The sequence below is a fragment of the Myotis yumanensis genome, unplaced genomic scaffold, assembly GCF_028538775.1.
Source record: "Myotis yumanensis isolate MYYU_CA2020_CCGP unplaced genomic scaffold, mMyoYum1.0.hap1 SCAF_6, whole genome shotgun sequence".
Taxonomy (NCBI): Eukaryota; Metazoa; Chordata; class Mammalia; order Chiroptera; family Vespertilionidae; genus Myotis; species Myotis yumanensis.
The window spans coordinates 40,461,715-40,588,758 of record NW_027223757.1 but is presented as its reverse complement, the minus strand read 5'-3'; the positions used below and the strand labels follow the sequence as shown (position 1 = coordinate 40,588,758).

The 127,044-nt window shown below is 41.3% G+C and overlaps 2 protein-coding genes, 1 long non-coding RNA gene and 1 pseudogene across 4 annotated transcripts; 1 reads left to right on the top strand and 3 right to left on the bottom strand.

Moving 5' to 3' along the window:
• Positions 1-14,780: 14,780 nt before the first annotated feature.
• POPDC1 (popeye domain cAMP effector 1) lies at positions 14,781-50,559 on the bottom strand. The gene is made up of 8 exons (XM_070418007.1): positions 50,481-50,559; positions 46,600-46,836; positions 42,749-42,873; positions 39,821-40,008; positions 39,033-39,141; positions 33,868-34,035; positions 32,824-32,965; positions 14,781-18,956 (listed from the first exon to the last, which is right to left on the bottom strand). The coding sequence occupies exons 2-8, from the start codon at positions 46,823-46,825 to the stop codon at positions 18,832-18,834; spliced, it is 1,083 nt and encodes a 360-aa protein (XP_070274108.1). The 5' UTR covers positions 46,826-46,836; positions 50,481-50,559; the 3' UTR covers positions 14,781-18,831.
• Positions 50,560-51,717: 1,158 nt separating this feature from the next.
• Positions 51,718-123,813, top strand: LOC139012301 (uncharacterized). Its single transcript, XR_011471847.1, has 4 exons — positions 51,718-51,916; positions 59,560-59,659; positions 106,619-106,694; positions 123,726-123,813. It is a non-coding gene; the product is annotated as an uncharacterized lncRNA (long non-coding RNA).
• POPDC3 (popeye domain cAMP effector 3) lies at positions 69,001-88,518 on the bottom strand. 2 transcript variants are annotated; one of them, XM_070418009.1, is made up of 4 exons: positions 88,373-88,518; positions 72,513-73,247; positions 70,443-70,551; positions 69,001-69,469 (listed from the first exon to the last, which is right to left on the bottom strand). In XM_070418009.1, exons 2-4 carry the CDS (start codon positions 72,995-72,997, stop codon positions 69,188-69,190), a joined length of 876 nt encoding a protein of 291 aa, XP_070274110.1. In that variant the 5' UTR covers positions 72,998-73,247; positions 88,373-88,518; the 3' UTR covers positions 69,001-69,187. The 2 variants fall into 2 exon arrangements, with proteins under 2 accessions (XP_070274110.1, XP_070274111.1); XM_070418010.1 differs by lacking the exon at positions 88,373-88,518 and adding an exon at positions 86,193-86,259.
• On the bottom strand, positions 92,353-92,611 carry LOC139013101 (cytochrome c oxidase subunit 6B1-like; annotated as a pseudogene).
• Positions 123,814-127,044: the final 3,231 nt, after the last annotated feature.

Genomic DNA, 127,044 nt, shown 5'->3' with positions numbered 1-127,044 from the left:
GGACCTACATGGTGGATTCAGGATGAACACGCATGATGGCGATAGGCTTTGCAGCTTGGTCCTCGGTTATGTTAATAAATTGGCCGGGGAACAATCATAGTATTGGTCCCTTATGGGTTTCAGTCACTTTGGTGTCATCCTGGTTATAGGTGTTATGGGTACTTTACTGAAACATCTCCAAGAAGGTACCAATTATAACGCTTAACATTGGCAATAAATATAGTTTTGTATGATGAGCCTGTTGGTGTAAGCTCAGATAATCAGAAAAGAAAAGAAAAGAAAGGTAGGAAGAAAGAAAGAAAGAAAGAAAGAAAGAAAGAAAGAAAGAAAGAAAGAAAGAAAGAAAGAAAGAAAGAAAGGAAGAAAGAAGAGAAATGGCATAATTCAAATATGATGTATTTATTCTACCTACCAATGTCAGCTCCCTCTCCCACTTGTCCTTCCACGTAGACCTGGGTAGTTGCTGCTGTGTCAGCCAGCCGGGCGTAAGGAGAAATGCCCGGGGTTGGGCCGCCAGTCCTCCACAGCTCAGCCTGAACTCCACGTCAGTGTTTGTGAGAATCTCCACAGTATGTACTGAAATATCAGTGTGCTGTGATGCAACGCTTACCTTTGACGATATTGAATGTGATATAGCTGTAGAGAAGTCCGTCCTTGCCTTACGTGAGGATTGTAAGCGTAATTAAATTATGTAGACAAATCAAAGTGGCATTGCTTAATTTTTAGCAGGTATAATAAGCAGGTGAACAATAAAAATGCAAACCATAACAAGTCACTTTGAAAATCCAAACCAAAGTTTCTTGACTTTAGAGAACTATGGACTTAGAGAAGTTATGGACTTGAGAATTGGGCATTCCCTGTTTCCATATTAAAAAGTGCAGAGCTGAGATCATGTTTTTTTTTTTAAAAAAAGAGTATAACTGTGGACCTATGGGTGCAATTTGAAATCATTTTAAGCATTTTACAAGACTGAACTAAGAGCACATACCAAACCTATCGTATGATTAAAAGTTGGTTTTATTTTTTATATAAGAATATTATCACTATTGCATAACATACTCAGGACAAAGAACTTTGCTCAGGGAACATACCATATATGATGATGATGTTGTTGTTTCTTTACAGAATAGTCTACAGTCCTGCTTACTCAAAACAAACCAAATAACTTTGACCTTTATATAAGTATTATATACTGATGTTAGTAATGACTACCTCTGTTTGATGTAGATCAAAATTTCCGAATTTAAGATATCAGTTCTCCTATTTCTATTTCATGTGAAAAGTACTGGACAGTAGAATTCCTGAACTCCTTGTATATGTGAATATCACAGATGTGAGCACAGTGTCCATTTTCATGGGTGAAATATAACTCTGTTTACAACAAAAGGCTACCTCATCGTTGATGCATAGCACACCTTTATGCTGCTCCAGCCTTCCAGTGGCTGATCGCCCTCTGGTACAGAGCCTCTCTATAGTATAGATAGCAATTCACCAACTGCATGTTTCTGACAAACACTTGTGAATAATGAAGCATCAAGCATCTCACTTACTTAGCAAAGTCTCCAAGCATTTCCTTGAACCGATCATGTACTTAGATGAAAGAGTTATGGTCACTCTTCCACTTACGCAACGCAGCACACAGAAGCAATCTTGGAAACAGCTGCTTTGCCCAGAGGTTGAGGCAGGAAGGGGGTGGCAGAGGAGAGGCTGGTGTCTGAGTGCATTCACGCTGGGCCAACAGTATAAAAGATGCCAATCTCCTGCATTTGTGTCTGTGCTCCCCTGAGGCCAAGCATGTTGCAGCATGATTGCCCTAGGCAGACAGCTAACTAGTGCCAAGGAGTGGACATAGAGTGATGTGCAATGCCATTTCCAGCTACTGAGGGGTCGGGCTGTGTGAAGCATCCGTTTACAGGGGTTACCTAGGGGTTGGGCAGGGGGTCTGTGAGTTAGTTGCTCCTTGACCTCACCCCCATGTCAACACAAATGTAATTCCTAAGAAAGATGCTCTAGCAGTCTCTCAGCCCTGTGAGCTATTCATTTGCTACACGGCTGATTACAGTGGAAACATTTTTATACTTGCATTTCTAGTCTTTACTAGAGGACTTTGGATGTATTTTTACAATGGAAAGATGTAGAAAGATTTTTACCTGCTTATAACTTGCAAGTTTGGCGTGCAATGTAAGGAAAAAGATCAGTAAACATCATGTTATTAGCATCAATCCACCTACAAAAACAGGATGTTTTTATTGCCGATTTTTTTTCAATAGTCTGGCCCAGTTTTGTTTTGCACCAATGTGGCCCCAAGTTAATGCTAGTTGTATTTAGTTTGTGAATAGAAGCCCATAAGTGTTAATAGACTTTATAACATTCACTGTAAGATGAATTATACAGGACATGGGAAATCTCACTAAGTCTTAAAGTTAATTTAAATTAATTTATCTGTTTTCTCTAAGAAATGTTTATCATAAAATATATATGTGTGTTTCCCCTTTGGTTATAAAATTTGGGAAAGTATGTACAAGTGCAGCTGCCTTGATGTTAATTTCCTAGATTTATTTGTTTTAGAGAAGAACAACTTGTTACAAGCATCTAATTCTGTCTTACATAGCTGTCATCGGCCTCTTTAAGATGTGGTGGTTATGTGATCTGTGTCATAGTTCAGTTAGAGTGAGAAGGTGACCAATGAATTGTTTTTAAATCTTATATATGGAACAAAGCTGCAAAGTTATGGCAAAGTACTGTACTGTGAGAACCTATTGTGATATGTAATAACATCTGTGGCTTAACACTGTGAGAGTTACCAGCTTAAACATGACGGTGTTGACTACCTCTCGAATTACTTACATCTACCAACCACTGGCACCCACCACCAAGCTGGCTTTAGTTGTATGTATTGGGTTTCTTGTGTTTTTATTTTTTTTATTTTGGTATTAACCACCCTAACCAGACTAGAGACCAAAGTGAACACTGACTTCTATATCTCTTTACTACGGTGTTTTATCTAGTGTTTTTAAATTATCCTGTGTAGTCTTTAGATTGCCTCATTGTCCATTTTGACTCATGTTTACAAGTGAAACTAAACAAAACACTTGAACTGTATGTTTTTAAAAGACAAAAAAGGAGATGTTTCGCATGGCCTTCACTCGTGTACAGTCATTCTGATGGGCTAACATACTGCTTGCCTTCCTGCAGACCGTGGGTTTTATATCTCATTTCATGCCTAATGTCTTATTCTGTCAACTATGGATATTTTGAGGTCTAAAAAAATTACTTGATTAAAAATAAAAATATAATGTTGGCATTTATGATGAGTTTTGGAGATTTTTCATTATTTGTATGATTGCTCAGTTAAATGAATGCATAAAAGGCCATTTACACATATATTGAATAGTCTTAACATCTTCAGATACAGGTGATTTAAATATGGGCCACACTATGTCAATACAGATGGCGAGTAAATTCAGTCTGAATGAATGAATGAATGAATGAACGAACAAAGAAGGAAAGGTAGGTTCTATCAGCATCAGGAATTGTCCAGGATTCACCAGCAATGATTGTGTGTGAGCTTCTAAATCAGATTACACACTGCATGTGCTCAGGAAACGTCCCCTGAAACAAAAGTGTTCAAGCCCTTTTGGAGAAACCATTTTATAATTCTTTCTAATTAATGGAAAAGTAGTTGAAACGAGTCCTGCCTGGTGTGGTTCAGTGATTAGAGCATCCGCCTTTGCACCGAAGGAACACAGGTTCAATTCCCAGTCAAGGGCACGTACCTGGGATCAGGTTCCATCCTGAGCCTCAGTTGGGGTGTGCATGGGAGGCAACCAATGCATGTTTCTCTCCTCCCTCGATCCCTCCCTTCCACTCTCTCTAAACATCAATAGGAAAAATGTCTTCGGGTGAGGATTTAAAAATAAAAGCTTCTGAAAAGAACAATCAAAGCCAGAATACTCCAGTCCCAAATATCTAATATGTGAATGTAGATTTGTCAAACTATGTATGTGGTGCTGATACGCTGCTGAAACAATTTGATGAAACTTAAGTTCTATAAGTTGGCCAGTCCCACAATTAAACTCATTTTCATTTCAGCTCTATACCTGGATAATTGTGTGGTTGGGGCGGGGTACTATGATTCCTACTTCTGTTGTTGTTAATTGTGGTAAAAAAAACAAAAACGACAACACATAATTTACCATCCTACCCATTTTTTAAGCACACCAGTACATTCACATTGTTGTGCGACATTGAATGATTCACTTGTAGGATTTGAAGGTCTCTGCCCTGAATGCTCATGAGGGCATGATTACATAAATATCTCAGCTGTGTTTATTTTCTTTGACGATTATTATTTGAAAGAGCAGCTTTTTGTTATAAATAACATTGTACTTTACTGTGGAGAATAGGGAGAAGCTTAATAAATAAAATTCATACATAACCCCACCACCCAGAAATCATATTTTAAAATTAATTTCAAATATAGAAACATTTTTTTAAAAGTACTTAATCCCATCACATAGAAATAACCATTAACCTTTTTTGGTTAAATAAATTAGACATTTAAAAAACAAAATTAGGTTAGATTATATATAGTTTGGAACTTTACACTTTTCCTCCTATATCATATAGTGTTTTGTCATCAATGAAAATTGTTCAAAACAACATTTCTAATAAATGCACAAGCAGTTTGAGGAAATGAGATTCAGGTGAAGTGAGAAAGATGGCTGAAGAAACAGCATAAACAAAAGGGCAGAGTTGAGCATGAGCAGTGCACAATTCAATCAGCAGAGACTAAATGAGGCAAAAAAAAAACCATTTTGCATAAAAAGCAGTTTGAATGCATTGGAGGGCAAGCAGTGCAGCCAGGACCTTGGGGGGGGAAACACAATTGAGGAGCACATTTACCCCCAGCTTTTCCCCTAAGGGCCCTTGCCAGTTCCCTGAGCTGCCACAGGGTGAGAGACAGAGAATGAAGCCCCCACCATCTTCATATATTTTCCTTTAAAGTCATTGAATGTTAAGACTCAGCAGAAAGTAGCTGAGAGCAGGGCCAAAACTAGGGTGAGGCAAGAGAGGTGCCTAGGATATAAAATGTAAAAGGTGCTGACTTTCAGGGTGGTCCCTTGCTCTATGCACCTTCCTATCTCATCCCACTCTACTCGCCTGGCTGGGAGGCTAAAGGAGTTAACAGATTTCCTCAGCCGTCTAGTGCTGACGGAGATGGAATTAGAAAGAGTTAGATGGACCTTCGTAAACACCTCGGTTTTTGTCTGGATCCCAGAAGACTAAATCTAGGAATAAGTGTGTGCCCTAAGAGTACTGGCCATACACCAGGAAAGGGGCAAAAGTAAAATAGACCAGCCCTAACAAAACCTGAAATTAAAAACAAAACCAAACCTGAAATTAACCCCGGATGGGACAAGGTGACCAGCTAGTACAATACCTACCTACCAAAATAAATCTGCCCTCCTTGGAGGAAGACAGCATTACCCAAAGCCCCTACAGATTTTTACCTGCAATGTCCAACACACAAGCCAATGGAAGGAAGCATGCTAATAAACAGCCAGTTCACTGGGAACGAAGGAAAACAGGTGACTCAGATACTGCAATAATTGTACAATGATGTTAAAAATAACTATGGCAAACAGAGAAGATATAGAAGTCAGAAATTGTAGAGCCAAAAATTATAATAACTGAAAGTAAGAATTCAGCAGATGGGCTTAACAACAAGTTAACTGCTGAGAGAACAGGAAAAAAGGGGAGGGCAGAAAAAGCAACAGAAGATTAATAAACAGGAAGACAGGTCAATAAAAAGTTTCCAGAATTATGGACGGAAAATTTTTAATGGAGCAATGTAGGTGCAACCAAATTGCAGAGGTTAAAAAAAAAGAAACAAGAAACAGCCTATACTACTTGTTTGAAATGGGAGTGAAAGGGAGGATAAATGTAACCAATGCAGCAATTAGAAAAAGTAAGAGTTCAGAATTTTTCAAGATAAAAAGAATTGTTTTTTGTTTACTATTTTTTTATTTCATTATGGGGAAGATACATAAAATAACAGAAATAATGTGCTACTATGTAGAAAAGGTATAGGTGTAAACAGTACATAAATTATTTTAACGTTGCTTCCTTAACGAAGTTACTGCAATGCTGGTATAATCTTGCTTCCCAACTTGCTAGCTGAAACAACAGCCCCATTGGACTTCTGCTCCTGAAGGTGGATCTGACAATAAAACAGACAGATAGGCAATCAGACAAGATAGATTTGCTCCTAATACCAGGAACAAACAGCCCTTTGGGTCTATAATAGTGTCTTTTTATGACCTTCTAATTTACTTTCTAAGGATACAAAGCATGCATTTGAAGGCAGAGGAAATACAATCAGTGGAGACAGAGAAGGTTCTGGAAGATAGCCTAAGTAGGAAACGTCCTACTTTCATGAAAGAACATGGGGGAAAGGCCTTCTCACCACTTCTTGTGGGTGCTTTCTTTGTGGCATTAGGGTGGAGCTACTCAGGGTTGGTATTTTAATGGAACTCCTTAGACTGTCACTGGAGAAGAAAACCTGAATTTTTTTAAATGTTTAGAAATACACCAGCATGTTTTGCCGGTGGACCCGCAGGCTGACGTAGAGAAACAGTTCACCACATTTGACCTCTCCAAAGAGAAAAGAAGTTACAGTGTTTAAATGACAGGAGAATCTGACAACTACAATATAGGCAGCCCAATATGCTTTTGTAAGAATTAACGTTTCTTTATCCTAATAAAGAGCAAATGTAAACCCCATTTGGGATAATAGGAAGCCCCAGAATCCTGTACACGGAGTCCTGTGTTCGCACCAGGCCTCTGTTGGTGCCTCCTCTATAAGCTTTTTAGAAGAGCCTTATATGAAGCTTTTGCTTGCTAGGCTAACTAAATAAAAACATTGCTCATGTGACAATTTATCATTTTGTGGCAGGTCCTGCCCCTGTTTTCTTGTTATTTTCATGAAATTAATTTTTTTTCTTCACACAAACTCTATGAAGTTCTCTTGTCTGCTTTGCTTTCTAGAAACAATTGAAATTTAAAAGAATGGTTTTGCTGTTAAATATAACTTCTGTCAGCCTCAGTTTAGAAACCAGCATGTTACCCTTTCAAATTCTCTCCCTCTCTTTCTCTCTCTCTCTTTCAAACACACACACACACACACACACACACACACACTTTCTGAAATGGTTTTAGGTTCCCTGGAAAATGGTCAATATTTCTGAGGCTGCCTATCAGGGATGTTACTTAACACGGTTTCCACTTAAAAGTTTCTTGTCTTTAAGATACATGTATGTGCTCTGTTTCTAAAATTAATCAACATTTCTTGAAGACGTGAGCCGTTTTCTGAATGTCAAGGGCCTCAGTGTCTGAGCTGCTTGGCATCTATGGCTATCTGCCTGTTCCAGGTTATACAAATTCTTTAAAGCACAACCCCAACCTTGGGGTCCTTCCTTACACCCCAAATGCCATGGTTTGTTTTGCATTTGTATCAAGAGAACCGGACCCATTCCTAAGTACTCTAGTGGCAACGATGCTGCAAATGCAGAGTGTAAGGAGAGCAAGCCATATTTACATTTGACTTAGTTCCAATGCACGTATTATCGACATGTGGTCCTTTCTTACTGGTCTTCCACATTTTCTTTAGAAGCATGGCCTCACTGCTGGCATGTCATATATTTCTTTGTCAGGTTTTATTGATCACTTCTTTCATTTAGATCAGTGGTTCTCAACCTTCCTAATGCCGCGATCCTTTAATACAGTTCCTCATGTTGTGGTGACCCCCAATTTCATTGTTACAAATTGAACATAATTAAAGCATAGTGATTAATCACAAAAACGATATGTAAATATATGTGTTTTCCGATGGTCTTAGGCGATCCCTATGAAAGGGTCGTTCGACCCCCAAAGGGGTCGCGACCCACAGGTTGAGAACCGCTGATTTAGATGGTCAGGTCACATATTAAAGCGATTATAGTTACCTCTACATTGGCCCTTCAAATTTTCGTATTTCTTCATGAAATTAACTCTGTACAAAATATCTTCATTAGCTAGTCCAGATATTACTTTAGCTAACTCTGTGCTAAACTTGCTTCTGCCACTCAACCAAAGCAATCTATTTAAAACAATCATAATAAATTCTAATTCCGGCCATCATAAACTTTCTCATGGTAGAGAATTTGGAAAATACAAAGAAGGGGCGGAAATGCATGACATCATTGAAGCATTCTGGAGGGGTCCACTGCTCACTGTTTCTCTAAGGTTGGTATTTTTCTTTTGTTTGTTAATACCGAGCAGCATTAATGGGGAGACATCTGATTGCCCAGGAAATGTTAACAGAGAACAAAATGGAAGGAGCCCTGGAATGTCATTTGGTCCAATATTCTGTCTTCATCTAGGATTACGCCTGATCGTCCCAGATGGTTATTCCCAAAGCCTGCTGGAGAAGATTTAACAAGTTCCATTAGAACCCTATCCCACCCAATGTCTAAATGTTACAACACAAGCCCCACCCCCATCCCCACCCAACAAAACAAAAACAAATCAGCAATGAAAAGAACTGTGAGCCAAAATCAGATTAAGCGATCCCATTTGGAAGGGCCATAGTCACAACCCACAGTGATTCTTTTTAAATAAAAATTGTTTCTTAATGGGACACTGTCCCAACTAAAATTTTTCCTAAGATAGCCTACATAACATAACACAACCTAAATAGCATGTCCCAATGTGGTACATTGTACAGTGGGTCTTTGGAAGTGTGAGAACTCCTTTTGGTTATGATGAAAGTACACTGCATTTCAGTTGCTATGCAACACCACCAGAGGGCGCTCTTCACTCACTCTCTGAAACGAATACTTCACGTCGCCTCAGCTATTTGAAATTCTGAATATTTCATGTTTGATAAATTTACCTAGGAGATTCTCTGCCTGGAAAAATGTGTAATTCTAAGAAATAAACTTTATGGGCTCGGATGCAGAAGACAGAGGATGTGAACGTGGAGTTCGTGGGTGCCGAAGGTATTTTGATATTGGTAACGTGTCTAGGACAAAGTCTTTTATCTGAGTACTTCTAGGTGGTCTTGTAATAAGAAACTTCAAACCTGTAAACACCCACAGTGCATTAAATACTCATGTTGTATTATTGTCCCATAAGTTTCTCATCCAGATTTCAAGCTAGAAGAAACGCAAGACTTCTAAAATGTTCATGTGACATTTTATTACTCAAAACTTTGAGGTTGTTCTTCTCACTTAGACATCTTAGTAGGCCTGCCCACACTCGCATTATCTGGGAAGAAACCGTCTCTTGTAAAATTCGCACCCTATCATGCTCAGGTGTTCTGGGTTTGAGATTTGAACGTGTACACCTAGAAGTGAGGACAAATTCGCCACAAGTTCCAAGAGAAATTCCAGGTATAATTTAGTGAAGAGGTATTGCTTTCACCTTAAGCTTCCCTTTATGTGTCACTGGTTACTACAGTTATATTAGTAATGGTCCTTCATTACTAAGGAAGATGCAGCTGGCTCGGGGAGACGACATTAACTGTGCAGGTCACAGAATGAGTCTCGGGGCCAGGAAGGACTTCTCAGGATTCTGGTTCTTGTTATTCTCTTCTCCCGAACGCCAGAACCTGCTTGCAAACTTCTTTCCGTCTCTGTTACTTAAGAAGGCACAGGGAGCCATAGCAAGTGACTGAGGGGACTTGGCCAAAATCACACACCAGCAGTGGTCAAAAGGTACAAGCTTCCAGCCCTGGCTGGTGTGGCTCAGTCCTAGACACCTAAAGGTTTCGGGTTCGATCCCCGTCAGTGCCTATAGGGGAGGCAGCAAATCCATGTCTCTCTCTGTCTCTCTCTCTCTCTCCCTCCCCCTCCCTCCCTCCCTCTCTCTTTCATTCTCTCTCTCTCTCCCTCCCTTCCTCTCTCTCTAAAATCAATAAACACATCCTTGGGTGAGGATTTAAACAAGCTTCAAGCTTCCAGTTATAAAATTAAGCCCCGGGATCTAATGCCCACCATGGTGACTGTCGTTAAGAACACTGTGCTGCATATTTGAAAGTTACTAAGAGAGTAGATCTTAAACGGTCTCATCACAAGAAAAATAATGGTAATCATGTGTGGTGATGGATGTTAACTGGCCTTATTTTGATGATCACTTCTCAATGTATACATATATCAAGTCAGTATGTTGTCCAATTGAAAGTAATATAATATGTTAATTATATATCAATACAAAATAAATGTTCCCCAAATGAATATGATACATGCGGAAGAAAATCACACGCCAACAAAACTGCCTGCACTTGCTTTAACCTGAGTGTTTCCATCTATGCCGCCCACCGTGCACTCTCCCAGCCCCACAGTAACACTCTGCCTGCTGCCCCTGTTTCCCAAAGCAGGAAGCAAGGCCGGGAAAGCATTCCTGCACGGTCTGCACCAGCCGGCAACCTCACCCAGATCACCTGGGGTGCCTGCTCCAGTGAACGTTTCTGACCTTCCTCCAGACTAGAGCAGTGGTTCTCAACCTTGGCTGCACGTTAGAATCACCTGGGAATCTTTTTAAAATCCTGATTTCTGGACCTCATCCTCTGGAAATTCTGTTTCTTTGTTATGGGGTGGGGCCACAACATTAGTAACAAAGAAACAGAATTTCCGGAGGATGAGGCCCAGAAATCAGGATTTTAAAAAGATTCCCAGGTGATTCTGATGTGCAGCCAAGGTTGAGAACCACTGGGCTAGAGAGTCTGGGATTTAACACACCTGAATCATCCAGGGAGCTTTTAAGAATCCGATGCCAAATGAATTGCTAGCTCCAATGTGCTGTGAATCACTGTTACAGGTGTACTGAGTTCCTGGAGCCAGATTTTAACTAGTTCTCAACGTGACTCTTTTATTAAAAACTAGAGGCCTGGGGCACGAAATTCATGCACTCAGGAACGGGAGAGGGGTCCCTCAGCCTGACCTGCGCCATCTCACAGTCCGGGAGCAGGCCTAAGCCAGCAGTCGGACATCCTTAGCCAGCTGCGAGCCCAGCTTCTGGCTAAGCAGCACTCGCCCTGTGGGAGTGCACTGCCCACCAGGGGGAAGCTCCTGCATTGAGTGTCTGCCCCCTGGTGGCCAGTGTTCAACCAACGGGTCGTTCCACCATTCAGTCGATTTGCATATTAGTCTTTTATTATATAGGATTTGAGAACTATTGGCCTAGGGCCAAAAAATAAAATAAAATAATTAAAGTACAAGTTCCTTTTAAGTGAAAGCCATTGGACTGTGAATGAGAATACGTGGGTTCTAGTTTTCCTTGTGTTTAATTTTCCCAGCCATAGTCTCCTCATCTGCTAATTAAAGGGGTAGTGTCAACATGACCTGGGAACTTAGAAATCCAGCCTTTGAGCCTTTCCCCAGCTGTACTGAATCAAACTCAGGGGTGAGGCCCAACTAGCTGGGTTTTAAGGGCCCTCTGGTCATCCCCCGATTACCACTCAGTTGGGTGAACTCTTGAACTAAACTTTACCTGCTGTGCTCTGAAATTATATAGGTCTGTCCCTCCAAAATCTCAACCAACACCATTTCGGAAGGGCTAGAAGGGGTTTTTCGGCAAGCTGGCTGCTTTGAGGAGAACTTTTGAGAAACCCTTTAAATGGTATAAAAAGAACTATTGAATACTTGGTGATAAAAGGACCTAAAGCAGTTCTGGTATTAATAACGATGGTAACACGACTTCAAACCAACATAGCATTTGTGAAGGACAGTGTACAGATGGGACTGTCCTGGATGGGAAAGACAGGCAGAGGGGTCCAACACCAAATCATCCTCAACCTCCCCCCCTACCCCCAAAAAAATCCTGACTCAGGTGGACACAGAGGGACAAAGAGCAGAGATACCATGTCAGCCTTTAAGAAGTATGCACACTTGGAATTGTGGGCATGAAAGCTGGGAGAGCCCTCACCTGTTCTCATTTTGCAAATGAAACTGGGTCCAAATAGGGGATGCAACCTGCCCCATGCCCCAGCGTTCTTTAGCAATCAAACCAGATGGAGAATGCCAGTCTCCTGAATTTTGGAGAACTTCTCCCTCCCCACACTCTCTGGGGTCTAGATGAACTTCTCTCCATTCTTCCTGTTGTCAAAACTTGCCCATCCTGTGTTCCATGCATGCCCACCCCACCTGCCCAAAGCTACCGGGCAGCCACCATGGGGAGATAAGCAGGGGTATTAGTTGAAAATAAGTGTTAAAGTGCCGAAACCGGTTTGGCTCAGTGGATAGAGCGTCGGCCTGCGGACTGAGGGGTCCCGGGTTCGATTCCGGTCAGGGGCGTGTACCTGGGTTGCGGGCACATCCCCAGTGGGAGATGTGCAGGAGGCAGCTGGTCGATGTTTCTCTCTCATCGATGTTTCTAACTTTCTATCTCTCTCCCTTCCTCTCTGTAAAAAATCAATAAAATATATTAAAAAAAAAAAAAAAAAAAAGAAAATAAGTGTTAAAGGTTGACCACACTGGACAAGTTCTTTCTTCTCTTCACCTTATTAAGATCATCATTTAACCGAACACCAGTGTTTTCCACCCATGAGCCACCTCACAGAGGTGCCTACAGCCTCCTTCCAGCCTAGTGCTTCCCGGGGCCACTTCCCGAAGTCAGGATGGGCTCCTTCTTTGCCCCAGTCCAACAAGCAGACAATGTAGCCTGTGGGCTCCCGTGCGGCCAGCCACCTCTGCTGTGAGCACCAGGGGCCCTGGCCACAGCCCTTGCCCTGCCGGTCCCTCCGGTCCTGGCACCGACTCTCTGGCTCTTTCCAAGGACTGTGGTTGCCAAAGCCTCAAGGACCCAACTTGGCAACCAAAGGACAAAGGAAAAGGGGTGAGAACTAACACTCGGCAAGCGCCAGCCGTGTGGGGAAAGGATCTAGTGTGCAGCTGGGGATATGCGGCTGCTGGGCGGGGGGTGGGGGTTGTGGGGGGGCGCTGACAACCTGCTGCAGATCCATGGGTAGAGAGTGTTCAGAACCGCATCTGTCTGACCTCAGAGCCACGTTGGGGGAGGGGAAGCTCAGGTCCTGCTTTAGGGCTGCTTTGAGCGAGGAGGGTGGCCAAGATGGACAACATAGATAAGAAATCTGTTGGAGGCAACATGTCACTAGGCCCCCCACATCTTTACATTAACTGGTAGATTATTTTAAAGGCCAACACCAGATTTTAATTTTTCTTTTTCTAAAAACATGCCTCTCTCTATAAATATATGTATGAAAGTATAAAGTATGATAAGATTCTTACTCATTATACATATCAATACTAATAAGAAGTTTAAAGAGATCAGATGAGAAAAACAATAGTAATGGGGAGCACCTTACGAAGGATTGACGAGGCCCCAAGGTAGCAGCGGCAGTGGTAAGAGAAGTGAGTTCAAAGCAGACAACAGCTGGTAGCTCTGTCTTCCGTGCAGTATAGTTGGCCCCTTGGGGGTGGGGCCTGAGGTCTGCTCCCTGTCTGAGCTCCTTCAAGGGCCTCCGTGGTTCCACCGCTGTCTCTGCACAAAGGGCATAAGTAGACCCACAGACACAGCAGCATTTGCAAACACATTCATCATTTGCAAACAAACAGCAAGAAGTCAGTGGCTATTCTCATTTCCCCCTCGAGGCTGCTTTCCTGAAAAGCCGTTTTGCAGTGCCCTCTAAGAGCGGGTTTGTAGCTGTGGGACGTCCACTTACTCAGGCCTGGTAGCTCTGCTTCCTTCAAAGCACCTTTGGTCCTGCAGCCGTCGGGGGCGGGGAGTCAGAGCGGAGGGAAGTCCGATCACGTGCTTCTTTCTCCAGGGAGCCGGCCCCACGGCCCTACCTGCCACAGAGCAGCAAGCAGCTGCGACAAGCACATGGGGGTAGAAAAACAGAGCGGCTTGGCTGGCACCTGGAAAGCGGTGAGCTCTCTCGTGACAGAAGGAAGGAGGAAGGTGGGGGATCGTGAAGGCCAACCGGGAGGCCTTTGTGCCTAGTAAATAGCAAGGCTATACCAACGTAGCGTCCCATGTCCTGGGTCCACAGGGTAGCATCCCACAGCAGGCTGGCCTGGATGATGCTGGAACTGTGAAAACGGCCCCACGGTGGGATGAGGAAAAGGCCTAGGAGCAGATGAAGAGCGTGGTTGGAAAGAAGTAGGTTTCTCGGAGTTGTAAGATGGAACTAGGAGAGTGCCCAGAGCAAGCCTGCGGGTGGGCCTGGCCGCTCACTTGCTGGCCCTGCGGCTTTGGACCAGTTACTCGCCCTCTGTGCACTTCCCTCCCTCCTAAATCCAGGCTGCTAACGCCTGTCCCGCACTGTCCTGGCCTTGGGAAGTGTTGGGACATTGAGGGGTAAGGAAAAGGGCTTTGCCAAATTGGACAGTGATCTGAAGGGACTTTAGACTTAGGTGACATGGCTTATGGAGTAAACGAATCAGTTCCTTTTATGGGAGTAGAAGATGCTCCTTCCATTTGGGTCTAGTCTTGGGGGTGGTTAGGGCAAGTACCAGCTGCTGGGAGCCAAGGGATGGGCTCTAAGCTCCCCATTCCAATACTTAGGACAGACGATGGAAGAAATGTGGGTTCCTTCAAGCATGAAAAGATGGGTCCCTCCTGCCCCCCACAGAACAGGCCGGGGGGAGTCCCCGCCCCCTTCATGTGACTCCCTGTGCTGTGGAATCTTACGATACTGTAGAAGAATAATGAAATGAAAATACACGTATTTTTTAAGTAAGAAATTTATTTGATTAAATGACAATATATGAAGATATTTTAAATGATAAGGCTCTATTCAGACAAAATGTAAATTTTTTATAAATGTGACTGTATAAAGCATCCTCACGCACTTTAAAACCAGGTTGCAAGTAAGTATAACAGAACCTGTAAATAGTACTTAAAAGCAGGTTTCTTAAGTGACACTTGCAATTTGTCATCCTACACGAGGCATCTGGGGTTCTGTGACAATCAGGCATGGCTACCCTCAGTGAGAAGGGGTTGTCCCTCGAGCAGAACTGAAGCCGAGATTAGACCACGACCTCAAGCTCCCTACACAGTATCCTAGCCTTTCAAGCCCTTGGGAATTGGAATTGAATAGGTGGGAATCTCTAGTCACTCTAGTTGAGGATAATTAGAAAAAGAGGTTGGGAAACCAGGGTTGGAAAGAGGGAGGGGAGGGGAAACCGAGGCATGGCTAGGCCAGAGGTTTCTACAGAGCAGTTTTAGAAATGACCAAGGAAATGATGAAAATAAAAACAAAAACAACACAAAAACAGAGGCTCCTCAGAGCTGCACCCTGGGGTCTGCAGGGAGGAGGGCACCAGGACCCTGAAGGCCGGACCCGACCACGTTTGCAGCTGGGCCACCACACACTCGCAGAAAAATCTTCCCTGGAGGGCGGAGTCATGACCTGTGCACCAGGAGCAGGGCGGAGTGTATAGGTTACATCAACTTCCCCCCAAAGATTTTTCCAGCATCCAAGTGACTCTGTTTTCGTGCCAACAGAGAACCCGGGACGCAGGAATCAGCAGCTGCAAGTTATAAAACCAGAAAAGCTTCAGACCTGTGGATGGAGAACTGTAGGAAGAAGGTGACGTCTCCAAGTGTGCACACTGCAGGCAGCAAAGCACGAACGCGTCCAAGTGATTCAGGGGGAACTGAACCATAGGGAGGTATGGAAAGACCCCAGAAAGCAAAGGATGGTAACCACAAAGTAATCATATAGCACCCATTATTATAACTTAAGATACATAAACATCATCGAGGATCTATCTAGTGTCTGTGCTATTATTTTATAAATGCAAATACTTATGAGGGCTCCAAAATATTACAAATGATACATACATTCTGGTATGAATGTTACGCTCCAGAGTCATACAACAGACGTGATGTTACACTTGAACATAGATTAGGGGTGACGTATAGAATAATTTTTTTTTAAAATATATTTTATTGATTTTTTACAGAGAGGAAGGGAGAGAGATAGAGAGTTAGAAACATTGATGAGAGAGAAACATCGACCAGCTGCCTCCTGCACATCTCCCACTGGGGATGTGCCCGCAACCCAGGTACATGCCCTTGACCGGAATCGAACCCGGGACCCTTGAGTCCGCAGGCAGACGCTCTATCCACTGAGCCAAACCGGTCTTGGCCGTATAGAATAATTTTTGCAGACCATTTTCTGAACCTTGATCACACAGGTGAATACCAAAATCACAGGAAGCATCTTATTTGGTGGCTTTGGCAACAAACATGTGTGGTTTTTTTGGCTATGCATTTATGCCTCATACAAAGATACGCTGCTTATTTGTATGATTTAAAGTCATCCAGAGAGCTTACACCGAGAGCTCTTTTCTGTTTCCTTATCTGCTTCTTTGCTATCGAGTCTCTGTGGGAGGGCCCCTCAGTGGCCACGGCTCCTTTTCCCTGAGGCTCCTTGTCTTCCTTAGAGGGCTGTATTTAAAAACAGTTTCATGTTTCCCATTCAGGCTAAGTGGCTCTTTAAAATCCCTAACCCTGAGATCAGTCTTCTTATCCATGACACGGACGCATGTGCACACGCTTACACACACACACACACATTGTAATAAAAGCAGTACATCACTTCCTATCACCTGATTTCAGCAGTGTGCTTTCAAAATCTCTGTTCCCAGCACTACAGAAAATAACCTCCCAACATGTCCAGGTTGAGCCTCAGAGACGATCCTTCCTCTCTGAGGTGACAACGTGAGACAAACCTCAAGGTGGTTGGGGTCAGGGACCCCAAGGTCAAGGTTCTGTGCGCCCACAGAACATGAAAGCGCAGTCTCAGCAGAATCTAAAACTACTTTCTATTAGGGAGGATGTGACATCCAATGATCTGTGGGCTGACTCTGTAACTCCTCTTATGCACGTGTGACCTAAATGGTCTACTTGGCTTACCCACCAGGAAAGGGGGGCAGTATTAACACCATCCCCTCACGACCACACCGTGACCTCAGGCACAGACATGTGCAGCTCAACCCAGTTTATCTCTACATCTTAAAGCCAAGGCTCAGCCATTCACCTCTGCTTCATTTCCCCAAAACAAATCTCCACTGTGGCTCCTAGAGAGAGGCTAGTGTAGCAGAGCGAAGCCAGCCTTTCTGTTGTGATGTGGCTGCGCCAACCTTGGAGAGAGATGCTGGGAGCTGGAGTCCCAGTCTGTGCCAATTTTCTCAGTGATGACCTGGCATGTAAACATACTCAAGTGAAATGACTAAAATAATTGGCTTTAATTTTTAAAAAAGGATCTAGGAAAATGACAGAGTAGCATATTTACCTTCTCTAACAGATATTACCCCTTGGCAAGAGGTGCTTCTTTTGGCTCAACTCATCTGAAAATAGTTCCATTTGGAACTTTCCTTAGCCAGTTACTATAACCGGGCACTGACTCGACGCTGGTTCTAGGGCAGTGATGGCGAACCTTTTGAGCTCGGCGTGTCAGCATTTTGAAAAACCCTAACTTATCTCTGGTGCCGTGTCACATATAGAAATTTTTTGATCTTTGCAACCATAGTAAAACAAAGACTTATATTTTTGATATTTATTTTATATATTTAAATGCCATTTAACAAAGAAAAATCAACCAAAAAATGAGTTCGCGTGTCAGAGGTGTTATAGGTTCGCCATCACTGTTCTAGGGGATGAAACAAGACATCGATGGGTATGAAGCCGCACAGCCGGTCAACGGGCTTCGCCCAACTGGGTGCCACAATCACACCCCCCAGACTGACCATGAGTCAAGCCAGCTCCTCATTCCCCACCAGCCAAACACCACAGTGTCCTAAAATGTGGTTCTGGTAGAGAGGAGAGTGGAATCAAGGCCCTCATGGCAATAGCTAGGCTGGGCGTCCATGGCACCGCCCGTGGCCGACCCCTGGCCCCACAGAACTGGGTGTCTGTTAAAGAGACATCTTCGGCTGGAAGAACAACCTGAAACTTCAGAATCCCGACCAAAGGATGAAGCTGCTCTGAGCCACTCGCTCGGCCACCTGACTCTCCTCTCCTCCCCGCCCCAAGTGAAGTGTTTCCACACCAGATGTGTGGGCCGAGATGGCTCCAAACCCCAGCTGAGTGGCTGAAAGCTGACACCGGGCTCAGAACCACTTCCATCTGTTAATCTTTCCAGCTTTAGGTTTCAGGACTGAGGTATGAATAGCATAATACAAGGGTAATGTGAGCGAAGTCTGATGCTTTGTTCATTATCAAGCTATCTATACAATGTCCGCGGAAGGCAATCTAGTGGGGTAATGTGTCTGGCCTGGTAGAAAAATAAACACCAGTCGAATCACGTCTTTGTTTAAAATTTTCCATCTAAAAAATCAATTGCAAAGCCTGAGATTCCCTGCTTTTTAATGCTACTGCAACCTCAATTTCAAACCTGCATTGTGTGTTAAAGCTATGGAATAGACAACGCCACCGCCACGTGAGAGAAAAAAACTGCCTGTGAGCAAGATGAACCACAGCCTTGAAAAGTAAGTGGAAAGGCATTTGAATGGACAGAACACTAAGATTTTTAAAGTTAAAATGATAGTGTATCTAGAAAATACTGTGAAAATATGTATCTCAAAATAGAACTAGGTTTAGTCAGAAGGCTCAGGAAAACCACCACTTAAAAAGCTGACCAATAAAAAAGAGAGCCAAAATAACCTTCCCACTTTTGACTCTTCCCCACTTTTCTGCCCTTAGATGGTACCGTCTGGATGTCCTAAAGCGAAATAATCTAAGAGCAGTGACAACGTGCTGGTATTTTTCAGGATCTCTTCAAGACAGTTTCCATCTTGGTAACTTGGCTCTTCTCTCTGATCAAGGCAACTCATGGACTTTAAATGTTTTTGGTGACACGGGTTCAAAGACTTCGTCATCGTCTTCCACTCCTTCTTCTATCGGTTTCATCTTGGCTGAGGCTCGCTGGTGTGGGGATGACACATCTGTCAGAGACACAGAAAGGAAAGCCACTTAACGTGCAGCCTGACCTGACGCTGGAGTGATGCACCGGTTTCAAACTCCAACCGGAAAACAGAACTCCCTGGGAATCCATCGCTGGTACCACGAATGGAGTTTCCCTTAACACTGTATTTTCAATCCAGCATTTCAGTAAGACAACCAAGTCAGGAGGTGGAACACATCCCACTGTGTGTGCTTGTGTGATGAGCTTCTCAAACATCCCAGTCCCTCGTGGGTTGCCCTAAAGTCTGTTTAGGAATCAGAATGTTCCTACATGAACATCAGACATGGTAACTGGAGTCCCTGGAAAGCTTATTTAACTCCTGATTTCCCTAAAGTATGGTTTTATTCTAAAACTATAGGCCCTCATACCATCTGTAGCACGACCTAAAAGAGCAGTTCTTGCCACCAACTGTCCAGCCATGCTCTGGACTGACATGGAGACGGAGAGCGGGGGACAGTGGGGCAGGAAGAGGGTTCAAACCTGCAGGCGGAAGAGCCAGTGGAGGAAATACAGTCCTAAGTAGCAAGGCATCCCAGGGCCTTACAGGATGCCATTTAATCAAAGGAACCAAGCAATGAATGATCCATGCACCCAGCCCTCGTTCATTCACTCATTTACCAAAAGCTTATTGAGCATGTCCCATATATGGACAACATGCCTGATGTAGAAAAAAAATATTGTCTGAAAGTAAGAGAACATATTGTAAATAGGTGCAGAGACTCCTTGAAGTGCCTCATAAGCAGCTCACGTGACATCATAAGCACAGACTCCCCGCCATACAGTTCCCACATTCAATGTCAGGATCCACTGTGTCAGGGTCCACCTGCCCGCCCACACCTGTGCACATTCTTGCTTCCCCCTAGCAGGACGGAGTGGTGTTCAGCAAATGCTGAACTCGGGCTGGGTGTAAGGTTGATGATGGAAGAACAATGGGTGAAATCAGACTCTTCAAATGTTTGCTGTACAGCAAAGGCAAGTAGCAGGATCTTATAAAGACAGGAATCAGAATGGCTATAAGAAATTTATACTGATCAGCTGTTAAGCCTTGGCAAGAGTCAGCAGCAGCAGCCAGCAGGGCCGGCCAGCCCTGAGAGCAGGCTGCAGTCAGCGAGGAGGGTCAGGGACCAGCAGGGGGCCCCACGGCACAGGGGCAGGCGGCCTGCACAGTGGTCAAGACCAGAGGCTGAGGAAACAATTCCAGGGTCAAGTCCCCGCTCTGCCGCTTCCTGCTGTATGCCTTGTGCTCCGTTACTGTGCCTCTCCAGGCCTCAGCTGCCCTATCTGTGGAAAGGAGATATTCACAGGACCTGCCTTCTAGGGTTGTTGGGAGGATTAAAGAAAAATGTGCTTAGCAGGATGCTGGGCACATAGAAAATGTCACTAAATGTCATTTCTTATTGACGACAGAGTCACTGCCATACACCCAGGGAAATGCCACCACCAACAGCCACATCTCCCAACATAAAAAGGTCATCATTGTGCAGGCCCTGGCTCTGCTATACTTTATGTGTTTGTTGTACACACACAGAAATTATTCACGTTCAAACATTTACAATCAATTAAAATACTGAGTTTCTGGAAAGACAACTACTGGCCGACGGTAGAAAAGAAGCCTGTATGAAAGGCCCAAGAATGAACTTCTGTCACAGAGCACACGGGCTTTGTGTCCCTTTTTGTACAGGCGATACCAAACACAACCTCCAATTCACAGGTCGGCTCAGGTGGCAATGAGTTCTGTCTGTGTGACCTTGGGCAAATTACTTCACTTCTCTGTGCCTTGATAGCCCTATCAGCAAAATAGAAGTAATCATAACAATATTATCTACTTCATATGGCTGTTTTGATGAATAAGTGTAAAGTTCTTACTCAAATCAGTACGTGGGATATGATAACACTTTGTAAATATTTGTAAGTCAATCAAATCAGTGAATTAATATGGTCTTTGGAGGGCAATAGCCTAAAGAATTGGGAAACTGGTTAAAGTCCATCATTGCCCATAAGGATGGCAAAGAAAGGAAATGGGACTAGTGCTTGAATAGGGGTCTGTGTTTCTCAGTCTAAACTGGCCTGAGTGCAGCACAGTTGTTGTTGTTGTGTGTGTGTGTGTGTGTGTTTTATCAGTAGCCATGGCTTCCATCATATTTCTAGCCTCAAGTTATGATTGAGTCTCATGAAATATTAACTTAGGCTGAGTATTTGCAATCAGACAAAACCCTCAGAACAAACAAGATAGCATGTCTAAGAGCATTAAGCCAAATCAATAATGTAGCGCTTTCAGACATAATTGTATGCTACACATAACAGAAACACATCCAGTTCATTTTGACTGGGGAAGTGAGACCAACTGATCTCTACTTTTTAAGCCCTTCTATCAAACCAGGGGTGACACTCCACGGTATCCTGAGGCTGCTATCTACACTGGGGACAAAATGTTCCAACCCTCCCACTACCTCGCTAATCGCCGTGTTTCCCCACTGAGAGAAAGTGAAGAGAGGGCCCAAAACAAACGATCTAGTGAAAACTTTCCAAGAACTTCCAACTTCTCTGTGAAAGAACTGATTCTGTTCCCACTGTACTTGCCTGGGAAAGAAAGGGCTGTGGTGGTGACTCCGTAACATTACAGTCAGGCAAGAGTCACCCACAGTCCTGGGCTGGCGTCCAGGGGTCTCCAGGGAGGGCCTCCTTCCCGTCTAGTCCACGCTCTGGCAAGCTCACTGACCCCCAAATCCAACCCACCCCTCTCTTCTTCTCCTCGTGCTTTTCTCTCCACCTGGAATGGTCTCTCCACTCCCATCCCTTCCCGCCAAATCCCTATCCATGCCTCAAGGTGGAGTTCAAACCCACCTCCTTCACTGTGGTCTTCCCTAAGTGCTTCTGTGGGGCATTCTATTCTCCTCCAAACAACCACAGCCCTTCCACGTTCTGCACCACGTTGTGGTCATAAGAACGGGCACCTCTCCCTTCCTGGAAGACAACATCCGAAAGGCTGTGACCACAGCCCCCCTCTCCTGCAGCCTCGCAGCGCACCCCACACATAGCCAGGTCCTTGATAACTACTTAGTACGTGAAAAAAGCCCTCCTCCGAAACTCGGCCTTCAGAAAGCTGATGCTGAGGATGTGGGGGAAACACAGGGCCATCGCATTTCCTCTCTGATGGGTCAACCCCCCCCGCCCCCCGCCCCACCTCCACCACCATGGGGCACAGCAGCATTCAAGCGCCAGCAGGTCTTGGGCTTACAGTAAGCCCTCACTATGAAAAGGGGCTGTTATCAGCACATATATTCTGTGTCACGTTCCAAGGGAAATCACTTTCGAATAACTGGCTGATTTGACAGGGCTTACAGCAAAGAGTACTGGCACCCGTGTAAACATCAATAAGGTACCTACAACCAAGTTTTCATCCAATCAGCCATACAAATCTCTGAGCAACTGAAGGGTTAAATCTTGGGGAAATAAAAACAAATCAGACATAGTCTCTGACTCTCTTATTTGTCAACACACTTTTCAGAGTAATTCATTCTCCTCGCATCCCTACTAATATTTCCACTTTATACCCAGAAGCGGAACCTGAACAAACTGTGAAAGCAAACAGAGTCGGGGAGCTGCCCTGAGTGAATGCCTTTCTCACCTGGGAATGAACCAGGTGGAAACACATCTAGCAGGATAAGCCAGCTGGCCCTAATAGCCCCACGAGATTGCATTCTTCTGCTATAGCTCTTTTCTCACGGAGAGCACTAAATTCGCTTTCATTTCAGGCTTTGTGGCTGGTTAGAACCCACAAGTCCCCAGGTCCCACTTCCCACAACAGTGCCTGTTGCTCTTTCCCCACCGGCAGATGCACCTGACGTTTTGCAACAGAAACTCGGTCTCACTGTAACTGCCAGAAGCAGCCCAGCGCCAGCTGCTGCCTGAGCCCTTGATAGGAGTCACGGTCACAGAGAGTGCCCACACTCTGCACCAACTGGTTAGCCTGGGCCTCCTGCACCACCGAGGGCCAGGTAGGACGTTCACCTGGCCCCACCTGTCACTGTCACAGCCAGAAGAAAGGCGGGCTTCCAAGAGCAAGAGCGAGGAGCTCACCTGGCCCATAGACCCAGTGCTCTCCAACCTCAGCAGCACCCTGTGGCTCAGTGGAAGGAAAGAGCCCATCACTACGCAGCTAGAAATCATTATTTTGTCCACAATCCAAACCCAATATGGAGTGTGGAGAGAGAGAGAGAGAGAGAGAGAGAGAGAGAGAATATTCTGCTCTAAGGGAACGATCTTACATTTCACAAGCTGAACATTATTAAATTCTTTCTACAAGTTTGGCTGCCTTTTTCATTAATTTTAGGCACTGATGCATCATCAGACATTTCCCCAGAAGGCCTAATATCTTACCTAGATGTGAGAGCATGAGGAGGAGGGAAGAAAGTGAGCTTATCTTTCGTTAAGTGCTTTTCAAATTACTTTTGCCCCTCCAGGACACTGCTATGAGGTCATGACCTCAGCGCAATATTTTCACTTTTCATTTCTTTCAAATTCAAGAGAAGCAAATACTTCCATAGCCATACATTTTCCAGAAAACTGAGTTTTATCTTCTATTACAACCGCTTTTACAGTTGGGAGACAAAAGTGGTAAACTCTCTCCTTTGGTACTTATTATAATAAAAAGAGATAATTAGCATTATTTTGTTGCTATTAGCTATAGTTACCTTCCAATTGGCTCAGGCTGCCAAGTAACAGAGTTTATTATAAAAAGTATGTAAAGCAAATAGTATCAGGCTGAACTGCGATCCAAACTTATCTGGTATGAAATTGTTAGATACGTCAGGAGTTACTGTTGCTTGCGGGACTTTCATATGACACCAGGAAGAAAAGTAACTTCTGCCCAAAAGACTTCCATGACCCTTCTACCCATACCAATGCCTCCAGAAGGCACAGCCCCCGGGGCAGAACTCACTGCGAGCAGTACACCACACTCCCCATGGGTTCCGCTGAGAAAGGGAACTGTAGCACCAGGCAGCCATTCCAAGGGTAAGAAAGAAAAACTCAACCTCAAAAGCATGGGCTTGAGCCAATGTAGGAGGCTGAGACTGGAGAGCCCGGAACTGAACCTGGACACCTGCACTCGTGCTAGAGCACAGGCGTGATGACACCACGGACACCCACAGGGGACTGGGGTCCGAGAAGCCGTCTTTCCTCCCAGACCTGTTCACACGGCAGCTAGTATCCGATCCTAGCTGAAGGAGACAAGCTTGCTATCAAGACTCTGAAGGGCCCGGCCAGCGTGGCTCAGTGGTTGAGCATCGATCAACCTATGAACCAGGAGGTCACAGTTCTATTCCTGGTCAGGGCACATGCCCAGGTTGCAGGCTCAACTCCCCAGTGGGGGTCATGCAGGAAGCAGCTGATCAATGATTCTCTCTCATCATTGATGTTTCTATCTCTCTCTTCCTCTGAAATCAATAAAAAATTAAAAAAAAAAAAAAAGGCCTTGGAGAGTCTTTTGCAAAGTACAAGTCGGCCATGGGCCTCTGTGGAGGGTGGGCTCAGGCTGTGCCACCAGCTCCTTTTGTCTTCCTGAGGTCCCAAGAGAACTACAGTGCCATATTTTCCCATGTATAACTATGCGTGGTGTCAGGTGGGTGCTAGTCTTATCCAGGGGAGCGTCTCGAAAGTTATATAAATGACTAACACTATGCTGTATACTTGAAACTAATATAATATTCAATGTCAACTATACTTGAAAAAAAGAAAAGAACCACAGGAAGCTTTTGATACATGGACCAGGAAGGTCATACGGAAAGGTCAAAATCCCGATGTGGAGTAATAAAAGCTTGGGTAAGAGAAACTGCCTTTCACAGACTTCTGTCCTTATTAAGCTCATTTCAACTGCAGTGTGCTTGCTTCTCATTGTCAGGCCTTAGAGCCTCGCCTAGCAGGCAAAGTACCAGACGTATTTGTTGTTCTTAAATCCAGAGTGAAGGTCACCTCTGCTCTAGGGAATAAACAAGTGACATCAAGTTGGATCTTCAGATAAATTCAGTTCCATGATATGAAGTTTGTCAAGCGCCATTTCTCTCTGCTTCAGAAAGACACTTATTAAAAAGGAGCAACACCTCTGTAAGCTATTCAACGTAATGTATGATTTCCCCATCTCCTCTGTTATTTTAATGACATTTTCTTTATTCCTTTCAAGGTGTTCTTATTTTTATTATCTTTGACCATCTGGCCAATTGCTTTAGCAAGCAATTCAAGACCATACAGGGCTTTAGAATTTTAGTTATAGTATACAATTTCTGGTGAATGGGGCTGGGGAAGGATTTAATGGCTTCTTTGCTAGAAAGATTATCATCCATTTTCCTGCCTTTGACTACTTATATTGGAATTTTTTTCAATTAAAAAAAATTTTAGTGAGGTCATAAGATATTTTTGAATAAAAAATTAAGTTTGATTGAAGCTTTCTGAACAATAATGCTAAAGCGCAGGTATGGCCCTTGTACTTCACTTCTCTTCGAGGGACTCAGCACCAGCAAGGAGGTGTTCGAGTCAGGGCAAATGAGGAGGGTGGAGGAAGTCAGTGGCTCCCATGAGGAGGTTTTCTGTGGCCCAAGGTCAATTCTTGACTACTCAGAGGGACGGTCAGGGCCGTGAGCTGCATGCCGCAGGGCTGAGCAGCCAAGGAATGGAGAAAGTCCTGCAGCTCCTTCCTGCCCCAAAGAAAAAGCTACAGGGCTGCAGAGACGGTGGACAAATGCAAACAGGGAAGCTGGTCCCAGATGGCAGCTGAGCAACAGACCAGAGAATCACCAGTCTGGGAGAGGGAGGGGGGGGGGGGGGAGCTGTGAGAAAGATCTCAAGCAAAAGGGAGCAGGCACTGATGAACTGAGAAAGTGAAGATGTAAGATAAGAAAATGAAAGGATAAGGAGAACGAAGGGCAACCAGAGATACCCATAAAAACAGAAAGCAGTATGAAAAGGCATGATTCAAATAGGAACCAACCACTAGGAGATTTTAGTTAAGAAGTGAAAGGGATTTCACATAAAAGAATGATAAGAAGCTAGAAGATACTGGGGATATAGTGAATAAGGTGGCCACACAAGCAAAGCAATAAAAAAAAACCTTTAGGGGAAAAAGGAGGGTCAAACTATGGAGCAAACTGTGGCATGATTTCTATGTTGTGCACAAAAGCCAAATCCATTCATACTTGACATTAGGAACCTTGGCACAGAACAAGAGTCGTGACATTGAAACCAAAAAGGAAGAAATGTAGTCACAGCCAATGATTTGGTTTTGAATAAAGTATAATAACGTCAACATTTTTATTTGCTTTCAATTCTTCAGAACAACCCATAGACCAAGGAAGACCTACTTACAGTTACCAAAGAGAACAGAGTGGTAGTGTCACTGAGCTGTACACTTAAAAATGGGTAAGATGGTAAATTTTATGTTATGTGTATTTTATCACATATTCTAAAAAAGCGAAAAAAAAAGAAAGAACAGAATGCATATGCCATCGACCTTGATTGTTTAAAAGTTAAAGAAGAGCCCACAACAGTATGAAGGTAGAGGGGGAAAGAATAAGAAAGGGTAGTGATACTAATGCTTTCACCTTTAAAAATGCCCCAGAGCAGAAAAAAAATGGGGGTTTATTGTGTTATTTAATGTTACAAAGATAAAGAATACAACCTAGTGAGCAGAAGGGGGAAGGGAATTAAAAGTGAGCTAAGTTAGGTTAGTGGTTAAATCAATACATAACGGCACATTATTTAACATCTGGACAAACACTGTTCCAAAGTGACAGCTCCCGGGGAGCAATTATTTGGAGGGATCAGTTCTTTTCACTAGCGATTTTTTTTTAAGGTTTGATATCTATGTGCATATATTAACTTGATAAGTTTTTAGATTTTTTACTAAAAGATGCAAAATGTATAACTATAAATTCCCTTTGTAGTCATTTTACAGATGAGAAAGGGCTGTGAGCATACAGGCCATCTAAAGGATTGGGGAGGGCGGGGTTCTGGGGGCAGACAGCATGGCCCCTGCTGGCTGGGGACCAAGGACCCAGAGGAGATCAATGTCACGCTCCTCTACCCTAGAAGGGGAAAATGCAACTCTTATGGCATGAGGTGGTGGTGAAGATTAAATGAGAGCATGTTGGAAAGTGGTCAGCTGCCACGGCAGTGGTTACATATCCCCAAACAAGTTTACACTCACATACCGATGTGGGTATTCGTAAGGAAAACAGCAAAGCAAGAACTTTAACACTTCTTTGTTTCGGGGCTAGCCCAGGAGCCGTGGCCAGGCCTTTGAACCTCCCTCAGCTGCGCTCCATCTCTGCAGTGGGGGTGCTGCGGGGTGGGTCTGAGGCCTGTTCCTGGCTCTTCCTCCCTGTCCCTGCGCCTGATCACATCTCCTCTCCAGCTTCCGCATGAAAGCATGCTGTTTGTAAGTCGACAGTTGTTCGCAGTGGGAATGAAATGCAAATGGAGTTGAACAGACTATTTCATGGAACCAGTCTTGAAACTAAGAATTGGCTGTTTGCATCTTTCCAGGTAAATAAATAGATAAGAGAGCTGAGAGAAGGTCCTTATGTCAGATATGTTGCTAGTGTTTGTGGACAAGAATGCTAACTGGATGCAAGCTAACCTGACTGAAAGCATACTTGGGCAACTAGGTCATATGGAATTAGTAGATGTACAAAGCACCATTTTGACATTAATAACAAAAAACACTAGAAAAGGTTTTATTTGCCAGTAAGAGATATCTCTCTAAATAGTTCATAGTTATCTTTTAAATAATCATAATTGTTAATTATAATTCTGAAAAAAAAAAAGATGGTTTAAACCTTTAAAAGATGAGTTTCATCGTCAGGAGTATACTGCCTATATTGCCTCAGGGTTAAGAACAACAAGCAAGCAGCAAGCCAAACAAGAGATTATTTAACCCCAATAAACTAAAAGAAACTTCTGCAACTTTAAAGGAAACACAATATGTCCCCCTGTTGCCATGACAATACCTGTGTTCATCACCAGTTATCAGTGACGAACTGCCAATGACAATGTGTGTGTGTGTGTGTGTGTGTGTGTTACACATTACATGTGGGGAGCAAACCTTATAAGGTAGAGAAGATGACAAGGCACCTGAGAAGCACTTTGGTCCAGGAGCAGAGAGAAGCAACCTCATATCCACACGAGGGCATTACATCCTCTCACATGTCCTGAACACCCTGTCCCTTCTGGTCTTCCCATGAACATAAGGTTAAAAAGCCTGGCCAAGGCTCCCAGGCTAGCCCATGAAACTCAAGTACCGGAAGCAAGCAAGAAGAGTTAAATTAAGTGGATTCTGAGCTACTGAATAAACGGGAGAAACCATTTTTTTCTTGGGCTATCTGGTTACTCCACTTTCTCCCCTTTAAACGAGAATTAGATGTGGAATGCAGACTCGGTGTCGTAGAGAGCAGTGATCTTGCTTCGGATTAAGCATCATGTGAGGTGTAAAAACAGAGCACATTGTAAGAGCTGGACCAGCAGAAATTTCTCTGAAGTGGTTCACCTAACGTTTCCCCTCACCTGTTTCTGAACGGCATTTCTGTTACACTGCACATATGCTGTGTAATGCTATGAAGTGTGTGTGTAGCGTTATATCCCACACGGGGCAAGATGTTTAAATAGTGCCTTCACCAGAACCTCTGCAAGCCCCTAGATCACCTACCAGTGGACAGGAAATACAAGAAACACTGTGATCACCACCAGGAGGATGCAATCAACAAAATTCCAAAATGTAGGGAACGCTATGGCCTAGCTGCTAAATGTGTAGTTCAGGACCAGACACATTGGCATCACGTTGTATCTGCTAACCAGGTGGAATCCCAGGCCCCACCCCTATCTGCCCATCTGCATTAGAAGCATTAATAAGAGCTCCACTTGATTCATATACTCCTTTATGTTTAAGAATCAATGTTCTGCCCTGGCTGGTGTGGCTCAGTTGGTGGGAGTACCGTCCTATTCATCAAAAGATCCCGGGTTCGATTCCTGGTCAGGACATACACCTAAGTGGTGATTCAGTCCCTGGGCCTGGTCAGGGCATGTGTGGGAGGCAACTGATCGATGTTTCTCTCTCATCTCTCTCTCTCTCTCTCTCAAAATCAGTGAAAGTGTCCTCAGGTAAGGATTAAAAAAAAAAGAATCAATGTTCTATAGGACAAACAAAATACCCCAAAACAAAACAAAAATGCAGAAACACACACACACAGAGAGACACAGCCAAAGATAAAAGGGAAGCTCAGAGATTAAGAGAGTTTAGGGATGTACCAACCAAATGCAAATGATATGTGCTGATACTGATTTGCATTTTAATGTTTAGATCTACTGCTTTATTTGAGTTAATGACTAACTGGAATGTAACAATTGTTTAATTAGGAAAAACATATGAAATACGTCTAATTTTTAGAGAGTAGCATTGCTTGTCATTCTGTGAGCACATGCGAGGCAAAGTGAAAGCTCACCAAAAGCTGAAAGTCTGAAGAATACAAATGGTCAATTTCAAATGTTCCTATTAGAACCCTCATACAAAGAATATGAGGAAAATTTCAGCGAAATGGAAATTAACCAGCCCAGGAACACCTATCTGCAGCACTGTGTGGTTATAATGAAGGGTGGGAGGGTGGGAGGTTTCTCCAAGGAAGCAGGCCGCAGGGGAAGCCGTGGCTCTGGCAAGCGCCACCTTCTCCTGAGTGCAGGGGACTCGCCTGCCAGGGGTGAACAATAGCAGCTGCTGTGCCTCCTGCAGAGCTGGCAGGTTCAAATGCAAGCACGGGTGAAAGTGACCTCTAAGCTGTAAAGGGCTAGGCAAATGGTATGTGCATTTTTCTTTTCTTTTGAATACACAGAGGCACTATGTTCTAACAGCATGGGCTTTGGAATCACACAGGATACCTAGGTGTGCAATCCAGACCTCCCCTTCACCCCCCAATGAGGCGAATAAACATCTCATAGTTCCCATTTCCTCCCCTGTAAAGTGAAACAATACTCACCGTGATAGTTTGTGTTATTGTCAAAATGCCTGCTTTCCCTCCCTCACGCAGGAGGATTCAAGATCCATTCACTAATGGTGGTTCTGGCCAAATGACATCTCTGGTCCAGAGAACATGAGCGGAAGTGGCGGAGCTGTAAGAGCCACGACATGATTCTGCCACACGGTCTTCCCTCTGCCAGGAGTGGCAGTGACCCAAACAGTGACTGCTCCTTCCACATCCCAGAGTGAGTTGGACATGGGCCTGGAGCAGCACTCGATGTGCACGTGAGCAAGAAAGCAGCCTCTTCCTCAGAGAGCTGGGGACTGCCTGTTGGTGCCTCATCATCTAGCACAAACTCACCTGCCCCCCTCTGTGCAGGAGTCCAGTGCCTAGTCCATGTGGTGATGCACAGAGAGAACCTGGAAAATACTAGCTGCTACTGTCAGTTGACGTTTGTTCCCTTCTCTCCATCAGCATTTTGAGAGCAGCTGCCAGGCTGTTCACTTGCACATCAGAAACTCGAATAATAAGAGCTTAGTCACTAGTTTTATTAGGGACCTACCCTTTACTAAGACCTCACACATGCTCAAAATGTGATAGATTTTGTTATTTCAGCCCAACAGTCCTAGGAGATTGATTCTGCATTCTGTTTTACAAGGAATGTAATTTGTAATGGAAAAGTAGGAGGCATATTGATGGGACTGGAAAAGGAAAAACAACAGCCTTCAGTACTTCTGAGCTAACACATAAGAGAAACAGGAACTAACCAGTTTCTAATGAATTATATGATAGAATTAGTAATTCATAATTTGTGTCAGTGTTGTGCTCAAGCCCTGATGTCTTTCATTAAAACTGCAGGAAGGAAGCCAAGAGATTCAGAACGAGGACTGGTCAAAGGGAGCAGGCATGAACGAGGATGTGCTGTGTAATTCACACACGCACACACTCAAAAATATGCATGCATACGTAGCTAGACGCATTGGTATCAAAATGTGAGATCTTGCATAATAAATCTGAGGCTAAATAAACAACGTAAGAAGGTTGCACACATTTCTTTCTTTCTTTTTTTGTACAGCAAAGTACTAAAGTCTAGTGAGACAAGGGAACAAGGAAATGAGAAGTGAAAATGTGACCCTGCCCTGAAGGGCAGCGCACGTCTTCACAGACACTGAAGCCTGAGTTAGCCGTGCAGGAGTGGCTGGGTTACACTCCTGGTTCACTGTAGGGAAGAGGGAAGGAAATGGAGCAGGAGTTGTGACCAGATATGACAGTTCATGTCGGATGAGAAAGGTCATGTGACTTCCCACAAGGCACACAGCTAATAATTATTAGAGCAAGAGCCAGGTTTGTATGCCCATGTGTGATCCATCCACTGAGCACCAGAAAACAGGTTTCCAGAGGCGAGTACAATACAGATGTTAATCTTGAAAACATGTTTTAATTCTATTTAAGCAACATTCTGTACAGAAGCTTTTTTCCCTCTAAAATGTTTTTATCCCCAAAATATTTAGATTATACAATAAAGTATTACAGAAAAACAAAACGATTGATTTTAAGACAACAAATGCTCATGCTATATACCACTGGTTCTCAGTGCTTCGTAAGCAAGACTGGAACTAAACAAAAGTAAGAACTACAAAAACAAGCTATTCTACAGGAAAAATAATCCACATACAATATTTAACTATAATTCCCTTTCTGCTGATCTTTCGTAGTAATTAATCACTACACATATAACTAAATGGGTCCATTTGAAAACACTTCTTGAGCACCAAACTGTTTCAGTACATTTGACATGCTAGTAGACGGCAGGCTTTGGTTAACCTCAGTTACTTTCAAAAAGTAACTTTAGAATAAAATACAATCATTTCCAATTTCTCATTTGCGTTGCTCCTGAAATCTCCTTTAGGTACACAAAGTATTTCTATGCCTAGACTTTGCTTTGGAGGCTTGCACCAATTATATGGGCTTGCCAATCCTTTGTCAGTTGAAAGTATAGTTAAAATCTTTAATCCAATTTATCCACAGCATCCAAAGTTACTCATTTAACAGACACTTAGGATTGCTGAATGTTTATCTATATTTACCTAAAAGTTACTCTGGATTAACATACATTTGGAAATAGTAATAGTTTTTAGTTTATGCAATGGGAGACTTTGTCTTTTTGCTATTTCCCATGAATCTGTTCAAAGTTCTTTTACTATCACTCTTGGAATAATACGTAAAATAATTTTAAGCATTTAATTCTTAAAATAATCTAGCTTCTCTCATTTTACTTACTAATCTTCAATATCTGTGTCATCAGTTGTACTTAAAATGTCTTAAAACAGTCTAAACTATGGAGAGATCTTGCAAAACGTACTGCTTGGTGGTGTGTGAATGAGTGACTCACAGGGGTGTTGAGTGGCCTCCTTCATTTCAGGGATATTCCATTACCTGGTCTCACACTGAGATAACCAGCCAGCAGTAAAACACCCAGGAGTTGCCTGCTACTGTTTTTAACACATGGCTGGATCTAAGCTTTCACCAGGACTAAAATCATGAAAACAACAAAGCCGAGTACCCAGCAAACCATAAGGACCCTTTCCGATTATTCCAGTGAACCAGTATTTAAAAAAGGAGGTGACAAAAGCAGTGAACACGTTCTGAAACAGAAATAAGAGATCTAAAGTTGGATTTTAGCTGATATTATTAAAATAATCAGAAAAGATCTGATTATTTTTAACGATGCCTTTAGGTTGCCAAAGAGTTACTGGCAAAGTTATTTTTCTGGTCAAAGTTGTCATTTGTCTATTTCCAGTGCCACCCGTCAGAATCCCGACACGTATCAGTTTTGGGCTAACTTACGGAGAGAGGACACGCTGGGGGTGCCCCGGAGGAACTGGTGTAAGCCGTCCTCGCTGTCACTGGAGCTGGCTATGCTGTTCCTCATTTCCAGCATGGAGATCTGCGTGCAGAGGCTGAGCTGGTGCTCCAACTTTTTGGCCTTCTGAAAGCAAAGTTTCAAGATTTCTGACATCTATGGGACTTAGACAGTATTCCCTATCAGTGCATTTACTTTTCCTTGGAAAAAAGTCTACCTGGTACAAAGTAAGTGCCCAATAAATGTCAGCTATAATTTTTATTTTCGGGATATTACTATAGATAAAACATTTAATATACTCATTAGTCTATTTATTAATCTTAAATAATAGTAAGCGCCAACCTAATTTGATAAACAGCCTAGACAAGATGACTTAAGAGAGCACACGCCTATACTCATAGTCCCTGGAGAACAACCGTACTTATCACAGAAACGATGTTTTCCAAGTTCTCTTCTGTGATCATTTTAATTTCCTTTTAAGTAAACGTGGGGAAACGAAGATCAAATTGCAAAAGATCTATATAGCTCTGAAATCCCGAACTAAATTGCTACAGGCCTCCACCCCGTACCTCTCTAGCCATGTGTGGGCTTCCAGGGAAGGAGGCTGACCAGGAAGATGTGAGGGACTGGAAGACCCCAGAGTTAAAATGCCAACTTCCTGCTCGCTGGGGTTCGTCAGCATTGCTCTGTCTGCAACCTCCCCACTGCCCTGCCCCCCTACTCCCTCACACCACTCACTAGGCACCTTCCTTAGACTGTTTCACAGACTCTTTATGAAGAGGATAGCACCTCCTCGCCATCCATGGAGGTCCCTGACACTTAGAAACACAACACCTCACTCCATAATGGCAAATGTGATCATTACAAAATATGTCCTCACTCTTGAGAAATGAGTCCCAGAAGCATTGCCATTTCACTTAATATTTGACTAATTAATGGAAATTCAGGAAACTATATATTGTATTAAGTGAGGTATACCTCACTGTACATATTTACTTAACAAAATAAACACACCCAGAAAAACTTACTTTATCATTTAAGGTGGGATCATTCAATGAGTAGAGCTTATTTGTAATGTCTTTTCCTATAAGATACCTAAATATTTCATACAGGAAAGGTTCGGATTCCAGAAAGTAAGTTAATCTTTCTCTTGACCAGCATAAAAATCTGCAGTTATCGTCTGCAACAATGGTGACCTGACAATGAAACAGAGAAAGAAAAAAGTACATCTATGTATATGAATTATGACTACAGTAATTTGGGGAAGAGCAAAGCAGAATAATTTAGTGGATATTATGATAGCAATGATTTATCATATTAGCTAAATTAAAATAAGATCCATACACCTAAGCTTCTACAACCATGTGTAAAATTATGTTTAAAACCAAGCGGTCTGGAGACTAAATAAAAGCAAATTCTCCGAGTTTTATTGTTGTTTCGTGAGGTCTGGTGACAGAAGAGTGGCCACTGTCAATAGCACTGCCATACAGTGTGTAAGGCTGGTGTTCCAGTTGGACATATAATTTATAGCTAAATATTTCTTTACACCATGAAAATTACCACAGAGGTGGAAGAATACACTTCAAGCAAAAAAAAAAAAAAAAACAAAAAAAAACTGAGGTAAGATTCATGAGGCCAAGTTATAGATGAAAGACCTTCTCTAGCTAAGTCTGCAAACACACAGGAGAGAATGAGAAAACAGACTCATGAATCAGTTTTAGGGCCTCGGCTGTTACTAACAAACATGGCCAGCAGGGGCCTTCTCTGGGTCTTTCTCTCATATTGTTTACTGAGTGTGACCTTTCAAGACTAGCTCCGATCAGTGTAGCCCTCTGGGGACACACAGAGATCCTGCCGTTAGATCAGCACTGGGAAACCGTACCCTTTCCTTAAGTCTTATGACACAGAAAAGTGGGAAAGTACTGTAATTGCACTACAGGGAGTTCAAGTATTCCTCCAATAAATCCTTCCTTCAGGGTGAGGGAAGCTAGTGGCAGAAAGTTCTTGCTCCCAGGCAGGTCCCCTTCCATCAGTTAGTACTTCTCTGCGCTTCGGTGGCACTCACAGCCCTGAATCCTGACACACCTGTCTCTCCTGAGCACGTTGACAGGAGGGACAGTGCACCTTCATGTCTGGATGTCTGTGTCCAGCACAGAGTGGTGCTCAGTGCATGTTTATCATGTGAAGCAATTAGCAAATGAACACGAATACTGTTGAAGGAAGAAACCATTTTTCTATCTCAACACGAAACCCCAAGCCTATCCAGGTAGGAAATTAATAAAGGCGTGTTTAACTGATATGAAGTAATATCTGGGCCTCACAGCAAATATTTCCAAAGGAGCTCTTTCCCCTTTGTTAGTCACAAAATTAAACCTATTTCAGAAGACAAGGGGTTATTTATGTCTACTAAGAGAGACAACGGAAAATCCAGCTTCTCTCAGTAGCTGAAATCTGATCTTTATAAATCAGAGAGTTTGGCTACTTTAAAAAGTAGGTCAATACTCCTAGGAAAAAAAATTTGTAATTATTTATTATCTCAAAAGTGGGAATCTCTAAAATCAAATACATTGAATTTAAGAAATGTGTTAGCAGCTCTGTGACCTCATAAAATACTAAAATCCATTCATTCTTTCAACATATATTATTATGCATGTATTTAATTCCAGACACTGTTCAAGGCACTGAGCTCACAATGATGAACAAGAAAGACAAGATCTTACCCTGTGAAACTTGCATGCTAGTGAAGGAAGCTGATAGTAAATAAATGAAATATGACACCCTCAAGTGGCAGTATTTGACAAATATAGAAAGGGGACAGCGGTAGAGAATGACTAGGGAATGACAGTCAAATATAATGTCATTTATTTTATATATGTACTAGAGGCCCAGTGTACTGAATTCGTGCACCAGTGGGGTCCCTCGGCCTGGCCTGTGGAGATCGGGCCGGAAATGGCTCTCCAACATCCCCCGAGGGGTCCCAGATTACAAGAGGGCACAAGCCAGGGCCAGGGAGGGACCGCGGGAGGGCTTCAGAGCATGTCCAGCCCGTCTCACCCAGTCCTGATCAGCCAGACCCCAGCAACAAGCTAACCTACTGGGCGAAGCATCTGCCCCCTGGTGGTCAGTGCTCGTCATAGCTATCGGTCCAATGGTTGAACGGCCACTTAGGCTTTTATATATATATAGATTGTACTTTTAAACATTTAATGTGCATTTATATCTATCATATAAATGGATCCTCAAAACTGCCTTTAAGATAAAACAGGTTACATTCTCCCCTATTTTTCAGATGCCAAGTGAGAAGCAGCAAAAAACGTATTCATGAACACATGTTAACTAGTGGTGGAGTGAACACTTCTGACTTTCAGCCCAGGCATATTTTCCCACCAGGCCAACCCTACCCAGCATGTTCAATATTCTTTCCCCACCACCACCCAATATTCTTCAAGATGGCCAAATAGGAAGTAATCAAGTGGCCATAAGGTTGGCTCACAGTCCACTGAAAGTGCCTCAGACAAAGACCAGTTAAGCACATGTCATAAAGTTGATATTCTAGTGGAGGAAGCCAATAAGTAAAGATGTATGACCAAAAGATAATATTTATAGGATGAGAAGTATAAGGTCAAGCCAGTCCTTGGGAGTTCCCAGAAACAGCAGGGGATTGGTAAGTAAACACAAGGTGACTGGATAATACACTATACCAATTATTAGAGAAAGGTGAGCACCAGGTACTCACAGCGGCACAGCCAGGCACCTAAGTGCTGAAGAAAGGGTTTGGTGAGTTGAGATGCCTTCATTTTACAAAGATGTCATCCATGACTTTGGAAAATATAATGCATGTACAGTGGGACAAGGAGTTTAAAAAGGAGCTGGAAATCATCCAGGAGCAGAAATTGTATCTAGGTGATAGATAAGGCATTTCACTTCTTTCCAACCATTTTAATAACCTCATTTCCATGGAGGCAATGGTACTTATATGATACTATAATTTGCTTGGCAAATCCATTTCTTATTGATGGTTAAAAAACGCTTTAAACATGTTTAAATTATTATTAAATTTAAACTTAACAATAGTATTCGAATAATAAGCTACCACTGCAGTAAGTATGAGTGACTTACAAGTCCATAAGAGCAGGTATTAAGTCAGAAGTGGCTGGTTAATGATTTCCTGTCACAACAGTCAAGTGAAACATACTTTAATGAGGGATTTTTATAAATCAATATTGAAATATTTAAGGCTTTTGTAAAAGAAGTCACTTCTTGAGGCATTAAGGTATCCTCAGCAGAGCCATACTTGAGTTCTTGTGAAGAATTTTACTGAAGAAATAAAAGCAAACATGGCAAAGGAAGACACGGAGTCATTTCTTTCAGGTAGAGTTCAACTAAAGCATTTACAGCCAGGTTTGGTGCGATTACCTCAAGGTCCTGGATCAGCCCCCTCAACCTTAGATTCCAAGCCACTCTACACCTCACACAATGAGAAGACCATACACAAGAACGAGGGTGTCTGAGGGAGTTGCCGAATGGGCTAGAACCGGAAACAGCAGTTTCACAGGAACTTTGGTCTGGAGCAGCCGCAAGTTCGGAATCTGTTTCTCAGCTCTACCACTGTGTCTATCATCACAGTTACCCCCTGTCCCTGAACAACATTTGCCGTGCAATCTCAAGGGACAGTCAAGTCCGCCTGCCTTTCCTTCTTCCTTTCACCCTATTGTATAATTCATTAGCACCACTGACAAAGAACAAACCGAAACAAACATGTAAAGGAAGTAGCTCCTTGTTCGAATACTTGTAACTAACTGTTCAGAGTTAGAGAAAAGTCAGATTAGCAGGTAAAGAGTACGGAGTGGAACAGTTACCACTGACAATTTCAAGTGTCCTCTGCCATGGGCACAATTAGTAAGACGCTGGCCATGGGAACATGAGACAGTTTTCATTTGGGAACTTGCTTCATGAAGAGGTGATGTACTCCTACACAGATGTGCAACAGCTATTTTTACTCTTGAGGAACTGCCAATGGGAACATTTTGTGCACAATCTCTCTGGAGGGCTCACTCTGATGGAGTCTAAACCAACTGTACAGGATACAGGTTGGATGATGCTGGAGTAACTGTTATCCATTAATCAGTTAGGAAATGCTACCCCAGACTCTATGCAGAGAATAGCCGACTGGTGTTTGGAAAGGCTGAATGCATACCCTCCACCCAGCTATGGTACCTCTATTTGGGTTGCGTTCTGGAATCTTCACAGCAATTATCAGGAACATTTGTCAACTACCCAATTCCAGACCCCAAGAAGAAAGAGAACTGTAACTACTAGTAGGAATTCTTTTTTTGGTCAATTATAAGTACAGTAATTCGAAGTTCAGTAGAAATGATAATGCATGTTATATCCCAGGCCTCGCAGGGGGCCATTTGCTTCTAGAAACTAAGGAGGTTCAATTCCCAGCCTCTCTCCAAATCCCACTCTCATCAGGATCCTGTGAGACTGAGCTATTGTGTAAAAGCACTTGCTACTATACACTAAAAGAGAAAAGGATGCACCAGATAAAAGTCGGGCTTTGGAAAAAATTGTAAGGAGGTCAGAGGGAAGAAGAAGTGGCCCTGTTCTAGCTGGAAAGGTGGTGACTGACGATAACAATAGGAACATAAATCTCAGTGCACAGCTGACTCTCGCAAACACAAGATGAGAGCGTGAATTGGAGGAGCCCAGATATATAGCACTTGCTTTCTTCTGTAGCTTAAGCTCAACTGCTTGGGAACAGCATTGCAACCAGTTAGCGAACCTGTCCAAGACCTTCTAGTAAGTGTCCATCACTTCAACAAGTTGTCCTGTTACTGAAGCCAGTTACTCGGGCAGGGTGGGAGCAGGGCATGGCTGAAACCATGCAAAAAACCTAAACTGTACGTCTATAATATCCTTTGGACTTCAATGAGACATGAACTAGTTTCAGTCTTCCTGAAAATCATGCCGGATTTTAAAAAATCCTCATCACAAGAGAAGAAATGTAATTATGTGTGGTGATGAATGTTAACTAGACTTGTTGGGGTGTTGTTTTGCAATATATACAAAGATTGAACCATTATGTTGCACACCTGAAACTAATATAATGTTTTATGTCAACTATACCTCGATTTAAAATAAATTGATAAAGTAAATAAATATCCTCAAAAAACCCCATGCCAAAACATACCTGGAATTTTTCACCTTTGTGCATCTGAGTTGATCTAAATTCAGGAGAATCTATAAAGGCACAGGGGTAAATGTTATGCAGAAAATGTCCTCGATAGGAGACCTTCATTCTGATAACAGAAATTAATGTTAATAAATGCATAATATCTCATAAAATAACATGACAATCCTTAAAATCTCCATAATCTTATGGGTTTTGATTTTATACTAAGGTTTTAAAGACTCCACAGATGACTGACATAATTAAAAGTACTTCCCAAAGACAAGTATTTATTTCAAAATAAATTTCACCAACAATAAGAAAAAGAAGACAGGTTCTAGCATTGACCCACACATGTGCCTTTCAATGGCTACCATCGCTCTTATACCTACAGTGACCATACTCAAACTCAGGAACTTTCGAGAGAGAAAGGGTGGTATTAACTATTATTCCAGAACAATATACACTAGGCTCTTCCTAGAAGGCTGAGATTCCTAGAAGTTATATTTGTGTGATAAAAAATAATCACCTCTGAAACATGCACAAGCTTCTTGAACTTTAATGCCTAATTTAAACCTACTTCAATTTTGATTCATTAACTTTAAATGAAAGCTAAAAAAAGATGAACAATGTTCACAACTGAAAGTCCTGACACCAGCAAGGTTGAGAGCAGCAAATGCAGGTAACTAACATGTCGCTCGGTAGTGTTCCAAAATGGAAGTTCCCCACCAACAAAGTCTGCCACCGCTTCCTCCATAATTTGACAATATCCCCCTTCCATTCACTCTCTACCTGAGAAGATCACTTACCTTCCCTTCAGGAGAATACTCAGACGGTCGTCGACTGAGGTTTTATCCTCTGCAGCATAAGTCTGGCCCTTTGTCAAGGTTTGGATCATACAAAACTGTCCAGTTAATCTTCTGAACAAATCTGGAGGCACTAGGAGTGGTTCAAACAATCGCCGGTAGACGCCATTGAGTTCCTTTTCAATCTTGACCTGAAATGCAGCCAGGACAGATGCTGTACTAACGCAGCGATATCAAAACGGTGGCTTCTGTGGTCCAAATACCTTTCTGAAGAATAAATTTGTAACGCAGACCCTCACCGTTCCGTATTTCCGTCAGTGGAATCTCACACAGTGAGTAAGTGATGATATCGGTTTAGATGCTAAAAGGGCATTTTTGCAGAGAGCATATGGAGAAGATTTGCACTATTGATCACACCTCTCCCTAGCTGCTATAAAGCAACCTTCCCAATCTTAGCATTTTCTATAAACAACACAAAACCTTTTCATTTTTAGAACAATATTATTTCACAGAAATTACACTAACTTTGAAATATGTAGCAGAAAATAAACAATAGGAATCAATGTCAAAACACATTTATGAAAATACATACAGTAGGTGTTTTACCTACATGTAATTATCATTTAATGCATCGATACAGGAAGGCAATCACCCACAGATGCAAACATTGCTTCTCATTTATTCATTCTGAAGCAAAGTGAAGAGTGTAAAAAGGTTTCAGAGTAGCAGCTTTAAGCTAAGCTAAAATAAAATCTGTAGAATAGAGAACCCACTGGTGAGTAAGACTAGCTACTGGAGAAAGAGAAAAGCAAAATGGCTCACTGCCTCTGTTGTGAGACAACCAAGGCCCAGGCCACACCCATCTTTGGGCCCCGCATTAGTCTGGGAAAACTAGAGTGCATGTCAATGAACTTTGGGGTTCAAATGATCATCCATCCCAATAAGACCTATGGCAGTCACACTATGAAGCTTATACATCCAGATGAGTACTTGTCCTGCTGTTTAATTGCAATGAAGAACCAGCATTTATATTTTTCAAAAAAGGAGGCTTATTGTCCAAGAAAAAACAAAAGCACAGATACTAAGTGATTTACTCATTGGGAGCTGCCATCACATCAGCAACTTCTGAACCTTATGTTCAAAACTTGGGTTCTAGCAAATTCTTAAATTCAGAAACTGTAATCCTCATTATTACGGCCATGTCCCTCCTCCACTCTGGAGTGCTCATAATGTGTTTAAAATAACTTATTCACATATATGTCCCACTTCCAGTATGTACACTAGCCAGAGTAGCACAGTAATGAACATATGAACTGAAAAGTCTACTGACTCATATTCGTAATCTGCATGTCTTAGCCCAAGCCCCAATTCCTTCATAAAGCCCTCTTAATTGTTCTCTTTGGAAGCATCCAGTCATCAAATGTTTTCTGAGCACCTACTATGTGCCAATCATGGTTGATAGGAACAGGGAATACAACAATAAGTGTAGTAGATAATATTATTATTCCTAACTGCTTACTGCTCTTACCCCTTATAAGAGGATTATACATCCCCTAACCCCATCCTACCCCCACATTATCAGGCATAACCATGTCACTTGCTTTGGCCAATAAAATGTGAACAGAATTGACATATACCCCTTTGGAGCAGAAATTTTAAGAGACAGTGGGTCTCTTGTACTTCTCTCTCTGCTATGAGAATGCATGTGCAAGCAGAACCTGCTGCTTCAGCAGAGACTCTGAAATGAAGAAGACACATAGAACAGAGTCATGGTTGACACACAGCTGCCCGAGTCCACATATAAGGTGGGTGAGAAAAAACCTGTTGCTGGTGTACATCACTGGGACTTTCAGGTTGTTTATTATACAGCATAACCTAGAGAAAAGTAATGTACTAGGGAAAACTGACTGGGCTATAATCTCATGGAATGTCTATTATATATATCATCTGTAAATTCCCAGGAAGTGTCTTGTTTTCTAAGTTTTCTACACACGAATGGCCTTGAACATAAGATTAGGGCAAGGGCAAGCACTGTATTTTTTTACTTTATTGAGTATTTGCGTGTGCTTAGCACAGTCAGTAAATAAGTATGGAGTGAATTCTAGGAGCCTTGCTGTTTTCCTGTTCTATATACACCTTTTTGTTCTTGATATAACCAAGGAAACACAGCAAGATAAATCAGAATTGAAAAGAAGTAAAATCCTAGTGTTTTGATGACAACTCACCAAAAGTGGTGATATCCTTAAATGAATATTTTGAGCATAAGAAAAATATAGTCATTATATTTAAAAACTAGCATAAAAAAATAGCATGAGGTATTTGTGAATCGCTAATATGTTTACTGAGGTTGCCTATAAATAATTTTATAAATAGGCGAAGATATTCCCAAGTAACATCTGGATATCAATACACAAAAGAAATAATGAAGTTATATGATGAAAAAAGAGAGAATGCTATCATGTTGTCTCATGTCTAAACTGCCCTAATGATTTAAAAAACTTAAAAAACCCATCTGTAGAACACATTTCACGGCATTCAAATGTTTCACTTTCAGGCATTTATATAAAGAGTAAGTCTTGCCGAACCGGTTTGGCTCAGTGGATAGAGCGTTGGCCTGTGGACTCAGGGGTCCCAGGTTCGATTCCGGTCAAGGGCATGTACCTGGTTGCGGGCACATCCCCACTGGGGGGCGTGCAGGAAGCAGCTGATCAATCTCTCTCATCGATGTTTCTGGCTCTCTATCCCTCTCCCTTCTTCTCTGTAAAAAATCAATAAAATATATTAAAAAAAAAAAAAAAAGAGTAAGTCTCATCCAGAATGATACTGAAGGGACTAACGATGTTAGATGCTTGTTCTCAAGTCTGAACAAAGTGCTCTAAAAGCTTTTAAGCTTTAAAATCTCTTCCTTGCTAATTAATTTTTAGTAATTACCGGTCTTTTCTTGAACAAAAGATATGAAAGATGCAACATATTGACACCGAGGAACACTGAGTTCCAGATCACGATATCCAAGGCACATCGGTAGAGTGTGGCCCACATGATGTAAAAGGAGCATCCTGTTGAATAACAAAATTAAATATGTTACATGTTTAGAACAGCGTTAGCATGAAGCTTAATAAATTATAAAATAAACCAAACACATCCTAGAAATACCTAAGCCAAACATCACATTTTCATTTTTTTGGTCTGATTATCAAAAAAGAAAAACATGCTTTGTTGCAGAAAATTTGTAAAGTTAGAAAATATTTTTTTTAAATCTGTAATTCTACTAGAGAAAACCACTAGTGATATTTAATACTTCTTTACAGTGTTTATGCATTGTTACCTGATGGCAGAACTACCATATATAATTTTAAAACATCTCTGTCACTTATTGCAGCAATTTTCCCATTATATTAGAAGTCTTTTGAGTACATGGGTGGGTGTTTTTTTGGCAGGTGAATCTAAAATTATTTTTATTTTTAAGATACATAATTAAAATATTCAAAATAAGTCTATTATAATTCTAAGTGTTATCAAGACTCATCTACGACCAAAAAACTGAATGACCAGTTGACCGGTCGCTATGATGTGCACTGACCACCAGGGGGCAGACGCTCAATGCAGGAGCTGCCCCCTGGTGGTCAGTGCACTCCTACAGCCAACCTCCCGTGGCCAGCCAACCTCCTGTGGTCCTTCTCCCCCTCCACCCCCCTGCCAGCCGGCCCCAATCCGGACTGGGTGAGATGGCCCCAATTGCCAGCCAGGTCAAGGGACCCCACCTGTGCACAAATTCGTGCACCAGGCCTCTAGTCTATAATAATAAAAGCATAATATGCTAATTAGACTGGACAGCCAAACGACCTTCCAGATGTCATTCCAGACATCCTTCTGGACAAAGCCGTAGTGGCAGGGGCTGAGGCAGAGGCAGTTAGGGGCCATCAGGCAGGCAGGTGAGCAGTTGGGGACGATGAGGCAGGCAGGCAGAGTGGTAAGGGGCGATCAGACAGGCAGGCCTGGATCGGGCCTAAACTGGCAGTTGGACATCCCCTGAGGGCTCCCGGATTGTGAGAGGGTGCAGGCCGGGCTGAGGGACGCACGCGCCCCCCCCCCCCCCACACACACACACCTGTGCACGAATTTTGTGTAATGGGCCTCTAGTTTATTCATATTAATGTAAGCAGCAGTTTGGATTACAGAAAGCTACTGATTGTTTTACAAGTTTATTATCACTAACCTATGGACAATAAATAAAATACAAAGCAGTGTCCTCTGAATTTTTCCAAGAGGAAAATAATTGCTAGTATTTGGTTAGTCCTTTGGAGTTAGAATTATCTTTATAGATACATTTATTTTACTTAATTATCATAGCAACCTTTTGAGATAAGGTGTATTACAATTTTATTTAATTTTAGAGATGAGGTAGCATATGTAGTTTTTAATGACTGTAACTGATTAGATCATCATTTATTCAATCACCTCCTTATTGGTGGACAGATGAGACTTGTTTGAGGTATAATTTTTGATAAGTAGCCAAAACATCTTTATATGTAAAAATTGATCTGTTTTTGTGACTGTTTGCTTAGGGGTAGATTACCTGACAGTAAGTCAAGGGAATGAACTTCATAGCTTTTGGTGACATTGAAGAATTGTTTTCTTAAAGGTTTCTAAAATTTATAATCCTACTAGTTGGGAATGTTAAATATCAAACTGTCAATATTATAAAATTTGAAAACCCTTAATTTGATAGTGAGGAATTTTGTATAATTTGTACAATTATATTTTGCATTTCCATAATTTCTGGTGAGTTTGAATATTTTACCCATCTGAATATCTTTTAACCATTTAGTGGTTATCCATTCACCCATGAGAATCTTCCTAGTTCTCCTTATCGAGTCTCTTACTTTAAATCAAATATCAATAGCTTCTTTTGATTAATTTTATGGTGAGAGTATCAATATATATCTTTTTAATTTAAAATAAAATAACCAATATTATACAAATATATCAATGACACACACATAAAAGCTAACCTCCCATGTTAAAAAGTTATTCATTTGCAATTTCTTTTCATCAGAATAATTTGGGGCATCTAAATAACAGCATGACATGTAAAACTTGAAATGTTCTTTAAATATTTCATAGCTAAATTTGAAAAAATGTAAACTATTACTTAAATGAGACAGGATAACCTAATGGGGGGCCTGACTGGAAAGCTGGAGGACCTGAATTATAGTCCTGGTTAGGCCACTATCTCCCAGCCTTCGTTTTGATGAGTCATTTAACTTCTCCAGGCCTCAGTTTCTTCATTTATAAGGTGTTAAATTATCTCCTTAGTCCACCTCCAAAACTCTGTCTTCAAATTCGTTTTTTGCTTTTGATTTTTATAAGGTATGTTATTTGTTTTTTCCATTCAACACTCTGCTTTCCTGCTTCAATCCCTATCTTACTCAGAGGTAACAGAGACAAGGAAGTCCCATAAGCTACCTTCTAGCTACCCTTCCATTCTAGCTCATTGGCCATTCCATGCCATATTTCATATATTTGAGGTACAATGAGCTAGGGTTCATTCTCCCTAAATATGCCTTCTCCCGTGACTTTTACCTGGATACCACACACTCACACTCAAAGGAATCCTGCTCATCCAAAAGCCAGCTCCTACGTCATTTCCTCAGTCAGACCTTGCTCCACCATCATGCTAAGCCTATCACTCTCTCCATTTCTCCCTGGCACTGGGCACCCCTGCATCACATATGGCCACCCATCTGTTCTCTGGCCCCCAAAGAGTATCTTTCTCAAGAAGGGAGACTGCCTTCTTCAATCTTTGTCTGACAAATTACAGGTGCTCAAAAACGCACCTGAATAAATGAATCATTAGGGAAATAATCACAGAGAGTAATCTGTCCAAAATCACTGGCTAAACCCTAGCCTGTTTGGCTCAGTGGATAAAGCACTGACCTGGACTGAAGGGTCCCAGGTTCGATTCTGGTCAAGGGCACATGCCTGAGTTGTGGGCTCGATCCCCAGTGTGGGGCCTGCAGAAGGCAGCCAATCAATGATTCTCTCTCATCATTGATATTTCTATCTCTTTCTCCCTCTCCCTTCCTCTCTGAAATCAATAAAAATATGTAAAAAAAAAATGAATCACTGGCTAAAATAATAAATTCAATTGTTTTAGTATTTTGATGTGAATCAATTTAATCTGCTTCATCAGGATTACTGGAGCCTGTCATAAAAGTTTTATTTAAACTATTGTGTCTGGGAATTGCTCTTGTTCCTAATGTTGCTTCCTGCCCATAGCAAGTATATGCCTATTCAAATAATAATATTGAAGACTATCTAGTACTTACTGTGCCAAGCACTACTGTAAGTCAAATGTGTAGACACACACATACTCACAACAACCCTAGGAGGAGGTATTATTTTTACCCTACTGGACTCATGTGGAAACTGAAGTATAGAGAGGTTAAATCACTTGCTCCAGTTACACAGTTAGCAAGTGCTGGAACCAGGATCCAAATAATAAAATCTGGCTCCAAAATTCACACTCTTACACAGGAATGGATTTTCTGATATCTGGGAAATCTAAAGAACACATGAAAACATACAAAGGATTACCTAAAATAAGGGTATGGCTTATAAAAGGCCTATGTTCTAAGTTACTTGATACACTGCTAAGTCAATAACAAAGTCATATTTTTGGTATGCTATCGACCTGACAGGGAATTCTCTAAAGCTCCCAGTGCAAAACCCATCAGGTGCCAGTTATAGAAGCTACATAAAATCTCAGTCAGGTTTCTTACCTATAGCTAACATCCCCCTAAGAAGTATCATATGGAGGTGAAGAGTAGTTGGAATAACCAACCCAATTGCAAAAAAAACATTTGCTACATGAAAAACTAGATGATGTATTTCTCTCCAGTTTTCACAGGTGGTCTCATTGGAAGGCACAGGTATAATACTTTCTAACTTAGATGTAAAACCTATCGCAGGTGATTCTGCCAATGGGCTGGACTCAGTATAATTCATCTTGAAAATTCCTGTAAAAACAAACAAAAGGACAATCATAAAAATGGTGACTGTATGTATCACCCCATAGGTGTTATACCAAAATTATTTCTGTGGACCAAATGTTGGTAAATAGATTTCTCTGGTGTTTGTGAATTGGACAGATCCAGGTCCCAATCCAAGCTCTGTTACATACTGAATCCTTATCTGTCAAATGATGATGATAATTCCTCATCTGACTTTATGATTAACATTTGACTTTACCATAAGTGAAATAAAATACATAAAATATTTAGCATGGTGCACAACTATTTTCTGATATCCTATCTAATAAAGAAGGAATATGCAAATTGACCATCATGTCATCACAAAGATGATGGCACCCATAGCCACAAGATGGCAGTGCCCAGTCCCCTCAGCCCCGCCGGGGGGGGGGGGGGGGGGGAGGCACGGTAGCAGGCACGCAGTGCGGCCGGACCTGCCTGAGGATGGGTCTGGCCGCTCCTTGTGCCTGCCACCAGAGTCCCACAGTCCTGTCAGCCCAGCCGGTGCGGCCAGACCTGCCCTCAGCCCCCCAGCCGCCCAGGGTCGCCCGGGTCTCAGGTAACCAGGGCCGGGCGAGGCTTGCACTGCTGGCAGTGGCAGCAGCAGAGGTGTGATGGAGCGTCGCCTTCTCCTGATCGCTGGGTCGCTTCCCGGACTGTGAGAGGGGGCAGGCCGGGCAGAGGGACCCCCGACTCCAGTGCATTAATTTCCATGCGCTGGGCCTCTAGTTTATCCTATCTAATAAAAGAGTAATATGTAAACTAACCATCACTCTGCGACAAAGATGGCGGTGCCCATAGTGGCCGGGGCGGGATGCTGGTGACGGTGCCCTGGCAACACTAGCCCAGTGTCTGCGACCCGGCTCCATGGAGGGAGGGGAGGGGCCCCGGCCAAACAGAGGGAGGGGACGCACCTCGGGCTGCGGTGAGGGACGCTGGTGTTGTTGCAGGCCAGGCTGAAGGACCCCCCTCCCCCCCTGTGCATGAATTTCATGTACCGGGCCTCTAGTATATATATGTATCTGTAATATACATATCTGTATATACACATACACGGTGGTAAAGGAGAGAGGGATGGTGGAATTAGCTAGTCTGAAAGATAATCACCAATGTGCACACACTACAGCAATTACAAAGTTATTTAGTATAGTCTTCCATAACATTTCTAATAGTGACACTAAATCTAAAAACAGGAACAATAACTGGAATAACTTATTTTTTTAATACTTTGAAAAAACTAATACCCTCATTTTTAAGTATGAAGGCTTAGGATATTTAGAAGGCTCTATTTTTATATTGTGAAATAATTGTATTTTATATATATATATATATATATATATATATACATTCTACGTTATCATATATGTACATAATGAATACACTACTATAATCATTTATGTATACACAGAAAGATATAACATTTACTCCATCTTTTAGTGTCTAATTTAAATCTCTATTTTCTTTCCCATAAAAATCCTAGTTGGTTGCATCTCACAAATTGAAAAGTAGCAAACTTCCATTTTACTTATATGTAGGACATGAATATACATTAAACTATTTAATATTAAAATCTGTGGTGAATACATTTCAAAGAATAAGTATTTTACACAAAGTGGCACTACTTTTTGACCATATTACCTGTCCTCCATCTCTGATATTTAAACAGTCTTTCTATTATTAATTATACAAATTGGTCCCTGACAAAAACTATGTAGATTTACAGAATAGGTGAATTATTCTGTTTCAAGAAAAGAATTCCAAATGGGAACTGAAAATACCTTCAATTTAAAATATGTATTCTTTCCAAATAAGGTCATGCAATTAACCATATTTTTCCATTCATTTTGTTTCATCATACTAAAGTAAAGGTTTTAGGTGGGAAAATAATTGGTACAGGTTGGGCATTTTGAAAATATGTTATTAGACAAATGTATAAGAATTCCACATCTCTTAAGATGATTAAAGAACATACACACAAACTTAAAAATTGTGAGTGAAATGATCAAGTCATTTAAAGATCTCTTCACATAATTCTGAAATAGCTCATAAATACAAGAGAAATAGTTGACTTAGTATTGATTTTCTGCAAAAAGAAAAGAAATGACAAAAATTCAACTACTTTCCAAATGTTGGAATCAATAAAAATAGAAGCCTATTAGGATAGGGGACATCATTATTTTAGTAACTCTACCTACACAAAGTTTGCTTTCATTGGGAATCAAATCAGAATTAACCTCATAATTTCTGCAGGAGGGAGAGTGATTCACTCATAAACTACTGTCTATGTCAGCTTATGTGTTAGCATTACGTAAGCTAACAACAACTACCATTTCTATTGTACCTTAGAAGGTGCTCTCACTCCCTTTGTCCTATTTGTTCTTCTAACTACCCTATGTTCTCCATGAGGCAGAGTCAATGACATATTCATCTATGTAGAGAATGCCAGAGGTGAACGCCATACGGAAGGGACACAAACAATGAGGAACACAGTTAGAAATCACTTTTCAGTCTCCCCAACCTCAGCAGTAAAGATGGGAGAATGGCTACCCTTCCTGAGGTTGAGAATCAGAGTCCTTGAACAGAGGCAGCTGGACTAGAGGTCTCAAACCTCTTCAAATTAAGTGGCCTGTGCCTCTAATACACATTTATATGGTAAGTTAATTAATACACCCCCCCCCACACACACATACATTCACCTGATTATACTTGTATTACCAACTAATTCACTGCAGTACAAAAAGTACCAATTTTCGGTCCAAGAGAAATGATAGGAAAACTACAATCTACTGACCAAAGAACCAGGGAGATAATAATATAAATTTTTTAAAGTTGAGATCATCTTATAACATATTTTGATGCACTACACCTTATTAGAGATATATATACACAGTTCATACCTTTAAGTTTCTATATGTATTTATTATATTGTATGATATTAACATTATACATTATAAATAATTTTACTTGTATATTTATTGTCTACTATTTGTCTATATATATTTATCTGTATGTCTATTCTGAAATGTCTATTACCTATTGTCAATAAATATTGATAGGATCTTGCCGATTTCAGCTTCCTTTGATCTCTATTAGTGGATTTAAATGGTTTACACTGAACTATCCTAATACAGAGAATGAATGGGTCTGATGAGGCAGAGGAGTATGGTAAACTTTGATTCATTTTGATTAAATTAATAAAACTTCTTTCTTCTATTAGTTCTAGGAGTCCAATTCCTAAAATTACTGGTTCTAGAAAAGTCCTGTTTATCTACTGGTTTTCAAAAAGGTGTTTGCAAGCTAAATAGCTCAATGGTAAAACTAACCTTAACCCTTCACCAAACTACAAAAATAAAAGATCACAGCAATGAGCAAAAGTCGTGCTAGTATACTTATTCAAGTCACTCTGTAATTCCAACGGACCCTTTGCACATCTTCGGAATCCCAAGGGGCATTATGTCGCTAAGAGTCTTTCCACTCTTAAAAACAAGCAATTCCTGTGACTTGTGTGGCCAACAACCGGTTTCCCAAAGCCTGGTTAACGAGGGCACGGGGGTAGGGGGTAAGAGGGGTGGTAGAGGTGGCGAGGATCTCGGGTTCCCGAGCCATCTACGCTCCCCGGGGCCCCGACTCACCTGGTTCCTGAAAGAAGGGGTCGGTGTTCGCGGACCACGAGGGATGCGCCCTGAGCGCGTTGCTTCTCACACTCCCAGCTCCGGGCCGGCAGCGACACAGTGCACCGTCTCGGTGCAGGACCCGGCGGCCCTACAGGGGGCGAGGAGGAGCCGCCGTGGGTTCAGGGGCAGGGAACCCCGGGACCCCAGCGGGGTGAGCAGAGGCCGAGCTCCCCAAGGATCTGCCAGAGGCAGAGCGCGGGAACCGGCACCCGATGGGGCCCGAGCGCCCGAGAGGCTGGCGCTCCCAAACCCGAGTGGCGGCTTCGAGGGACCGGGAAGCCCCCGAGAGGGCGCGGCCCGCGAGGAGCAGGCGGGGCGCCGGGGCCCGCAAAGTTGCTCCCGGGGGAGCAGGGATCCAACTTTCGCTTCCCGATTTAGCCCGGGAGCGCGAGGCTGCAAATAGCCGGGCTCCGGGCGTCAGCGGCGCCTCGCTCCTTACCTGGCTCGTCCCTGGCACCGAGCCTGGGCGGCGCTGGCCAAAGTTTGGAGCAGCGAGCGGCGGGGCGCGGGGGACACCGGCGCGGCGGCTCGACGGGCGCCCAGACGCCGCAGCCTCGGAGGTTCGGCGGGTCCGGAGGCTCCTCGGCGCGCGTCGGGTCCCCGCGCCCGCAGCCGCTCGGACTAAAATAGGCAGCGGGCGGCGGCGGCCGGGGCTGGGGCCGCACCGCGCACGCGCCCGGCGCCCCACGGCGGGCGGAGCCCCCGCCCTCCACCCGGCTCCCCTCCCGGCTCCTCCAACTCGCGGCCGCGGCGGCACCGCCGTGGTCACTTTGAAACACCCGCTTCTTTCTGCCCCTGTTCCCTCTCGACCGCTCGATTCTGCCCTTGTTTGGTCATGAGCGTGGGTGCGGGCGGCATCTTGGACCGGCGGCGGCGTCGCTCATCCCCCCGGGATACCTCGAGCAGCAGAGTCCCGCAGGGAGAGAGGAGAGGAGGAGAAATGAGCACTAGAGCCTTCATTTCCCCTGCAAAGTCGAACGACCCCCGCGCCTAACTCCTGTCCGGGACAGTCGCCCGCTGCTCGGCACCTGCGGCGAGGGCCCCGGGGGGCGCGCTGGGCGCGTCTGAACCCGGCGGCGGAGGCTGGCGGTTTGGTTCACTTGGACTCAGGACACCGCCCTCGGGGACCGGCCAGGGGCCCGACCCAGCCAGCCCTGCTGCTGCGGGTGCCACGAGGGAGAGACTTTTGACGAGACCCACCCACTGTTTTGTTTTCAAAGGAGAGCATTTACCCGAAATTTGCATTCCCTTGGCGGGGCAGAGCCCTCTCTTGTTAGCGAAGCTCCACCGAATAGGCCACGTAAATTTGGTCGAGTTGGGACCTTAAATTGGAAAACAAGATGTGAAAGTACGCTCCAATCAACCTTTACTGTTTGTAGAGGACAGCTATGTGGGTAAGAAATGCAGGGCAAATGAATGAAAAGTTGGCATGAGGGGGAGGGGCTGGATGACTAAAGAGGAAGGTTAGATGGGCATCCACAGTTTCCTCCCAAGTGTCCCATTATGGGATAGAATTTGTGCCTATTATTAGCGTCTGGGGTCCCTCGTGGGTGCCAAACATGATCTAAATGTACAAAGCACTACAGTTACATTATAAAGTGAGTACCTCGGAGTGCCACGCCTCATCAGTGAAGGGGCAGTTCATCATTCTAGAATCAGATCATAGGTGGTAGTGCTGGACAGACCAGGTGTGAATCCTGCCTCTGCTACAGCCAACTGTGACCTTGGGGGAGTTACTTGGCTTTTCTGTGCCTCAGTTTCTTCTTCTGTACTATGGGGCTGCTAATGATGGCGATGATGATGATGATGATTGCACTTGTACCTCCTAGGATTGTTTTGAGAACTAAATGATTATATATATGTATATACACATATGGCTTAGAGTGGTATGTGGTACATAGTTCAATGTACGTGAATATGTTATACTTATAAAATTCCTTCTCTAACATGTTTGAAATTTGCTATAACTATATAAGATTAATTTTCAAGGCTACTTCTTCAGTCTGTTTCTTTCTAGATGCTCTGCCAGCCGTTTTAGTTGCTACCAATAGACACACTGTAGGATGTGGATGTAATAACAAATGTGCCCAAAGATTTTGCAGGGATATTCATTGGAGGGTGACATACAGTGAGTACTGGAAACAACCTAAATTCTAACCGCAGGGGACGAAGTAAATTATAGGACATCCAAGCAATCTTGTTATAAGCAGCCATTTAAAATAATTTATAGTAAGATAATAAAGGCATAATAATGTCTATTAATTAGGTAGGAGATGGGTCAGCAAACTATGGCCCTAAAACCCAGCCTACTGCCCATATTTGTACAAACTCTGAGCTAAAAGTGTTTACATTTTTTAATGGTTGAAAAAATCAAAAGACGAATAATGTTTCATGACAAGTGAAAATTATATGAAATTCAAATTCAGTGACCGTAAAGTTTAATTGGAACCAGCCACCTCATTCATTTATAGCTGCTTTTGTCCTACAAAGGCATCATTGAGGGGTTGCAACAGAGACCATATGACCCTACAAAGCCTTAAATATTTATTTGACCCTTCACTGAACAATTTTATTGACCCTGATATAGACTGCAGGCACTGTTATAAGTGATTAAGGTCTATTAAGCCATTGAATCTTCACAATGGGCCCTATGAAGAAGCAGTTACTGTTTTGATCTCCATTTTATAGATGGGAAACTGAAATAACAGAGAGGTTGAGTAGCCTGCTCAGGATTACACAGCTGAGCCAGGGTGTGAACCAGACAGCCTAGTTTCAAAGCTTGGACTCTCCTTCACTACACAGTTTCTGCCACCTTCTAACTCTAGCTATATACTGTCTCCCATGGAAAGATGTTAAACAGAAAAAGTAAGTGACAAGGGTGTGTAGAATATTACAAACCACCCAGGATGGAAAGATTCTCAGCACTATTTGAAAACGAATATGATGCAAGGAGGTAACTTGCACAGAAGGATAGAATGAAAAGGACAAAATGTAGGGCAGCCTGTCTTCTCTGCATAACTCTGGCTAGCACATCTTAGATGGACACAAACAGTTCTTTCTGCCTTTATTTCTTGATGGGGCATCCTAGTGTGCTTTTACGATTTGGGCAAAAAAATGATGAGATTTCAGAATTCAGATAGAATAAATTTTGTGAGAATAAAACAAGATTTGAGGCCCCGGGCAGGGGATGGGGGAGTGGGGGGGGTGGGTCATTGACTTTAAAAGTATGTAGCATTATCTTTCTTATCTATATCTGCCCCTGGTTTCTGTCAGTGTAGACTTTCTTTCAACTGTTACTCCTAATTGCATGGAGACAATAGCTTCTTCTGATAGGGTCTCATGGCAGATAGTTCTGATAAAACATGGATTATTAACCAATGATTTAACTAGATTATTTCTGTACTAAATTCCTCTCCATAAATGTTATATTACTGTTTTCACTGACCAGTTTGACAGCTAACCTCATTGACTATTCAATTTTTTTCCTTTTAAAAAATAATATATTTTGTTTTGTTAGAGCAGTTTCAGGTTTGCAGATTATTAAGCAGTTAGTGTAGAACATTCCCTCTCTCCCCTGCTTACAGTTTCCCTTTGCATTAGTGTGATGCATTTGTCACATTGTTGAACAAATATTTAATGGATTATTATGAACAAGAGTTTACATTAGGGTTTATCTTTGTGTTGTACAGTCCTATGGGTTTTGCCAAATATATAATGTCATATATCCACCTATGACATAATAAGAAATATGTATTTGGTCTCTTTTCTCAGTTCCTGACACAGAGCTCCTAAAACCCTTGTAATTTCCTGAGAGATAGGGTTGATAAGAACATCTTTTATTCTAATATTTAGTCATTGACCTCCCAGTTCCTGACACAGCCTCCTAAATCTTCGTAATTGTCTGAGTGATAGGGGTGATAAGAGCATCTTGCATAGAGCTCCTAAATCCCTTGGAATTGCTGCGTGATGGGAGTGCCTTTTGTTCTAATGGCAGGACTCTAGGTGGGCTCCAGGATAGCTTCAGGATGGGTCCTGGCCACCAGAAAGACCAAGCTGTGACTACAAGGTTGGAACTCTCAGCCCCATGCTCTGTCCTCTGGAGAGGGGGGAGGGGCTGGACACTGAGTTAATAATTGATCATAAGTCTGTGAAAAAGCTTCCACAAAAATCCCTAAACCAGGGATCCTCAAACTTTTTAAACAGGGGGCCAGTTCACTGTCCCTCAGACCGTTGGAGGGCCGGACTATAGTTTAAAAAAAAACTATGAACAAATTCCTATGCACACTGCACATACCTTATTTTGAAGTAAAAAAACGGGAACAAATACAATATTTGTATTTGCATGTGGCCCGCGGGCCGTAGTTTGAGGACCCCTGCCCTAAACTAAGGGGTTCAGAGAGCTTCCGAGTTGTTAACACAAATAAGTGCTGGGAGGGTGGTGCACCCCAACTCCACAGGGACAAAGCTGCTGCACTCAGGAACCTCTGGACCTTGCACTATGTACCTCTTCATCTGGCTGTTCATTTGTATCCTTTATTATTTCCTTTACTAGAGGCCCAATGCATGAAAATTTGTGCAAGAGTAGGCCTTCCTTCCCCCAGCTACTGGCACTGGCTTCCCTCCAGCATCCGGGACAAGGGCTACTTCCCTCCTACAGCCGCTGGCAGGCACCCGGTACCGGGGCTCCCCTCCTCTAGCCGCCCGCAGGCATCCAGGACCCGGGCTGGCTTCTCTCCAGCCCCGGCTTCGTCAGGAAGGACATCCAGAATGACATCCAGAAGATGTCCAGTCTAATTAGCATATTACCCTTTTATTATTATAGATAATTAGAGGCCCGGTGCACAAAAATTTGTGCACTCAGGCAGGGGGGTGTCCCTCAGCCCGGCCTGCGCCCATTCACAGTCCAGGACCCCTTGGGGGATGTCCACCTGTCGACTTAGGCCCACTCCCTGGGGGATCAGGCCTAAGCTTGCAGTCAGACATCCTTCTGGCAGCCAGGGAGCCCTCGGGGGATGTCCGGCTAAAGGCTTAGGCCCCCAAGGGATCAGGTCTAAACAATTAGTTGGACATTCTTAGTGCTGCCACGAAGGTGGGAGAGGCTCCTGCCACCACCACTGCGCTGGCCAGCCATGAGCCAGCTTCTGGCTGAGTGGCATTCCCCGTATGGAAGTGCACTGACCACCAGGGGGCAGCTCCTGCATTGAGCGTCTGCCCCCTGGTGGCCAGTGCGCATCATAGCAACCGGTCATTCTGCCGTTCAGTCAATGTGCATATTAGCCTTTTATTATTATTATATAGGATGTCCCTATTTCCCCCCTTTTGCCCCCTCTACCCAGCTCTTGCCCCCCACTTCTCTCTGGCCATCACCATACTGTTGTCTGTGTCCATGGGTTGTGCATATATTTTCTTTGGCTAATCCCTTCTTTAAATTCACTTCTTTAAATTTTTATTTTCAGATAAGTGCTTATAACTGCACTATTTGATATTTTCTATTATATCATTTAGAATTAAGATATTTTTTAATTGAACCCTTGTAAATTTTAGCACAATTTAATAAATTATGCTAGAAGCAATTAGGAGATCTTTCATGTAATGCAGATACATTTCAATTAATATTTTATTAATTTTTAATTTTTTAATATTTTTAAGATTCGTGCAATAGGCCTTCTTTCCCCTGGCTTCCAGCACCAGTTTTCCTCTGGCACCCGCGACCCAGACCTTCACTCTGGCCACCGCCTTCCATCTTCGCTCTGGACACAGTCTTTGCTGCAGCTGGAGCCTTCAGTCTTTGCTCCTCGCTCCAGCGGGAGTCTTCAGCCTCTGGCCAGAGCTGCTCCTGTAGCTCCTTCCGCCCCCCACCCTCCCCCTCATAGCTTGATCGCTGCTTCACCTGCAGACCTCCCCGAGGGGCTCCTGGGTCCCGGGGTGCCACCTTGCCTGCGGCCCGGCTTTCTGATCGCACTCAGGATCATGGGCCACAGGCAAGGCGGCTCCTGGGTCCTGAAGGGCCACCTTGCCTGTGGCCCGGCTTTCCGGCGGCTCCTGGGGACGCACACGGGGGCCTGGATGGCGGCTCCTGGTGTCCCACCCTGCCTGCAGTATGCAAATTAGATGCCATCTTTGTTGGTGGTTAATTTGCATATTGCGCTGATTAGCCAATGGGAGGCGTAGCAAAGGTATGGTCAATTACCATGTTTGTCTATTATTAGATAGGATAAGTGTTTCCCTGAGTTCTCTGAGTCATTACAGCACATTATCAAATCTGAGGACAAGGTCATGGGAACCCTATTTTACAGCCAAGTTAGACATAAGTGTGAGCCTGTGGACCTACTACTTGTGATTGGCATCTGAAATGGGGAGCAGGCTTGTGGAACTGAGTCCTTAGCCTGTGGGATCTGCACTAACTCTGGGTGGTATTGTCAGAATTGAATGGTGGGACACCCGTTTGGTGTCTGGAGAGATGGAGAGTTGGTTGGTGTGGGGAAAACACACATTTGATGTCTGAAGTATTGTGAGTAGAGGAAACAGTTTTCCTTTGGTAATGCCATGTAGCCACCATTACAGTATCATACCCAATAGTTTCACTGCCCTAAAAATCCCCTGTGCTTCACCTACTCATCCCTCTCCTTCCTCCTCTCCCTAACCCAGCCGTGGGCAAACTATGGCCCGCGGGCCGGATCCGGCCTGTTTGAAATGAATAAAACTAAAAACAAAAAAGACCGTACCCTTTTATGTAATGATGTTTACTTTGAATTTATATTAGTTCACACAAACACTCCATCCATGCTTTTGTTCCGGCCCTCTGGTCCAGTTTAAGAACCCATTGTGGCCCTCGAGTCAAAAAGTTTGCCCACCCCTGCCCTAACCCCTGGTAACTACTGCTTTTATTTATTTATTTTTACTATATCAATAGTTTTATCTTCTCCAAAACCCCACAAAGTTGGCATCATATAGAATACTGTCTTTTCAGACTGGCTTTTTCAGTAAGCAATATACATTTAAGGGTACTCCATTCTCTGTGTGTCTTGATAGCTCATAATATGTCATTGTATGAATGTACCACAGTTTGTTTACCCATTCACCATTTTTAAAGAACTTATTGGTTTCTTCCAGATTTGGGCAATTATGAATAAAACCTCTATAAACATTTATGGTCAGGTTTTTGTGTGGACATGTTTTCAACTCATTTGAGTAAATACTAGAAAGTGCAATTGCTTGGTAGTATGGTCAAACTATGTTAGCTTCATAGGAAACAGCCAAACTGTCTTCCAAAGTGGCTGTACCGTTTTCCATTCCCACCAGCAATGAATAACAGTTCCTGTTGCTCCACATTCTTACTAGCATTTGCTATTATCACTTTTTTTTTTAATGTTAGCCTCTAATAGGTGACTTATGCTTTTTAAACTGACTCAGTTGGTTTGTTTGTTCCAAAAAATCAAGCAGGTTATTTACAGTTTGGCTAAATTAAAAACAGGGAACACCACCTCAAAGCACATCTCAATGTGCAATCTTTCATATTATTGTTGTATCCCAAGGCCCAGAGTCTAAAAAAAAAAAAAGGAATGCTTTAAAGAATGTCTAACTAGTTTTTAAAAATATGTTTGCGTTGATTTTTAGAAAGAGAGGAAGAGAAAGGGACAGGGATAGAAACATCGATGAAAGAGAAACATCGATTCGCTGCCTCCTGCATGCCCCCTCCAGGGGATCAAACTCTCAACTCAGGCATGAGCCCTGACTGGGAATCGAACCAGCAACTTCTTGATTCATAGGTGGACACTCAACTGCTGAGCCGTACCGTTGGGCATGTCTAACTAGTTTTAATACTAACTTCAGGGAGAAGTGCTTTTAAAAAGTTGTATTACATTTGATTCATGGAGCTCTTACCCAAATGGTTCATTCAACAACTCTTAAGAGAAACAAAACACAACTAAAAAGCTAGAAAGCAACCCAGAGTTTTGAGAGGACAGTGAATTATGAAGGCAATTGAAAGAATCCAGGCTTTAGAATTAGTATCTAGGTTTGAACCACAGTTTTACTTTTAATAAGCTCAGTGAGTTCAACTCATTTATCAAACTTTTCTGAGCCTCAATTACTTGTATGTTAAACTGAGAAAATAATTTGTAGTTGACAGGGTTATTTTGACCTTTAGCGACTATGTCATCTAAAATGCCTGGCACCCAGCTTTTGATAGCTTAATTGCACATCTGTTCTAGCCCCCTTATAGTGCCCTATTCATGGCATACAATCAATAAACATTGTCAGAACTTCAATCATCGGAATTCCCTAGTCTGATGAAATAGTTGAAATATTCTATGAACACATATAATAGCTAAGATGTAGTTTCATCTTCTATATATTTGCTTGTTTTAAATAGGTGGAATGTAATATACACAAGACTGTTGTTTCAAAGAAAATTTGTACATCATAAGACTTTGGCACATGCTAAAATTTCCCGTGGTTTGGGATTTCCCTGGAGTAGCCAGAAATGAGATATTGGCTTCAAAAGCAAACTCATGAAATATGCAATAGTATAGATTCTAGAAACCGACCACTTGGCAGAGCTAAGTTACAGTAATTCATCATTTTGGGGTTGGCAGAAATGTGTATATAGTGACTATAATGTCAAAAACTAATAGCCTGATATTCGCTCTGTCTATTCTCCCTCATACAGCTTTTCTTCTAAAACAGAAGATTGCATTTGTGAATTGTTTTAAATACTGACAGTAACAAATGAAGGCCATAGGTGAAGCATTTAATAAACTTTCCTAGTTTTTTAGGAAGCTATTTGAAAGGGAAGAAATTTACTGTAAGTAACTATGTACAGTAGAATCTCTTTCTTAAGTGTCAAAAGAGGATCAGAGAAGCAGCTCTGAATTCACGATCAATCCCAAAGAAGCTGCAGAGCTGGAGGCAGGTTGGATCCACAAAACAAAATTGGATCCTGGGTCCAGGCAGGTCCCCCTGGAATAGCAGGTTCAAAAGTCTGGCACCAACCACTGTGACAACCTAGCTTGTGCTTTGTTCTTTCCATTTCTAGAAACTCACAGACCCTTGAAGCCTGTCTTTGAACCCCAAGATAAGCACCTCTACTCTTAGAGGCGAGAAATGCAACAACCCCGAGGATGGTACCTTTAAAGGTATGGTTTTCTAAGTGTGTAAATAACTTATTTATATGAAATATTTGGTGGTTAGAAAGAAGTTGTTAATGATAAAAAAGGAACTTTTGGCAATTCTTAACATATAATCTGATGATTTAAATAAGATTTTGATTGAAAGTGAAGCCATGGGCCTGACCCATATGGCTCAGCGGTTGAGTGTCGATCCAGGAATCAAGAGGTCACTGGTTGATTCCCAGTCTGGGCACATGTCCCGGTTGTGGGCTTGATCTGCACCCAGTAGGGGGAGTGCAGGAGGCAGCTGATCAATGATTCTCTCTCATCATTGATGTTTCCATCTCCCTCTCCCTTCCTCTCTCTGTAAAAATCAATTTTAAAAAAATTTAAAAAACAAAGAAAGTGAAGCCATGGAATGACTTTTACTCTATATCTGGACAAAGCAGAATTTTCTATCACAGAGTTTTCACTGAGCAATATCATTCTCTCATGTAATTAATTCTCAAAAAGGGGTGGTTTTGGAGGCAAATGTGAAGCCTGATAATAGCCAGCCTGGTAATTAACATCGGCTAGAAACAAAAACCCAAAGCAACACACTATAAAGATGGAATAATAAAAAGAAGTTGGGAATAATGAGGCTGCCATCCAGCATTAATTGATGTTAAAAAGCACTCAGAGTTCCCAGGAGAAAAGAATTATTTAAATGCAAATTTTTATTATTAACATTACTTAAATTGTTGTAATGAGTTTATGAAAATAAGACACCTTGCTAGTTTCATGCATACATAAAACCTAATAAAATTTATGAGCCACATACCAGCAGTGTTATCTTTTGGCATAAAAAGTGGTAAACAAGAGGAAACATTTTTTTTTTTAGTCCAAGATCAAATATATTTGGAACAATTTAAAACCACACAAAATGATTATGATGATATTGGGTTTGAAAACTACAGAAACCCTCACATACTTTCATGGGAGACAAAAAGGTCGTATTTTGAAAAGATGTGGATTTTATAGTCATTGAGTCTCTTTAGAGCCTGGGAAGAATGGAAGTACCTTGGGGTAGCACATTTTCTGACAGAACACCATGTTGGTTTGCATGCCATATACAAAACGATTCCTTGCAGTTTTACTGCATACTACAACTTAGGGATTTCTTAATATTTTTTTACACCCACTACACCGCTTTAAGTTATCCGAAGAGAAGTGTAATGAATATATTATAAGCTTAGAAAATGGCATCTAAAAGCAACAGAGTGTTCCAATGTGAGTCAAGAAGTCTTGCAGATGATCCCGCATGACTGCTTAATGAATAAATAAAGCTTCTAATACTTAGGAAATTGATGTCAGGTGGGAAAAATTCTAGGAGAGAATATTACTATTAATGGCCATTATAAGATGCCATACGATGAAATCATTAACAATGCTTTGGCATTTATTACTGACATTATTAATGACTTAACTTGTTGGCATGGGTTTTAAAGTGATATTACAGAAATATCATTCCCCAGAGCAGTAAATTTCTATCTGTATTATGGCATTTGTCACTTGCTACCTTTTATATGTTTATGTACAAGTCTTAGTTCTCCCTGTAGGCCATAATTTTTTGGAGGGTAGAAAGTGTGTTCAATTTATCTTTGATATATCCTTGGTACCCAGCATGTGATTCACATATACTTGGAGCTCAGTAAATATTAGTGGATGGAATAATCGAGTGCATTTGTTTTCAAGTATAATTCTCAAATAGAAGAAATAGTAAATATTTTTTTAAAATTGTGTTTTACATCTTAAATGATCATGCATGGGGAAAATAACAGAAGAAATATATACCAACATGTTAATAGAAATTGTGCTAGAATAGTGGAACTCATCATTTTTTTCCCTACTCCAACTTGTTTATAATATGGTTATATTATCTAATAGAAGGAATAAATAACAACAAAATGACACTTAATATTCTACTAGATTAAAAATCACTTTATTAGAATTATGGTGACCGCTCTACCATAATAGTGACACCCTACTCCCCTCACACTCCCCAGTACCACCTGCCTCTCCTTCCCCTTCCTGTCTAGCTGATTGATAATGGAACAGAAAAAAGATGGAAAAAATAAAATTGGAAGGAGTGGGAGGTGGTGATGGTTTAACCCTGAGTGCATTGATTCATCATTTAGAAACACTGAGTGGTCTGATGGGTGGGCAATGCTGGGTCAGGATGCACTGTGGGGCAGAGTGGGCAAAGGCGGGACCAGCCACACTAGGGCCATCGGCTCAGATGCCCAGAGACCAAGTAGTCAAGCAGCATTGCAGTGGATCCAGGGTCGACTTAGAGGTCAGAGAGAGATCAACACATGTCTGCTACTCCGCCATGCATCCCCAGAGCAAGGAGAGAAACACAGGAAGACTCAGGGGTTCATTTTAAATGCTGTTTAAAATGGAAAGAAATCACTTTTAAGTTATAGGATCTCACGTATTTTCTGTTGTTATGGGGCAGAGAGTGTGAAAGCAGGATGAGATCAATGACCGGTTAAAGAAAAGTGTGGGTAGCAGGTGTCTGATCAATATCTTCTCAATTTATACCAGCTGCCTATTTTATTCATTTTTAAAAATAATCTAACCAACAATTGCTATATACCAGGCACTAGACCAGGGGCGATTTTTGCACAGAAAAATATAATAGAAGTGTGGAGACTGGCTTTAAATGAGGTCAGAAGAGCTCCCAAGCCATACATTTTTTGAGAAAAATGAAATACAAAGATCAGTCTAAACTAAATCAGCTTGCAGATTTTCAGCTCAAAGAATGACCTTGGAACCTGAAAACTAATAACTGTGCATTCTGAACAAGTGCTGTTCAAACTCACTTCAGTAATATCAGGAAGAAAAATGTAGTTTTGGAAATCATTTAAAGAAATAATAGTCCTGCGTCATGCAGAAAAAATGACATTATTACAGGTCTTACATTTTATTTCATGGTAAAACTGCTGATGGCATTGCATCATTGAAGTCAAATTGGGAGGAGGATTCAGTGTTAAAATTCAGATGCAGATTTAAGAACAGATGCAATTACTTTTCTTTTTACTCAAGAAATATTTACAAAGCAGCTACTTTTCCAAAGGGCGAATAAGATGTAGACCAGTGGGGGAAATATTTTTCTCAGAAAAATAGATACTGTGCTGATGCATTGACTAAACTTTTATCTCAGCTGAATCAATTTATATCCCACAGTAATACCCTGTCTTCAGAAACCCCTGCTTCTATCACATTAAAAATATGTCTATCTTGGAGATCTTACTGGCTGCTATTTGAAAAGCTCCAGCTTACGAAGTTCTACTGTACATAAAATTTTATTCTGTCCTAAAAGAGAGAGATAAACAGCACTACAAGGGGTACTGAATTAATTTCCCTATCAGTTCGGGAGGTGCCACCTGACGCTTGGTGACCCCAGATACAGTAAAATTCCTGGGACAGTCTCAAATGAGCCATGGGAATATCTGAAAGGAAACGGGACAGACCCAACATTTGAAGACCTTATTTAAACTGCTTCACGAAGCTTGGACGTGCTCTTTCATGATATAAGTTTATAACCATTTTTAATAGCTACATTGAACTTCACTCGTAAACCACATTTGAGCTCAGGCTAGTTGCTGAGGAAGGAAGTTTCATTTTTTGAACCCATACGGTCATCAACAAATCCAGCAGATGTGCAACTAGCATTTTGCTTTGATCTTTCTTTCATTTCAAATTGGGGACATTTTAGTCCTCTTCAAGTCACGGAGGAACACCATGGTCAGTGTAGCGTGAAAAATGCAAGGACACTGATTTGGAAGAACTGGCTTAGGTGGAGTGTCACCATTTACTATGATTCAGACTCTCTAATCTTTATCCATAAAATGGAATCCTTCCAAGGAACAAGTAAATGAAATCATGTGTAGGCACATACTTTGTAAACTATAAAGTATTAAATAGATGTAAGATATTGTCTTGTAATTACATAACTTGGGAGATAATTTTATGTTTCATAAGAATAGTTATCTCATGTTAGATGATAAGATATTTGGCATTATAGTAAGTGGAGCTAAAATCCTACTATAAAATTATGTAAAAACATTTATAAAATTATGACATTTTTGGAATCCTATAAATAAAATAAAATTACATTTATTAAGATCATCAGAGTTTGAATTAAATTAGAGTAAAGGTGCTAAGTGAAATGAGCCAGTCGGGGAAAGACAAATACCATATGGCTTCATTTATATATGGAATCTAATGAACTAACAAACAAAATAGGAACAGACACACAGATTCAAAGAACAGACTGACAGCTGTCAGAGGGGAAGGGAGTTGAGGAGCTGGGTGAAAAAGGTGAAGGGATTAAGCAAAGAAGAAAAATCTCATAGACACAGACAGCACTATGGTGATTACCAGAGGGAAAGCGGGGTGGGGGAGGCAGAGTAGGGTAAAAGGGGGGTAAATGGTAATGGAAGGAGACTTGACTTGGGGTGGTGAACACACAATACAATATACAGATGATGTATTTATAGAATTGTACACCTGAAACCTATATAATTTTATTAACCAATGTCAGTCCAATAAATTCAGTGAAAAAATAATAAAAATAAAAGAAATTGAGTAACAAGAAAAAATATAGTTCAAGATATAAACATTCAGTTCTTAAGGAGAAAAGGAAAGTTCCCTGTCAATCTTTAATAGCTAGCAGTTTTAAAAACTACTCAAATTTAGCATAATAATAAAACTCCAAATTATGTTCAAATCATGCTGATATTATATGCAAATGTACAACCCAGCATTAAATGATGGTAATATTCATGGTGAGATAACTAAGAGCTAAAACAATTATTATTTCAATCTTGCCACATCTTTTCATTATTGTAAGATTTTTGGTCTTGAAGTAACAAAGTTCTATAAAATTAAACCTGTATTTTATTATAATTGGTCAATACAATTTTGATATTTATGTGTATCTTTTATTGATATGTGTTAAATTTTAGTAGAATGAAGAAAAATAATGGAATTAATTGGGCCCATTAATTTCTCTAGTTTGTGTAAAAACTGTCTTTTACTAAGAAAATTTTAATTTGGGACCACCATTTTTGAAGGTTAATTTCTTCTATAATCATGTGCAATGTAATGGAACATGAAACCCAGTTAGAAAGTGCACTCCAATGCCACTTATGCCCTTGGTCAAACCAGGAATCTCGAGTACATAATGTTGTATAATGTGTTGCTCTAAAATAATCCTATATAATAAAAGCATAATATGCAAATCGACTGAACAGTGGAACGACTGGTGGGCAGGGGGCAGGGCCAGCGAGCAGGTGGTGCCTGGAGCCAAGGCGTGTGCCAGTGGGAAGAGGGAGTGGATGGCGATGGGGGGGGTGGGGGGTGGCGACCAGTGGCAGCAGTGGGGCAATGGGGGGCAGGGACGGCCGCTTTCCCACCAGCACTATCCCCTGATTGGCCCACTGGCCACCTCCCTCAGAAAGAGGCCAGACTGTGGCTTAGTGGGCCTAAGCCATCAGTCGGACATCCCCTGAGTGCTCCTGGACTGTGAGAGGGCATAGGCTGGGCTGAGGGGCCCTTCCCCGCTCCACTGCTCCCCCCACCCCGAGTGCATGAATTTTCATGCACTGGGCCTCTAGTATGAACTTCTGCCTGGTATGTTTTTTTTATGGCTTTTGACAATTTAGCTGAGGGATTTCACTTTGTAATGCTCTGCCAAGTCAATTCTGTACAGTGTAACAACATGACACCCACCCAGAGCTTACCCAGATGAGCAGAGAGCAAATGAATTTCCTTCTGCTCCTCTGTTGAAGAGAGAAAATTCCTCACCCCGTAATGTTCAGAGAGCATTATACTGTTTTTTTATGGTAGATTAATCACAGCACCATGTGTTCGTAGGAGTGTGGAGTCCAGGGCAAATCATGTGGCTCCCTCCTCAGGTTTAGACAAAGGTCAAATCAGGTTCAAAGGACCAGCCCCCTGTGGGGACGGGAAGCCTTCAAATATCCAGGTGAAGTAAAGAATGTGCAAGAAGCCCCTGGGAACTTGCCTATGGAGGTGTTTATGGGCTCTTTTTAAGCCACTTCTTTACCCCTCAGTCTACTTCTTAGTCTTTCCTGACCATGACATTTAGGGCAGAAAAGCACACAGCAATCACCCTAATTGCTTCAAGTCCTAGGGACAACTCTTGGCCAGGGTTGGCTTCATGGGCCTGTAACCTGTACAGTTGCAAAGAGCCTTGAGCTTACAAAAGCCTGCCGTTGGTTTAATGCTCTATGTCTTGGCCTTGAATCTTGATATCTTTTGAATAAGGTGCTCCATTTATTTATGCATAGACAGATCTTGTGTACAAAGCCATGAAGCATTTTTAAGGCAAGAAAACAACCAGTTCCTCATCTTATTGCATTTTTACCCGGAATAAATGAATCAAAGGAATTTAGTACTGGAAAAATTAGGCTGAGATGAAAATGAGCCCAATTTTTAATAGAAATGAAATTTTAAGTACACTGTGATGTTGCATTTGAGGGGTACTTTTCCAGGATATACGTATTTTTTTCTTTCCATCTGGGTTGATTATTTTGAGATAGTGAAATGTTATTTGCTAGACATTTCAAACCAAAGATGCGGAGTACATACATAGAGGTTATTTCAGGATTTTGATTTTTTTTTTGAGAAAACCTGGGTGCAAACAGATAATAGCATATCTGTTAATATGGAGGGATGGCGCCAGCCCCACACATAAGTGTGAAGGTTTCACATCATCTCTTTACCGCTCTTCCAGCATGCCTATATCCTGTCATGTTTGCCCTCCTCCCTCATCTTAAAAGTGGTTAGATTTCTGGAAAACTTGTATATAAAGTCTTCTCTGTCTGCCACATGAATTGAGCGAAAAACCTGCATCCCATTTCTGTGTGGCTTTGTTCTCAGTTGACTTTCATGGTTAGAAAGTGATCTGATAGTTAACCCCTGTTAAACTATTAGCTGGTACTAACTTAAGGTGTGGCTTCTACTTAGGGAGCTTTATTTTAATATTTAGTATCACAAAGTCTTAAAGACTCCAAGGCATGAATTCCCCCAGAGCCATTTCGAAGACCACTGACAAGCTAGCGAGGCCTTCAATTGCACCAGGCAGGCAGCTGCCCTTGATGGCCACGGTGTTCCGGAGACAGAAAACCCCTCCAATATTTCCTCTGTTCATGCCGAACTTGGGTAGCTCAGTAGCTAGTCCAGACTACTGAGTTAGCCCTTGTCACGTTGTATGACTTACGGCAGATGCTAACATACAGAAAAACTAATGTACTTTGCATAATCCCAGTACTTCCCCATTGTCCTTGCTGACTTCCTTCTTAGGTCACTGAGGAAACAGAAGGGATTATGACAGAACTTTTACAAGTTTCTACAACATCTCTCACTTGCCAGCAACTGTCTTCCCATGTATTCTGCCTTCTCTCCTTACTAATGATTAATTGTCCATGTTCCTGTTTAAGGCCACGGGGTCCCATCATCTCTCAACAATTCACCCCTTTCTTCTGAATCATTCCCATCAGCATACCTATATGCCATTGTTTCTCTTACCTTCAAAACAACAACAAAAACATTCTCTCTCTTGACCTTATTTCCTGTGCAGGCTGCTGTCCATTTCTATTTCTTTTCACATCAAAACTCCTTGAAAAACTTACTTATACTTGCTCTTCCAAACTCTTTCCTTTCATTTCCCCCAAACCTACTTCAGTCAAGTTTTTGTCCCCAATGATTCCACTAAAACTGCTCCCACAAGTTTACCAAAGACCTCCCTGCTGCTCCACCCAATGGTTTATCCCCAGACCTCATATCACTTGTCAGCCACACTTCAGACAGTCCATCACTCCCTTCTCCTTGAAACACTTCCTTCACTTGGCTTCCAGGACTCCACACTTCTAATTTTCTTCCTGCCTCACTGGCCTTCTCATGTTTTGCTGGCTTTCCCCCATCTTAATAACAGGGAACTCCAAGGAAAGGTCCTTGGACCATTTTTCTTCTGAATCTACACTCACTCCCTTGGCTATCTCATGGCTTCAAATATCATCTCTCTCTGAAATACTCCCAAACTTTTCTCTCTTGAACTGTAGACACATCTATTTACTTTAGGGTCTAGTTGGCATATCACACCATGACTTATTAGACCCCACCCAGTCACTCTTTGCCTTCTCTCCCTAGCACTGGTTCTGCTCTAGCCATGTTGGCCTTCCAGCTGCTCCTGCTCAGACCTGAAGGCCTTCTCAGGTGCTCCCCTCTCTGCCCAGATTGCTCTTTCCCCAGATATCTGCAGGGATTGTTCCTTTGCCTCTTCCAGGTTTTGTTCAAACATTACCTTCTCACTCAGGCCTTTCCTTGACCACCACCCTATTAAATTGCACTGTACTTTCCTATCCACCTTCCCCGATTTACCTTTCTCCATGGCACTCTCTTTCTAACTCCAGTTTTTTGTTTATTTTATTTTATTAATTTTATTATCTGTCTTCCACACCCAGAATGTAAGCTCTGTGAGGAATGGGACCTTTGTCAGTTACCTGATGTATTCCCACTGCCCAGGTCAGCACCTGGAGCCATGGTAGGTGCTCAATACACATTTATTAAATTTATGATGATATATCTTTCCCCCAAAGGACATGGCTTGCATGTGATTTTAAAAAAACAACTGTTTTCTAAAAATAGGGATTGGATTTGTGACTGAGGACCTGTCCTTTCTTAAGCTCTTCTTTATCAAGCCGGCTCCCTTATTTGTTTGGTCGGTGGAGCATTCACTATGAGTCCCTCAGGGTCCCATCAAACCACTCACACTTGCCCTTTCAGCTGAACGTATGAAATAAAAGTGCTGTGCAACATTTTTACTACTTGTTCATGGGTATTCTTTTTACTCAGTAATTATTATGCATTTTTGTTTTCCATGAAATGCCTCGTTTAAGATGTTATTGTAAAGATTAAGCTGATGAATGATGTGTAGCAACAGAATAGCCTTCAAGATTGGAATATTATCATCTGTCACATTTGTTCTACTTTCTAGGCATATTAAATAATTTCCCATTTAAAATAAATAATTGCTGCCTACCACAATAATGCATCTTGCTTTCATCAGAAGTTGTAGCAAAAAGTGAATTCTGGGAACACTCATATGTTTCCTGCTGAGAGTACTTACCGCCTGCTCCTAGAGAAGCAACGCTGAACTCCGTAGGGCAAGACCACAGATCAATCGGAGGAAATGTTGGAGAAAGCAGAATTTCATTCTCCCAGTTCTGATGCAGGAAAGGACAAACTGCCCATATTCATCCCCCCCTCCCCATTTGTTCAAATAAGAAATACAGAAAAATTGGTAAAATTTATTCACAATGCAGAAGTTGAGATGAATAAAGCAGCTGGCAATGGCATATTGCCTCTGAGTTTGATTTATAAAAAATATTAATGATCTCAATTTTCTGTATTTTGCTATTTCATTTGGGGAATGATGAAGAGAGTCTTTTTTTTTTTATAATTATAAAACTTCAGACTTCAATGTCATTTATCACAGTGTTGTCTGGAATTTCGAAAATGTCTTATCAGGGGTGATCTGGGCTTTTCAGGACCTGCAAGTTGATAGAAGTTGGGTAACCGTATATCGTAGTGGTATCTTCTTCCTATATATACCCTGTCATTCAAGGCATAGAGTTTATCTGCAATGTCACTGCCAATTAAAACTGAGAACAGGCGGGAGATGTAACGATACTGAGCGAAGAGCAAATATAATTTCTTTCTCCTCCATGACACATATCGACAATCAGTTTCTGCTGTGAGGGTTACCTAAAAACAATAAAACCAGGTATAAACAAAGATTAGGGAGCAAGAAAAGTTCTGCCAGTCACATTTTTTGTGCCCCACATTTTAAATGATGTCCATTTTGTTTTATAGGTGAAAAAAGCCCACCGACCCAAAACATACTGTAAAAAATAGAAAAAGAGATCAGAAAATGTATTACTATACATAATTTATAACATGAATAGTCACAATATTGTGCCCATCTCCAATTTATCTGTTTTCTAAGGTCAGATATCTATGTTTTTCTTTTTATTGAAGTGAGAGCTACTTATACTAAAAATTAATAAAGTTGGCTAATGTTAGAGAAGTATCTCCAGTCAGTCCTGAAGACTGTGGACATTTAACCCTAATCCAGTTTCGATAGTACAAAATAGAATTTACCCTATCTTGCATATGTATATGAATTTGTATTTGTAGACACACATGTATGTTATATGTATTAATTGCAGGAAAACAGTATATACTATAATAGATAGAACCTCCTGAACTGATTATCTTTCAAAACTCCCAGACATGGCAGCAGAGCAGGGACAGGAAGTTTAACGTTTTGTTGGTAGAAAACAACTGCTATCCATCAGCATCTTAAATTTCAAAAATAACTTATTTTGTAATAAGGACAGATTTTTTTGTTCTTGGTGTATTTCTCAACGGTCACATTGGCAGTGTGTAGTGTACTGTCAAATCTCAAATGATTTTCATTCCCATATATGCAGTTAAGCAAAGAAAAATGTAAGACTACTTTTCACAGGCTCCTTTCTGTCATATGAAATACTCATTCTTCTCCTTGTTGCTGGACCCCTATAAACTGACATTAATCGTCAAGAGTCAAACAGCTTTAGAAAGTCATGCATGCTGCATAGTACGTTCCAAAGTGACGTATAAATTATTCCTCTGTCACCTGCTGTTGTGTCTGTTTATCTGTGTGGAAGAGGCCGTGTTCACTGCGTGCGCTCGTTACCTGAAAAGTGCCTTCCTCGGTGGGTCTCAGTGAGTCCCATTCAGGAGAATCCAGGAACTGGAAGGGGAAAATGTAATGCAGAAATTCGCCATCAACTGTCACTCTGATCCTACCCAGACACAAAGAACAGCATTGATGAGGAAAGAGAAAGCCAGCACATAACTGGGGTGAGGGGAGGGTTCAGGCTTCTGAGGACCTTTTTGGCTATTAAAATTTTTAAGGGCAAAGATTAAATTCCTGCATTACAGTAAGTGGCAAGTCTCCTGTAAGATTCATGTACTGATGTTCCTCATACAGTTAGGATTCTGGAATACTGAGCAAAATTCATCAAAAAACTCATCAAGCTGTACATTTATGATATGTACCCATCTCTGCATGTATATTACACTCTGATAAAAAGTTTCAGTGCACTCAGTCAGATTTTAAATTAAATAGAACACTGAAGAACATTAAGGGGTACCACTGTAAATACCTCTGAAAATTAAATACTTAACTTTTAAAGAAAATAATCATATTGTTTCTTCCCCCAAACTTTGTTTTATATATATATATATATATATATATATATATATATATATCCTTGAACAATATGAGTTTGAACTGTGCAGATCCACTTATATGTGATTTTTTTCAATAAATACTGTTAAATGTATTTTTTCTTTCTTATAGTTTTCTTAATAGCATTTTCTTTCCTCTAGCTTACTTTATGGTAAGAATACAACCAAAGGACTTGTATGCATGTGTATAAGCCTAACCAATGGACACAGACACCAGGCGGGTGAGGGCATGAGTGGGGAGATGGGGGGGGGGGGCAATGAGGGGATAAGGACACATATGTAATACCTTAATCAATAAAGAAAAAAATAAAAAATGATTAAAAAATAGAATATTCTCTAAAATTTAAAAAAGAATACAATATATAATACATATAATATGCAAAATATATGTTAACCGACTGTTTAGGACTCAAGGGTGGGGAACCTTTTTTCTGCCATGGACCATTTGGATATTTTTATTATCATTCATGGGCCATACAAAATTATCAACTTAAAAATTAGCCTTGTATTTGGTCAAACACTTAATTAACTCACCCCTAATGCCTTGGCAGGGCCAGACCAAATGATTTCGACAGCCTTATATGGCCTGGGGGCCGGATGTTCCCCACCCCTGGTTTAAGAGATGGGTAAGGCTTCTGGTCAAACAGTAGGCTATTAGTAAAGCTTTGTGGGAGTCAAAAGTTATATGTGGATTTTGACTCTGTTAGGGTCAGCATCCCTACCCCTGTGTTGTTCAAAGTTCAACAGTGTGTGTGTGTGTGTGTGTGTGTGTGTGTGTGTGTGTGTATGTATATACTAGAGGCCCGGTGCATGAAATTTGTGCACGGGTAGGGTCCCTAGGGCTGGCCAGTGATCAGAGCCGATCAGGGCCTTCCTCCCCCCTGCTGCCGGCCGGGGCCTTCCTTTGTTCTGTGCCACCCCCGGTAGTCAGCACACGTCATAGCGAGCAGTCGAACTCCCGAGGGGACAATTTGCATATTAGCCTTTTATTATATAGGATATGTGTATATATACATATATGTATATATAATGAGTTATGCCCACCTCACTTTTAGCAAATGGTCAATTGCTAGAAATTACTGAAAGAGTTGATCATTATAAAACTGATTATTATAAAATTTAATGATCTCTATTACTTAAAAGACTGGCATAAGAGAGTCTATTTAAAATACTTTGCATGATAACAAAAGTATTGTATTAATTCAGTACTCATCTTGACTTTCAATAACTATCTTGGAAATACATAGCATATTCAAATAACTCAATTCATACATTTGATTTATAAGAAGAACGATTAAGACTTTAGATTATTTCTTGCTTCGGGTAAATAATACCATGTACTCTAAATGCCTATGGCCTGTGGCCAGGACTCATGTGTCAGGGGCTTTCTCATGCCTCAGGGTGTGAAATGCCACCCAGGACTATGCTATGCTGAGATAGAAAATGTAGCAGAAAGGAAGACAAGCTAGAAACGATTGTAGAAGAAAGACATTCAAGCACCAACAGTACAAACCTTCCTGAAACAAGCAAAGAGAGCTTGTCAATGGAGGTTTTTCCCTGCATGGCATAGCAGTGCTCCTTTTCCAAAGTAACCACTTCAGAGCTCAGAGCAATCATTCTGAAGACGGGCACAGGGGTCCCCAGAGGCTGGAAAATGGAGCTGTACATCAGCTGGAATTCTCGGGCAAAGGTTATGCTGCGCACTTGATACGCAATGTGAACAAACTGCACGAAGCAGATGATGAAGAGCACAAAATGCCAGGAGAAGATGTCGGCGGCACAGACATCTACCCAAGCCCAGATAGCAGTGCAGAGAAAGCCCAACCCCAGCAAACTGAAGACATAGAGGAGTCCGAAGAACCCACTGCCACCCATAAGACCTACTACAAAAAAAATACTGGCAAGATGATAAATGGCTCCCTCGGCCTCTTGCTTCCAGTGTGTGCAGACTGGGTGTTCATCTATTAGGTCCTTCCATACAGTTGAATTTCTTTCCATGGCTGTACCACCATCTGGTTCACTTTCCCATTGATGTTAGATGATATCGAGATGAGTAATTAAGTCCTTTGCGTTTCCATCACCTGAGTTTCGCTAAATCCTCACAAACACGGAGAAAGCCTGGTCACTGGAGTTGTGGTGATTAAGGGTCTGGTGTGTTTGGATCTTGAAAAACAGAATCCCATGCTAGCTTCGGTAAGTTCATCAGGGCTCCTGATTTAGATCTAGTCCACCAATATTTTGTGGTTTCCTATGTAAGAAGAAGAAGAAAAAAAAGGGTCTAGTTAAACAAGGAAAACTGAGACATGTATTTAAATGAATCACCAACATTACTTATTCAAGATGAGCTCCTATTTTCCATAAAGTTGGAATATTTTAAGCACCAATGCTGTCAAGTGTTAAATTTCTAGGATATGCAAATTCATTTTTAGAGTTATGCTTATTAATAATAAAAAATTATTAACAGACACTTTGGTATTTGTTAGGACTAGACAACTACATATCATATTTTTCAAGGGAGCTAAGTGCTATAGTCAGCCAGTTTCCATAACAGTAGTTCCATGTACCTCAGAATCACCTGGGAAAGTGACTAAAAGTGCAGATTCATAGACTGTTTCCAAGACATGCTGACTCAGAATCTTCTCTGGAGGGAGGGCTACAATGTTGGCATTTAGAACAAGCTTCCTACATGATTTTGATGCATCAGTGCCTGGTCCTCAATGGCCCACCCTCCGAGAGACGCTGTTTGACCATGTTATTCACGCCTTACAGATGAAGAATTTGAGGCTCAGAGAGGCCAAGCAATTTATCCCAGACCACACGGTGGTCGGTGGCAGAGCAGGACATCAGCACTCGAGCCTGTATGCTGGATCCTATCCTGTGGCCTCCTCCGAAAGATGTTTTAAATTAGGCACTTTTAAGGAGCCCTAATAAATAAATAAACCACCATCTGGTAATTGACGTCAGATACTAAGAGCATATAATAGGCTGTAAAATGTGCAGTGACTTAGATCAAAATTATTTGAGAAATATAAATTCAGTTCTACTTTACTGTATTAGAGGTTATTCCAGAGTAAAGGTTGCCTCCATATAACTAAATAAATATGAAAGTTCCTGCTACTGGCATATTTATTTACCAGATGGTCAAAATGTTACCGACTTGTTTCCCTACACATATATTCTCTACCCTTTCAGCCATATGGTAAAAATGCTAATATGTGATCTGAGTCACATATTTAAACCATGATGACAGAGCTGTAGGATATGTATCCTTTATCACCAGGTTTCTTAACAATAAATGGCTTCGATGTGAAGCATTCGTTAGATTGATGCTTTAAAGTCATAATTAACATTCAAAACCCTTGAACTTGTGTGCTATATTTAGGGTTATTTTTGAGACAGATTACTTCCAGAACACCTGTTAATAAAATATCAGGTATCACAGATTCTGTTTCATAGAAAAAATATGTACACGAGGTGAAAATGACTTGGCTGAAGTTTAAAAAAAGGAACAGAACTAGACATGGAAAGAAAGATGGTGCTTTGTTGAAGTTCCTGATTTTCCATCTTGGATAGGGATTCTCTGTCAGCAAGTGATGACTTTAAGGATGCTTACCAGGTGAATCATTAAAATAAGCATAATAATAATAATAATAATAACATTAACTAGACCTATAACTTACAGTGATATTTTTGTTTTGACTCAACTTGCTTTCAAATACATTTCGAACATTCTGCATCCCCCTAATTACCACCTCCCCACCCCCAACACTCTGAGATTCAAGGGAGACCAGCACCCTGAACATGTTTAATTTCTCCTCTTTTAAATAAAACACAAAACTATATACGACTAGATATTCAAAGAAAAAATGTTAAAAATACAGGGAGGAGTGAGGACTGTGAAATACCAAACTGCAAATGTCAATCTCCCTGCTGTTTTACTTTTAAAACTAGGGCATTTTCACTTAATCACTTCCTCAGGATACCCAACAACCACCGCAGCCAGTATTAAAGAGCACTGCTCGTGGAGCTCTGAGCTTTGGTTTGAGCTTCCTTAAAAATTTATAATCCTTGACAAAATGTTAAAATGATTCTAGTGGGGGAAAGGCCAGGTAAACCGTTTGTGGCAGTTCAGAAGGCAGCTTATGGATAGCTTGTCCCCTTAAAATGCTGACTTGGGGGATATATGGGGCCACATATATCCCAGGAGTGTGACCCTCTATGTTTGTAAGAGGAACTGTGCTTTGGGTCCTTTCCACTTGGCTTCGGTTCCAATAAGCTGCTACCGAGCCATTTTCTATCCCTGACACTGTATCACTGCCCTGATTACATTACTCCACACCCTGCCTTTCTCCACTTGGTGTGTTTTTATTCAGTCACCAAAACAGATGCACTTTATTAGAAGAGGAAGGACTGACAGGGGCAGGTGCTGAGCACGAGTGTTCCCTCGCTATGTGCCAGCAGTGCTGCATGAACGCTGAACATGATTCATCAGCCAGCTGCTAAAGGCTTGCAGGCCTTAAGTCATGTTTTTGGGTAAATAAACGCTGGAATGCTAAAGTGGCACAATGGATACATTAGGCAACAAAATCTATCTTCCCTACCAAAGCAGTTAGCACATGGAGATGCAAATGATGGAGACAAACTTGAATGCAAATGAACACAGTAATTCCAAGCGCACGCCGCCCCCCCCCCCCCCCCCCCCCGCTTTTCTTTTTAAAATTTGAGACCCTGAGTAATTATATAAAGGAAGGTTTGAAATGTGATATAAACTTGGTGGCAAACTAATGAAGATTAGCTCGGAAATTACATTGATCTGTTCAGAACTTGTACATTTATCATCTCATTGCATCACGCTGACTGTCACGAGGGAGGCAGGATCTAAATCATCATGCCAGCTTACAAATGAGGAAAGCAGGGCACAAGATTGGTAAAGTTGCTTGCTTCAGGTGAAAGAGGCAGTAAGTCACCACAGCGGGTGGAAGCGCAAGTCCCCCCTCCACTCAGCTTCATGCCTCTCCAGCAGCCACTGCCACCTTTCAAGGACATCGACCTGATATATTAATGTGTTGGGAGACCTAAGTGGGATATTCTGCCAGTACTGTTTTGCCAGGAAAATAATAATCCCAGCAGTGCATATTTAAGACCTGCTATATCTGCTTGTACTGCTCAATCCATAATGCTTAGACTACTACAAGGGACAAAGGCATAGAAAGCCACTCATGGGATGATTTGCTTTGTTACTATTCAACATCGACTAATTTTCTCTCCTAGATTCTGAAATCCTTAAGGGACAAAGAGAAATATTTCCGTAGTTCTAACCCCTGGCACTCAGTGACTGTTAAGTGAATGCATCGGTGTAGAGCAGTGATTTTTAACCTTTTTCATCTCATGGCATACATAAAATAATTGCTAAAATTCCGCAGCACACCAAAAAATATATATATTACCAATATGACAAAAAAATAGGTATAATTTTAATTCATTCACACCGGATGGCTATTGTTGTGTTGGGCATTGTCATTTCTTAATTTGACAATCTAAGGGAAAAGAGGTCAGTGCTCCTGACTAAATAGTCAAGTATTGCGTGTTTTAAAAATTCCTGGGCCCACACTTGATTGAAAATCATTGGTGAAGAGATGCAAACAATCTGCCTTCTGGATTCCAAGTCTCCATCCAATTTAATGGATGGTCTAGCTTCTGTCACCCAGGGGAACAGACGTGGGGAAGATCCCAACATCCAAGATAGTTCAGTACAGAGACATTATGGAATGGGGACATCACTTAGGTAAAATGTCGGGCACAACTCCAAATTCGCAGGGGGGATCCTTTTGTCTTCTTACAACCTTGAGCTCCTTAAACAAAGCAATTGAATTACTGATTTGATTAAAAACAACTTTGGCCCTGGCTGGTGTGGCTCAGTTGTTTGGGCATTGCCCCCTGCACTGAAAGGTTGCGGTTCGATTTCCAGTCAGGGCACATCAATGTTTCTTGTTCTCCCTCTCCCTTCCTCTCTCTCTCAAATCTATATATATTTGAAGATTTTTAAAAAATGACCCTTCCCTGGCTCCACCCCAGAACTACTGAGCCAGGAAGATGAATCCCTAAGAAGCTCCCAGTTTATCCCTACGCACACTCATGTTTGAGAGGCATTGTTTTATGTTGTTCTTGAATGGCCCCTGAATTATCGCTGCTCCTCTGCAGGGCCTCAGCTTTGTCCGTTCCTGGTTGACCACTAGGCTGTCTTTCTCGGCTGATTACTCGGTGCATTGCTCTTTGATCCCTACTTGTCCTTCTGTGGCTGTAGTACTGGTGTTAGCATACCATTCTGTTATGTAGTGGGTCCATTTCGCATTACTACTTAACAGAATGGATCTAGTCTTAGCTGTATCCCTAAATGACTATGTGATTTTTTTTTACTATTTCTAGACGTGTTTCCTCAGTGGTAAGATGAAAAAGTTGGACAAAATAATAAGAGGTCCTTTTAGTTCTAAAATAACATGACTCTACGTGGAATATAAGATTGATTACTCCAAATGTGGGTCAAAATATAGAGTGGAGGGGCAAAACGGAATTAAGGCTGCAGGTCTTAACAGCAGGTTTATGTTTGGGGCCCAAATCTAGAGGTGCTTTAATGAATTACTTAAGGCCTGTGTTGGGGGCACAGACACTGGCATTTCCCCTCATAAATTTATCAGGGATTTTGATGTGCAACCAAAAGAACTACTGAACTAAAGACAGAAAAGGGGGTCAGGGTCAGGAGACATCAGAACATTCTGTAGGCTCTGAGTTTTGTTTGTTTATTTTTAGAGAGAGAGGAAGGGAGAGAAAGGGGGAGAGAGAAACATCAATGTGAGAGAAACACTTGGTTGCCTATTATATGCACCTCGACTAGGGAAGGAACCTGCAACCTAGGTATGTGCCCTGATGGGGGAATCGAACCCACAGCCTTTTGGTGTATAGGATGATGCTTCAACCAACTGAGCCATCCAGCCAGAGAGAGACCCTGAGTTTTTATGGCCTTTATTACCTGTTTATAGGCTTCCACCATATATTATATTACATTATATTGATGGTTATAATATACTAGTATAATGTACTAGGGGCCCAGTGCATGAATTTGTGCACCTTGAAAGGAACTGTGGGCCACAAGGCTATGGTGGGCACATGGGCGGGTCTCGGCCCATCCTCCATGCCCCCGCCCAGCCCCTTCCACTGTGGTCCCCCCAGTCTCCTGCCGGCAGCCCCACTCCCACCGCTGTGGCTCCCACGCGCTGATGGCACCGGCCTTGCTCGCACCCGCTGACAGCGTGGTGATTGGGGCCGGCGCCAGCAGCGGGTGCAAGCAGTGGCTCTGGCGCCGGCTGCGGGTGCAAGCAGAGCTGTTGCCTACAGTGGGTGGGAGCAGCTGCTGGCCCCGATCTCCCCTTAGGAGCAGGGGGAGGTGGAGAAGCCCTGAGGGGCAGACGGGGCTGGCAGCCACTGCTCACACCCGTTGACAGTGCCGAGTGATCGGGGCCAGCACTGGGAGCTGGCAGTGGATGGGAGCGGCATCTCTGGCGCTGGCAGTGGGTGTGAGCACTTGGTGAGACCGTGGCATGTGGGAGCAAAGAATTTTCAGTAACCACCAGAGGCTTGCCCTGATGACAGCCTTAGTCTGGCGCCCCTGCTCACTTGCTCCACCATCCTGCCTCGGCTGATACCTGCCATGTTCTGCACTCTGCCACCTGCTGCCAATGTCCGCCATGTTCTGTGTGCACCCCTTGGTGGTCAGCGCATGTCATAGCGACTGGTTGTTCTGCCGTTCAGTCTATTTGCATATTAGGGTTTTATATATATATATACTAGAGGCCCAATGCACGAAATTCATGCAAGGGGCTCAACCCTTGCAGTTGCGGTGGCTTGCCTCAGCCCTCACAGCCCCAGCTTCATCCGGAAGGTCAACTGGAAGGACCTCTAGAAGGTCGTTCCGCTGTCCGATCTAACTAGCCTATTATGCTAGTTATACATTATACATATATGTGTATATATATATGTATATATATATATATACACACACATATATGTTATATTTACATTATATTATATATATTTAAATAATGTATGTCATAATATGTTTATTCTCTCATATTTAAATTTAAAAAGAAATTAACATAGTATGTGTATTTTTAAGATATAAGCTTTATCGATTGGCATGTGTGCGGATAAGTAGGTTTACAGTTATGAGTATGTGAAACACAGAGTTTATTCTTGTATTATTATTTATTAGTTATTGTATTATATTCCATATGACCAACTTAAATCTATTCCCCCTGTAAATACTTGGAATTCCCCTCATCTAAAACAGAGTGAGTCTTCAACAAATGTTCACTGACTGATAAGGCTAACATTGCTCAGGTAGAAAAGTAGTGTTTGGGGTAGTTTTCAAACAAGCAGGTTAACAATAAGTCAGGAAGCCCAAATGAGAGATGCCCAATACCTGACTCAATGGATCAGGTGTTGGACTACAAATAAATAAAAGTATTTATTAGACTATGAGGAGAAGTCAAAAGAAGAAGTGTCTGTACTGACACAGAGGAGCAGAGAAGGGTTGGAGAGTTTTGGGAATGGTAGGAGATCCCAAAATTCAGAAAGAAATCAGAAGAAAGGGGGACTCAGCTCTAGCTATGTTTAATCTGATGCTCTTGGTCTTGAATTCACAACAAAAAATAATAAGCTGGAAGGACACATATTTAATAGTTACTATTACACAGGACAACAATGACTAAAGACTGGAGTTGGCAAGATTATATAGAAAGTGTGTACAGAGAAAACTGAGCGTCAAAGTTAAACGCCCATGATCATGGCCTTTGATAAAACTCTAGAGTTGTGCTGTCCAACACGGTAGCCATTAGCCACATGTGGCTGTTAAGAACCTGAAATGTGGCTGGTCTGAACTGAGATGTGTTATACACAATGACTTTTGAAGACTTAATACAAAGATAAAGAATATGTCATTAATAATTTTTATATTGATTACATGTTGAAATGATGATGTTTTGGGAAATATTGGGTTAAAGAAAACATTAAAGTTAATTTTCCCCATTACTTCTTATTAATGTTCCTACTAGAAAATATAAAATTGCATACATGGCTCGCATTATATTTCTTCTGGACAGTGCTGGTCTAGAATCTTTCAAGTAACAGAGAGAGGAAATGAAGACTTGGCATGATGCTGTGCAGGCAGTGCATATGCATAATGTATAAGTGTATAAATATGGAAGAATTATCTAAGATTAAGAACAGAGTTGATACGAATGTAAATGATATTGGCTACAATATTCATTTGTTACAGTCAGTAGATGTTATCCAAGGCATAGATGTCACCATCTGTGTCTGCCTACATAGATGGCCAACCCTACTATAGTTCTTGGCCTTTATCCTACTTTATTTATTTATTTTTTTAATCCTCACCGGAGGATATTTTTCCATTGATTTTTAGATAGAGTGGAAGAGAGAGGGAAAGACAGAGAGAAACATCGATGAGAGCAAAACACATCCATTGACTGCCTCCTGCACATGCACTGACCAGGGACCGGGCCAGGAAGGTATATGCCCTTGGCTGGAATTGAACCCAAGACCCTTCGGTCCACTGGCCGACACTCTATCCACTGAGCCAAACCGGCTAGGGTGCTTTATATTACTCTATAAACTTTTTGCCTTAGAATTCCATTTTCCCAAATTCCATTTTATGACATGGTTTCACTTCCTCATTTCACTTTTTGATGATACCTTTTGGAAATCCTAGACAGACAATCTCCTAAATTTTGTACTGGAGATTGGATTGTGGCCTTCTGGATTCCATAGGGTCCACACCAGCCTTTGTTTTCACATCATGCATGACTCTCTTCATGCACAGTAGGCTCCTAGGTGGACTGTGCCTTTGACCTTCATAGAGAGCTTGGCTTCTCTTGAGACTTGAGGACATTAGAGAACTTGCCTACAGGCTATGCTGGACTTCTCTTATTCTCACATCTCAACCAAAGTCACATTTGATTATCTCCAGCCAGGTTCGATTTTTCACTTTACCACATACTATGGTAAGCAGAATTCTAAGATGGTCCACAAGATTCCTGCCCCACTGGTGCCCAGGCCCTGTAATCCCCTCCCCTTGAGTGTGGGCTGAACCTATGAGTGGGATGGGACAGATGCTCCCTTGATTAGGTGACATTATATGGCAAATGGTGCTGGAATAGTTACTCTGGTGATTATGTTAAGTTACATAAGACTCCACTGTAGGACTGGAGAGGAACTGGAAATTAGAGAGACATATTCCTATTCACGTGGAAGAAAGCAAACACCATGTTGTGAACTGCCTATATATAGGGGCCACAAGGCAAGGAATTGCAATGGTCTCTGTGAGCTCAAAGAAGTCCTCAAACCAACACTTACCAAGATATTTGGGACCCTCAGTCCTACAACCACAGGAACTGAATTCTGCCAACCACCTCAAAGCTTGGAAGAAGACCCTGAACTGCAAGTGAGGAGTGTAGCAGTGTGGCTGACACCTGGATTGCAGGCTTGTGAGGCCCTGAGCAGAGGATCCACATCAGCTGTGCCTGGACTCCTGACCCACAAAAACGAAGTGATAATAAATTTGTGGGGTTTTTTCATGAGCATAATTTTTTTATTAAGAAGAAGATGCTCAGGTCAGAATGCAAACATGCTCCAGACATCAATTCTCACAGTTGAAGAGAAAGTGCACATCACCTACTGCCCTTTAAAAGAGAGGGTTTATTGGCTTCTAAAACTGTGTTTTTCCTTTTTCAATGGAGGTTTTAAGGCCAAGGAAATTTGTGTTTTAATTGACTAAGTTTGTGTCAATTTGTTTACAAAGCAATGGGAAATGAATACACACATAATGATGAGTACTCACTATACATGAGGCTTATTTATCTAAAAATCTACATTTTATGATGGACGTGGGATACAGATCTATGAAACAAAAGACGCTCAATGCTTGCTAGATTTATGTCAGGAAAATTAGGTGCAAATTGTTCTTCACTGGTATCTGGAAAACAAGACCGATGAGAGGCCCTGAGAATTACAATTAAATTCACTGTAGTTCCCAGCACCACTTTTTAGGTTTTCCTTTCATGGAGTCAGGTGCCCCCAACACTGCTAAGCATTTATACACATAGGCAACTTCCAGAATAGTTATGTCATTCATAACTAAGTTTGCAGTGATTTGTTACAAAGTTTGTTTGTTTTTTTTACCACAAACTTAGTGACGTAAAACAACACAAATTTATTATCTTCAAAATTCCTGGAATACCATATTTCCTTGGTGGACGTTCAGCTTAGTCAGTTCTTTGTAAAATTGAACCATTATGTATTGGGCAAATACTTGACATTTCAGACACACCCAGAGACTCACACACAAAAGACAGTCCACAGAAACTCAAAACAAATAGCTCTATAATTGTTGAATTGTGTGACTCCACCAAATTCAGTTGAGTTGAGCAAAGGGAAATGCAATATCTAGCTGCCATGTTTTTAATCCTCATATACCACTATTACTATGACTACAACCATGGCTACTACTACTAGCATCTAACATTTAGTAAACGCTTACTTACTATGTGCCAGACATGTTTCTATGTGCCAGACATGTTTCTAAGAACCTTAAAATATTACAAGTTTTTGAACTAGGTAGTTTCATTGCGCCAATTTTACAGATGAGAAAAACTGAGGTATAGGGATGTTAGTAGGTTGCCTAAGGACACACAAATGATAGAGCCCAGATGCACTGTCAGGCAGACAGATGCAAGCACCTATTCTCTTAACCACCACAACATACTGCTTCATGTACAGTTTGAATCTAAATATGGATGTAGTAGGTAGGACACGTCAAAGGCATTCTTGTTTTCTCTCCCTTCAGTTCTAGATTCAATGAATTTAAAGGTCCTCTTACAAAATTACAATTTTTCGAGCAACACAGGGATGAAAGGGTGGGTCCTATGTTGAATCACCAATGCTCAGTAATTCTTGATTTGAAGAAACAGCAAGAAACCTCTCCTTGTCAAGTTTGTCATTTGATTGCTGAAGGTAAACAATCCACATGTTCCACCTCAAGCTCTTCTGACCCTCCATATCCTGGAAATGGCTACAGGGACAAGCAGGAAGGGACTTACTTTGGATAAGCTGCTGTTATGTCATGCGGTAAGTGCACCAGAAGTTCCGGATGAAAGATACCAAGAGAAGTGGATTCATGTACACATTAAACAGTTTTTTTGTTTTTTAATTCTCAGCCAAAGATATGTGTGGGGGGTTTTAAAAATTGATTTTAAAGAGTGGAAGGGGGGAGAGAGAAACATTTGCCACCCGTATGCGACCCCACAGGGTATCGAATACGAAACCTAGGTATGTGCCCTGACCGGGAATCGAACCCACAACCTGTATGGGTCAACACTCCAACCAACGGAGCCACCGAGCCAGGGCTAAACAGTCTTTTCTTGATATGAGTCAAAGGGAGACCCTTTCATTTCCTTCTCCTCAAGTGACCTATATTCAGCAAATGAACTCACTTTTTCTGTGTTCATTATAGTTAAGGTTCTCATGTACTTTCTTGGCAAACACACCTAGAAAGTTTGTGTGCTACTTGTGTATAATCTTTTCTAGTTTTTTTTTTTTTCTGGCTAAATAACTGGGTGGCCCACACACCAGGGTCAGCGATGTTGGAAACCACCAAACCAGCCACTACTAATGCTAAAAAGAGCACTTCTGCAAGGTGTGGCGATTTCTCTCCAGGAAATCGTATAGAGATAGGCTGTTCTGGGAGAAAGGTTGCTCACTGTTTGGTGCTCAATCCACATGCTCCCCAATCTTTTCATTTCTTCTATTTCTTTCAGCCTTGTTTTTATTGACTTCACAGAATCTAAAGTTATTCCAGCCACAGATATTTCTTACATTTTTTGCGGCGTTGCCTGTCATGACCCACAATGTGAATTATTCCCTTATGTCTGTTGTTCAGAAAATAATGCCACATATTCTCATGATTCTTTTAAAATTCTTTTAAAATGTTTGATTATCTCAAGCTTCTCTTCAGTATTGAAGCTTTCCTTTGTCATGCACTATTTGGCATTTTTTTAATCAAAATGCTGAATGGCTGTGTGTGTGTGTGTGTGTGTGTGTGTGTGTTTTAATTGATTTTAGAGAGGAGTAAGAAGGGAGAGAAGAGAAACATCGATGTGAGAGAGATACATGGATCGGTTGCCTCTCTCGACCTTCCAGTGCACCAGCGGACACTCCAACCAGCTGAGCCACACCGGCTGGGCAATGACTGTGTTTTTATATAGAAAAGTTCACATATGCAAAAGAACAGCAAAACACCATCTTTCAGGATAACACAGGATGAACCAAGGTAGCTGCTAGACATCTGAAGTGTGTGCATGTTTGCTTATTGTGTATTCCTACATGGTTCAGGGCAGCTGGTTGCAGTTTAATATGTGTACCTGGTGTTTCTGCTGAGTAAATCATGCATAATCAAGTGCAAAATTCACGTTATGCTCAAATTGTTCTAGAACATTTTATTGCATTAGAATGATAAGTGACTATATCATTAACTTCCAAATGTCTAGGAAAATGTTATTACTATATGTAATAATTCAATAATAAATCCCTGCCCTCATGGAGCTTGCATTTTAGTGAAATTCGAATGGTGACACTAAGCCCAGTTTCAAATTATGAGGTCTGTTTTACATAGCTAAAAATACTTCTTAGGTACGAATAAACATCAGCTACTTAAAACTCATTTAAAGTCAGTTGTTGCATAGTAAGTTTTAAAATAAATGCTATATATTTTTTGAAAATATATTTTTGTTGATTTCAGCGAGAGGAAGGAGAGGGAGAGAGAGATAGCAACACCAATGATGAGAGAGAATCATTGATCGGCTGTCTCCTGCATGCCCCACAATGGAAATTGAGCCCATAACCTGGGCATGTGCCCTGACAGGGAATCGAACCGTGACCTCCTGGTTCATAGGTTGGCACTCAACCACTGAGCACACTGGCCGGGCTAAATGCTATACTTTAAAATACAGTTTAAAGTCTTAAAAATCAAAATACAAATAAGCTTGTTATTTAGAACTTCTATCAAAGAACAAAAACAAAGAAGCCAAAAACATCTTATGAGTCTCTGGGGTAGTACATTACATATTAATGTGTCCGAATCCTTCTATTTGTATAAGTGCAAAGAAAGACAAACAGAATGATCTTCACTTAATGTTAAGGATGGCTACTTTTGGATGCTGGGATACTATTACTTTGTGTACATATCTATATTATTTGCATTCTTTATAATTTTACAAAACAATAAAATGATTTTATATTAACTTGAAAAATTTAAAATACAAGAATTTCAAAGAATATAATAAAAATTCATGAGCCCATCAATCAGAATTCACAACACATCAATGTTGTCATGTTTTGGGGTCTTTTTTATAATAAAAATATTCCTGCCCAACTGGTGTGGCTCAGTGGATTGAGCATTGTCCCATGCATCAAAAGGTTACCGGTTCGATTCCTGTCAGGGTACATGCCCAGGTTTCAGGCTCAATCCCTACTCAGGGGCGTGCAGGAGACAGCCAATCGATGTTTCTCTCTCATCGGTGTTTCTGTCACTCCCCTCCTCTCTAAAAAAATCAATAAAAACATATATATTAATATATATACATATATATAATTATATATGTATATATATTTAAAATTCCACACAAAAAATTGAAGATCACTATGGATTGTTCTCTAGTTCCATTCCCCACCCAAATCTTCCTCTATATAATTGTGTTTATTCTTCCAGTCTACATAGAATAATTTTAAAAATTGCAATTTAAAATGAAATGCAATATTAGAAATGTATCTTATAATGTGGGTTTTTTTTTTCAGATTCACACTTAATTTTCTTTTCTGATGAAAGATTTTAAACATATACAAAAACAGAAAGTACTATATAGTAAACCCCCACATACCCATTACCCAGATTCAATTATCAAGACTTTGCCACACAGAGTTTTTTGAAATTAAAAGTAAACTCTGTAACCTGTTCCTCCTGCAGTCTGTTCAGTCAATAAACAAATGCCTACTAAGGAAGACAGGGTCACTAAGATTAGCCTGTGCTCTTCCCACGTGCCAGGCACGAGGCCTTCCACACACTCACCTCTTTAGGAGTCACAACAACTCTGCAGCCTAGTTAGTATCTCCATTGTTCAGAGTGCAAAACGAGGCTCGGAGAGATGAAGATTCTCCATAGGTTCAGCCAGTTGCTTGTCTTTCTAGAGCTTAAATCTGCCGCCTCACCTCCTTCAGTTTCAGAGTGTGTGAGAGCCACTAGGGGCTATTACTCTGAGGTCTCACTCTGGGTCTCTGAGAATTACTCCGCGAATTCTCTGGGTTTGAGGAGGATCCAACATTACTACAGGGACTTTAAGTCAGCAACTTTGGGTTATTTATTTAATTTGGAAAATACTTGTAACTTTCTACTTTAAAACATTTTCTTTAGATAAAAGAAACATTTCTCCTGCTCCTTTAAAATATCTATTTAATGATTCAATATACTTTTGTAAATTCTTATTTACTCTCTATAAATCATAATCGCAGCTGACCAACAACCATATTTACAAAAAAAAAAAAAATACAAAAAAAAAAACCCCACAAGAAATGATTTTAGTTACAATTTTCAGGCTTGCAAATCTATCTTGGATATTTTCCAAAGCAGTTTAGAAACTTCTTGACGGCTGTGTTGCTTACGTGTGTTGCTCATGTACTACAGCAAATGCTTCATAACCATCCTGGATCTTTCCGGCAGGCTGTTACCAAACAGGCAGACAGGAATGCCTCGGTGTGTCAGCCCTGTGAGTCAGTCTTGTGGCAAAAGCATGGGATTTTGGTTTCCCATGACACATTTTTATTTAATAGCACATAATGTCGCCATTTAGAAGCATAGGATGCACAATGATTCAGCTTTTGAGAGACTGATTAGATGAAAGAAACTCAACGATGTCTCCCAGCATAAAATTTTAGGATGGATAATGCCTCACTCGAGATTTCAGTTAATATTAGTATCCCAAGTTCTTCAAAAGACAAACACAGTCTCTCAGGGAAGAAAAGAGACTTGAAGTTCATCTGAGATCAGCCAGATCTCATTTTGCAAACGTGGAAAGAGGTCTAACTTTTGTTTATATTTTGTTTTGACATAGTCCTTGTTTGATTTTCTGTTGCCACAAAGAACAAGGCCAAGTAACTTTACTGTCACACCAGGGATATGAACATGCAACAGTTTCTGATATTAAAAATAACAGAAAAGAAAATAGCCACTGAACCTTAGTGTGAACAGAGAGCAATAATTTTTAAGGGTGCCATAAAACTCTGCAGTGTGCAAGTTTGCAAATTCAAAATACCTAACTACAAGAGTTACAGTAAAAAGTCGGGAAGGAAGCTCGTCAGGTTCTAAAAGTTCAGTACATCAAATTAAATTATGTCCAAAAGCAGGCTTCTAATTCTACTTTTCCATGTATTAATTACATATGGAAATTTTTCAATTTTTGCAAATGTTTTCTGGCTAAAACTTTTTTTTGTGTGTGTGCCATAGCCTAATTACTGCATTTTGATTCTGTGCCTTTCGTCTTTTTCTAAAATACAAACTCTCATTATGTATTATACCTCTGTAACTGACCTTGGTATGAGGTAATTCAGTGGTTTTCAGATTTCTTTTCTCTTTCCTTCCTTCGCTTATTTATTTTGGCAGGGCGATCCCCAAACAGAGAAAACAGGTCAGGGTGACCTTTGATGAGGCAGCCTTCTCTTGCCCCAAACCAGGGTCCCCAACCCTAGCCAAGCCCCTTACAGACAAGGGACAGGCAACTCCCAGTCACGCTGCACGACTTCCCCAAGGTGAAGTTTAAGACTGCCAGGTCCTCCTGGACTGGCCTTTCTCCCTTGAAAAGCCGGTCTTTTTTCTCTGCTCTCCATAGGTGCCTGGGGCGAGAGTCAAACCAACAGATCGGAGGGGACGATTGGCCTCGAAGGAGGGCTCCCCGGGGCCGGCGCGCGAGGAGCCCGCGGCAGCGGACCCTCCGCGGCGAGTGGCGCCGCCCGCACCCCCGGCTCGCAGTTGGCCTGAGCGGGGCCGGGCGCCCAGCGCCTCGCGAGCAGCGCGGAACAGTGGGCGGCGAAGCACGGGCGCTCCGGGAGGTCGGTGGCCTCGCAGCCCCCCTCCCGGGGCGGGGCCGGGGCCGGGGCAGAAGCCGCGCCGGCAAAGTTGCCCCGAGCGCCAGGAGGTGCCAGGGTGCGGACAGCTCCGGGAAAACTGCGGCCACTGCGGCCCCGGTCCCTTCTTACCTCTCCTTCCCGGTCCTGCGCACAGCTCCTGCCTCGAGCCCGCAGAAGTTTGCCCCCAGCCCAGCGCGCTGGCCCGCGAGGGAGCCCCTCGCGCCCGGCTCCCGCGCTCCTCGCCGGCCACCCCGCTGGCGCCCGCCCCGCGCGTGGGCGCCGGGTGACAGGCAGCTCCGGAGCGGCGCAGCGGCGCGGACGGGCGCCGGGGACGGACGCGCGCCCCAGTGCGCTTCGGGGAGGGCGGGGGGAGCAGCCGCGGCGGCCCGGGCCTCCAGGGAGCAGGCACTGTGGCCCACGCCTTACAGGACTCCTATAAGCCTAGAGGCCGCTGCGGACAAAGTTTGCAAAGACAGGGTTTCGGAAGTGAACACTGGTCACGGTTATAACATAAACCTGTTATTTGCTATTATAACAGGCAGAGAGCGGTGGAGATGACTACTGGAATGAAAAGCTACTGTGAATCCGCCCTCTCACTCTCCACTCTTACCTCCTCCCCCCGCCCCCCACACACATATACACCATACACTAAATGAGATACATGGCCAGAAGCGAATGGGAATATTGGATGTATATGATAGAGAAAGGTTGATATCTTGATTCAAATAAATAAGCATCTCAAGCAATGGGGTAAAGATCATAGACATAGAAAAACAATATTAAAGTGCAAATGATCAAAACAAAGTTCAAATCAGGAATAAGTCAAATGCATGCAATTTAAGGCAAACATCAAATGCATTTTTTCATCCTATGAACTTAGTGAAGTTTTGTTTTGTTTTGGGGATAAAACCATGTCATGGTTGATGAGGGATCAGTGAAACACACAACTTCCTCAAGAATTTCCATCTCCTCCCTTCTCTCAATATCCTTGCTTTCACTTTATATAAACACTAGAGGCCCGATACATGAAGATTCATGCAAGAATGGGCCTTCCTTTCCCTGGCTGCCAGCACCACCGGACTGCCTTTGCTGCAGCTGGAGCCGCCTTTCCGCCTTCCCACACTGCCCAGAGGTCCAGGAGTGGCTGGGGCTGTGTAGAAAACCTGAGTTGTTCTCCCCCGCCCCTGGCCACTGGGTGCCTGAGTATGTAAATTAACCTGCCATCTTTGTTGTATTAATTTGCATACTCACTCCTGATTGGCTGGTGGGTGTCATGAAGGTACAGTCAATTTGCATCTTTCTCTTTTATTAATGTAGATTGGTGACAGCAATGCTGGGAACAAACATTTATTGAATATTCAATGTCTCTTTTGGTTCCCAGAATACCTGCAAAAGTAATGAATACAAATGGTGAAATTAACCCCCTTTAATGCTGGGACTGAGAACAAAAAACCATATTCCTACATTCCATATGTGGCAAGAAACCACTTGACTCACAGGCCTTTGCTCTTACTCTTCATTCCAGGGATTTACTCAGAAATGTTGAAAATACAGTTTAAAGTGGATCTAATCCATGGTGTGTGTGTGTGTGTGTGTGTGTGTGTGTGTATTTAAAACTTTGAAGTGAGAAGGCACGAGCATTGACATTCGGTATATTATGAGTTTAAATTTTACTTATTTAGTGTTTCACATTACAATTTTAAAGAATAATATTCATTGTTGTTTTTAATTTAAAAATTCAGAAGCAACAAAGATAGGCTTGTGTGACAGGCAGACTCTAAGGTGACCCATGATTCCTACCGCTTCCTGGTGTTCACACCTTTGTAGGATCCCCTCCCCTTGAGTGCAGTTGGTACCTGTGACTTGCTTGTAAACAATAAATATAGCACAGGTGATGGATGGCAATTCTGTGACAGCAATACATTGCAAAAGACTCTGTCTTGCTAGCAGACTCTAGAGATTTCCTTTCTGGCCTGATGAAGTAGGTGGCCATGTTGGGGAAGTCCACCTGGCAAGGAACTGTAGGTGGCCTCTAGGAGCTGAAAGCAGCCTCTGTCCAACAGCCAGCAAGAAGCCAAGGTCCTCTGCCCTGCAAACACAAGGAGATGAATTCTGTCAACCATCTAAGTGAACTTGGGAATGGGTTCTTCCCCAGTTAAGCCTCCAGATGAGAATGCAGACCAGAGGACACTTTATTTGGTTTGTGAAACGCTAAGCAGAGGAACCAGTTAAGCTGTGCCTGGTCTCCTGACCTACTAAAATTGTGAGATAATAAATGTGTGTTATTTTAAGCCATTAAGTTGGTGGTAACTAATACAGCGTGTATGTGCTGTTTAGGTAGTCAACATATTAGTGCACACAGTGTAGTTCCTTCTTTGGTAAATTTTGTGTTAAATGCACCTGTTGCATTCTGATTTTTTTCTTCCTTATTTCCTCACATACATGTCCCTGCCTTGATCTTCCTTGCAGAGTCTCCATGAAACAGAAACCTAATGAAATGGTGCCCCACAGATCAGCCACAGTCTAGGGCTCCCTGGGACTTCCAGCTGCATTTCTGCTCCAAAGATTATGGGTCTGATATCATCATCAACTTCATCCCTTCAGGTCTTTTGGGATATTCTCTTAACTAACTCTGGAAAACACAGTCAACTCAGCTTGCACAATTCAAGTTGCAACTGCAATGTGAGGAACACTTATGGTGAAGACTAGGAGCAGGTTAAGTACTAAACAAATTCCCATCTAACCCATTTATCTTGGGGAAGCTTTCATGTGAGGCTTCTAGAGTCTTCCTTTCTCTTTCCCCGTGTCATCAACTTGCTCCTTTAGCCTCAACCTTTGAGGTTTAGGTCCTTGCTTGCTAATTGCTCCTACTTCCAGATACGAATACAGCTTGGATTGCTCATCACCCGGCCCTCTTCCTTCCTCTTTTCTTCCCTCCTTCCTCCCAACTTCCTTTTCCTTTCCTTCCTTCTTCTGTCCTTTCATTTTTTAGTTCCTGTGTAATCTCCAAAATTCTCTTTCTCTATATCCCTTTTTTATTTTTATTATAATAATTTTTGATCTTTTTGACTTTAAATGATTTTTAAAATTTTCAATTATAATTGACATACAATATTATATTAGTTTCAGGTGTACAATCCAGTGATTAGGCATTATATAACTTACTAAGTGATCACCCTGATAAATCCAGTACCCATCAGACATCATGCATAATTATTACAACATTGTTGACTATATTCCCTATGCTGTATTTTACACCCTCATGACTATTTTGTAACTACCAATTTGTACTTCTTAATCCCTTCGCCTTTTTCACCCATTCTCCACCCCCTCCCTATTTGGCACCCATCAAATATTCTCTGTATCTGTGAGTCTTTGTCTGTTCTGCTTGTTCACTTATTTTGTTTTTTAGATTCCACAAATAAATGAAATCATATGGCACTTGTCTTCCTCTGTTTGAACTATTTCATTCAGCATAATATTCTCTAGGTCCATCCATATTATTGTAGATGTCAAGATTTCATTCTTTTTTATGGCTGTGTCATATTTTATTGTAGATATGCACCATTCATCTATTGATATACACTTAAGCTGAATCCATATCTTGGTTACTGTAAATAATGCTGCAATGGACATATGAATGTACATGTCTTCTCAATTTAGTTTTGAGTTCCTTTGGATAAATACCCAGAAGTGGAATTTCTGGATCCTTCTTTGTCTCTTGTTATATAACCTTTGTTTTAAATCTATTTTATCTGGAATAAGTATTGCTACCCTAGCTTTTGTTTTTTTGTTTGTTTCCATTTTCATGATATATCTTTTTCTTCCATTTTCTTTCTGTGTATGTCTTTCAAGCTAAAGTTAGTCTCTTGAAGACAACATATATAAGGGTCTTGTTTTGTTATCTATTCAGCCTCCCTATGTCTTTTGATTAGAATATTTAATCCATTTGCATTTAAAGTAATTGTTGTTGTTTTTTCCACTTTTCCAACAAGTATTTATTATTAGTTAAGCCATGATTCAGGATCCTAGGGTGGGATGTACCCAGGTCCCTCTTCACCTCCCTGGGAGAAGGATGGAGGACAGAGGACAGGTGGGGTGCAGCCAGTTCAGATCTTCCTAGGAAATGTGCCTTCTGCCCTGTGCTCATCCCAGACTGACACCCAGAATATGGGGCAAAGGATTTGTACACATGCCGATACCATTCCCACATGGAGACATCACCCCCTCTAGCAATAATTGCCTTCTCACAGCAATGGAAGTCCAGATAGTTCTGCCAACAGTTCCTGGTCTGGTTCTGGTTGGGGAAGCGGCTGCTGAAGGAGCTGTCTAGTAGTTCTTGATTTTGGTCTTGATGTTGTCTGCCATGTTAATAACTCCTAAAGATTCCCCTGAAGCTGCTTGCAGCTCATTGTCTTAAAGTAATTGTTGATAGATACAAATTTATTGCCAATTTATTATTCATATATTTTATCTTTTTTTTCTTTTTCTTAAAGAAGACCCTTTAATATTGGATTGGTGGTGATGAACTCCTTACTTTTTTCTTGTCTGGAAAGCTCTTTATCTGTCATTCAATTCTAAACAATAGCTTTGGTGGGTAGAGTAATATTGGTTGTAGGTCCTTGCTTTTCATCATTTTGAATATTTCTTGCCAATCCTTTCTGTTGAGAAATCAGCTGACAGCCTATGGGAGCTTCTTAGTAGGTAACTAACTGCTTTTCTCTTGCTGCTTTTAAGATTCTCTTTGTCTTTAAAAATTTTTATTTTGATTTTTTTCAATTACAGTTTACATTCAGTATTATTTTGTGTTAGTTTCAGTTGTACAGCATAGTGGTTAGACAACCATATACTTTACAGAGTGTTCCTTCTGATATTTCCAGTACCAATTGGCACCATATCTAGTTATTTCAATATTATTGACTATATTGCACTTACATCCCTATGGCTATTTTATAACAACTAATCTGTACTTCTTAACCCCTTCACTTTTTTCATTCAGTCCTCTTGTTCCCCTCACTTCTGGCAACCATCAATCTGTTCTCTGTGGCGATGAGTCTGTTTCTGTGTTGTTTGTTTATGTTGTTCTTTAGATTCCACATATAAGTGAAATCATATGGTATCTGTCTTTCTCTGACTGACTTATTTCATTTAGCATAATACCCTCTAGGTCAGCAGTTCTCAACCTGTGGGACGCAACCCCTCTGGCGGTCGAACGACCCTTTCACAGGGGTCGCCTAAGACCATCCTGCATATCAGATATTTACATTACGATTCATAACAGTAGTAACATTACAGTTATGAAGTAGCAATGAAAATAATTTTATGGTTGGGTCACAGCATGAGGAACTGTATTTAAAGGGCCAGAAGGTTGAGATCACTGCTCTAGGTCCATCCATGCTGTTGTAAATGGTAAGATTTTGTTCATTTTCATGGCCGACTAATATTCCATTGCATATATGTACCACAACATTTTTTATCCATTGGTCTATTGATGAGCACTTGGGGTGCTTCCATAGGTTGGCTATTGTAAATAATGCTGCAATGAACATAGGGGTGAATATATACTTTCGAATCAGTGTTTTGGGTTTCTTTGGCTATTTACTCAAAAGTGGAATCACTGGGTCATAGGCAGTTCCATTTTTCATTTTTTGAGGAACTTCCATACTGTTTTCCATAGTGGCTACACCAGTCTGCATTCCCACTGACAGTGTAAGAGGGTTCCCTTTCTCCACTTCCTGGTCAACGCTTATCATTTGTTGATTTCTTTTTTTTTTTTTTTTTTTTTTTTTTTTTTTAAATATATTTTATTGATTTTTTACAGAGAGGAAGGGAGAGAGATAGAGAGTCAGAAACATCGATGAGAGAGAAACATCGACCAGCTGCCTCCTGCACATCTCCCACTGGGGATGTGCCCGCAACCCAGGTACATGCCCTTGACCGGAATCAAACCTGGGACCTTTCAGTCCGCAGGCCGACGCTCTATCCACTGAGCCAAACCGGTTTCGGCCATTTGTTGATTTCTTGATGATAGTCATTCTGACAGGTGTTAGGTGATATCTCATTGTGGTTTTAATTTGCATTTCTCTAATGATTAGTGATGTAGATTATCTTTTCATATGTCTATTGGCCATCTTTATGTCCTCCTTGTAGAATTATCTATTTAGGTTCTTTGCCCATTTTTTAAATTGGATTGTTTGTTTTTTGGGTGTTGAGTTGTGTGAGATGAGTTCTTTATAAATTTTGGATATTAATCCCTTGGCAAATATATTCTTCCATTCAATGTATTGTCTTTTCATTTTGTTGATGGTTTGCATTGCTGTGCAAAACCTTTTTAGTTTGGTATAATCTGATTTTTAATTTTTTTCTTTGTTTCCCTTGCCTGAGGAGATATATTAGGAAACCTTCTGAGATGCAGTCCAGTAGAGTAAGCCGGCTTGACTAGATCTCCATCAGCACCCAGGAAAAACCTCAGACATTTCTATTGCTGTCTGAAACAGGTTATCAAAATAAAGTTTGGCTAAAGCACAAACTTGAAACGGTTCTGCAACTAGACTAATAATTTTACCATTGGTCTGGTAAGGAAGGGTCATGGGCCAATGTTGACTTTTCAGATTAGCAAAGCACAGAGGGGCCTAATTGATCTGCAGGCTTATCATTCATGTTAATTTTTATTAGTTCTTTTTAGGTTTTAATGCTAACAATGCCTCTTTTATTTTATTTTTTAATACTCACCCCAGGACATTTTTTCCACTGATTTTTTTAGGGAGAGTAAAGAGAGAGGGAAAGAGAAAGAAACATTGATGTGAAAGAAACAGATCCATTGGTTGCCTCCTGCATGAGCCCTGACCAGGGCCTGGGCTGGGAAGGAGCCTGCAACCAAGATACATGCCCTTGACTGGAATCGAACCCAGGACCCTTTGGTCCACAGGCTGAGCCAAACCGACTAGGGTTAACTGTACCTCTGAGGCTATAATTAAGATGATAAGATGACCTCACTGATTTTGATAGCATTAGATTATTTTTTTTTTTTTAAAGAATAGAGAAAACATTTGATTCCTTAAAAGTGCCAGACTGGATTGGACGTGGAGGAAGAGTCAAATATTTCCTGTCCAGGATTTATTTCATTAGCAAGATGATGCAAATTAAGCTCTCAGAACAGCATTTGGCACATAAGCTATCTCATCATTATTATTGTCACTACTAGAGGCTCAGTGCACGAATTCGTGCATGGGGATGTACAAAACCCCAAACCAGAAGCAGGTCATCTATGAATGGTTTAGCACCAGGGCCCGATGGGGACCGGCTGGCCATGGGGAGGAGCTGCGGGAGGTTGGCTGTGGGAGCGCACTGACCACCAGGGGGCAGCTCCTGCATTGAGCGTCTGCCCCCTGGTGGTCAGTGCACATCATAGCAACTGGTCGACTGGTTGTTCAGGTTGTTCTGGTTGTTCTGATCATTTGGTCATAATGGTTGCTTAGGTTTTTATATATATAGAATTATCCATCCCACAGACTGTTATATATCTGAGTTTTATAAGAAAAAAAATAGATACTGTTTATGTTACTTTGTATACTTTTCTGTTTTTTTCCCTTTTTAAATACTATGTTGTATGTATAATCAGCAATAAAGCAATGAAAAAGAGTCCGTAAGGAAGAGCAAGGCCACAAGAAAGGATCCTGACTTTATTGTGGACCAGAAATTTGAGTAAATTGGTTTCTTTCACTGGTCTGTTGTACTGAAGCAATGGGCTGCTCTTGTGGCCACAGGTAGGCAGTACCAGTCATCAGGGACATTACCCTGACTATACCTGATTACCCTCTTCGGAGGATGGGAGGGCACTAAGTGCATGCTGGGAAAGAGGGTACGTAGAAGGCAGGTGTGGACACTCTCACTGATGTGCTTGGAGCTCTGCATGTGAAACTAATATGTAAAGCCAGCACCTTTGGGGCCACCTGTCCAGCAAAAGTGCCTGTTGCTGCCGGGTTTTAGAGCCATAAAGGAGTTACGCAGGGCAGCCAGGAAGAATCTGCCCTGTGGCTGTGTGGCTTGCCTGCAGCCCTCCTTTACCCATGAATGCAGTATCTGGGCCTCGTTGCCCCATCATTAAAGGAGAGGAAGGCAGTAACATCTGGTCCCCCTTTTGAGAGGCATTCCGGGAATTGGCTGAGTGGTATCTCTAGACTCAGGCAAAATCTCCCTGCCTTTGCTATGTTTATTAGCGATGTCCGGGGTGAATTCCTCGAACTGTAAGGTGGAAAGGACTCTGGGAGGCCCCCACCAAGCCCGTCTTCAAGGAGGGCTGCAACCAAGCCACACAACCGCAGGCCGATTCATCCTAGCTGCCCTGCCTGACTTATTGATGGCTCTAAACCCCAGGGGCGTAAGTAATGTCCTTTCTGTCCCTCTCTAAATCTTTCCACTCTTCAACTCTCTCCTGGGACTTCTTTCAAATGGGTTCTTAGTCTGTTTAGGACTTCCTCCAGCTTCTCTGCACTCCGTTCAAATGCCGGAGCCTTAAACCCAGTGTGTCCTCTAATAGAGGCTGGGCCATCTCAAGAGGAGTAAAGGACAATCTGCATCCTTCATTGCCACGCAGAAGTGATTCTAGGCAGAGGGAACATGTTTGGGGGGGGGGGGGGGGGGAGGAGAAATAGGGGCTTCTGTGGCCAAGAGAACTGAGATAAAAATTCTGCTCCATAGTCCACCTGCTGTGACCACCGGTGAGTCATCTGCTTTGCTTTGCCTCTGTCCTTCACAGGGAACAGAAGAAATGAGAATATGTCATAAGGTCACTGTGAGGAATAAATGAGATTATATATATATATATTGCTTAGTCTGTGCTGTACATGTTTTTCATACAAAACTGGCTTAAATACATGCCAATTACTTCATCTGGTATTCAGCGGAAGAAATGTGATCTGTTCCAAAGCTAGAGAAAAAAGTGACGATAGTGGATTTACTGAAAAACAGGACTGTTCTGCACTCTAAGAGATGTTCAAGAGTAAATTTAACCATCTTTGGTTTTTGCCTAAATGCTGACTCCTTAAATTCAACTTCCTGGGTTAGAGTTTACCTTACAATTTTATATTTCTCAGAAGTTTAAAAAACAGTTCGAATAACCCATTTTTTAAAAAGCTTAATGACTTTGGAACCATTGCCCCAAAGATAAATTATATAACACTTACAGTCTTCAATGAGATATAACTTGACTTAAAAGTATCTCCTTCAATCCCCAGAAATCCCTATGAAATAGGAAGGGGAAAACCCATCTATGAGCAGTGTTTGAAGTAGTCAGTATATAAGAGATGAAAGGTACATCCCCAGGTCCTTAAGGACAAAGTAAAGAATGTGTTGCAAATGAAACAATGTCCCTCAGACCTAATAACCAATCAATGAAGAAAAAACAAAACCTTAGACTGTTTCCCATATGCCCAAGCAGGTAGCAACTGCTTGTAATTGGTCAGGCACTGTTCTAAGCAGATTGCGTGTATTGAGGTATTTAGTCCTCCCACAAATGTATGGGCAAGTATTGTTTGCATCCTCACTTTCTACATAATGGAGCTCAGGCACAAAGAACCAAGTAATTTCCCCAAGATTTGATAGCACAAGTGGCAGAACTGGGTTCAAACTCAGGCAGTGGGTTCCAAGAGCCCACACTTTCTGCCCCTGTACCACATTGCTTCTCTAGTTTTACCCCTAACTTGGGAAGCAGTATAGTCTAGTAGTTAAATGCACATATTTTGGTGTCTAAAAGAGTCATATTTTAACCCTGAGTTCACCACTTAATGGAGAAGCTGGAAAGGACAAGTGGTTGCCCTGCCCTCCCTTCTCCCTGCTTCCTCCATCTCAAACCCTGGCTGATAAAGAAACTGAGGCCTAAAAAATTAAGATACTTAAAATAGAAATCATGTTCTGTACCCAAACACTAAGTTGTTTGCTACCTTCTGAGTCAGCTTGCCGTAATGAAATCATCATGCATTCAGAAAGCTTCCTAGACCTCAGCTGTCTCTGATGTACTAAGTGGTGGTTGTTGTTTTTTTTAAATAATGCCTAAGTATACGTGAACAAAGCAGTGTGAATTATGGAGAAAATGAGTGTATTAACACTTTGAGTTAACACTCTTTCAAATAAGATAAATTCTATTTCCTCCAATTTGACATTCTTTATTATCACCTAAAGCATCATTTTTATATCCATCGAATAGTTAAGTAGCTAGTACAAATAGCTACTTCTTGTGGAGTACTTAAGTGATCTCATTCCATTTTTCAGTGAGGTTGGTAGGTATCTTTATCCCTTTGTTGATGATAAGTTAAGGCATACAGAGGCCTCCAGCAAACAGCTTCAGTTCCCATAAAACCTAAAGTGATGGAGGCGTTCAAACGGAACCATTCTGATGCCTACATGAACATATTTTTACCACACTTCTCTACTGCTGCCCAAAGAGCAGATAAAGGCAAGGTTATGCTTATAGCTTCTGACCTGCTACACAGCAGCTTTAAAGGTCAGTCTCTAACATCTATCCAATAACTGTTTTGTTACAAAAATTTGCATAGTTGTTGGTGCCCCTATGTCCCCAAATTAATCTCTAATCTGGCAGATTCCAGAATCTGATCTTCACTAAAAATCTTCAAACTGAAAATAAAGAGGCTTACTTATTCTCTCAAAAACTATTATGCAGAAAGGAAGGAAAATCAACCAACACCTTTCTTCAAATGTGGAAGAAAAAGATTAGCTTCGATGAACTCAACCTCTGGCTCTGAGTTATTTCACGGTAGCAAAGACTAAAATTATTGGCTGTGTTAATCACATTTGGATGAAACATCCAGTTTTACAGAAATCATCTCCAGATTGTTTTGTTTCTGGCCTGTTAGCACAACTAATTCATCGGCAGAGTGAGCAAGCCTTTCTTGCAACGGAGCCAGGCCTCCTTTGATGAAACAGAGCCTCCACAAGCTGTTCTGCAGAATCTGGGAAGGGGCTGTGTTAGTCTGTTTTATGCATGTTTTACTTTTTAATTCAGTTGGCCACCAACAAGTATGTGATTGTAATAGATGTTTAATGCAACAGAAAACCTAGTTACAGGACATTAGCTCTGGGTTGTTGTTGATTTATTTTTCAAATATGTTTTTTTTCTAAACTACCTAAATAACACACACACACACACACACACACACACACACATTTTAGGTCACAGGATTTTCTTCACTGCATGGCCTGTCCATTAACCAAAATGAGTGATTGAGGGAAGAACACACAAATGAACCAACCCATGGTGGGACTGGCAGCCAAAGCAACTGATCTGAGCTTGAGTATTATCTATTTCCCCTGCGTCTAAGAGGCACACGCACAAATGGGTCAGATCTGGTTGCCATGCATGTAGACGGCCATTAGCAATTCTCCAGCAGCCAAAAATGACAAAGGAGACCTAGAGAGAGAAGGTGGTTGGCAAAGGGTGGTAAGAGAGATTGTCCCTTCCTATAATTTTTCAAGAAATATTGATTTCCTATTGAGTAAAAGACAACAGAACTTGTCAACATGTATATGCTCCTGGACTGGTTCCCTGCTGGGGGCTGGCCCTGCCCCAGCACAGTCTGGGACCTCCAGGCTCTTGTCTTGAGCAGGAAAGAATTCAAGAACGAGTCAGGGTGAGAGTGAATGGTAGTCTTATTTTGTTAGAGAAACAAGGAGGCCAGGATGCAGGATCCCTGGTATCAAGTCTCACAGGGCCGCTGTGAAAGAAGGGAAAGTACACATCAGAGTGGACAGGGTGAACTCCGAGCGAGTTGCCCATGGTTAGTCAGTACGAGGGGTTTTGTGTTTCCAAGAGTGGGCTGTTTCTGAACTTTGTAGCGCCAAATTCTGTCTCTACCTTCTAGTTGGCAGGGGGGTACTTGTTCCTAATATGCTCCATTTCATATTAGGAACAAGAAGAAGGGCTTCTACTTGTGGTGACAGTTTTCATTATAACGGTGCTATAATGAGCTTTAGGGTGGTTCTCTGGTCAATTTTTTCCTCGTCTTGGGTTGATTGGATCTTAGCCAGTCCTTGTTGTTGTTGACTTCTGCGGCCACCGACCACACAGGAATCTCATGCCATAAACTGTTTCCCTTTGGTCACTGGTGGAGGTGAGGCTCTAGTGCAGTGATGGTGAACCTATGACATGCGTGTCAGAGGTGACATGCGAACTCATTTTTTTTGGTTGGTTTTTCTTTGTTAAATGGCATTTAAATATATAAAATAAATATCGAAAATATAAGTCTTTGTTTTACTATGGTTGCAAATATCAAAAAATTTCTATATGTGACACGGTACCAGTTAAGTTAGGGTTTTTCAAAATGCTGACATGCCGAGCTCCAAAGGTTTGCCATCACTGCCTAGTGAGAGGACCTAGCAGCTTACTGGCCCGAGATGCTCATTCCTGCCTCCTCATTCCACTTGAGGGGAGTTTTCCCTAACTTCTTTCTATCTTGCCTCATCTATAGGCCTGTAACACATTCCCTATAGAACACCTCCGACCACTAGGTAAACTTCATAACCTTCTCCTGATGAATTGGGATTATTGGTTTAAAGAATAAATTGATCTTTGGGACTAGAATGGGGAGGTCCTCTCTAGAAGCTATAATGACATTTCTGAGTTGCAAGGCTGTACTGTTCGTTCCTGTGGACCAGGGTTGACTTAACTGTTCACTTGTGTTCTGGAAGGGGCAGGAGAACTTTTCCAGAGTCTGGATGGGGGTGGGGGGGTGGGGGGGAAGAGAGGGGGAGCTGTCCATTGCAGGAAGGAAGGCAGAGACCTAAGGACTGAATGTATTAAAATGGTCCTGAGTGTGAAACTCCTGAATAAATCCTACTGAAATCATGGAGAAAAACAAAGGTCTACCAGACAAAGACAAAGTCATGAAAATTCATCTGAACAGCTAAAAATCAGCATATGTAGATCACCTCTCAATTGTGGCTTTTTAAAATCCACCTGTGACCGGTTATTCAGCTCCTTTGGGATTCATTCTGAAACCTCTTTTGTGTCTTGATCTGCACAGAGAAATTAATTTAAAATGACAAACGGACTTGTTAAAAACACCAGTCTCAAACTTAACTACAATTATTCCATGTCCCTGTGAAGCACAATAATCCATTACTTTTTTGTTTTGATGATGGAAGGGCAAAAGAGGCAGACTTTTTTTTTTAAGCTCTCAAACTCCTTTTACCTTGCCAAGAGCAAAGGGAAGAGGGAGGTTGAGATTTGTAGTATTTCCAGCTAGTGTTTGAGTACTTAGGAAAGTACCTTAAATTGGGTGAGGCCACAAACAAAAAATCCCCGTCATGCTGCGCCCTTTAGACACGATGTAGCTCCCTCTCAGGAGCTTACATTAAGCCCCGTCTGGGCTTACATTAATTCATCTGAATTAACTGAAATGACTGAGTTTATGCCAAAATATGCTCTGAGCAACGTGCCCCTTGGAGACACATCGGTGTGACTTTGCCTTCCTTGTCCAGCCTCTTCACTCCATGCTGTGGAGTGGCAACTAGTGAGTGAAGAAACAAAGAAACACTCCCTTTGCCTGTGGCAGTGGAGAGAGTGAGGGAATGAACCTCCCCCTCCACTCAGAGACCTCTTTCCAAAGATGAGAACTGCCTGCTTTCTACTTGAGGCAGAGGATCTGCTGTAAGACATTGAATTTACAAGGCTTTTACTTTCATCTCCTTTAAGCCTCACCATAAGCCAGTGAGGGAAACAGGAGCTGGTGAAATGCTGTTTATTGAACACAAATCCTGGGCCAGGTACTCTGCTAGGACCCGGCACACAGCGTAAACATAATGAAGCTCCTGTCTGAAGTGAGTGACATGCATTCTAGTGGGTACACAGCAGGGAAATTGAGACAGGACATTGTATATGAAATTGCTGTTAGTGTTGGTACCCTAGGAAGAGACTGAATTTGGTTTTAAGGATTCGGTCTTGGCAAGCAGATGGGGGATGGGAGAGGTAGGCTGGGGGTGTTTTATGCCAGTAAAATCATTTGCTATCCAATGTTTTAGGAACCAGTATACATAATTATTCCTTCATACCAACTATCATTTCAAAATGTATTTGAAATTTCTTAAAAAATAAAACTACCATGTATTTCAGATAAATAAGCTGTGCTATATTTATACAATGGAATACTATGCAGTTGTGAAAAAGAAGGATCTCTTACTCTTTGCAACAGCATGGATAGACCTGGAGATTATTATGCTGAGCGAAATAAGCCAGTCAGAGAAAGACAAATATCACATAATCTCACTCATATGTAGAATCTAATGAACAAAATAAACTGACGAACAAACTGAGGTCCAGAGGCATAGATGCATGGAACAGAATTACAGGTCTCAGGGGAAGGGAGAGGAGAGAATAGGAATAGATTAACCAAAAACTTATATGCATATATACACAGCCCATGAACACAGACATAGTGTAGTGAAAGCCTGAGGTGGGCAGGCGTTGAGTAGAGAGGGGCAAAAGGGAGGAAAGTGGGGGACATTTGTAATATTGTCAACAACAAAATAAAATTAAAATTATATTAAAAACTCAGAAAAAAAGAAGTATGTAAAAAAAAAAAGCCTTCCATGTATTTCCCATAAAATATAGATATGAGAAATATCCAAATTATCTAAGAAATTCTATCAAATTTATTTTGGCAATGCTGAATTCATTTTTAATTCTTTAAGTGAACTATTGAAAAATATTAATTATTGATAGGTCAGCAGAATGTTTAATATATGTAAGTCATGGTTCTCATCCCTTGAAACTTAAAGTTCTGTTATAAAAAATTTCAAACAAATACAAAAAATGAAAAGAGTGAGGAAGACAGGGGTGGGTGGTGGGTCAGAAGAAATCAACCAAAATACTTTATGCATATATGCATAACCCCTGGACACAGACCACACAGTGTTGAAGGCCTGGGGTGGGGATGGGGGTGGGGGTATAAGGGGTCAATGGGAGAAAAAAGGGACATGTGTAATACTTTCAACAATAAAGATAAAAAATTAAGAATCATGAAAAAAATAATGATATAATGAACCCCTATGCTGACCACCTAGCTCCATCAATAATCAAGCATGGCCAGTCATATGTCATGTGACCCCTACCTACTTCATTATTTTAAAAGAAATTCCAGATTTTATATACTTTCATCCACAAATATTTAAAAATGTGCCTCTAAAAGATAAGGAATTGTTTTAAACATGATATCAGAATCATCTCTAAACTTAATAGTAAGTTCTTAATATCAGTAAGTATCGAGTCTGTGTTCAGATTTACCTGGAGAACCTTATAACAAGTGTAGATAGATACTGTTGTGGTTTTCTATTGCTGTGAGATTTTAAAGAACCTATTATTGTCTCTCATGTAGGAAAATTATTGTGTTTTTAATCCTCACATGAGGAAATGTTTAGAGAGAGGAAGGGAGAGAAAGGGAGAGATAGAGAGAAGAACATCCATGTGAGAGAGAAACATTGATCTGTTGCCTCCCATATGCACCCTGATCTACCGGAAATGGAACCTGCAACCTAGGCATGTGCCCTGACCCAGAACAGAACCGCAACCTTTTGGTGTACAGGACGACATTCCAACCAACTGAGCCACCTGGGTAGGGCTCATGTAGGAAGATTTTAAATCATTAAGTCAATTTCTTTAGAAGGGTTTAGATGTTTCTTTTCTTCTTGAGTCAGTTTTTGGTAAGTTATAATTTTTTAGGAATTTTTCTATTTTATCTAAGTTTTAAAATTTATAATGACTATAGTTCTATAGTTATGTTTTCCTTTTCCTTCCCAATATTGTTTATTTGTTTCTTTTTTTCTTTATCAGTCTTATCAGGGGTTTGTCAATTTAATTAATACTCTCAAAGAACCAACTTTTGGATTTAATTTTCATTATTGTAAGTCTTCTGTTTTTTAATTTCTGCTATTATCTTTATTATTTCTTACTTCCACCTTTACTTGGATTTATTTTGCTGTTCTTTTACTAATTCCTTAAGTTGAATTCTTTGTTCACTAATATTTAGCCTTTTTTAAAAATTCCTAATAGATGCAACAAAGGTTCTATATCTTTCTAATTACTGTGTTAGCTGCACACCCAAAGTTTTGACATTTGTAATTTTCATTATGGTTTCATTTTAAATGTTGTCTAATTTCTCTTATAACATCTTCTTTAAAGAACTGATTATTTAGAAGTATAGTTCTTTAATTTTTAATATGGGATATACCTGGTTATTATTTTATTGTTGTTTCTAAGCTATGTGGTCTCTGATATCATTCCTTAGAAACTAGTTGAGCCTTGCTTTGTGGACTAGTATGAGGATATATTTTATGGCAACTTTGTTGTTGTTTTTTCTTTTTCTTCTTCCACTCATTAGCAATCATCTTTGCAATTCCCTGGCATATAAGGGACATTTCTACTTTATCCATTCATTGGGGGTATACCCTTTGGGTTCTAGCTCTACTCTCTGTTCAGGGCCTAGGTTGTTTGTTTGTTTATTTGTTTGTCTGATTTTTTTATTGATTTCAGAGAAGAAGGGAGAGGGAGAGAGATATAGAAACATCAATAATGAAAGAGGATCATTGATAGGCTGCCTCCAGTGCACCCCCTACTGAGGATTGAGCCCTTAACCGGGGCATGTGCCCTGACTGGGAATCAAACCATGACCTTCTGGTTCATAGGCTGGCATAAAACCACTGAGGAAATGTTTAGAGAGAGAGGACAGGCGAGAGATAGAGATGGAGAGAGGAACATCCATGTGAGAGAAAAACATCGATCCGGAACAGTGCAGGCCCTGGGTTTATTATCTCTTTCCCCCCAGGCCCAGAAGGCTGTGCATTTCAAAGCTCTTGTTCACCCGGTTCAGTAAATGCCCTCAAGTTGAAAGTAACATCAGTGTTCTTTTTTCTCCACATGCTCCCCTTTAGTTTCTGACCTGAGTATTCCTTACAGTCTATTCTAGCCAGTTTGACAGTGCATTTAGGATGATTTCTGAAAGATAAATATTATTTAGTACTTTTCATTGATTGTGAACCTAGTCTGCCATGCATTCATCAGAAGAAGTCTATATTTGCATATTATTTGAATATTATTGAATTCCTGTAACATGCAGTAAGTAACATGTTCAAGGAATTTAAGGCTTTGCCATTTCTTAAGGAAATCACCTGTTAGGGAAAAATGTAACATAAAATATGTAAAGTGGATGTTCACAGATATTAACCAAACATCTAAGAAAATAAAAGTGGTTTATTTTTGGTTATATTCCAAGCAAAAAATATAGCCAATGCATCTGAATAATTCCAAAATGACCCCCACATGTTCACCAAAAAGATACATAGAAATATTCATAGCAGCATTTATTCTGTCAAAATGTGAGAAAAAAAAAGAACCAATAAATACCTATCAGTGGTAGGATAGACAAAGAAATTGTGGAATGCTCCATATCAAAGAGAATGAACAAACTGCAACCACATGCAACTATATAAATGAATTTCATAAATATATTGTTGAATGAGAGAAGCTCAATACAGTAATATGTAAATGTGTGTGATTCTATTTATATGAAGTTCAAAAATGGACAAAACTAATTTATGTGTTACAATTCAAGGTGACTGTTACCCTTGAGAGAAGGTGGGAGACAGGGATGGCACAAGAGGATTTCTGGGGAGTTGGCCATGTTCTATTCTTTATCTGAAAACTTGTTACATAAATGTGCTCATTTTGTGAAAATCAATTGAACTGTACAGTTTCTGTATATATACTTTAATAAAATTATATATTGCAAAAAATCCCAAATGAAATGAAAAACACATCAATTAATTTAAGAAATTAAATATCTACCTGATGTTTGTTTGTTTCAAAACAAACAAAAAGGGCTCATGCTAACAAAGTGTTAACATAACCCTATATAATAAAGGCCTAATATGCAAATTGACTGAACGGCAGAACGACCAATCACTATGATGTGCACTGACCACCAGGGGGCAGACGCTCAATGCAGGAGCTGCCCCCAGCCCACAGGCCCCAGGCCAGCACCCCCCCCCCCCCATCACCCCACCAGTTGCCCCACAGATTGGCAGATTGGCCCTGATCACCGGCCAGGCCTAAGGACCCTACCCATGCACGAATTTTGTGCACCAGGCCTCTAGTGTTAACATAATGACATTGTAGCTGTTTATTGAGTTCTTCCAGAAAGCGTGAAGGCCTTGATCCTGAGAAGCGGAAATAGGAAAAATGGAGATAGTTTGTCTTCCAAGTGTAGGCACACATGACATCCCCCCAGCTAAATTAAAATGTGGAACTTGGAAGCACGCCCCTCATCAGGCATCAGAGGTTTGAACCTGTGCTTGTCTTGTCTTTGACAGCTGTCCCCTTTCACTCTAAGCCTGTTTCTTCATCTGCAGAGAGGGAACACATACCTACCATCCTGTCTGGCACCTGGTAAGTGACCTTTTATTATGATTATTAATAGTATTATTAGAATATTGTTGAATAGCAAGTTTGGTTCAAGTTTGTCTTTATTTAATTTCTACAATGACTTACCCACATGCAACTGCTTCCCTGGGAGCCCTAAATTATTCTTCTTATGGTCTACCACCTCCCCCCCCCCCCCCCCCAAAAAAAATCTAAGTGGCTTCCCTACCATTGCCCTTTTGGTAACATCTTTTTTTTTTTTTTTGCTACCATTAAAGCAGCATCTCCTTCCTACGAAACGCAGTGGGTCATTTCATTCGAAATCTATGGTTTGTCTTGGGCTAGAGAAAAATCCCAACTTCCAACTCAGTTGACTTGTCCACACTTGTTGGTAAATTCCTGGATTCTTTACAAGAAGAATGTTGGTTCTTCATTTTAATTTATGACCTTATTTTCAACGTAGATTATCTCGTATTCTGATGTTTGTCAGGATTCCTACATTTTTCATTTTAACCTCATTTTCTGCATTGTAGGTTTAGTCTGAGATGGAGATAAATCATGCTGTCCCAACCTGTTTGTAGTGTATTAATCACCCACTTCTCTTCAATGGGCTTTTCTTATGGTTGCCCCCTTTACATCTGTTCATTCTTTTCTCATACAAGATGCACGGTCTACTACTATTTTCCATTTCTTTTTAAAATCTGAAGTACAATATAGTGTATTTCCATTGGTTGAAGTCTTGTCAGAAATTATTTGAATTAGAGGGACTCCATAATTTCTATTTACATTATTTCTTTGCATTTCATGGTATTTCATTTCCTCCCAAGCCCCTCAAGGAAACCTGTAATGATCTCTTTAACAACTTCTCTCAAACCTTCCTTCTCAGAGAGTAGGCAGGTCCCAAATTTCTTCAGGGCAGAGATTACCTGATTCATTTATCAGCTAATCTACAGGTAAACCTTGTGACTCTTTTGTTCTGGTAGGATATAGAGCAGAATTGATTTGCAAGGAAATTTCATAAAAACTGAACAAACTTTTATACTCTTAAGACAAGATGTTGAGAGAAACGTATTCTTCAAAAATATATATATCTTTCCCAAAGACTCAGTTATTCCTAAAGTGAACTTAAATTGTGATTTTTTAACTTTAAAATTAGAGTTAAGATAGAAATTATAAAGTCTTGTATAGACATTCTGCTGCAGCCAATTGCATTACTTTAGTCATATCATAATAACCATGACATCACTGATATAACCTAATATTCTTTTGCATTTTGGGTTATGTTTTGACAGTGGCCTTTATCTGTGTTTTTGAAAAGATAAGAGATTGCTGCGTTTTCCCCCCTAGGCAAGCATTTGAAGGCTATTATTGGTATATTTCAAGACTAAGTTTTCTGTTGTCATTGAAGTAGGCCATGAAATTACAAAATGCACTTGCAAGAACTCCCAAACAGTATATCTGCAACTCATATGGCTGGGATTCTGTGGGGAGTTTCTTTTCTCTGATCTTTCTCTTTCCCTGATTCTCCAGTATTTTTAACTTCCTCTTAAATGTCAGTGTTGCCAGGGTTCCATATTTGGTCCTTTTCCTTCTCATGGTACTCTCCTTATGCCTGTAATCATCACCATCACCACCGCCCCACCCTCACCCTACTCCCAGATCTCCGTCTCCAGCATAGGCCTCACTTCTGAGCCTCCTATTTTCTATCTCCAACTGCTGCTTAGTCCTCAGAAATGTTTCCCCTCAGATCTCAGTACCCATCCTGCTTTCCACTGAGGGTCACAATGAAACATGTACTTGATTGTGTTTCCCTCTGCTTTGCTGTTAGGAACTGTAGTTGTAGTTTAGGGTCTGCCTTTTGCCCTTTGTGTATTAACCTCACCTCTGTCTTAATTCTTTTCCCCTGAATTTTTCATCTATTTATTTTAATGCTGATATAATGTATGTATTTATATAGCCTTGTTTGGAATAGTCAGGGTATGAAAATAAGTAACATGATGTTATCTACACTAATAAAAGAGAAACATGGTAATTGGCGTACGACCGCTACCCTTCCCATTGGCTAATCAGCGTATCCTTATGCAAATTAACTGTCAGCCAAGATGGCGGCCGGCAGCCATGCACTGAAGCGAGCAGGGAGGCTTGCTTCCTCCAGGAACTGCAGACTCCAACGTTCCCCGCCTCACTTGCCGGACTCTCAACTGCAACTCTAAGCAACTATTACTATGTTGCAAATAAGAAGCTAAACAAAACCGGCTTTCAGTCAGCCCCAGACCGCAACATTGTATCCATGTTTTCAGCAGCGAGGCCTCAGAGCTAAAGCTGGCCCAGAATAAAAAAAAAAAAAAAGAAAACAAGGAGCAGTTGGGAGCTTCAGTCACCCGCCAGCAGGAAAACAGCCCTCAGCCCCTCAGCCAGCCTGGCCAGGCACCCCAGTGGGGACCCCCACCCTGATCCAGGACACCCTTCAGGGCAAACCAGCCGGCCCCTTCCCATGCACCAGGCCTCTATCCTATATAGTAAAAGGGTAATATGCCTCCCAGCATCGGGATCAGCATGACAGGGGGCAGCGCCCAAACCCCCTGATCGCCCTGCGGCTCTGTGTGTGACAGAGGGCGGGGCCACAAACTCCCTATCCGCCCTGCTCTGTTCATGACAGGGGAAGGTGCCCCAACTCCCCAATAGGCCCTGCTCTGAGCCTGACCAGGGGCTGCACCTAGGGATTGGGCCTGCCCTCTGCCACCCGGAAGCAGGCCTAAGCCAGCAGGTCGTTATCTCCCGAGGGGTCCCAGACTGTGAGAGGGCACAGGCCAGGCTGGGGGACCCCCTCCCCCCCGAGTGCACAAATTTTTGTGCACCGGGCCTCTAGTATTATATACATATATATACACACATATATACATATATATACACATATGTATGTGTGTGTGTATATATATATATATATATATATATAAACATATGTGTATATTTATATATATCTTCTGAATATCTCTACTTTGATGGCCTATGTGATATACTTTAATTTTAACATGTTGGAAATGTATTCACCTCCTAAAATTCTCTGCCAAGAACTAATCTAACTAGTCTCCCAAACTAGTAGTAATCTTAACTTAATCTTTGATTCTTCTTTCTCTTATTTCCACCATCACATCTAATTCATCATCAAATCCTGGGCTTTCCTATCCATCCCCAGTGTCCCTCCCAACAGTCTCTTGCCACTCCAGTTCATTCTGTGTTCTGCTTCCAGAATAACCTTCCTAAAATAAACATCATGTCTTGTTAGTGCCCTATTCAAAACCCCCTCCTGTCTCTCCATTGCCTACAAGAGAAATTCCAAACAACTTTGTGTGATGGACAAGGCTCATCATGATTTAAACAATGATTTCTTTTCTCTCCATAATGAGAGTTTATTCTCCATTTAGGGATCTGGTTTCCCACTCTCTTGAAGTTCAGGGTGGGTTCCCTTGGAAGCAGTCTCTGAGACAGAGATTGGATGCAGGAGTTTGATCAGGACATGGTTTTGGAATTGCCACCTATAGATAAGAAGGTAATAAAGTAGAAAGGGGTTGAGAGAGATGTCGAGCTGTGATAAGTGGTAAGTTGGTGCTCACTTGCATGGGAATTGGCAAATGGTATACATCAGGGCTTTCCCCTCCTCCAGAGCCCACATACTAACTCATCTTTGGCTGCAGTACAATCTCTATTAAGGGCTCAGTTGAATCCACAAAGTATTCAAAAGCTGGGATGGCCCTTCAGAGTTGTAGAATTTGATGTGAGGGAGCTGGGCACCTGTACCCCCGAAAGGGGGCAAGACTTGGGCAAACTCTGAGACAATTACTAAAGAGGCTGACAGCTGAAGGCTGTCTGTTGGCACCGCCCCAGCCCCTGGAGTAGTAAGTCCTTAAAGAGAAGCTTGCCACAGTTTTATATGGCCTCCGAATTTAAAGCTCTCAGAGCACTAACTGACACTGCTGGGTTGGGAGCCAGTGGCGGAGCAAAGCTCACGTCTCAAGTTTGTGATTGGGCCTTGGCTCTGATAGCCTGGCAGCTATAACAGGTAAAGGAGGCTTTTGGCAAAATCAGACAAATTCCCTGGTTTTCTGTCCATCTCTTGAACTGAATATTGAAGAATTATGGATTGTCATTCTCTTCTATTAAGCTACCCACCCCAAAGCTCTTTAATTCATCAGCTTCTTCATGCTCCATTATGGCAGTGGTTCTCAACAGGGGACAGTGTTGCTCCTGAGGGTACATTTGGCAATAATGTCTAAAGACATGTTTGGTTGCCGTGACTGTGGGAGAGGGTATTACTGACGTTTAGTGGGCAGAGGTCAGGGATACTGCTGAACATCCTACAGTGAACACAGGGAACACCCCTCCCAACAAAGAAAGATCCAGCCCAAAATGTCAATAGTGCTGAAGTTGAGAAACCCTGATCTATGACAACAACCACTCAGTGGACACGTACTTCATCCCCGATGCCCATGGGGAAATAATGAAATGAACTGTCACCTGTGCAGGTTCTGAGCTAATCTGTGTGACCCTCACCCACGCCCACCCCCAATCCTTCAATCCTAACTAAATTTTTATTGCCTTTTACCCCTGACAAGGCCAAGTAATCGATCTCAGGTTCCACCCTATTTCTGTAGAGTCCATTGCCTGCAGCCATCCCCTTATCGGTTAGGATGCTGCTGCGGCTGCAAAAAATAAACCAACTCACTTTGACTTAGAAAAGAAGTTTATTAAGAGAATGTGGGGTAATTCACATAAATACCAAGAGGGCTGGATTCTGCTATCCTCACTGATATCAGGTAGCTCAATTCACCTAGATCCTAGCCATCCAAAATCACACCACAAAGTTGGTCCCATGAGGACACAGCCGCGGGCAGCCGAACATTGAATTGCACAGCCTGTGCCCTGCACGGAATGCCCCGTGCCTGGCGCTGGGCCGCTGCGGCCCCTCAGCACCCGGTGCTGCTGGAGAAGATCCCCTGCCCTTCTTGCTCCTCTGCATCTCCCGCTTCAGTCTGGAGCGGGTGTATCTAACCTGTGAGGCCTAAGATGTTAACTGCAAATCATGCTGTGAGAGTGAGAATCTGAGAGCTTGGGTGGTGGGAGGTGGCCTTTATAAGGAGGGGAATTCCTCAGACACAGAAAAAACTTATAAAGAGGGGAATTCCTCAGGCAGAGAAAGTGTTCAGATGCTGGAGAGAAATATAGTGACAACTTTTAGGTGAGAGGTGTTAATTCCTCTGATATTTGCATGCATTTCAGGCCATTTTACTGTAAACATCTCCAACAGCAAAAGCTTGGATGTGTATATAGCTCTGTATTGTGTTATATCAGGTTACTTCATAGGTCTCTGACCCTGTCATAATTACACACACACACACACACTCATATAATGATAGACTGGTTGCTGTATTTATTTCCTCAGAATAAAAATAGGAGTATGTCCCCTCAAGATCTTACCTTTATTACTCAAATTCATTTCAACATGTGTTAGCAGTGCTAAAATAAACAATGCTGGAAATAGTTTCCTAATGAAATAAACCTAGACAGCACGGCCTTTGATTTCTGTCTTTGATTAATTGCATGCTTGTTTTATCTTTCATGAAAGATAAATCCACATGCAAAGCTGTATCAAGGCAGAAAAACAAAGAGACCTTTTTTTTGGAAGAGTTCTTTGTCCTAGTGTGGCATTTCTCTCTCTCTCTTTTTTTCTTATTGTCACTTGATGGATCTTCTCATTCACCTGTTCTGACAACATCCTAGATGAAAAGTTCTGTGCTTCGAAGCTGAGCTGATGATACCCTGACCAGACTCTGCAGGAGTTTCTGGTTGCCTGTCTCAGTCTAAGCTAGCATTGTCTACAGACTCAGTACGGTAGGACAATTATTATTATTTTTAAAATGAATTTAATGAGACATCCTGGAAGGAAGGATCCAGAGGTAGGTCCATTTTTATTTTCACATGAGGACTAGGGGCAGCCAATTTGCCTATCATTGTTGGAGATGTTTTATTAAGAACCCAATTTTATAGATTACACAGCCAAACATAGGACTGCTTTTTCACTATTGCTCAAGGTGTCCTCCCATACCACCATTTAATCCAGTTTTATAGACAGAGAAACTGACTTGTAGGAAAAGGAGAGCACAGACTCAGAATGACAAATCAAATACTAAAAAAACAAATAATAATAAAAACAATGCTTTCCTATTTATAAGACCAGTGAAGGAAAAAAAGCAGAGGAATTCTTACCAGTCTGAGGCTGGTGGTCACAACCCCAGTTTTTTTAGCTCATCAGAATTGCATACTTTCTTTCATCTTCTTTTTAAATAAGATTTTTATTTTAGAATAGTTTTAGATTTAGAGAAAAGTTGCAAAGATAGTTCAGAGAGTTCCTATATACCCCACACCTAATTTCCCCATTGTTAACATCTTATATTAGTATGGTACATTTGTCACAAGTAATGAGACAATATTGATATATTATTATTAATTAGAGTCCATATAGTTTATTCAGATTTTCTTCATTTTTATTAAAATATAATTGGCATATACTATTATATTGGTTTTGGATATATAACATAAAAATTCAATATTTTTATATATTGTGAAAGAATCACTACAATAAGTCTAGTTACCACTCATCATCATACATAGGTACAAATTTTCTTTTCTTGTGTAAGAACTTTTTAAAGATCTACTATCTTAGCAACTTTCAAACATGCAATGCCATATTATTAACTAGAGCCATGTGCTGTACATTACATCCCCATAACATATCCTATATAATAAAAGGCTAATATGCAAATTGTCCCCTCGACTGGGAGTTTGGCCAGGGGGCTGGGCCAGCCAACCACCAACGGCCCCTCCCCCTGGCCAGTCAGACCCCACCTGTGCATGATTTGTGCACCGGGCCTCTAGTTTATTTTATAATTGGAATTTTGTACCTTTAAACCACCTTCACCCATTTCATCCATCCCCCACTTCTTGACTCTGCCACCACCAATCTGTTCTCTGTAGGTATCTATGAGTTCTGTTTTTGTTTTTTTGTTTTTGCTTGTCTCATTTTTTTTAATATTGTTGAGTTTGGTTTGCTAATATTTTGTTGAGGATTTTTGTATTTATGTTTATTAGGGATATTGACTTGTAATTTTCTTCTTTTGTACTCCCTCTGTCCCATAATAATAATAGCAAGTAAATATTTAAACGGGAATTATTGGCGAATGCAGCTGTAAGTTATGTTGTAGCGCAAAATTGCGAAGTCTTCAATCAAAATGTGTTTCATGACATCTGTCATTTGTTTTGACACATCTTTCAATTTTTAGGTTAATCTAATTATTACGAATTTTAACTATTTTTCTAATTTCATCCGCTGATCGAAATCAATTGTTTTATTTCAGTTGAATATCAACCCATTGTAAAAATAAGATGAAAAAAAGAGAGTTTTCAAGCAAAGATAGAGTTGCGATTTTCCAGTTCTTGATGCATCACAAGAAAAAGGAAAAGTTGCAGAAAGGTGCAATTATGTTAGATGCAAAACAATTTAAGTGCAACAGAATGACCATATCAAGAATTTGAAAACGTGCTTCTGAAAATAATTGTCAAGGAGAATCTTATGCTAATGTTGATTCTTTGAAAAAACAAAACTGTGGACGTAAATGCAAAGATTATGGAGAAAAACTTGAAAAACGTAGACATATTCCTTTTAGCAGAAGAGGCACCATATTAGCCTTTGATAATATTTCTCCAGAAATACTGGATAATACGTTTCTGTCACTTCAACAAGTTATGCTGGAAGCAATGAAGAACGATGGCTCCAATAATTTTAAGCTCACGCATATAGGGAAAGCAAAGCTTCGCAGCCAAGGGATCCTACCTACAAGTTTAAAATGCAGTAACAAAATTATTGAAAAATCCAGAAACTATCTGAACACTCAAAATAAAAATTAGAAGTACTATTTTTAATTTATTGTTTAATTTAATCTAGTTTTTTGATAATAAATGTTGCATTCTATATTTATTTTCTTTTGCTACTATTATTATGGGACAAATTACATTCATCAACTGCTACTATTATTATGGGACAGAGGGAGTAGTTTTTTTCTTTCTGGTTTTGCTATCAGGGTAATGGTGGCCTGCTATAATGAGTTTGGAAGTGTTCCTCCCTCTTCTATTTTTTGCTAGAGTTGGAAAAGGATTGATATTGATTCTTCTTTAAATGTTTGGTAGAATTCACCCTTAAAGCCATCTGGTCCTGACTTTTGCTTGTTGGGAGGATTTTATTAATGATTCAGTCTCCTTACTAGTAACCAATCTGTTCAGATTTTCTTAGTTTTTAATCTAAGCGGTGTGTGTGTGTGTGTGTGTGTGTGTGTGTGTGTGTGTGTGTGTTTCCGATTCCAGGACGCCATCCAGGACCCCATATTACCGTTAGTCATCTTGTCTTCTTAGCTTCTCCTGACTATGACTGTTTCTCAGATTTTTCCTTGTTTTTGATGTCCTTGACAGCTTTGAGAAGTACTGGTTAGGTATTTTACAGAATATTTCTCAATTGGGATTTGTCTGGGTTTTTCTCCTGAGTACAACCTAAGATCTCAAAAATTGACTCGAGTCAGCAGGGAGGAGGGGGGCTTCTGATGCTCAGGGGAGAGGCTGTCTCCCAGTCTGATTCCCTAGCGGGGGAGGGGAAGTACTAAGTTAACCAACTTCAAAAAGACCATTTGAAAGGAAGACTGATAACCCACTATGAGAGTTCACAGTGTTCACAGACATTCATTATCTATAGGGTTTACGTACTCATCTTGGGGAAGATATAATATTAGACATCTTATTTTGGGTAAGATTTAAAATTTTAGAGCACATGATGTGAACTTCTGTTGATTTAGGAAGGGTGGAGAGGCTGGATTCCCTGGTCAGTTAAGACTCAGAACAAAGTAGTGACTTGCTGTGGTTGTACTCTAATATTGAAGTAAAGATTTAACTTTGACATTCAAGTAAAATGTAATTAGATACATAGATTTGCAGATCTATAAAATGAGGTCAGTATTCAGGAAGCATGAAACACACAAAGAAAATGCACAGGGATTTTCCTTTTGGGTGGAAAAAAAAAGAAGCAAGTGTAAGGTACTTATTCAACTACTAGCAAGGTGAGGTCTAGCACTACAAAGAACAAATATAAAAGGAAAAGGGGTTTATATAAAAGCTATACTTACCACGTTCAGAAATAAACCGTCTGCCCTTGCTCTTTCCTCTGTGTGGTGTTTTCTCTCCCAGATCTTCGAGTAGCTCTCACGTCACTTCCTCAGAGAGCCCTTTCTTCATCACCTTATCTAAAATGACCTGATTCTGATTTATTTTTTAATTAATTAATTAATTTTATCATCACCCTAGGATATGTTTTCATTGATTTTTTTTAAGAGACAAAGGAAGGGAGAGAGAGAGTGAAAAACATCGATGTGAGAGAAAAACATCGATCCTTTGCTTCCCCTAAATTCCCTGACCAGGATCAAACCCACCACAACCTTTTGGTGTACTGAGCGATGATGCTACAATTGACTGAGCCACCCAGCCAGGACCCCCGACTCTGCTTTATATTTCTTCATATCACTTATTCATTTCTCACATTATCAAATACATGGGCTTTTTAAAAACGTTGGGTAGGCTGCTGTCTCCTAAAATTCATACAGTAGAATGTGAGCCCAGTGGGAGCCAGGACTCTGTCTACTTTGCTCACCATGTTATCACGGGGTCCCTGCTTACTCAATAAACTCTACTGCCCCATTTTCTGCAGAATGTAACATGAGCAATTTAGTAGCACAAATTACTTTTCCATCTTCTTTTATGAGAAGAAATTCAAGACATCTTGCTCATGACTTTGTGTACTAATTTTTCGGTTGAGAATTCTTTTCCTATTTAAGTAGATTTTAAATATTGTGCTTGTTGCACAAACTTGATGATATAAAAAATGAGTAAATCTTTCACAATTGCCCTTTTAACTAGTTACCTGTTTTATTTTTACCTACTGTGATCTGATTCTTGTCTATATGGATGAGCTCAGATTTTTAAGCCAATTGCAGAGGTCTGATTGGCAAACAGAAATGACACATAATAGGGTTTCTCAGAGCTAGACATTTCGGGTACTTTTTTCTTCATATTTTTGTTTTATTCTTTTGTTTTGTGTTTTAAATATTTAAGCTTTTAAACATTGCAAGTGATTTAAAAAATTCACTAATTTAACTTTAAAGTGATTCTGTCAAAAATCCAGTATACCTAGGGAACATGAAAGGATCATGCCTACTTGCAAAGGGCAGGGAATAAAAAGCCAGAAGGTAATGTAAGATGGTTTCTTACCATAGTCAATGAAAATTGCTTACATGTAAAAGAAAGCTTATCTGGTAGGGGAAATAAAGAATGACTTTTCCAAAAAGGAAACATCTTTATGCCATCCATACATACCATAAGGATTGGAGATATAATACTAACCCTAATAATCATATCATGTTCATTCTTTACTTAATTCTTCAAGCTTTTAAATGTCATTTTCTTGTATCAGTTTAAACATAATAATGGCCAGGCCAACCATCTGTGCATTTTCATAGTGATGACACTAAGATGCATCTAATCAAAGTTTAGCAGCTAACTGTTAATAAAGTAGAAAATACCAAGTTCACTACTATTGTATTACAAGTCAAAAACAACTGGCCACATAAGTAAATTATGCCCAATGGATAGCAACTTGGCAATGAAATTTACTTTTTCGTGCAAAAACACGTATGAGTCTCAAAACCATTAAGCTTAACAAAAGAAGGGAGTCATGTACTATATTTATGTATTATACTATTTATATGAAATTCTAGAAAAGGCAGGTATAATCTATAATTCTAGAAAAGGCAAATATAATCAGCAATTAGATTACTGATTACCTGAGGCCAGGTAGAAGGAAGACTAAAGGCAAAAGAGCACAAGAAATTCGGGGCGGGGGTGATGGAATTGTTTTATATTTTATTGTGGTGATGGTCACATGGTTGTATACATTTGTCAAACTCATCAAATTTTACACCTAAATGGATGCATTTTGTTGTATGTAAATTATGCCATAACAAAGTTGATTTGAAAAATAAATGTAAGTCCCTCTCAAAACTTTCACTTCAAGTACTTTTTTCATCAAAACAATTCCAAGACTCATTCAATATAATGATTATTGCATTATCTGTTTTAAATGTGTTCTTATTGCCCAGCTGGCGTAACTCAGTGATTGAGCGTCAACCTATGAACTATGTCAGGGTTCGATTACCAATCAGGGCACATCTTTGGGTTGTGGGCTCAATCCCCAGTGTGGAGAGTGCAGGAGGCAGGCAATCGATGATTCTCTCTCATCATTGATGTTTCTATCTCTCCCTCTCCCTTCTGACTCTGAAATCAATAAAAACTTTTTAAAAATGTGTCTTATACACTGTGTGTGTTAACACTCCCAGTAATAATAATAATAGTATTGGCCATGCTTTATGAAGCTGGTATTCGTGTTATTTAGTGGTATCCTCTTGAGGATCTGCCTGATAAGAGCATCCACACCTACACACCTGCTCCTGAAAACCTTCCAATAAAATTTTCTCATTGGTTTATTCTTCTCTGCTAAGAAATAATTGAGAGCTGTGACAAGTGTCATAATTTTAATACATTATGAAATAGACAAATGTATATTTAAATGTGCACTAAAGGAGTAGGACAGAATGGTGAATGCTGATTTCCATAGTAGTCTCTTTGGTTATTATTTTTACAAATGATAGCTTATTGAACATACATTCTTTTCTTATTACAGGTAGGAATTGGAATTATGTTAATGAAACAAGACTAACAAGGGGGAAAATAGAAAAAGCCCAAATAAAGTTATTTATATTGTGAATCTCATAGTAAAAAATAAAGAATAAAACAAACTTGGCATTTCTGAGAAGTCTTGGGAGTCACAATCCGTGTTAGTTGGTTCTGTTGCTGCCGGTTAATGAGCCAGTCACTCTGCACTCAGACTGAGAAAGCCATTTTTTTCCTTTGTTGGTTGTAATTCTACTGATGCTGGTGCTCTTATTACAGCAATCCTGCAACTCAGTTGGCTGGTATTGATTTGTTGACTCTAGGTCTTTATTGATAACCTTTACTGACCTTGTAAGATTCACAGATCCTCATTATGGCATAAGTCCAAAGGGCTTCAGAAAACAAAATGTTTTGGCACAAACGTGTGAGTCTGTGAACCCTGGACCAAAGAGAGGCTGCTCTGCAATGAGAGACCATAATATCCAAACCAACCATTTTCCTTGGAAGCCCAGTGTAAAATACGCACTTGTATGTGTTTGTTTACCAGTATTCTCTAGCAGGTAGCTCCCTCTTCCTGCGTCCTTTGTATTCCAAGGACATTAAGGCTTGCCTTGAATTCTGATAAAGCCTGCAGCAACACAAAAACCTCTGCGTCTTATACATATCAGTGTTGACACAGAGTTCCCTTCCAGCTCTCACAGCAAAATTGAATTCCTGCATAAGAGAATTGCTTCATGCCGTAAGATGTAATCTCTTACATCTTTTACTATTGGTTTCTTATCATTAAATTTGAAGAATTATGTTTGGGGCATGCGAATGCGTTGGTAGTGAAGAAAATAATGTTATGAAACCCAAAGAAGCAGCTTTTTATTGGTATTCATAAAAAACAAATCCATACTTTCTGGAAGAGCAAAGCAAATGATGACATTCCCTGCAGTAACCTCATCAGTTAGTTCATAAATTTCCTTGCATGTCCACCCACAGTATACAGAAGCCTGTTTTACATGCTCAGAGCACTAGGAAAAGAAACACTGGAGGAGGCATTTTGGCCCCAAGGGATGTAAATTTAATTAGTATTAGATGAGTAACATGTGGAGAACACTGTGTGTGTATACATATACACATATAGCTACATCTATCCATCTCCATATTCTAACTTCTACAGCTAAATACAAAGATTAACTATGAGTGCTGGGTGTCGTTGTTTTTTCTTCACACTTAGAGAGAAATCTTTTATTTGCACAGCCATTCCTTTCCTTGTTAAATTAGCAGGGTAAAGCAGTGATTTTTATTTTTTAAGTTTTCTTTTTTTAAATAGAATTTATTGGTGTTACATTGGTTAATAAAATTATATGTTTCAAGTTTTATAATATGTCATCTGTATATTGTATTATGTGTTCACCATCTAAAGTCTATTCTCCTTCCATCGCCATTAATCCCATTGACTCTTCTACCTGCCCCCATTCCCCTTTTCCTCTGGTAATCACCATACTGTTGCTGTGTCTATGAGTTTGTTTGTTTTTTGCTTAATCCCTTCACCTAATTTCCCAGCAGCCCCCTTCTGACAGCTGTCAGTCTGTTCTCTGTATCTATGAGTCTATTTCTATTTTGTTTGTTTGTTTTGTTCATTAGATTCCACATGTAAGTGAAATCATATGGTATTTATCTTTCTCTCATTGGCTGATTTCACTTAGCATAATACCCTCTAGGCCAGGGGTGGGCAAACTTTTTGACTCGAGGGCCACAATGGGTTCTTAAACTGGACCGGAGGGCCGGAACAAAAGCATGGATGGAGTGTTTGTGTGAACTAATATAAATTCAAAGTAAACATCATTACATAAAAGGGTACGGTCTTTTTTTTTTTTTTTTTAGTTTTATTCATTTCAAACGGGCCAGATCCGGCCTGCGAGCCGTAGTTTGCCCACGGCTGCTCTAGGCCCATTCAAGTTGTTGAGAAAGGTAAGATTTCCTTCTTTTTTACAACTGAGTAATATTACATTGTGTAAATGTACCACAGCTGAGTTTTTTAAATTTTTTAAAATTGATTTTAGAGAGAGAGGAAGGGAGAGAGAAAAAGTGGCCAGTGGAAGCCCCTTCATGTTGCTTCCTGACTCCTGTGGACATGTCTCTAGAAGTCTTTGAGAGCTTCCTTACTTTCTTGTGCAACAAGGTACCTTGTACCTTTCCTGCCTCAGACCTGGAACCAGCCATTTCTGCAGAGAGCTCTGGTTGATTTTGGTGGTATTCATAGCCACAATCTGGGAACTAAGAGAAAAGTAGCAGAATATTGAAGGTAAGTGCAAGTATTAGAAAAATGTTATTAAATGAAAAGTTTCAAAAATAGGAAAATTAAATTCTCAACAGGAAAACTAAAATTTTGACAAATACATTTAATGAATATATATATATTTCAAATCTAGAGGAAAATCCAAATTTTTAGCTGATAAGAGTGCAGGCTTGTGGCAGGGTTTTAAGATTGATCCACTTGGGGTTAGGAGCTTCCATGGGAAGTTTAAATAAAGTCTGACAAATGAGCCCCCATGGACAATGTTACAGTAGTATTTGTATTAGGTGCCCAGGTCTAACCTGAGGGACTGGGCACAAAGATGCTAACTCCTTCCAGTATTTCTGAGCCCAGATATAGTGTTAAACATAGTGCATGGGATCTGGCTAATATAAGCTTCAATAATAAAGACACTCCAAAAATGTGACTTTAGTAATAATAATAAGAAAAAAGTGTCTTTCTCCCTCTCACATAGTAGTTTCAAAGTGAGTGTGGCAGATCAGTGGGGTAGCTCTGCTCACATGAGGACCCAAGTTCATCCCAAGTCATGGCTCTGCATCTCCTGGCCAGTGTGCCTCAACCTTCACTGTGCATATGAATTCCCTAGGGGTCTTGTTAAAAGGCAGATTCCGTTTTAGTAGGTCTGGGTGGAACCTGAGATTCTGCTTTTCTAATAATTCCCAGTTGCTGCTGCTGCCTCATGACCACACTGTAGTAGTAGCAAGACCCATGGACGTTATCATGTCCATATTGTCAAAGCGAGGTCACAGCTACATTCAGGGTCTCCGCTGTAGAAAGGCAGAGGCTTCTTTGGTGACTCGTATCACTTCTGCTCACGGACCTTGGGTGAAAGCTTAGTTACACGGCCATGCCTTCTGCAAGGACATCTGAGAAATGTAATCTTGCTGGGCAGCCATGTACACAGCTACAATTCTATTGTTGGCAGACACCTCACAGTCCCTGCCACATTCCTCTATCTAAAGTCCCCTCATGCACCTCCCAGAGACTGGTGGTCACCCAATCAGGTGAGGTGCACTCAGAAAAGTGTCCAGGACGCTTGCCAGACCCGCACTTCACGGCATTCTTTCCTTCAGCACATTCTTGAAATATTCTCTTCCCGGAATTTCCTGAGTACAGAGGTGGCCTACCTAGGAGAGAATTCGAGAGTAGACTTTTTCTTTCTACCTTCCCGACTTTGGAGGTGAACCAGATGACCAGATTATACCGCTTCAAGATCTTCTTACTTAATGCTTCCTGTTTGGGTGAGGAAAAAAAATTGATACTTAAAACCCAGCGTCACATTATTCTGGCAAAGACAGCCTTGCTGGGCTGGGTCAACTGGGCTGCAGGTTTTCCTGTCCGGTGAGTGAGATAAGATAACAGATGAGTCCAGGCCATCGGTAAGATACACAGGCAGCGTGACAATGAATCATAATCACAGTACATTTGCAATAAAGCCCCAGTTTATGCACAGACAGACAGCAACATTAGATGGTTAAATAGCCCAGGGATATTGAATGAAAAACTTAATGTTTGTGAGTGATGATGTTGGCCCTTCTGTTTTTATTTACCTGACTGAAAAATGTCTGGCTTATGCAAACTGAAGGAAATTTTCATTTCCTGGTACTCTTCTCGGTACTCAAGCAAATGAAATAGAATTAACTAAAAATGGAATGATATAATCTGTTTTAGCTGACAGGCTACATGGGCAAAGAATAATCTAGTAAGCACTCCATGGCTGCTTTAATATGTCTTTGATAAACGAATGTGTTGGGAGAGATACTAAGCTGCTCTCTGAAAAAGAAAATTAAATATGTATATTCTCCCCTAAAAACCCAGGGCTAGGGAACAATGAGCCTTAGCTGGCTTTTCTCACCAGCATAGTATTACTATACTGTCTTTCATTAAAATGACAAATTTTCAAAAGTAGCAAAAATAACCCTGAAAACTTACTTTGGAAATCAAATAAGCCTACCATGTCCTTCCATTAGCTCAACAGTTGCTTCCAATTACTGTGAACAGATTTTCTCATTTGTGCTTCTTAGAAAAACTATTTATTTCCAGAGGAAAGCTGAGAATTGAATCATTTATAGAGATGCTCAAGACTGTAGCCACACCCTAGAAGAGCAGAAAACGTTCTCCCTGGATTCTGAGTCAAAGGCTGGAGATTTAAATCTCAGCCACCTAGTTTTTGATAATCATGATAATGATGAAAAAAAAGTGATAGCGAAGATGGTGATGACAATGACAATAGCCAGTATTGATGGAATGCTTACTGAGAACATGGCACTCTCTGTTCAAATACTTTCCATGTATTAACTAACTTAATCCTCACAGAACACTCTCTGAGGCAGGCAATATTATAATCCCCACTTTATAGTTGAGAAAAAATGAGGCACAGAGATGCTCAGTAACTCTGCTGAACTCAGTGGAGCAGTCACCTCTCACCCAGGACCTGTTTCTTCTTTCTGGAAACATATCTGGCTGACATTTCCCAGCCTCTTTTGCAGTACGAGTGGCCGCTGGACTAAATGCCAGCAATGGAATGTGAGAGATGTGTGCCATTTCTAGACTAAAATGTTTTTAGAAATAGGAGTGCCCCCTCCGTGCTTTCACCTCCTGTGGCTGGAGGAAGATGCTGGCGAAGCACTGGAGGTTGGAGAGCCACAGGTGGGAGGAGCCCGGGTCCCTGCAGCACTTCCAGCAACCAGGAGCACCCTCCTTGGAGTAGCACAGAGATGAAAACCAACTTCTCCTCTGTCTGAACCATCACGTCGCTGAGGGTCTACTTGTTACCACAGTATAGGCAGCCCTCGCTGGGCCAACACTCTGGGAAGTGGGAGGATTTGGGTTTGAATCCAGGCAGTCTGGCTGGATAGTCCGCCTTGGTTAAGCCCCTTAACCTACTTCTTCATTTGAAAAATGGGATTGATTGTTACAACCTGTCTCTCCAGGTTTCAAAGCTGGTGTCCTGAGGTTTCCAGAGAAAGACTGAATTCTGTGCAGTTCCTGAGGCAATCTGGGACGGAGTAAGAGGTACCCTGAGCAAGGTGTTCTGCTTGATTTGGGTTAATATTCTACCCAGGATCAGAGCTTTGGCATAGAGGACCCCCCCGCGCCCTCCCCCCCCCCCCCCCCCCCCCGGAGACCTTAGTCATCAGCTGGGCTTCTACAGGCTCCATGATGCTCCTTCTGCCATTCACCATCTGCCATTCACCATCTCCAGATATCTTCTGGCCCAGCCCAGCCCAGCCCAGTCCAGCCCAGCCCTTCCCTGTAATGTGCATCATGGTTTTCCCCCAAGAAGGCTGCTCCTTAGCAGTGCCAGGTCTCCTACCCCAGTTCCTCCCACTATAGCTTCTTTCTCCTTCCCACCTGTCAGCTGCTGAGACCCCAGTGTGACATAAACCAACTTGCCTGACTTTTCTCCCTGATGGTATCTGCCCTGCCTACTTAGAAGGGTTATTGTAAGGATGAATTTAGATGCATGAAAGTATGTTGCAAATGTATGGTCTAAAATTATATATTATATGCATGTTGAAATCCTTAATTCTCATGTGAAAGAGGAAATTTTATTTTGTTCAAATATATATTAGTTGAGAAAATGATCCCAAATGTTTTTTTTAAATAATAGTTGTAAAAATTTGATTTTGCAGGTGAAATGAATTCAAATATGCTATGTGTTTGAAGAGAGTTTTAGAAAGAATTGGAGTGAAAAATGAAGGTGGTGTTGGAATATAGAAGTAATTGCCAAACTTCACAGTTGAGACGTGTTAATAGCTACAAATAACACATTCCCTAGCAATTCTTAATGGCAGAGACTGCTGGTTCCTTTGCGGTTTCTTTATGCTGAATTATGGCACGGAAGCCAACTGTTAATTACAAAAGACTGAGATGAAACCTTCTCAGCGCTGGCCTGTAGCTCTCCTTTGCTCATCTTTGGCAGATGCTTTCCCAGGGCATCACAGGCTCTGCCCACGGGGTTGGAAGTGTTTCCATAATGTTCATCTGAGTTCATGAGGAGAAAGCTTTCTTCCAGATCCACTATCCCGCCTGGTCGATTTTAAGCGATCAGATTTCAGCTTCCAGGCAAAGCAATTCAAAATAAATAAAACAGAAACACCAGAATGGAGAGGACACTTTTATTTGCTTGAGTCAGTGGCCAACGCATTATATATTATATAATATGTACATATTATATGTGATATAATATATATTTAAAGACTTTTATTTTGGAATAGTTTTAGATTTATAAAATATCACAAATGTGGAACAGAGAGTTCCTATACATGCTTCAGCAGCTTCCCCTAATATTAACATCTTGCATAACCATGATATACTGTCAAACTAAGAAGTGAATACTGGAATACTATTAACTCAACGACAGACCCTACAGTTCACTGGCTTCCCCACTACTACTCTTTTTCTGGTCCAGGGTCCTAGCTAAGCTATCACAATGCATGTAGTTGCAATGTCTCCTTAATCTCCTCGGTCTGTGACAGTTGCTCAGCCTTAAGGATTGCTGGTCAGGTATTTTGTAAATTGTCCCTCAATTCTTGATTTGTTTGATGTTTTCATGAGGACAGACTGGGGTAAGAGGTTTGGGAGACAGATACTACAGAGGCAAAGTGCTATTCCTCATCACATGATTTCAAGGAGTATATATGATGAACTTGACTTATCACAGGTGGTGTTAGCCTTGATCACTTGGCCAAGGTAGTGTTTGCCAGGTTGCTCCACTGTGAAGTTACTTCCACCCCTTGCCACAGTCTATCCTTTGGAAGCAAGTCACTTAATTGAGGAGGGAAGAGGATTAATCTCTACCTGCTCAAGGGTGGAGTATCCACATAAATTATTTTATTTTATTTTTTTAAATATATTTTATTGATTTTTTACAAAGAGGAAGGGAGAGGGATAGAGAGTCAGAAATATCGATGAGAGAGAGACATCGATCAGCTGCCTCCTGCACACCCCCTACTGGGGATGTGTCAGCAGCCAAGGTACATGCCCTGGACTGGAATCGAACCTGGGACCCTTCAGTCCGCAGGCTGATGCTCTATCCACTGAGCCAAACCGGTCAAGGCCACATAAATTATTTTAAATTCTCTGTAAGGAGGATTTGTCTCTTCTCCCACATTTATGTCTTCAGTCACTTATTTATATTAGCATGGGCTTGTGCATATTTATGTTATACTTGGGGTTATAATCCAATGCTATGCTATTTATTTCATTGTTCAAATTGTGCCTAGCTTTGTGATTGGAAGTGCTTCCATGTTCACTCGAGTCCTTTTGACACGCCCTGTGGTTTTAACTTTTATTTATTTATTTACTTACTTACTTACTTATTTGCATGTCCTTCTTTTCTGGCACTAAGAGATACACTCAGTTTACCCTGTATTTTCACGGCCCTATTGGAGGCCATTTAGTCAAGAAGCCCTCGTTCCCTTTATTGGAGGGTCCTACCTTATATTTAATTCTACTCTGGAAGCTCTAGCAGTGTTCCCCATGGAAAAAACACTGGCACAAAGTGGATCTACCTTGGGCCCAGACTGAGAGTGAAAGCACAGTAGCGTCGAGTGGCCCTCCCAGGGGCTTAGGGAAGGATCCAGAGGATTTGTACGGTGTGTGAGGTGACAGGAGTGCTTCCGTCTGGTCTTTTAGAGTTGATGCTGAGACATGTAAATCCTTTTGCCCAGTCTCTCAACAGAAATTGGGATGCCAAAATCAAATATATCTAAGTCAATCTTGCCTCTGTGTTTATTATCTGTGATTGTTAATCTTCCAGAATGAATCTTAATGCCTCTATTGCTACAGTTGTTTCTCTTTTCTCAGTCATAAATTGTTGGTGCAAGTTGTTGTCTATGGATGTTGAAAACAAGAAATAGACTGCAGATGTCCTGTGGAGATTGTGTGTTAGAGGAAGGTTGAGTAATCATGAATTGTCTGTTAGTAGCAGAGAGATGATATTGAAGAAAAATTGCTGGCTGGTATTAGAAAGTTTGGTCAGAATGCTCCTTTAAAATTTATTATTTTTGTAGCAGAACAACCTATTGATATGCTACTTTCTGCTTTATTCATACTGTTGTGGAAGATATAAAGAATGATAGTTAATATCCCTTGATACTGTAATATAGTAAGAAATATATATTTGCTCTCTGTCCTTAGTTCTCACATAGAGCTCCTGGAATTTCATGACAGGGATGACAGGAGCACCTTTTGTTACTTGAAATAAGCTTTCAACCATGCCTGAATTCATGCTAATAAGGTGACTTC

Coding starts and splice junctions, on each gene's coding strand:
- POPDC1 (XM_070418007.1), bottom strand. CDS start 46,825: ATGAATTATACTGAGTCCAGCCCATTGGCAGAATCACCTGCGATAGGT. Junction 40,009..42,748: donor TTTTGTTCAAGAAAAGACCG/GTAATTACTAAA, acceptor GCTGCATTTCAG/GTCAAGATTGAAAAGGAACT. Junction 34,036..39,032: donor ACAAAGGTGAAAAATTCCAG/GTATGTTTTGGC, acceptor TTTCATTGTCAG/GTCACCATTGTTGCAGACGA.
- POPDC3 (XM_070418009.1), bottom strand. CDS start 72,997: ATGGAAAGAAATTCAACTGTATGGAAGGACCTAATAGATGAACACCCA. Junction 70,552..72,512: donor TCTTTGCTTGTTTCAGGAAG/GTTTGTACTGTT, acceptor GTGTCTGGGTAG/GATCAGAGTGACAGTTGATG. Junction 69,470..70,442: donor CCGAGGAAGGCACTTTTCAG/GTAACGAGCGCA, acceptor TATTGTTTTTAG/GTAACCCTCACAGCAGAAAC.